Source organism: Thalassophryne amazonica, chromosome 19 (genome assembly GCF_902500255.1).
Source record: "Thalassophryne amazonica chromosome 19, fThaAma1.1, whole genome shotgun sequence".
Taxonomy (NCBI): Eukaryota; Metazoa; Chordata; class Actinopteri; order Batrachoidiformes; family Batrachoididae; genus Thalassophryne; species Thalassophryne amazonica.
Genome location: NC_047121.1, coordinates 46,936,369 through 47,051,679, shown reverse-complemented (window position 1 = coordinate 47,051,679; position 115,311 = coordinate 46,936,369). Strand labels below are relative to the sequence as shown.

Below are 115,311 nucleotides of genomic sequence, written 5' to 3'. Positions count from 1 at the left end.
CTTGGTGTTGTGTGTGTGTGTGTGTGTGTGTGTGTGTGTGTGTGTGTGTGTGTGTGTGTGTGTGTGTGTGTGTGTGTGTGTGTGTGTGTGTGTGTGTGTGTGTGTGTGTGTGTGTGTGTGTGAGAGAGAGAGAGAGAGCAGGCTAGATGAAGGTCTTCAACAGTCTTATTTCCAAATCCCTTTGATATTGTTGGTCCAAGAAGAAATGATTTCCCTCTGCTTTCTTTCTCCATTTTGTCCATGCTGAGGTCTGTACGTCACTGCCTGACCATCGTATTGAGGCCTTCTAGTCATTCTTCTTTTTATTATGATGATGATGTAAAATACCTTGTGTTTAATATATTTGATTTTATTTATTTTGCAACTTTTAAAAATGTTACGCACACCATAGGAATCAGCGCGGCAGTTTCAGGCTATAAATAAACTGCAGTACTCAGCAAGTGCTCTTCTTCAGTCTTTTAAAAATCCTGTATAGTAATGATAAAAGTAAAATACCTGTGCCGTTTCCTCATAGTGTTAAGATATTTATTGTACATTTTAAGTTTTATTTTTCAATAGGGCTGCCACAAACCACTATTTTGATAGTCGACTAGTCAACGATTATTTTTGCGATTAGTCGACTAGTCGGATCATATGTAATTTCCTAAATTTAAGGCCTGTAGCATTTTCCGAGAAACGTCAGGGGATGAAAACATGAACATGTCCAAATCAGTGACTGTTTCTTAAACTTCATTTACATCAATCATTCAGAAATACAAACAGTGTGGTACTTTATAGTAAATCTGTGTCAGGTAGGCAGTTCTCAAAAAACTAAATGTCCATGTTGGAAGGAGACAAGTGTGGGAAGCCATCAAGACGCAACTCTGGAAGAACTTTTGGCTTCTGTGAGTGGAGAAACTGGGAATAGTGCAACATTTTTATTTTCATCTTCATTTTACATATAGTTCCAACTTTTTCTGATTTGTGGTTGTTTCTGTTGCATTTCTGAAATTACAGAACTGCTATAAAGAAAAGTGTGAACATTTTATTGTGTTTTAAAACTTTGTGGAGCAAATGCAAACACCAAACTCTTATAAAGAAAGAAAAAATACACAGACATGTGCAGGAAAACTTTGATATAAACTGAACAGAACAATGCAGGCTGATTCGACTCCCCATATTTTTTGTATCAATAAATCAGAATAAAATAAGAGGTAACTCACTTTGAAATGAATAAAACATATAGCTGCAGTTTATAATAACTTTGAAAAATAACAAAAATCAGCAGCTTGTATTTTTATTCTGACTCCAGTTCATTTTAGTGTGATGAAGTCATTTTTAAGTCATTTTTTTTCTCCTCATCAGTCACATTTTGTGCTTGAACACTACATTAAGCTCAGGATTGAACAAATAAATACCTTTGGAAGATAATAGCTATTAAAGTTCAGAGTTCTCACCTGCTTTTTGTGATCTGTGCCTCTGAACATCACTGAACAGCTTCTCCACATCAGGGTTTTATTTTTAACTCATGTATGCGTAATTTTTGCTCAGTTCATTTATATATTCTCATTTTTTTTCAGGATTTTTAAGGATATTTAACTCTTTATTTCACCTCATGCTCTCATAAATTCAGTATACAACACGCACATGGTGTGAACAGGATGGTGCCATCAGAACGCACGAGTAGAGAAAGTGCAGAGAGAAGTAAAGGCAGCTCCACGGTTTGGTTTTGTTTTGTTTTTTGTTTTTTTTAAATATGTTTACTCGGGTTAAAATCCTCTCTCTGCTCTGCACTCGCTATCTCACGTGCACTGGTTCTCAGCAGAATGTAACGTCTCGTGCCTCCGGAATCTCCCTTCCCCACTCCCTTCCTCCCTCACAGTAGCAGTATCCACTGGATCCACTGGACAGTAGCCTGTCCAGTGGATTTTTATTTTTATTTTATTTTATTTTTAGCACTGTTGTTGTGCGTTACCTGTGCTGCTCCACAGCCTGTCCAGTGGATTTTTATTTTGTTTTAGCACTGTTGTTGTGCGTTACCTGTGCTGCTCCACAGCCTGTCTAGTGGATTTCTATTTTGTTTTAGCACTGTTGTCGTGCGTTACCTGTGCTGCTCCACAGCCTGTCTAGTGGATTTTTATTTTGTTTTAGCACTGTTGTCGTGCGTTGCCTGTGCTGCTCCACAGCCTGTCCAGTGGATTTTTATTTTTATTTTATTTTTTTTTTAGCACTGTTGTTGTGCGTTACCTGTGCTGCTCCACAGCCTGTCCAGTGGATTTTTATTTTTATTTTATTTTATTTTTTTAGCACTGTTGTTGTGCGTTACCTGTGCTGCTCCACAGCCTGTCTAGTGGATTTTTATTTTATTTTAGCACTGTTGTCGTGCGTTACCTGTGCTGCTCCACAGCCTGTCCAGTGGATTTTTATTTTTATTTTATTTTATTTTTTTAGCACTGTTGTTGTGCGTTACCTGTGCTGCTCCACAGCCTGTCTAGTGGATTTTTATTTTATTTTAGCACTGTTGTCGTGCGTTACCTGTGCTGCTCCACAGCCTGTCTAGTGGATTTTTATTTTGTTTTAGCACTGTTGTCGTGCGTTGCCTGTGCTGCTCCACAGCCTGTCCAGTGGATTTTTATTTTTATTTTATTTTATTTTTTAGCACTGTTGTTGTGCGTTACCTGTGCTGCTCCACAGCCTGTCTAGTGGATTTTTATTTTATTTTAGCACTGTTGTCGTGCGTTACCTGTGCTGCTCCACAGCCTGTCTAGTGTCGGATTCCCTGTTTGGGAATCCGCTAGCTTAGCGTAGCTACTAGCTCTTAGCCGTTTTAGCATGGCGGCTTCTCCTGTCTCTCCCGTACTTTTCTGCTCTGGGTGTGAAATGTTTAGTTATTCCTCGGCCTCTTTTAGCAGTAACGGTACATGTAATAAGTGCAGCTTATTCGTAGCTTTGGAGGCCAGGCTGGGCGAATTGGAGGCTCGGCTCCGCACCGTGGAAAATTCTACAGCTAGCCAGGCCCCTGTAGTCGGTGCGGACCAAGGTAGCTTAGCCGCCGTTAGTTCCCCCCTGGCAGACCCCGTGCAGTCGGGAAGGCAGGCTGACTGGGTGACTGTGAGGAGGAAGCGTAGCCCTAAACAGAAGCCCCGTGTACACCGTCAACCCGTTCACATCTCTAACCGTTTTTCCCCACTCGACGATACACTCGCCGAGGATCAAACTCTGGTTATTGGCGACTCTGTTTTGAGAAATGTGAAGTTAGCGACACCAGCAACCATTGTCAATTGTCTTCCGGGGGCCAGAGCAGGCGACATCGAAGGACATTTGAAATTGCTGGCTAAGGCTAAGCGTAAATTTGGTAAGATTGTAATTCACGTCGGCAGTAATGACACTCGGTTACGCCAATCGGAGGTCACTAAAATTAACATTGAATCGGTGTGTAACTTTGCAAAAACAATGTCGGACTCTGTTGTTTTCTCTGGGCCCCTCCCCAATCAGACCGGGAGTGACATGTTTAGCCGCATGTTCTCCTTGAATTGCTGGCTGTCTGAGTGGTGTCCAAAAATGAGGTGGGCTTCATTGATAATTGGCAAAGCTTCTGGGGAAAACCTGGTCTTGTTAGGAGAGACGGCATCCATCCCACTTTAGAGGGAGCAGCTCTCATTTCTAGAAATCTGGCCAATTTTTTGGGATCCTCCAAACTGTGACTGTCTAGCGTTGGGACCAGGAGGCAGAGCTGTGGTCTTATACACCTCTCTGCAGCTTCTCTCCCCCTGCCATCCCCCTATTACCCCATCCCCGTAGAGACGGTGCCTGCTCCCAGACCACCAATAACTAGCAAAAATCTATTTAAGCATAAAAATTCAAAAAGAAAAAATAATATAGCACCTTCAATTGCACCACAGACTAAAACAGTTAAATGTGGTCTATTAAACATTAGGTCTCTTTCTTCTAAGTCCCTGTTGGTAAATGATATAATAATTGATCAACGTATTGATTTATTCTGCCTAACAGAAACTTGGTTACAGCAGGATGAATATGTTAGTTTAAATGAGTCAACACCCCCGAGTCACACTAACTGTCAGAATGCTCGTAGCACGGGCCGGGGCGGAGGATTAGCAGCAATCTTCCATTCCAGCTTATTAATTAATCAAAACCTAGACAGAGCTTTAATTCATTTGAAAGCTTGTCTCTTAGTCTTGTCCATCCAAATTGGAAGTCCCAAAAACCAGTTTTATTTGTTATTATCTATCGTCCACCTGGTCGTTACTGTGAGTTTCTCTGTGAATTTTCAGACCTTTTGTCTGACTTAGTGCTTAGCTCAGATAAGATAATTATAGTGGGCGATTTTAACATCCACACAGATGCTGAGAATGACAGCCTCAACACTGCATTTAATCTATTATTAGACTCTATCGGCTTTGCTCAAAAAGTAAATGAGTCCACCCACCACTTTAATCATATTTTAGATCTTGTTCTGACTTATGGTATGGAAATAGAAGACTTAACAGTATTCCCTGAAAACTCCCTTTTGTCTGATCATTTTTTAATAACATTTACCCTGATGGACTACCCTGCAGTGGGGAATAAGTTTCATTACACTAGAAGTCTTTCAGAAAGCGCTGTAACTAGGTTTAAGGATATGATTCCTTCTTTATGTTCTCTAATGTCATATACCAACACATAGCAGAGTAGCTACCTAAACTCTGTAAGGGAGTTAGAGTATCTTGTCAATAGTTTTACATCCTCATTGAAGACAACTTTGGATGCTGTAGCTCCTCTGAAAAAGAGAGCTTTAAATCAGAAGTGTCTGACTCCGTGGTATAACTCACAAACTCGTAGCTTAAAGCAGATAACCCGTAAGTTGGAGAGGAAATGGCGTCTCACTAATTTAGAAGATCTTCACTTAGCCTGGAAAAAGAGTTTGTTGCTCTATAAGAAAGCCCTTCGTGAAGCTAGGACATCTTTCTACTCATCACTAATTGAAGAAAATAAGAACAACCCCAGGTTTCTTTTCAGCACTGTAGCCAGGCTGACAAAGAGTCAGAGCTCTATTGAGCTGAGTATTCCATTAACTTTAACTAGTAATGACTTCATGACTTTCTTTGCTAACAAAATTTTGACTATTAGAGAAAAATTACTCATAACCATCCCAAAGATGTATCGTTATCTTTGGCTGCTTTCAGTGATGCCGGTATTTGGTTAGACTCTTTCTCTCCGATTGTTCTGTCTGAGTTATTTTCATTAGTTACTTCATCCAAACCATCAACATGCTTATTAGACCCCATTCCTGCCAGGCTGCTCAAGGAAGTCCTACCATTATTTAATGCTTCAATCTTAAATATGATCAGTCTATCTTTGTTAGTTGGTTATGTACCACAGGCCTTTAAGGTGGCAGTAATTAAACCATTACTTAAAAAGCCATCACTTGACCCAGCTATCTTAGCTAATTATAGGCCAATCTCCAACCTTCCTTTTCTCTCAAAGATTCTTGAGAGGGTAGTTGTAAAACAGCTAACTGATCACCTGCAGAGGAATGGTCTATTTGAAGAGTTTCAGTCAGGTTTTAGAATTCATCATAGTACAGAAACAGCATTAGTGAAGGTTACAAATGATCTTCTTATGGCTTCGGACAGTGGACTTATCTCTGTGCTTGTTCTGTTGGACCTCAGTGCTGCTTTTGATACTGTTGACCATAAAATTTTATTACAGAGATTAGAGCATGTCATAGGTATTAAAGGCATTGCGCTGCGGTGGTTTGAATCATATTTGTCTAATAGATTACAGTTTGTTCATGTAAATGGGGAATCTTCTTCACAGACTAAAGTTAATTATGGAGTTCCACAAGGTTCTGTGCTAGGACCAATTTTATTCACTTTATACATGCTTCCCTTGGGCAGTATTATTAGACGGTATTGCTTAAATTTTCATTGTTACGCAGATGATACCCAGCTTTATCTATCCATGAAGCCAGAGGATACGCACCAATTAGCTAAACTGCAGGATTGTCTTACAGACATAAAGACATGGATGACCTCTAATTTCCTGCTTTTAAACTCAGATAAAACTGAAGTTATTGTACTTGGCCCCACAAATCTTAGAAGCATGGTGTCTAACCAGATCGTTACTCTGGATGGCATTTCCCTGATCTCTAGTAATACTGTGAGAAATCTTGGAGTTGTTTTTGATCAGGATATGTCATTCAAAGCGCATATTAAACAAATATGTAGGACTGCCTTTTTGCATTTACGCAATATCTCTAAAATCAGAAAGGTCTTGTCTCAGAGTGATGCTGAAAAACTAATTCATGCATTTGTTTCCTCTAGGCTGGACTATTGTAATTCATTATTATCAGGTTGTCCTAAAAGTTCCCTAAAAAGCCTTCAGTTGGTTCAGAATGCTGCAGCTAGAGTACTGACGGGGACTAGCAGGAGAGAGCATATCTCACCCGTGTTGGCCTCCCTTCATTGGCTTCCTGTTAATGCTAGAATAGAATTTAAAATTCTTCTTCTTACTTATAAGGTTTTGAATAATCAGGTCCCATCTTATCTTAGGGACCTCGTAGTACCATATTACCCCATTAGAGCGCTTCGCTCTCAGACTGCAGGCTTACTTGTAGTTCCTAGGTTTGTAAGAGTAGAATGGGAGGCAGAGCCTTCAGCTTTCAGGCTCCTCTCCTGTGGAACCAGCTCCCAATTCAGATCAGGGAGACAGATACCCTCTCTACTTTTAAGATTAGGCTTAAAACTTTCCTTTTCGCTAAGGCTTATAGTTAGGGCTGGATCGGGTGACCCTGGACCATCCCTTGGTTATGTTGCTTTAGACGTAGACTGTGTTTCATAATTATTGTATGGCCTTGCCTTGCAATGTGGAGCGCCTTGGGGCAACTGTTTGTTGTGATTTGGCGCTATACAAGAAAAAAGTTGATTGATTGATAGCAGCCAGTTGACTCCACACATGCACGGACACACACACACACACACACCGACAGCTCCTTCGGTAAACTGCGCATTTTAGACGGCTTTGAACAAGTCGGCCACTGTTTTAATCGGGCGTCTTATCCAAATTTGAACGTCCAAATGACGGCAGGACGGCTCGCTGCCTAACACTATGAATTGAGAGAAAAACAGATGTAAAATAAAGGACTTGTCGACTACTAAATTAGTTGTTGACGGTTTCAATAGTCAACGTAGTCGTGACTAGTCGACCAGTTGTGGCAGCCCTATTTTTCAGTTTGTTTCATGTTCTGTATTGTATTGACTTAGAATAATTAATGTCATGGTTCCACACACCCAATACAGTAGGTGGTGATATGCACCTCTAAAGCTGGTTTGCCATCTGCTAAAAAACACAAAGATGAGAATTTTTTATTTATATATTATTCATTAGTTTCTTTTCAAACCGAGACTGATGATCTGACCAAGGCTTTAAGGCGAGCACTTTTGAAGCAGTGATTCATGATAGATTTAGTTATTCATGTGTGTTGAAAATGACCATCTTTTAGAAGTCGCTAGCATCACATAGCGTGATGATAACAGCTAACATTAGCATGACAGAATGGCTCCTTTGTGAGCATTTTATTACAAGTATCTGTAATAAAAAATATTGTGTGGTTAATTGGCCCAGTAGATCATACAAGAGACATTTACAGCAGTTTTCAGTCAAATGAAGTAGTGGCTTACACACAGAAAACTGCTACACCTAGAGTGCCGCCTTCGCTATGAACACACAGACAGACAGAGCCTTGAATTCAACAAACAGCTGTGGGACACTTTCTGTAGGTTAAACATGTTCAATGTATTACTTTCTATTTTAGCTGCTCTTCAGAGGCGCATTGAACATTTGGTGGAGATTTACAATGACCTTAATTTGGCTTTGGATGGGAAACCTTAGTGGTTTTAGAACCTTAATGTTTCCAAACTGCAGTGTACTTTGAAAATGAAAATGATCCATATGTGTATACACTATAATCTGCATTATAATCTACGGATGGGAATTAATAATTCTGATTCTGATTATTGGTCCAGTTCTTTAGTGATTGTTTTATTGATTCCTGATCAATTTAGACCTGGACATCAAGACACATGGGGTTTAACACCAAACTGTCAGAAATACATGACAGCACTGAAAAGAGGAATTGATGATGTCTGAGACATACAGCTCCAATGGAATTAAAAATTTGGAACAGATTTTCGATGCAAACTGGTTAATTCCCATCCCTACATGCAGTATTCTGAATGGGTCATATACACTCAACAAAAATATAAACGCAACACTTTTGGTTTGCTCCATTTTGTATGAGATGAACTCAAAGATCTAAAACTTTTTCCACATACACAATATCACCATTTCCCTCAAATACTGTTCACAAACCAGTCTAAATCTGTGATAGTGAGCACTTCTCCTTTGCTGAGATAATCCATCCCACCTCACAGGTGTGCCATATCAAGATGCTGATTAGACACCATGATTAGTGCACAGGTGTGCCTTAGACTGTCCACAATAAAAGGCCACTCTGAAAGGTGCAGTTTTGTTTTATTGGGGGGATACCAGTCAGTATCTGGTGTGACCATCATTTGCCTCATGCAGTGCAACACATCTCCTTCGCATAGAGTTGATCAGGTTGTCAATTGTGGCCTGTGGAATGTTGGTCCACTCCTCTTCAATGGCTGTGCGAAGTTGCTGGATATTGGCAGGAACTGGTACACGCTGTCGTATACGCCGGTCCAGAACATCCCCAACCGTGCTCAATGGGTGACATGTCCGGTGAATATGCCGGCCATGCAAGAACTGGGACATTTTCAGCTTCCAAGAATTGTGTACAGATCCTTGCAACATGGGGCCGTGCATTATCCTGCTGCAACATGAGGTGATGTTCTTGGATGTATGGCACAACAATGGGCCTCAGGATCTCGTCACAGTATCGCTGTGCATTCAAAATGCCATCAATAAAATGCACCTGTGTTCTTCGTCCATAACAGACGCCTGCCCATACCATAACCCCACCGCCACCATGGGCCACTCGATCCACAACATTGACATCAGAAAACCGCTCACCCACACGACGCCACACACGCTGTCTGCCACCTGCCCTGAACAGTGTGAACCGCGATTCATCCGTGAAGAGAACACCTCTCCAACGTGCCATATGCCAGCGAACGTGAGCATTTGCCCACTCAAGTCGGTTACGACGACGAACTGGAGTCAGGTCGAGACCCCGATGAGGACGACGAGCATGCAGATGAGCTTCCCTGAGACGGTTTCTGACAGTTTGTGCAGAAATTCTTTGGTTATGCAAACCGATTGTTTCAGCAGCTGTCTGAGTGGCTGGTCTCAGACGATCTTGGAGGTGAACATGCTGGATGTGGAGGTCCTGGGCTGGTGTGGTTACACGTGGTCTGCGGTTGTGAGGCTGGTTGGATGTACTGCCAAATTCTCTGAAACACCTTTGGAGACGTCTTATGGTAGAGAAATGAACATTCAATACACGAGCAACAGCTCTGGTTGACATTCCTACTGTCAGCATGCCAATTGCACGCTCCCTCAAATCTTGCGACATCTGTGGCATTGTGTTGTGATAAAACTACACCTTTCAGAGTGGCCTTTTATTGTGGGCAGTCTAAGGCACACCTGTGCACTAATCATGGTGTCTAATCAGCATCTTGATATGGCACACCTGTGAGGTGGGATGGATTATCTCAGCAAAGGAGAAGTGCTCACTATCACAGATTTAGACTGGTTTGTGAACAATGTTTGAGGGAAATGGTGATATTGTGTATGTGGAAAAAAGTTTTAGATCTTTGAGTTCATCTCATATAAAATGGGAGCAAAACCAAAAGTGTTGCATTTATATTTTTGTTGAGTGTAGTTTTTCCAACAACATCTTTATATAAGATGTCTAAAAACATCAAAAACAACAAAAAAACATAAATGTATGGATCCCTTATTTTAAAAATTCAGCTCACAAAAAGAGTTGTGTTGTTGCTTTAAAAAAAAAAAAAAGGTTGCTTCCTGCCTCACCCAGTCAGTCATGTCTAACATGAAGCCTCAACATATTTATCGTTAGGCTGTGGGTCCTGTGACAGACCCACCGCTGGTGATGGGAGGCTGCCATGATGTGATTGATGTCCGTAATGCTTGAGCATGCTGTTGAGCAATTAATCAAAGTTCTAACCTTTACCCCTAAATCAAACTACGCTCTAATTCAAAACACCATGTTGCAGAAGTCGGGGGGGGGGGGGGGGGGGGGGGGGGTCCCTCAGATTTATCATGAATATGTACAGGTTTTCATGAGAAATGGAGCAGGTGATTTCAACCTGGAAACATGTGATCCATAGTCTCTTTTCACTAAATGACATTACAGAATCGCTGAATCAAATATGGAGGATGAACCCATGTAGTTACTTGATTTAGGTACAATAACATCAGTCCTGCCACTCTAATTAATACAACGCTTTTTGCAAGTTAAAACAGTAAAACATAAAATGTAATAAATAAGACCTATCCACAATCTTATTCTTTTGGTCATTACCCATTTGCCTGGTAAATTGAGAGTCTTGCCTTGTGGCTCAGCTCCTTCTTCACTTTTCAGCCTGTTTCAGTTTTCAGAAATTATGTTTTTCCCATTCTGTTACTGATATCCTCATTTCTGGGTCTACTTTGCTTACTCTTCCCTCTTAAAGGTCTTTGTTCACCACCACACGGATTTTCTGTCCTCACTTTACCAGTGAGCCTTATGGAGCAATGAAGCTTATTTAAAGCCAGCTTTTCTCTGGTAGTCTATACTCTTGTTGCCACTCAACACTGTCAGTGCCCTGCTTCATGGAACAATGGCAGTCAGAGTTCAAGAAACTAAATAAAATGCAGTGTATGTCCAGGTTCCAGGATATATAAGGTGCCAGAGCAACACAGGTTTTTTTTTTTTAAGTGTTTAAAGCTACAGTGTGTAGAATTTAGGAGTATTTATTAGCATAAATGTGATATAGCATTCCTTACCATTTGTTTATTAGTGTACCTGCTTCAACAAATGTATTTTCAGAAGTTTAGAATGAGTCTTTCATATCTATGTGGGAGTGATCCCCTTATGGAGGCCACCATGTTGATACAATAGTCCAAAAGAAACATACTCTGCGTTTAGCATTTTGGAGTATAGACATAAGACTGAAGGAATCTGTGGTTGCCCCCCTGTACGCCATCTGCTGGTTAACAAGTTTGAAACCCTGTTTTTTGTGAAATATAGGATCATACATATTGTTTATCATGAGGAGCCAAAGAAGCAAAAACATGAAGGGAATGCAGTCTGCGACCTCACCACTCGATGACACTAAAACATACACACTGTAGCTTTAATGTCCAGAATTATTTCACAAGAGTTGGTTATGTTTAAAACTAAACTTTAGAGTCAAAGTCACCCATCATCATCTGTGGATGTTGGCTGTAAATTGTCATTGTCTTGAACTCATGACAGATGATCAGCACAAACTTTAGCAGCACCTTCAACGGTGCTCATGCAAATTGTATTGAAGAGTATTGTAAATATGGTCTGATTGTGATTTATCGTCACGGTTTTTCATGGTATGAATTCCTGCTCCATGAAACGGCACCATTAGTTGATATGTTGCTCTGAAATAATAGTCACTAATGACCCAGGCAACGTAACATTCAGTCTGAAAATGAATCTAACCATTGCACAATAGGAATGTGCTGAAAAAGTGGTTGCTATAGTATCTTAAAAGCGTATCTGGGCTTATCAAAACTGTCCAGGTCCATCTGGCATAGAGACCAGACAAAAACATAAACTTAGAAACATTTTTAGATACAATTTGGTCCTGGCCCCCAAAACTCAGACAGTGTACTTGTTAGGAATGGGTTACCACAGAGTCATAGTCTGTAGGAGAGTCTTTTCGTGGATTGTGTGAGACTAGGAGAGAGTAAAGCCTCGGTCCCACCGAATAATGAAGGCTGAAGAAGGAGCCACGCATGGGTGTGGGGTGATTATTAAGAATGACCCATGTTTTCATCTTAACATGTATCCACTATGAAGGTGCCACTATGTGCCTCTCTGTACCCGCATGTGCCGCGTAGCAGCCTCTAGTGAGCCACGACCGACCTGTCATTACAGCCTCGAATGGCTCGCATCAGCCACACTAAGCCACGTAGTGCCATGATAGCGCCATGATAACGCCATGTTGGTGCACGTTTAGGCATGAGTTTGGTCCAAACCTCCAGCCCTCCCACACCTGGTCCCTTCAAAGTGTGGGTTTTCAATTCACAGATTCACAGCAGCATTTAAAGATGTCCCCCTTTTTTTTTTTTTTTAACACAGTCCAAAAATAGACACTCCATCACAGTTCAGTTGTGCGCTGTGCGCCAGGCTACAGTCCACCTGTAATGCACCAGACCAGCTAGACCCGAACCACGGGTTCCTGGAGAGCCGCCTCTGTGCTCCTCGCTGTCTCCGCGGCTCTCTGGCTTTTTTTTTTTTTTTTTGCGGCTTTAAACACACAAAACTTTGTTTGTCCGTTTATTTCTGCAAAATCGCTCTTTTGCGCGCGCTGCTGTTGTCCTTTCATGGACAGCCGTCTCTCTGCTCTTTCTGGCTTCCGTTCCATCCGTGGCTTGCTGGCTTTATTTTTTCCCTGGCTTTAAGCACAATCATTTTTACAACGTGATTCCACTTTGTGTTCGTCTGTTTATTTCTGCAAAAGTGCTCTTTTGCGCGCGGTGCCATTCTGCATATAGAATGAGGTGGCTGTTTTATTATATACACCTGTGGATCATTTTCAATATATATATTTCTTTATTTCTTCCGCAGCTTACAAGTCACCATGATACAACTTTTAACTTTGTGTTGTGTCTTCAAAATCGCTCTTTGCGCGTTCTCCACCTATGTTGCTGCACAGCTCCTGCTCTTAGTTGCTCCACTGGAGTTAGTATCTTCCATGGCTTTAAACACACATCCACTTTCACGCAGTCACCCAAATTTTAACTTTGTGTTCGTCCAATATTGACTGAAATATCGCTGGTGTTCTGCCTAAATGCTCGTTTGAAGTGTGATGAGGAGTCACTACTGCCTCAGTGTGCACACACAGCAGAGCTCATGTGATACATTAATTCCAGAAGTGATTACAGGTATTTTCGGCATCCAAGGTTTGACAGAAAATGATTAATCCGCTACAAAATAATTATTTTATATAGAGTCCAGCGCACAGAGCAGGTGGAATTGTGTGTGCAAGAGGAGGAGCCGCTCCAAAAATAGCCTCTCGGGTCCTGCGAAGGTGCCAGGCGCACGGATAATGGACTTTTTGCAGACTCGTAAGCACCACGCAAATGCCTCTAAGCCGTCGCAGTAACTCGAACACAAACTGCGCCACGCTGTTGTTGCTAAATTTTGAACATCTTGAAATTAGCGCCATGCTCAGAGAGGAGCCTCGTTAACTGAAGATAATGCCTCTAAGAGCCACTCTGAGCCACTATAATGCCACGATAGCTCACGAAACAAAAAAAAAAACAGGGTGCGTGGCTCCTTCTTCACTCAGTGGGACCGAGGCTTAAGGAGCTCACACTACCCTGGTTCGTCCGTCATTAGGAATGCGCTTGCATAAAAGGGGTCAGTTTCCTTGTTTCACAGTTACCCCCCTCCATGTTTTCCATAAACATCAAACAAAGCACAGAACAGAGGAATAAAACTGTTTAATTTGAGCCTAGTTCGGTATCCCTCAGCAACCACCTCCTACTCCACTTCCTTCCCTCCTTTCTTTACCCATTCTTTCAGACCTGTTCTTAACCAAACGGCTGCACACATTTTGCTTTCATGGTGCAATCTTAAAGTCGAATCCTGTAATCATATTGGCAAACTCAAATGAGTATGTATGGGGACAGCTTCTCTCACGAGCATTCAGCTGTTGTCACAGGAATGGAGATGTTTGAGGTACATGAGCACTTATTTAAAAGGAGTTGGTCAATTTCCACATGCTGTCTCCCTTGTGGAACAACTGTTTTTCCCGATTCTCGTCCCTTCTCCCTTTCCCTGCATTGCCTTGTATTTCCTTGCCCCCACCACCACCACTCCCCACTTCCATCTCTCTGTCCGTTCTTCTCATTCGCTCCTGTCTTGTCCTCTATGTAGCTAATGAGGCCTCAGCGCTGCAATATGTGAATCAGGTATGTTGATTGGTTTGGCACAGGCTGGGCCTTGCCACAGTCACTTTGCATGCACCACCACCTCTTAAAAGCACGCATGCATTGGGCCACACCGGTGTGCATGTCTAAGGGATGAAGGGAGGGAGGTAGTGGGCTGGCAAAGCCATAAAGGGAGAACAAGAGGAGTGGTAAACAGCCTGGCAAGACAGGAGTGCCTGGGCCTACACAGCGCCATTATTAACCAGGAAGATGATATGAAGTTGTTGAACTTTGAACAGGGAAAACTGTTTGACATGTGGCAAGAAAATAAGAAAATAGCTATTAAAATCACTTTGTAGGTGCCAGAAATATTTGCCATAGCCTGTTATAAATCCTTAAAATTATATGTTCAGTTCAAATGAATAAACACTGAGCTTGATGGCTGTTGGGGCAGTCAAACCATCAGATAAATCTTTCCAGTGTTGGTGTATCAAATAATAATTTTCTTACCCCGCTCAAACAAAACTGTTCTTTTTTGGGGGAAGTGGGTGGTAATATGGGCAGCACAGTGGCTTAGTGGTTAGCACTGTTGCCTCACAGCAAGAAGGTTGTGGGATCGCTTCCCGCCTTGTCCTTTCTGTGTGGAATTTGTATGTTCTTCCTGTGTTTGTGTGGGTTTCCTTCGGATGCTCCGGCTTCCTCCCACATCCAAAAGACACGCAGGTTAGGTGAATTGGAAACTTTAAATTGCCCACAGGTGTGTGCGCGGGTGTGAATGTGTTTGTCTGTCTACATGTGGTCCTGTCCAGGGTGGATCCCACCTCATGCCCTGTGACTTCTGGGATAGGCTCCAGCCATCCGTGACCCTTAACTTGAGTAAGCAAGTATAAAACTGGATGGTAATGGTAATGTGAATTACTTTGTCCATCCTTCTGTCTCATTTATACACAACACCAAAACCAGTTGGTGGTTTTTATTAAACGTCACTCTATGTATAAATGAAAAATAATTGTGGTCTGGCATCTTTTTTTTTTTTTTTTTTTTTTTTTTTTTTTTTTAGTTAGTATCTCAAGTATTTGTTAGATGTATGAATAAATGAGGGCTCTTCAATCTAGATGTTGACCAGTTTGTTAATTCAGATATTTCATCACAATATATTTACTAGCACTGATAGTAATATATGGGCATGTATTTATAACAGGTTACCAAGTTATAACATAAGGGTCAAATTTTGAAATTGATTAAATTATGAAATAGTGCTAGCTGCAAAGATTCATTGTATATTTCATTAAATTGAAACAAAAAAATAAATGTAAGGTACTCATTTTTCATGTCATATATACCAAATGCATCGGTGTCTTTCAAAAATCACTTTGCAATGAGGGGACATGAAATGTCATCCCAAGCTCACTGCCTGAAACACAATGGTGGCTTGGGAAAGGTACCTGATGATGTAGCTTGCATTCAGTAATTCATATCATATGGTCTGTTCATTCATAAATTTTCCAGGCAGGGCTTGATATAAGAAGGTCATGATATAAGAAGTCCTTCGGAACACCAAAGTGGTGGTTCGATAGAAAATGGGACTAAAAATGCACAATAGTTGTTCTGCAAGTGAGGTTATTATTTTTCCATCAAATAAATAACAAGAAAGTAAATATAAATACACTTTGTGAATGTAAATTTCTCATCACGTTTTATTCTCACATGAATCCAAATTAAGCACCTATGATGTAATTGGAAACACAAAGCTTACATTGTGAGCATTGAAATTTGCTTTTGAAAAAGGCAATCGCAAGAAGGTATGTGGCAAACAGGTTTGCGTGCAGATTGTAGTTACATCTAGTATCTAATAATTCATGACATTCGGTGGAATCTTGGGCTTTTCAATATATCTTAACATTGTCTTAAAAAGTTGCTGTTTTTATGTCACAAAAATGTGCCAAAAAAATGTTGGGAACATAACCATTTTTTTTTCCTGTAAAAAAAAAAAAAAAAAAAAAGGAACTTAAATTTTCCCTTTCAATGCCCTTGGCATGTAATATGATGTCTGTTTTACATGCAAGACACGAAAACTTTAGTAAATACAGCTCTGTTTCGGTGAAAAAAATTGTGCTGGAAACTTGGCGACCATCCATTTTACTGCTGTGTTCTGATCATATGGAAACACCACATGAAAATTCAGTAAGGTATATCTTATATATTATATACCAATTCTAAGGTGGAACTATGCCAGTATACAGAGGTATATCTAAATATCTAAAAAGGAAAAGTAAAATAGGAGAGTAGAAAAGAGTAGAGTAGAGCCACTTAGGTGCCTGGTCTTGAGATTCAGGGATGGTAGGTTAAAAGGCTTTTTTATGCCATGGGAACTCTCCCTACCCACCCAAGCAGCTCAAGAAAAAGGTATATATAATATAATAAATAATAAGACATAAGAAGGATAAGACATCACAGGAGAAGATTTTAGTGTGTAGACTAGTGGTAAAATCAAATATAGTTAGTAGGCTAAGCTATAGAAGCAGAAGCTATGAGTGTATGAGTGTACTGGTATCTATCTAAAGTAACTCTGTTAGCATACTATAGGAAAATAAAAATTATAATCATTATGCTATCAAATGGAAACTTAAGAACTTAGGTACTATATGTTGATGTCTTTACAGGAACACAAACTGATGAATCATTAAAAATCTACACCATGTAAAACAGAATTGTAAATGGCAAAAATAAGCTAGTTATAGTAGAAGAGCTAAATTAGCCGTGAATAAGTCAACCGTACCCAGCAAGCTAACACGATAAACAAAAACGGTAATTAGTGTATAAAGTATAAACCTACTATAACGCTATTAACAAATACATATAAAATAAATGTGGGCAAAAGTATGAATTAATGTATGACTACTATGTGAAATTGCTGACAGATGTTTACTGTCAGATCTTTTTAATCTGCAGATGTGCATTATTTAATTTTTAAATGTGCTTTTTTTTTTACTTTTTATCAGTTGTATATTCTCTGAGAACTGGAGTTATTGAAATGCCAGTGTTTTTTATTGACTTTACGTATTTGCTGTATTGAGGGCAGTGGTGGTGACCAAGTGGTTAGTGCTGTTGGTTTCAGTACGGAAGGTTCCCGGTTCAAACCCTGCTACATTTCTCCATGTAATGTGGAGTTGCGTCAGGAAGAGCATCTGGTATAAAACTTGTACCAATTCAACATGCAGATCCACTTTATTTACTGTATTGGAAAAGTATGTCAGGCAGATCTGTTTGGAACATGGCACTGCAAAGTCCTCGCTACATGAAGAAAATGGAGGAAAAAGTTATCTAAAAGTCACTCTGAGGCTGTCTGTGCAAAGCAAGTCGTGTCCCCCCACTCCCCTATTTTCTTTTAAATTAATCACGACATAAAAATAAAACTTAATTTAGGGGTGTTTTATTATTAGTATTTTCCAATAAAATAATGATTTCCACATTGTCTTTCAAAGTCTATTGTGCTGGCATATGTTTGTGGGGGGAAAATTACTTTGGCCTCCGAACACCAAACAAGTCAATGAGACATTTATGTACCCTAGCTATGCTGAAAGTAAACCACAGTAACATGTGTTATCTTGTTGTGTACTGTGAGCCCACATACTTCATATAGATGGCAAGATTGAATTCATTTATTGCACTGTTTGATCTCTTTGCAGCGCTAAAGTTTAATATAAAAACCCTCATGAAACGGTGCAGTAGCCTTTAAATGTAGCAGTTGTCTTCTTAAGGAAGGCAAGCTTTGAACGTGTAGTGCAGAAAGGAGGAGGTCTGGAGCAGTAGCTAGTTGTTCGTGGGTCGATAAGTGATGATTTGTGCAGATGTCATGTTCTGCCTTGAAGTCGCTTTTTCCCCCCTGTTCCTCACTGTCATTGGGGGAAGGTGAGCTATAGGATTTAGGAGGAGGAAAACCCACTACCTGAATCATATACAAGACTAAATCATTGGCTGTTGGATTTATGGAGACCATGCTGACATCTAGACTGTGGTGTGCTAATAATCTGAGTTTTTGTCATGAAGAACCCTGCTGGGCCTACAGCTGGAGGAGGTTTGTATTGTAATGAACACATTAATTTTGCTTTATCAACTGTGGAGGTAGAGACAACCTTCCTTTGGCATTACTGCACCTTATTTGCAGGAATTATGAGTTTATTTTAGTATCTAAACATTTGTTGGATTAATTTTGTTTTATTGCCACTGTTGTCCCCAGTGAGTGGTGCAGTGACCAGTCTGTATTGTGGTGGTTTCTACGGAGACAGCTTTGTATGTGTGCAGATGTGGGGGGTGCATGTGAAGGAGACAGTGTTATTGAGATATGCTGCTGTCAGCAGAAGGAATCAATATTGTGTTGTTAGGTTCAGCAGCAGTTAGTCTGTGCACGCATGTCTCTGTGCAGGTTGAGGCATGTTGAAACCCCCATCCACACACAAGACGTGCCACCCCCACCTTTTTCAACAGACAGGCAAGGTATTTTTGAATGCGACACTTTCATGTGCAAAAACAGTGGGTGAGCATTCCTGTGGAATAGCAGGCAAACATTTTGTTTGCTCAATTTTGCCACTAATTTTTCCAGTAATCAACCAAGGGATTTTTGTGTGTCTTGCATATGCAGTATGTTTGTTTTTGTTGTTGTTGTTGTTGTGTACTGCATGCATTAGTATTTGGTTCAAGTACTTTATGGGAACAAAGCATGTAGACAGTTGCAATGCTTTGCCGCCACCAACTAAAATTTTTCCCCTTTGGTTGACGTTAGAGGTCTGGCACATTTGTTAGCAGAAGGTGAAGCGGAAAATTGCATTGTCAATATCTTGTGTAGGTCCTGACATGATGCATTTTAGGCAGTGACCTATGATTTGACCTTGGCATGACCTGTGTTGTTTGAAGTCTGTATACTGAGTTTTTCCACAAAGTTTCATTGCAGTTGCAATTTGTGTTTTGAAGGTATTGCCACTCCGAAGACCTCTGATTAGATAGTGGGGCAGCATAGCAAAACATTTGTGCATTCTGTGATAAAGACATCAAATTTGACACACACATTCTTAATTAACTATTTATTTTCAGATATGGAGCCATCCTGGAGCTGACCTCTGATGAGCTGGAATAGTTTTGACTGTTGAATGCTTGGTGTCCAAAGTAAAGGTCAAACAAGGTCAACGTCCATTGGATTCTATGACATATGTTACCCCATAACCTGATAACTAAGCATGACAGATGGTGAAAACTATTCCATTTATTAATCCTTTTATTTCAACCAATAATTTGCATCACTTTTTACCAAAATGGAAGAAAAGTTAACTTTTGACCTCTGTACAAACTGAAACTGGCCTTTGTCATCATTTTTGCTGTTTTTACCCCATAACTCCAGAACATTCAGTCATAGATAGTCTAAACTATATCTTTTTGGAATTGTTATGATCAGACAAATAATGTGGTATAGTTTTCAACATGATTGGAGCGTTTTTAAATTTTTGACCGCTGTGTAATTCTTTATTGACCCCTGTAGCTCATTAGAGGTCAGCTCCAGGATGACTCCATATCTGAAAATAAACATTAGTTAATTTAGAATATGTGTGCCAAATTCTATGCTTTTATCACAAGGTGCACAATTATTATGGAAATTTTAGCTAAGCTGCACCACTAAGACATCTGTTCTTGACATAACCTGTGTTGCAAGAGGACAATCCATCAAGTTTGATTGAAATTGCTCTGCATTTTGAAGATAACACCACAGACAGGCATGGCCATTATAATACCGCTTTTGTAGTGAGGCTAGCTAGGTGAAATCCTAGAAACGTGGTTGGTTTGCGTGTATCCAATAATGTGCAATGAGCTAATCTCCTGTTCTCAAATTCCTCACTAACTGATCTACCTTTTGAGAATGCACATGCCAGAAATATTTACATGACTAAGAGCTGTTCCCTTTTTTCCTCCTACAGATGAGAAATATGTCTGCTAAACACCACTCTGAGGGACCCACATCTTCCTGAAGCGGTAGAAGAAAAAAAAACACAAAGGACCATAGAAGGAAAGGCATATCACCCTGCTTTAAAACATCTTTGGACTTACCATTACCACACAAATGTGGACCTCCCAAAACTGTGTCATCAAATAACCCAAGCAAGAAAAAAAAAACTACGAATATAAGACATTGAACTTCGCCGCAATGTCTGACCATAAAGACATGACACATCGCCACCTGCGGCACAAATTACAGAGTCTCGGCCGAAGACTAGATGAACTGGAAGAAGCTACCAGTAAGCTGCAGAAATCTGAGGATGAGCTGCTTGACCTTCAGGTCAGTCCTGATATAATTTTATGTATCTGTATCACTATGTTGGTGCATTTCATAAATTTGTGAGAAAAGTGAGGTGCAGTAGCACTTCAGTAGATGAGTAGATTAATTAATCATCTACCACAATATTTTTACAGGACAAGATCATCCAGGCAGAAGGCAGCAACTCTTCTCTACTTGGAGATGTAGAAACCTTGAGGAAACGTCTCCTGAAGATACAGGGTAAGGATGAGGAGGTACGCAAAGCTGAGGACCTCTGTCGCACAGTAAGAGAGAAACTAGAAGAGGAGGAAAACCTTACAAAGGAGCTGAAGGCTGAGACTGAACGTCTTCAACGGAGGATGGCAGAACTGGAAAAACTGGAAGAAGCTTTTGGGAAAAGTAAGTCTGATTGTAGTCAACTTTGCCTCAGCCTCAATGAGGAGAAGAACTTGACAAAGAAGCTTTCATCGGAATTGGAGGCTCTTAAAGCCCGTTTGAAGGACATTGAAGGATCTGAGACAAAGCTTGAAAGAGCAGAGCAGGCATTGGCTGTGGAACTGGAGAAACTCAAAGGATTCACACAGACGTTTGTGAGTGAGCGTAAGAGGCTTTTGGAGAAGCAGAGAGAAGATGAGAAGATCATTCTAAACCTGAGAGAAAAACTGGAACACCAGAAGAATCGTCTCGACATGTCTGCAGATCCTGGTTGTGCAGATTTAATGAGGTCCCGGATTGAAGGTGAACTGTCATGCACTGGGCTTTTCACAAGCAAAGTGACTGGACGCAAGAAGAGCCTTGAGTACTTGAAGTTGACTGATGGTGACATTAGTCTCATAAACAAATCTGAAAATAAGAAAAACAGTAGCTTGGGAAGTCCACAGGAAGAGGACAACAAAGTAAAGGAGTTGACCCAGGAGATAGAGGGATTGAAGAACCGCCTTAAACAGCTAGAGATTGTAGAGGAAGACCTAAAGATCTCGGAGTCCAAAAATGGTGAACTTAATGAGAAGTTTCAGATGGAAAGGAATCGCACTCGACAACTGAGTGAGCAAGTAGAACAGCTCAGGACACAGCTAGGTGGAAAAGGTGGAATTAGTGGCCATGGTACTGGTAACATAGATAAACATGGCAATGGAAACACGGACATTTGCCTCAACAGCCCTGCTAAGGTCATAGAGAATGGCAAAGCTGAGAATGAGGAGATTATTGTGAAAGGTTTCAGACAAGAGAAACCTAAATATAGGAGTCCAGCAACAGTTTCAGAACCAAGCTCCCCTAAACACAGGAACAGGGAGCGTTCTCCTCAGCACAAAAGGGAAACCAAGCTGAAGAGTAAAGAGCTAAGCCACTCAGAAGAAAGTTCTCCTAAGCCTGTTAGGAGAACCCTCAGTCCTGCTCAGAAGAGCAGAAGGACTCCCAAAACCACAACTTCTACAGTTTCATTTGATAATGGATTTAGAGACACAGGAAGAGGAACAGAAGAAAAGATAAAAGGGGCAGCTTATAGTTCTGTAAATGCATCCTCTGCTGATCTCAAAAAAGTCTCTGTTCTTAGTCGCTACCCTCCAGCAGCTAATGACCAGAAGCCACTGAGGACAACTCATAAACAGAGTGATGGTGAGATTAAAAAGAGCAGAACAGAAAAGTTTTCAAAAATGTATGTAGGTAGTGATAGTGAATCAAACAACTCTGATGTAGTGCCTGAAAGCTCCAGTAATGTCTATGGTATTACTGCACTTGACAAAGACACACCATCTGCCTCAGATCAGGAATCACTGGACCAGGTTCAGGATTCAAGACCTGTTCCCTTAATTCTCCCATCTAATCTATCCAAGGCTAATGGGTCATACACTGCCCACAAATCCCACATCACTCCACTGCTGCAAAATAATCAAGGGTCAGAGGGTCATTCCTCTGCCTCAGAAACAGAATCTACTGGTCCAAAGCCCTCTGAATCAGAGCCTGTAACTGAGGTGATAACTACAACTGCAAGCAGTCGGTCTGTAAACTCCAGGTATCCCAGATACTCCCATTTTCATGACTCAAATTCAGAGGGTTCTTCCTCCAGGAGCTCATTTGATGGGGAGCTCCACAACAGAACATCATCTGATGGCAGCCACCAGGAACCCACACATACACTATCAGGGATTGAAATCCATCGAGTGTGCAGTCCACGGGAGGCGTTGAGGTCAAAAGCCGTCATCAAACCTGCAATTGTTGAGATTGATAGGAAAGAAATGATGATTTCTGAACCCTTGTCTGCCAATGGCAAACCCAAAATTTCCACCAAACCTATTGTGACTTCCACTAGTAAAATGACCAGTAGTATAACCATCTATCCCAATGACCCAAGCTCTTCCAGGACCAGCAGCCGCAGTAGCAGCATTTCAAGTGAACCGATGCCCATCAAAGAACGCCACACCTCCACCAGTAATATCCTTATTGGTAAGTTATTTATCATTTAAGAAATTTACTCCTCGGTGTCACCCCAACCAACAGGTTCAGTCTCACAGAATTTAATATACCCAAAATCTTCAGGCATTTAGGGCTCTGTCATTTCTCAAAACTCAGTGGGATTCATATCATTGGACATCCGATAGGCATATGCATCATGATACCGTTACATTTATGTGCTTAATACTGCTTATATAAATTTTCTTTCATTTCATTCATAAATTAGTGTATGATGGTAGTGTGTAATCCAGCTTTGATTGCTTTAGGTATACTGCTTAATGCATGTTAGTTTTGTTTTTTGTTTTTTGCACATTTTCACCTTTTCTTTGCCTTTACTCTATCCCAAATTGACATCACAACCTACATGCTTGTTCAATAACTGATCCAAAGACCACTCATAATTTTCATACTTATTGCATCCCTAACTCACCAGATTTGATTTTAAAACTAGAACCCCAAACAGACCATTTATGTCCTTGCATTGGACACTGCTTCAAAAAAAAAGTAATAATAATAATTATTATTATTATTATTATTTTGCTTCACACCTCACTTTAGTTATACAGAAAGTTAAATAAAGTAAACATTTTATGGGGGACGTAAAGGTCTAGTGGTTAAGTGGTGGACTTGAAACCAAAGGATCCTCGGTTCAAACCCCAGCCAGAGCAAAAAATCACTAAGGGTCTTTGGGCAAGGTCCTTAATCCCCCATTTGCTTCTGGTGTGCAGTTGAGCACCTTGTATGGCAGCACCCTGACATCGGTATGTAAATGAGTGAATGAGAGTGCTTCTGATTCAGATGGAAAGAGCTATATAAATGCAGTCCAATTACCATATGGCTCATCAATTCCACTTTGTGTCGAGTTGTAGTAAAACTAAAGGTGCCCTGACACTTGCACAACTTTGATGCATGCACGTCATCATGACAATCCCAGCCGCTGTGTTCCCAGCTGGACGCCACCAGCCGGCAACCGGTGCTTTGTTTCACCAGCTGCCACTCGCTCTGGATGCTGTGTATATAAAATAATTATTTCATAGCGGATTAATCATTTTCTCTGCAAGTTGGCTGCTGAAAATGGCTCTAATCGCTTCCTGAATCACAGAGGACTGCTCCAGCAGCAGCCATTCGCGCATGTGCACTGAATGAGCTGGAGAAAGCATTTGGAGCTGTCTAAAAAGGTAATTATTTGTCATGTTTATGTTGTCATGGCTTGGTAAAACAGTTGCATGTTCCTTCCTTCTTGTGGGCAGCTGTAAAAGTATGTTTATGATACGTACAACATCTTGTTATAATCCTTCAGATAAGTTGCGCTCTGATGCGGTGCACTGATGCAACAACTCGCTCTGTTCACTTCTTTACTCCACTTGATGAGCTGCACGTAGCGTTGGCAAACAGATCGTGCCACGTTGCACGACATTTATGCATGAAAGATTTTTTTTGAACATTTCAACATTTCACGTTCAGTCTACACCAGTTAAAGACTAGTTTCCTCTCCTGCACGACACAGGTCGTGCAAGTGCGTGCATCAAAGTCGTGCAAGTGTCAGCGCATCTTAAGGCACCGAGTACTATTGACTAAACATTTTAGTTGTTGAAAATAAATATTAATAGTATGAGTATATGCAAAAAATTCTTCGTAAGTGTTCCTAAGGTTGTGTGCGTTTTTTTTTTTTGTTTTTTTTTAATGGGGGGGGGGGTTCATCCTCTTCCTCTATGGCTGTATCCATGGCCTGCACAGTCTGAGCAGGAAGAATGGAGAACTTTTGTGTTTATGTGGAAAGTGCTACTTGATTGACAGGTAAGAAGGTTCCTTCTGTGCTTTTATTTCATGCTATCCTCAGTAAGAGACTTAATGCGGATTTATAGGGAAAAACCAAAATAGCCCCACCACCCACCCCCTTTACTCACCACAGTTGTGCTGCTGTTCTGTTTTCATCTACTGTTTGGTCTATGCCAGCGGTTTCACTGAGGAACTCATCCCATCTGCTCAAAGGGATGTTAATCAGTGAAATCACCTGCTGGAGTCAGTGGCTGCAAAGAAAACCTGCACCCTCTTGGCTCTTTCTGGAATACTTTGGATACCACTGCTCTATGCGAACACACCCAGATGAGATTAAATATGTTTAACTCACTGCGGGTGTGCTGTTCTTGTTTGTTGCACCGCTAGTTGCACTATGAGACACAGTGATGTGACACAAACTGTTTTTTCAGCATGAAGTACTCAGAGCTGCTCAAAGCAGCAGCCTAACAGCTTTCCACATCCAGCGTTGACATATTGAAAGTTTGGAGACGGAATTACTGGTACCAAACGTCTTAGACCAGTGCTTCCATAATACTGCGACCTGGTATAGACCATTATCAGGGATTTATCAAAAGAAATGCTTTAGCACATTTGGTCAGAGTGTGACGATTGAAATACCACCTTCAATGCTACTGTTTACTTTTTTGTTTTTTAAAATACGTAAACGGTGACTTCTTCCTTGAAGGGTTATGGTGTACTAACAGTTGAATTTGTCTCAACTGTGGCAGGCCCCACCAGTGAGCACCATGGCAGCATCGCTGTCCCATATGAAATCTCCATCCCCAAGAGTGATATCACTTTACGGCCATGCCAGGACTACGACTATGGAGTAGACAACCATGATGATCCCCCACATATGTCTGCTTTCCATGTCAGTTCCAGACTGGAGACCTCTGCCAATCAGCTTCGTTACCGTTCCAACAACTTTAGTGTTCAATCTTCGGATATCACTTTCGCAGACTTGAATGATGTAGAATCAGGCTTTGAAAGCAGTGGCACTAGCACTACCACAGTTGCCAGCTGGCAAAGGCGGAACTCTCAAGAAAACAGTTTACCAGAGACGAAAAATGTAACTGTAAGAAGCACTTTGAGGAACCGGGGCAATGCGTCAGTGGAGGACACAAGCCGAGGAAGAGGGGGTCCAAGAAGGATGACTGATGGTGCATCGGAAGATGAGGCAGAGGCCTTGACCACGTGGAAGGCCTACCGGGCAACCACCGTCCTTGACACAGAAGATGATTTCAGCAGTGGAGGTGGTGGAAATTTTGCGGCACAGAAGGGAACCAAGTCTTCCCCTGCAGAGGTAAGAGACCAACTAAAGACATGACAATATGGGACAGTGCTTTCAATGAAAATTTGATTATTGACTCACATCTGTTGCTTGTTACATGACTAATCCTATGTGAAAGGAAGAATGAAGGTGGAAAACTGAGTAATGTCGCACTTTCAAATTGTTTTGTATTCTAGGTGTACATGCGTAGGATCAACAACAACGTGGTTAGTAGCAATAGAGAGGTTGAGGAACTAGGTTTACGTCGAGGCAAGCAGTCTCCAACCATGGAAGCAGGAGCCCTGGGAAGGTCTATACCTCATGCACCTGTTGTGTCTCAGTCCTGGGGCCGACCACACACACATCTATCACTGGTAAGGACGAACTGTTTCAGGATTTGATATCTTCGACATAAATTTTAAGACTTTTATATGAAATTATGACGCAAATCATTGAAATGGGAATAGCAATATTTTTAGCATTTGGCTGTCAATATGCTAGATGTGCATATATATATATATATATATATATATATATATATATATATATATGCACACACACACACACACACACACTAAAAGCATCGCGAGACACAAACAGGGGAAATTGCATTTTGTTTGTTTTTTTATCTTCTTTCAGTGGCCTTTGCTGTGTAAGACAGGTCTGTTTATTGCAAATAGTTTGGTAAGAGAAGCTACATTATGTCAAATGTTTGTCATACTACTATAGACTTGATATTGGCCCTGGATTTTATGTATGTTTTATATGGTTGTATGTTATATCATATCTTGGTCTTGAGTGCCAAAATGGGTTATAAAGTACAATATGCAATTACTGTTCCTTCCTTTACACAGTAGTATTGATTCTACAGACTGTATTAGGGGAACTATGACCATTATCTTTGCACACCCCCACCCCCCAAGGACTAAACCAAACCAAGTTTTTTAGGTTCCTTAGATGACCCCAAAACACAATCAGGATGTGCCCAAAAATAAAAACTGGCCTCAAGCCATTTATCCAAGATGGCTGCCAAAATAGTTTGTTTGTTTTTTCCCCCTCACTAAAACACCAATGATTTCTGTCATTATTAAGTCTATTGTTTGTTCCTACTATGTATTTTAATGATAAGGGTCTAATCTTAAACCCATGAATAAATTTAGTTTAGGCACAAATGAGTTTGCTGTGACCTGCAATGGTCTTCCCATTGAATCTCTGCAATATTTAAGTTGTTTATATGTTGTTTGAAAGTGTTTTAGTGAAAAACAGCATTTTGAGGCCAGTTTTTATTTTTGGGAACATCCTGATTGTGATTGTGTCTACCAAAATGTTTGTCCTCCTTTGAGCTTTTATGTTTGAATGTTTTAATGACTTCACATTTAAAAAAGCAAAACTGAAAAAATAAAAGAAAAAAATCTGCCATTTTTATATAAAAATTTCTGAAAATGATGCCCTATAAACTCACAGTGAAAGTTAAGCTCAGTAGTATTTCCATAATAAAAAATATAAAAGCTAAACCAATACTGTGCAAAGGTGTGGAAACGTTTAAATATAACACAGCTAAATCATCACTTTCATAGACAGTTTTCTCGAGACAATTCAGGGGATGGATACATGAACATTTTTGCAACTGAATAGGTCTTGGACTTCGTCAATCTTTAAGAAATACAAAACGTATGGTGCTGTGTGGTTAATCTGTCTGGAGGAGATATTTCTCAAAAAAATGAATGAATGTGCAAGAAGGATATCCTAGCTGGCACAAACTAAATGTTTGAAGACAGATGTACAGATGTACCTTGCATTATCACTTCCATTCTGCAAAACATTTGGCCACAGACAGCCAAAGGAGTACAACTGCACCGCTTGGCTCTTGGCATGTCCACTTTGCATGAGAACTTCTTTTTTTCCCCTGACATCAGGCTCTGCGACTTCAAGCTTAGCAAAGCAGTTCTGTAGGCCACACTCCTGCTGCCCAAGTAAGCACAAAGAAAAAAGGGTGGGACAAGAAAGCGGGAGGATGGAAATGAAAAAGACCTCAACAGGGGAAAAGAAGGTTAAGAAAACCTCAAGGAGAAGAAAATAGCTTTCAGACGGTATCGTGCCACCACATTACAGTCAGTGCTTCTGCCCGGTTGTGTTGCTATTTAATACAAACTTTTATGTAGATCACTGTTCAAACACTTCTTATTTGTTTGTATTTAATCTTCACATATATGCTTTTTTGTTTGCAAGTACATCCACAGCTGAGTGTGTGTTTATATGCATTTTCATTTTGAACTTTATTTTTCACATATTGTACAGTAAACTGTATGAAACTATATGGAGTCATGTTAAAAACATGCTAACTTTATTGGTTCTGTCCATCCAGTTGGTTGCAGGTAATTTACAGCCAGTACCACCATAATTTTTGAGTGAAGGCACGGTGTAACCCGGACAGATTAGCAGTCTATTACAGGCCTAACACATAGACAAACATTAACCCCATCATCAGTTTAGTCACCAGTTTTCATGATCTACATGGCAATCCTGCTTCCACCACAGAAATTTGCAGGCCATTTTCATAGATCCAACACTTTTGCACGTCTATTGCAGGGATCACATCTGAAAGGTGATTATTTTTTTTTTCCAGGGGTGACATAAGTCCCAGCTAGGTATTTCTGAGTGGCCCAGAAATATTGTCTTGGCGTATGACGTCTAGCGAATTTTCGAGTCCGCAAGGAATGTCCAGGATACAAAATCACACATACACAGAGTGAGTGGATAATTGGTGGGGGGTGTTTAGCCTCAAAATTCCAAAGGCCACTAAATACATGTACATATATACCTTGATGTGTGATCATTGGGATGTGAAACTAAAAAAAAAAAAGGCAACAGAAAAATGAGGTGAAAATAATCAAAAACATTAACTTGTGTTGGTGTATGATAGCTATGAAATGGCAAACAAACTAGGTTCCGTGGTTGCAGTATGATGTCCTTGTTAGTTGACAAGCTGGTACTAGGGCCCACTAGGTAGGACCGCTATACTTTCTGCTATAAATAAACTGGAAGGGACCAAATTGACACACACCACAAGTGTCTCCTGACTCATTAGTTATCTTTGGTCTTGTTTGTAGTTTATTTTCTCACTTAACCACACTGTACTTTTGAAGCGAATAATCCCACAACTATTTCACATGATATGATTCAAGGATTTATTATTTTCACACTTGTTATTATAGGCTCAAGAAGATGCAGTAAACCACTGTCATTTCATAAATACTCCACCCATGTCTAGAGTAGTTGTTGGAAGTTGTGCAGTGAGGGTTTTTTAATATTGAAGAGCTTCCCTTGGTGGTAGCAGCGACAGACTTTTATAGACATTATTGATGGGTTCCAGTGTTTTTAATCAGCACTGACCCGGTGAGTTGCCCTTTCTGTCCTTTTTTTCTCCTTTATGAGAATTTCCACAACCCATTTTTTGAACCCTTGTTCTTACATCATGAAGGAATTGTTCTTCTTGGTTGCTTGGCAGTTAAGAGCAAGACTTACTAAAGTACTTAAATCATAATTAAACTTTGAAGCATATCCTTGGAGCACAGCAAATTATTATAACAGCCAGTCACCAAGAGTTTTGGACAGATGCAGAACAAATGTGGTTTGGACTGGGGGTCAACCCATATGGCTTTTTCAGGGCCATTACCGATACTGATGTAGAATCGTAGAAGACTAATAACCAATATTTATCTGCAGTAAAATAAAGTGTCACAAACATGTCAAAATGGAGAACAAAATGTTCTTGAAATACCTTACAGCATATGTTTAATTCACACAACCATTCAGCATAACCTTCACACAAGAAGTGCTGGGAGCTATAAGTAACATTAATATGAAGTTGAAGAAACAAATAAATAAATTCAGCTGACAGAGCTCCAGTCTGCACACTGCCACCTTCTTCTTTGTCAGTCTGTAGTACAGTAGCCTCCAGTGTTGATAAGCTGAAAATGTGACATCTATCAAATCAAGTAGAGCTTTGGGCGACACCTTGCTTCAAACCAGAGAGCAGTGATTCATATTTTTAAAGGATGGTCTGGATAATGGGTCATTTTCACCATATGAGGGGCCCTTCTCAGACATCAGTGGCCTTAAGAAAAACGGAATAAAGTCAAATAAAGAATTCAAGATTTGTAATGGGGTTTTTTGTTTTTGTTTTGTTTTTTTGTCTGTTGTAAAAGCCACAAGATGAGCCAATTTAAGTTAAAGGTGATGCAAATTTCATAATTTGTTATATTTATATTCATGCATAGATCAGAAATGTTCAAAATGTTAAACACATTAGTATTGGATGGGCACAGTATTTGCTTCTCTCTACTAACCCTGCTTTAATTTCGTGAGCAGAGAGCTGCCGTCAGCCAGATTTTTTTTCTATCGCCTGAGTGTAAATGTGAAGTTTCTTTTTTCATCAAACATTTTTGAGTTACATTTCCTCATTTGTGTTGGATGAAGTTTCAAGCTTGGTAAGTGGGGGATTTTTAATGTACTTTCAAGGTCAAGCTCTCACACCAGACTGCCCTCAATGTTTTGTCAGTTTTACATTTCTTTGGTTATGTGCAAGCGTTGGCATCTCATAAAACATCACTGTACAGATTTAGAACCATCGTAGGCAGTGTCGCCATTCCCTGAGCATCGCATCTGTGAAATCTTAAATCAGTTCACATAAAATGTCAGTTTTTGTCATTTGCCTCATGTTGGATCCACCCACTGCCAGTGGCTATAAACTCACACGTGCACAGATCACAGGGACAGCGGGTTGAAAATGTGGATCGGTACACTTTTAGGGTTAAGATTTTGAAAGAAAAAGGCTACAGTGACGGCAGCTGTATCAACGCCAATGTAGTGCATTTGATCAAATGAAATTGTTATTGGCAAATCGGCATTAAAAAATTACCAATCTGATAACCATAAAAGTTTAATATCGGTGCTGACAATTGGCTGATCCCTCATTTGGACAGCAGCAGGTCAGGATAGAAATTAGTCTTTAAATATATTACGTAACATTGATAGAAGAGAATTATAAGCTTCTCAATGAAGCCACGTTTTCATGTAATTCAACTCATCATTACTAAATCCCAGCAACTTAAACGTCAGTATTTATCCTACTATATCTCACTCACGGCATGTCGTGATTCAGCATCACAAAATATACATTAATCTATTGGTTCGTGATATTGTCATGAAAAGTGCCAAATTTTTGTAACGGGAGCACAAGTATTCTAATATGTGCACGAAATTAAAAGTGATGCGGGAGGGTCTGGGGGGGTTAGGGTTAGGGGAATGGGTAGGGTTAGGTTGTGGTTATGGTTAGGGGAGGGTTAGTAGTAGTAAGATTTTAAAAAATAAATAAATAAACCATCGCGAAACTTTTTCTCATTTCGTCACGGGGGCACGAAAAAAAACTTGAGAGACTGGGTTGTATTTAGCTGTTAATTTGCAACTAACCAGGAATGTATTTGGGTTGCAAGTCATTCATCTGTATTGAAATCTTTTCATAAATCCTCTTTCAACAGAAACATTGTTTTGTATTTACTACAAGGCAAGTGCTTGGAAAGATTCTCAGAATATTGTCTGAGACTTCATGCGAAAAGCTTCTAAATGATGCAGACTGAGATCAAACTATGATCATTAGCGGTTATGGAGATGTTTCCAGTTTCTTTAAATATCCTGGATCAAGCAAGCAGCATTGGTTTGCTGTCACACAACATTTCTAAATCTACTCCGACATGTGGCCGAGTTTGGCTTCCTTGACAGCCCCTAAAATTGTGTAGAGCTCCTGAAAATTTTGAACAAGCGTACAACTGATAGGATCCCTGCCTTTATAAATAAAAGCCACGTGAACAAACGGTCCCCTCATTGATCAGGAGGGCTCAGTTTGTGTTACATTACAGCTGCATCTTTAAGGGGTCCGCTAAGAGAGACGCTGATGTGAGTGCTCTCACGAACCTTGACTGGTTTAGTGTTGAGTTTTTTTAACATGACATTGCACTACAGTCTGATGAAAACTCAAGTACTTCTCTCAACAATTCTTTGTTCTGCGCATCAACCTGCTGATCATGATACTGTGTCTTTTTATAGCAAAACAAACTAGACCAAATGTGAATTTGGCACATTGGTTTGCTTGCATTCTCACCATAATTGAGTTGAATTGTACAGTATTCCACTTGGAGCTGGACCAAATCCCTCTTTTTCACGGTCCCATTATTTAGGCTGTACCAGAATTCAAATGCATGTTCAGACGTACCCAAATGAACTGAACCACGTCTGAACCTATGGCCCATTTAATTTTGGGGATGACTGTCCTATTCATCTATCAAAGATGGAATTGTTTTGCCTTAGCCTTTTTTTGAAACAAGACTTCTATTTATTCTTTACAGTTGCTTCTTGTGTACTTTGACCAAACTCTCTAAATTAGGAATAATTGTTATGATGAATGATTCTGCTATAAATAGGGCTTTCATATGACTGCTGAAATGGGGGTTTCTTGCAGTTTTGGCAGTAACTCCACAACTCCTGAGTACAGGATTGGATTGTAGCACATCCTTACTAATGTAGAAAAACCACAGCTTAAACATGAATGAGCGGCGAACTTATGTTTGGCTGAAGACACCGGGGCTGATATGGCTGATGAGCGAAATACCCAAACATCCTTTGAGTCAAAAACCAATGGAAGTAAAGCGTGGGACCCAAAAAAGCTCTGTGGAATAATAGTCTGTGCAGCAAACAAATCTTTTAACAGTGTGATGGTTTCACTCACAGGTTATAATTTTGGATAACACCACATATCAGTACAAGGGACCTGAGAACATACAGAAATAAAGGAAGGCTTTTTATTAATCACAAGCTGTTACTAGCAAGAGATCTGAACAAACCAAACACAAGTTGTTCAACACACTGCACCTTTTGTGAAAGTTTTCATCTGGTGTGTTCATGAAGAGGTGACTTAAGCATTTTGGTTGGCAAGGCGGCACCATTCCTTAAGACTGGGCACGGGATCTTGCGTAGACGGATTTAAAACAGGGATATAATTTGTTCTGCAGAAGCTCTGACACACTGCTTATGTTAATAAATCTTCTAGATGTCACTATGTATTAGAAAGCAGAACATTCTCACAGCTGCTTTGACATGTTTGGGTTGAACTTGAATTCTTGGGTACTGTGATAGAAATTCCTCTGTAACCTGGAGCTGGATGTGTGTTAAAGCTTCATGTTCGAATTTTGCTAGAGTTATATGAAGGCTTTTTGATATCTGAATGTAAAGCCAAAACATGCCATTATCTTAGAGTATCCTGTCCATTTGACACAAGAATTAATAGGACGCACTGGAAGTATCTGTTACATGACAACAGTGCGAAATCTCCCGGTCTTCCAGACTTACCATAGAAGGAGAATGTGCCACTCTGCCACTTCCTCCCCTGATGCCTGGAGCAGGAAGTGACCACACTGAGCATGCCTTTTTGGCAGGCTTAGCTGATGACTGATTTCCTGTCTGTTACCCTTGGAAACCAAGGAAGAAAGTCCAGCAGGGCTCTATTAAAGCCAATTAGCAAGAATGCATTCTAAAACTACCATCAGAAGCCAACTCCAACCCACCAGTTGTCACTAATTATGGTGCCTTTTTTTTTTCTTTTTTTTAAAGATGAAATTACAGGCACGCAGTGCTTTTCCTGTGTGTTTAGGAACTGCATCGTCATCTAACTCTCGCTTTCTTCGAGTAGAGTTACTGAGGTTATGAGAAGGGACGTGCCGTGGAAGCCACCACAGAATAGTAACTTGGGGTTTGTTTTCTAGTCAGTCCACCAAATTATAAATCTCTCAGTTTGGGGTATGTTTGGGGGTTTTGGTTTGGAAATTTCCCATTGGCAGACTTCCACATGACAGATTTTTCAGGTCACACACCAGTTAACATAAACAACATGTATTTAATGCCCACATAAAACCACAGTCCAAACAAGGTCCCAAACCACCCAAATAAATACACAACTACAGAGTATGGCATTAATTGTTTTTGTTTGTGATGAAGAACTGCAAACATCTTTACTTAATAAGAACATACTGGACCCTCCAGTGTGGGATATAAACCCTTGTTGCTCAAATAGGTGAATGCTAAATCAACCTTTCTGAACAGGAACAGTGTGGTTCATGCAACAAGTCCCCTGGTTATATTTGGTGTATTTTCGTACCACCCTCATATTATTTATTTATTTATTTATTGGCCTTTCAAATGTTTTACTTTGGTCCAAGATGTGTGAAAGCTTTCTCAGACCTCGGTGTGGAGAAAACCAGCAATGTTTGGTCCAGCCGAAGGAGGTACTCTTGATTTTGATCTAACTGAGCCATGGTTTGGTTTGTCAAGAAGAGTGAACAATGATTTTGTTGGACGATTCTGACTTTTGGACCAATTATAGGATGATGGATGCTCCAGCAAAGTCATTTATCTTATTGGGTATCTCTTAAAAATGGAATTTCTGTTCTTTTGTGGACTATGTGCACTCTTAAAGTCTGCTTTCTGCTGACAGCAACACATTTTCCATACAATAAGGTTATTCAGTTGTCAGAGTGGAACAAGCCTTGCATATTGCATGTGAAGTTGTTGCTGCTGGGGATAATACCGTAATAGTATAATTATAAGAGTTATGAAATTAGCCAAACTTAATCTTCATCAATGTTTGCCACCTGGTGTATTACATTGTTTTTAGTTTTAAAACATTTTCCTCCTCAGTGCTCAAAATGTGTGAGTGCAGCAACACAGTAAATGTAAAATTGTTCCTTGATGAAAATTAATGAAAGTTACTAAATAGATTTTGGCTGATACTTAACTATTCCACAAAGCCTTTTACAAGAACTTTGTTTATTATTCTTTTAGGATGCTGATGGTGCGGAGCAGATTCCCAACCTGAGTCACAGCCCGGTCTCCTGGAGACGGCAGCTGCCCAGCAGTGATGCACCTCACATGGGTACTTCTTATGACCGGGCATCCAAAACACCAGGAAGCTCTTCCAGAGGGGAGATGTGGTCCAGCCGACGTCAGGGACCAGGGGCCAAGGCGGAAGGGAGGAGTGGTGCTGGAAGCAGACCATGGAGCCACCGGCAATCTGAACATCATTAACTGGGTCTACGCAGGACTTCTGCAGCATAGAAGACAGGTGGGATAGATTCTTTTCTCTAAAGACCTTTTAAGAGGTCATGACTGAAACTTGTTAATTAAAGGGAAATTATGTTGAATACCTCTGTTGGGAATCTTAAAGGGTTTCTATATCACATTTGAGGTATTGTGCAGCTCTAGCACTTCTGGAAAGCCCAGTGCAGGACATACTCTAGTATGTCTATCATGGTGACAGCATCTGTATGGTTTAGTGGGAGTGACCACCAATGGGGAAACTTCAGGTTCAATTACCCTAACAGCATGCACTTGCGTTGACTCACCAACAAGCAATGCAAATTCCAGAGAGTTAAAATTTTCTGGAATTATGAGATTTACAAGTTTGGAAGGTATTGCTGTTTATAGCTGGCATAGTAACATTAACATGGCATGTTTGACTATCTGTGGACCACATAAGAAACATTAATTGCAGTTGACAGTCACAAACCAGGAATGGCGCCACCCACAGTTGACACTAAAGTTAAACCATTAATGATGCTCAGGTTTAGCATCACAGTTTGTGGTTGGATTAACCATTATCAATCAATCAATCAATTTTTTTATATAGCGCCAAATCACAACAAACAGTTGCCCCAAGGCGCTTTATATTGTAAGGCAAGGCCATACAATAATTATGTAAAACCCCAACGGTCAAAACGACCCCCTGTGAGCAAGCACTTGGCTACAGTGGGAAGGAAAAACTCCCTTTTAACAGGAAGAAACCTCCATCAGAACCAGGCTCAGGGAGGGGCAGTCTTCTGCTGGGACTGGTTGGGGCTGAGGGAGAGAACCAGGAAAAAGACATGCTGTGGAGGGGAGCAGAGATCAATCACTAATGATTAAATGCAGAGTGGTGCATACAGAGCAAAAAGAGAAAGAAACAGTGCATCATGGGAACCCCCCAGCAGTCTACGTCTATAGCAGCATAACTAAGGGATGGTTCAGGGTCACCTGATCCAGCCCTAACTATAAGCTTTAGCAAAAAGGAAAGTTTTAAGCCTAATCTTAAAAGTAGAGAGGGTGTCTGTCTCCCTGATCTGAATTGGGAGCTGGTTCCACAGGAGAGGAGCCTGAAAGCTGAAGGCTCTGCCTCCCATTCTACTCTTACAAACCCTAGGAACTACAAGTAAGCCTGCAGTCTGAGAGCGAAGCGCTCTATTGGGGTGATATGGTACTACGAGGTCCCTAAGATAAGATGGGACCTGATTATTCAAAACCTTATAAGTAAGAAGAAGAATTTTAAATTCTATTCTAGAATTAACAGGAAGCCAATGAAGAGAGGCCAATATGGGTGAGATATGCTCTCTCCTTCTAGTCCCCGTCAGTACTCTAGCTGCAGCATTTTGAATTAACTGAAGGCTTTTTAGGGAACTTTTAGGACAACCTGATAATAATGAATTACAATAGTCCAGCCTAGAGGAAATAAATGCATGAATTAGTTTTTCAGCATCACTCTGAGACAAGACCTTTCTGATTTTAGAGATATTGCGTAAATGCAAAAAAGCAGTCCTACATATTTGTTTAATATGCGCTTTGAATGACATATCCTGATCAAAAATGACTCCAAGATTTCTCACAGTATTACTAGAGGTCAGGGTAATGCCATCCAGAGTAAGGATCTGGTTAGACACCATGTTTCTAAGATTTGTGGGGCCAAGTACAATAACTTCAGTTTTATCTGAGTTTAAAAGCAGGAAATTAGAGGTCATCCATGTCTTTATGTCTGTAAGACAATCCTGCAGTTTAGCTAATTGGTGTGTGTCCTCTGGCTTCATGGATAGATAAAGCTGGGTATCATCTGCGTAACAATGAAAATTTAAGCAATACCGTCTAATAATACTGCCTAAGGGAAGCAAGTATAAAGTGAATAAAATTGGTCCTAGCACAGAACCTTGTGGAACTCCATAATTAACTTTAGTCTGTGAAGAAGATTCCCCATTTACGTGAACAAATTGTAATCTATTAGACAAATATGATTCAAACCACCGCAGCGCAGTGCCTTTAATACCTATGGCATGCTCTAATCTCTGTAATAAAATTTTATGGTCAACAGTATCAAAAGCAGCACTGAGGTCTAACAGAACAAGCACAGAGATGAGTCCACTGTCCGAGGCCATAAGAAGATCATTTGTAACCTTCACTAATGCTGTTTCTGTACTATGATGAATTCTAAAACCTGACTGAAACTCTTCAAATAGACCATTCCTCTGCAGATGATCAGTTAGCTGTTTTACAACTACCCTTTCAAGAATTTTTGAGAGAAAAGGAAGGTTGGAGATTGGCCTATAATTAGCTAAGATAGCTGGGTCAAGTGATGGCTTTTTAAGTAATGGTTTAATTACTGCCACCTTAAAAGCCTGTGGTACATAGCCAACTAACAAAGATAGATTGATCATATTTAAGATCGAAGCATTAAATAATGGTAGGGCTTCCTTGAGCAGCCTGGTAGGAATGGGGTCTAATAAACATGTTGATGGTTGGATGAAGTAACTAATGAAAATAACTCAGACAGAACAATCGGAGAGAAAGAGTCTAACCAAATACCGGCATCACTGAAAGCAGCCAAAGATAACGATACGTCTTTGGGATGGTTATGAGTAATTTTTTCTCTAATAGTTAAAATTTTGTTAGCAAAGAAAGTCATGAAGTCATTACTAGTTAAAGTTAATGGAATACTCAGCTCAATAGAGCTCTGACTCTTTGTCAGCCTGGCTACAGTGCTGAAAAGAAACCTGGGGTTGTTCTTATTTTCTTCAATTAGTGATGAGTAGAAAGATGTCCTAGCTTTACGGAGGGCTTTTTTATAGAGCAACAGACTCTTTTTCCAGGCTAAGTGAAGATCTTCTAAATTAGTGAGACGCCATTTCCTCTCCAACTTACGGGTTATCTGCTTTAAGCTACGAGTTTGTGAGTTATACCACGGAGTCAGGCACTTCTGATTTAAAGCTCTCTTTTTTAGAGGAGCTACAGCATCCAAAGTCCTCTTCAATGAGGATGTAAAACTATTGACGAGATACTCTATCTCACTTACAGAGTTTAGGTAGCTACTCTGCACTGTGTTGGTATATGGCATTAGAGAACATAAAGAAGGAATCATATCCTTAAACCTAGTTACAGCGCTTTCTGAAAGACTTCTAGTGTAATGAAACTTATTCCCCACTGCTGGGTAGTCCATCAGAGTAAATGTAAATGTTATTAAGAAATGATCAGACAGAAGGGAGTTTTCAGGGAATACTGTTAAGTCTTCTATTTCCATACCATAAGTCAGAACAAGATCTAAGATATGATTAAAGTGGTGGGTGGACTCATTTACTTTTTGAGCAAAGCCAATAGAGTCTAATAATAGATTAAATGCAGTGTTGAGGCTGTCATTCTCAGCATCTGTGTGGATGTTAAAATCGCCCACTATAATTATCTTATCTGAGCTAAGCACTAAGTCAGACAAAAGGTCTGAAAATTCACAGAGAAACTCACAGTAATGACCAGGTGGACGATAGATAATAACAAATAAAACTGGTTTTTGGGACTTCCAATTTGGATGGACAAGACTAAGAGTCAAGCTTTCAAATGAATTAAAGCTCTGTCTGGGTTTTTGATTAATTAATAAGCTGGAATGGAAGATTGCTGCTAATCCTCCGCCCCGGCCCATGCTACGAGCATTCTGACAGTTAGTGTGACTCGGGGGTGTTGACTCATTTAAACTAACATATTCATCCTGCTGTAACCAGGTTTCTGTAAGGCAGAATAAATCAATATGTTGATCAATTATTATATCATTTACCAACAGGGACTTAGAAGAGAGAGACCTAATGTTTAATAGACCACATTTAACTGTTTTAGTCTGTGGTGCAGTTGAAGGTGCTATATTATTTTTTCTTTTTGAATTTTTATGCTTAAATAGATTTTTGCTGGTTATTGGTAGTCTGGGAGCAGGCACCGTCTCTACGGGGATGGGGTAATGAGGGGATGGCAGGGGGAGAGAAGCTGCAGAGAGGTGTGTAAGACTACAACTCTGCTTCCTGGTCCCAACCCTGGATAGTCACGGTTTGGAGGATTTAAGAAAATTGGCCAGATTTCTAGAAATGAGAGCTGCTCCATCCAAAGTGGGATGGATGCCGTCTCTCCTAACAAGACCAGGTTTTCCCCAGAAGCTTTGCCAATTATCTATGAAGCCCACCTCATTTTTTGGACACCACTCAGACAGCCAGCAATTCAAGGAGAACATGCGGCTAAACATGTCACTCCCGGTATGATTGGGGAGGGGCCCAGAGAAAACTACAGAGTCCGACATTGTTTTTGCAAAGTTACACACCGATTTAATGTTAATTTTAGTGACCTCCGATTGGCGTAACCGGGTGTCATTACTGCCGACGTGAATTACAATCTTACCAAATTTACGCTTAGCCTTAGCCAGCAGTTTCAAATTTCCTTCAATGTCGGCTGCTCTGGCCCCCGGAAGACAATTGACTATGGTTGCTGGTGTCGCTAACTTCACATTTCGCAAAACAGAGTCACCAATAACCAGAGTTTGATCCTCGGCGGGTGTGTCGTCGAGTGGGGAAAAACGGTTAGAGATGTGAACGGGTTGGCGGTGTACACGGGGCTTCTGTTTAGGGCTACGCTTCCTCCTCACAGTCACCCAGTCAGCCTGCTTTCCCGGCTGCTCGGGATCTGCCAGGGGGTAACTAACGGCGACTAAGCTACCTTGGTCCGCACCGACTACAGGGGCCTGGCTAGCTGTAGAATTTTCCACGATGCGGAGCCGAGTTATGTTGACAGTTGGCGTCAACGTGGCCTGTCAAAAGTCAGATGCACCCTATCGTACAGTGGCACACTCCAAAATGGGAAATCCATGAGTTTTTGGACAACATGTCTGTGGTGCTGCTAAACCTGAATTTATAACACATACAAGTGTTTCTGAAAGGAACGCCGTTAAAACGTCAGCAGGACCGGTGAGGAGCTGTGCAGAAATTCTTCCATGTCACATCTGAGAAGTATGTTAAGTAAGACTTTTTCCTTTCCTTCTTTTAACAGCACTCCATTATTCTCTCCGCATCCCAGGGTGGGTGTCCCATCAACCGGTGTCTACAGCTCTTACCACCCGTCCTCAACTTGCAACATCTGCAGCTTTTTATTACAGCCGAAGAAAAGAAAAGCTGCAGCCTTATGGAACAACAAACCACAGACTTGGCACCCTGACCCCAAGTGCACACTGACACGTGAACGGGCCTTCTATAGGGAATGCCATCTGTCACAGAAGATTCATAAATAGAACAACGGAGAATAGTCCCTGTAAAGTATTCTTTTGGTTGCCTCCCCCGCCCATGTATCCTCTTCTGCTTCTCGTGTTGGATGTATTATAGTGTAATCCTGAAACTTGACAAGGGAGAGGCCAGCATGTCAGGGACAACTGGAGGATTTTCCTGCGTGCAAAGGAGCGTTAGAAGAAGGACTCAAGCCTTTCTCAGAGGACCTTTGGACCTCAGTGGACCTGCATATGTCAGTTTGAGAATTTCAGTCATTTTTGAAACAACAAACCCAGATTTCAGTCAGCAGCTGCTGCACAAAGTGCATCTTCAGCCCTCATTTTCATGCTGAATTTTGGGGAAAAAACCTTGAAGAATCTCTATCTTAAATGTGACCAAAAACAGGAAGCGAATTACCCACATTACTGACTCATATCATTATGTCGTTTGTCTTGCTAAACTTTTGTTTTTGTTTTTTGCCATAATGCCGGGCTTTTTCTATCCCCCACCCCACCCCCCCAAGAGTTCCTCACATGTATCCAAACCAGATAAATGTACGCACAAAGTGTCCATATCCTGGAATCTTGCATTGGAACTGGCAACATTATTGCATGTTTGTAGCTCAGTTTAATACAATACAGCAACCTGATTAACATCACCTCTGTCCGAATGTGTTTCACTCTCACTTATCTACATCCACAATCTGTAAAGACCCACCATCCAGTTGTAGGTAACACCACACTGAATGTGTTCCTCTTCTTGGTGCGATAATCTAATCAAGCTTTTGTTTGTGTTTTTTTGTTTTGTTTTGTTTTTTTGCAGATTGGCTGAGAAGCTTTTCAATATTCTAGCTGACACTTTGACTCAGACTGGACTTAATTTTGGGGTCTTGGGACCATTTGCACATTACAATTGAAGAGCATATGGAGGATTGTTGCTCAGCATGCATGCTTTTTGGGGGGTGGGGGGGTGTATGCTCATGTCATCACTGTTGAGACGGGTTGGACCTCTTTGACAATTTCTCCCAGTTTCCCCACTTGTGTTGATTGTAACAAATAGGAATTCGCTTCCTGTTCTACATCTTTTTCCTTCTTGAACAACTCGAGTTTGTATGCAATGAAATGCAACACACATTTATTAGAAAGCCAGAATGTTTGCTGTTTGTAACCTCAAACTGTGCTACATTTCCCTCGGTGCAGCGCGTTCTCATTAATGCATTTTCCATGAGCTGTATCACCATGTTTCTCTTTTAAAGTAGACATTGGACCTCAAACTACCAGCAAACGGACATATTTTGAGTGCTACTGCAAAAACAGTCAGTTGTAGGAAGACAAAGTGGAGTTGGTCATCGGTATTTTATGCCTCATCATGAGGAACTGGCAGTCCAGCATGTATGAGCGGGTTCGCCGTGCGAATCATCCCAGCTTCGCCTCGTTTCTTATTTTCTAGAGAGGTGTATTTTTGTCTGTCACTTGCAGAGGCTGTAAAACACATTTAATCATTGTTCAGTATCAAGTAACATGAAGAAAATCTGGCCATCTGTAAAGTTGTTCATGCAAACTTCGCTGCAGTGCTACATGCAATATAACCTTTGGAAGGGGGAGGGGGGGACTGCTGTTGCTTTTTGGAATGTAGCTGTGATTGGCTAATTGCTTAACAGTGTACTGCACCATTCCAGAATGACTGCATTTGCAATATAACGCAACAGTAACTGTGACACATGGGATCTACTGAAGAACCCGACTCGGTCTGGTTCCTCTGCCGTCATGGATTTATGTTACTGTTCGCCGTTTTAATCTGACATGTCCTCTGTTCTTCCAGATGTCATCTAGTTGTAATAATGATATTTGTCCAGGTTTTTTTCTTTTTTAATCGTGAAGGTGACTCGTGTCTGTCACAGTCCTTTATCACCTCACTGTTTGTGTGCACAGGAGGTAATTAGCTGTTACTAAACTGTCCTCCTATGCAAAGTCTATAACAATCATCATCAAGCTGTACATACTGTAAATAACTGACGATGGATAGAGTCATTATAATCCCTCCAGCTGTAAATGAGTACCAGCCTTGGCTGGGGAAGTAACCTGTGATGGACTGGTGTCCCACCCAGGGGGTGTCATAGACTCTCATCCGCCTCATGCTACAGTATCTGGTGATTAGCGACAGTCTAATGGTCTTTAGGACTTACTTCTTCAGTCCTGATGACTTTGACATTGCTTTAACGCCTTACCTCCGTGCAGCGTGCTCATTGGTGCCTTGGGATAAGAGTGGCAGAACCCACCACTAAATTAAACCTCACTGTATTCTCCCACTTGCTATGCACATAAATGTTGTTCTGTAATCAGTTTTTTTCTAACTCAGCTTCAAAACATTCTTTTAAATGCCATAAGGTGGTACCACCCCAACCTTTCTCCTTTGGAAAATGTCAGCTTTGCCACGTGGCATCTTTAAGATCACGGCTAGCTTTTTTGCATATTGCGCGATCAGAGCAAACGTCTTACTCTGTGCTCTCGGTGAACATGCCAGCACTTGAAGTTCTTCTCTGTGGTTGTTTATGCTACCACTCAACGCCGTCTCTTCCCCAATCTCTAATCTTCTCAACCCATTCCAACTTTCCTTTTAGTCTCTCAGAAAAGCCACATGTCCTTCCCTCCCCTTCTCTACATCATCTTGGATTTTCAATTCTATAAAAGAATTCCTCTGTTCTCTGCAGTGGTGGCTGTTTGAGAGAGTTGTATCGTGGAAGGCCAGAAGCCTGTCAGGAGATGGTTACGAGCGGCATGATGGGTAGCTGAAAGGTCAGGTCAGTGGCACATTTAATCTTGACTCTGGGCTTCTAAAAACGGGAGCAGGAGATGTACATCTTGGCATTGGTGTCCACTTTAGGGATAGATGAAGTGGGAAGCATCAATTCTTCTGTTCAGTATGCTCATGTGGCAGCAAATTCATGTGGTGGTCCATGAGCATAGTGTTCAGATGTTACTGAGGTTTGCACATCTATGGAACATTTCAGCCTGGTGATGCAAGTTCTAACAACTCGTGCACTCTGAGCCCATCAACTGCACTGAATAAACAACCAGCTGTGTCAGCTTGCCTTCTTTATTCCGTTCCCACGATGTATCCTGCTACCTAGAGCTTCCCCAACCGTCTACCTTGCCCCACAAATCTTTCAGTGGGGTCCCAGGAAGAGCCCAGCTGTCAGAAACCTAAGCTTTTATGACTCGCTGGAGGGGTTCCCCTCCTGGAGAGAGGCTTTAAAGGAAAGGTCAGAGTTGAATCTCCACCCTTTTCTTCCTTACAAGGCCCCAAAATACACGATCCCCACTGCAAACCACCTTCGCCTCCATTCTGTGGGTTTCTGCCGATCTGGACTCTGTGTGACAGGAGGGGAACCCACACCTGAACTTGGATGAGATCATCACCGGCTTCTACATGTGCTTCAAGCTGCACATCATCACCCAGCTTCCATTGGTGCGCGCCTGTGTAGTGTTGATGGACAGACCGCCTGGTCATCTGGAACTCAGGCGAAGACTTTACAGGTTTTCAAGTCTTCTCCAGCTTCTGCTGTTCTACAAGGAAACAGCTGGATGCCGTTTCCAAATAGTTGGTGCTGCTGAAGCTGATTACTCAGGATGTCCGTTAAGGAGTTAAGCGAAATCCCTAAATGTTGTGGTGGCATTGTTTTAAAGTCTTTTTTCCCCCTTCCTTTTTATAAAGTTGATTAGAATATACTTGAAGAGGGAGAAATGGCGTTGGCAAGACAGATCCTGTCTGTCGCCAGGCGGTCAGGGTCGTGGTGTCAGCAGGCGGCGCAGGGTGTAATCTGCACTTAACCAGCACTTCACTTTAAGATCCTTCAGTTCCTTTGTTTCTTCTTTTGTGTCCCAGACTTGTATGAAAAAGTCTATACACCTTTGGGCTTTAAATATATATATATATATATATATATTATATATATATATATATATATATATATATAAAATCAGGCTGTTTAAAAAAAAAATAGTAATCTCAAGTAAAAACAAATCTGTGCTACTTGATCTAAATGAAATAAACATCAAAATAAGAAATTTCTTATGTAGGTACAACCTTTAACATACCAATTTTTTTTTTTTTACCAGAGCCACTTGTAAGTCATTTACAAATTTATATTGTGGATGTAGAAAATGTTTATTACAAATCGGTCAATAAAAACGGTATAGTACTGTCTAGAGCTGTAAATGCCACACAGAGGGCACACAAACTCAGTGGGTGTATCTGAGTGGAAGCAGTCCACTTTTGCTAATAGCTTAGGCGTGATCTCAGTGGGCTGCCTCAAAAATGGAGTGACTGTGAAGGAAGCCATCAAGGCACCTGTGACAACTGTGAAGGAATATTTGGTGGCTGTAACTGTAGAGATTGCACACCTGTAGCTTTTGTGTGTCACTTCATCACTCACAACTCAACTAGCTTTGAATGGAAACTTAAAAAAAAAAAAAAAAATCAGACATGTAAATTTGAGCCTAGATTTCATTTTTCTTTTCAGAATGTCCTCTGTGCCACTTAAAGTGAAACAACACAGGAAAGATGTTCTGCACATAGTCTCTACAATCACACTGAAGCTTCCGTCAGTGTCGACATGGGTGTCTTGGTGGCTTCCCTCATTACTTCATACACACACACTCAGTTCTTGAGGGCAGCCTGCTCTAGACAGTACCATATTGCTTCTGTTTCTTAATCAGTGATTTAAATGAACTTCAGATACTTTGTGTTTTAAATGTAATATAAAATCCCAAAGGTGTGCAGTCTTTCTGGCACTACTGTACTCTCAAAGTTGCTGCTTGTTCTGTGTACTATAATTACAAATTATTTTGTTTTGTTTTTTGGTCACCAGCCAGATTAGAACAACAGTTTGAAAATCATCTCCACCTGAAAGAAAGTTTGCGTATTAAAGCGTTGAATGGATGTTGTGAACGTGCGTATATATATATTTTTTTTAGCGGTATGGGCACTCTGTTATGCCTTTTGTCTCTCAGCCTTCTAACATTGTGCCAAAATCATTCCACAGTATTTCTAGTTTACAGAGACTGACCATGTTTCTCCAGCTGGATACTCATTAAGATGCTTATTACTGAAATAAAGGGGGAAATACACAATAAGAGTCTCTCTCTCATGTATATTTTTGTTTTTGTTAAAAAGAAATTTTATTTTGGAAGGTATACAGTAGATTTTATTTAAAGAAAATATAATTTTGTAAAGTGGGCCTTATTGTGACAGTATATTAAGGTTTTGTCCTTTTTGTTTTCTTTATTTTTTCAATATAATGTATTGCTTCATTGTTGTTGCACTCCTGGTGAGTACTTCCTTACTGAATTTTGTGTTTTGTTCTATTAATACAAGACATTTCTCACAGCCTGGAGACATGACTACACGCGTCTCACCCAGAACGTTTAGCGAAGAGCAGCCAGGTTCATGTTGTACGCGGTTGAAGAATGCATGCTAAGTGCGTTTTATCCAGTGGTGGGCACAGCTATCCTAAATGTTAGCTTTTATCATGCTAAATCGATAAAGCGCTAAAACATTTAACTGAGGCAGGCACCAACTTAAAAGTTAACTACAATAACCATACATTGATAAATTACTAAAGCAGCTGCTAAAGCTTAACTTTGATAAATGTAAACTAATAAACCGCTAAAATATTTAGCTTATGCTACCAATAACTGCTAACTTTGTGTGAATTTAGCTTTGGTTTGGTTTTTTTTGTTGTTGTTTTTGTTTGTTTGTTTGTTTTTTTGGCTCTAAACCCGGAAAAATAGATCTAAAGACCTGAAATTTTAATATGTTGTAGCATAAACATCAAGGTTCCCAAAAGGTTATCGCCAAAAGCATGTATCCATGATAGCCTTCCCAAACGCATTTAGCGTAAATGAACACATGAAATTAAAGTTTCCAATTAACATACTTTATTCACAAAGCATAAAATACTAAACAAAGAATTGTCTTGACCTCGTCCACCAGCTGATGATGCCTTTTGTCTTTATGCAATGTCAGTTTCATGTATTGGGTGAGTGTATAAGCGCAAACAGAAACAAATGTTATGATGTTGGAGTTTACAAATGTTTTTTTTACCGCTACTTTTTATTTTTAAAAAATGTTACCAAATTTGGTAGATGCTCATTTATCCACTAAAGTTACTCAGTCGAAATGCTAATCCGCCATTGAAAAATTTAGCATTGCTAATTAGCTGTTTAGGTGAACTGTGTCCACTACTGGTTTTATCACAGAGGAGCAGGACCATTCCTGTCATTTGCCATGTCATGTGTGCTTGCCGCACAGGCCGACATGCCAAATTAGGAGTGTGCTAGTCCTCAACTGGATACGCATGCACAAATAATCTAATAATAAATCATCTTTCAAGCACTGGCATAGTAATTTCAGGCCTGTAGACAATCCCAGGGTTGAAAGTGATTGTCGTTTTTGTGCAGAAAATAACGGAGGTATTGAACACAAATATGTTTGAACTGAAGTTGGGCCTAAAGGGTTTTATGATTCATGTGCTGATGCGACTGTTCTGAGCTTTTGTGTAGTAGGTGGACTGCGTAGGGAAGCTTTTTTGTTCAGTTTTTTTTTTTTACGTGCATGTTTTAATCATACTGTGGCTGGCGCACTCTGCATGTAGGTCTCCTGAAGCTGCCAAATGTACAGCAGACAAAATGTATTCCAATAAAAATAAAAGCCAAGTTGTTTGTAACATATGTCCGTGTTGTAACGTCCGCCTCTTTCATGCCTTTCACTTGGTGAGCTCAGCAAGTTTAGATTTCATGGCGGTACACCCTGTGCTTATTTGTGAACTCGATCCAGTCCTCAGGTTGTACAGAGAACGGCTGACTGCACATAAACCAGGCTGCTCAGGTACGACGGGGCAAAAACTCAAGCTGTTGTTGGAATGCAAAGTCAGCACACAACTTTTTAAATGGCTGCACATCGCTTTGTGAAAAGGCAGCAGAACTGTAGCTCTTAAAATAATCACTTCACACAATCTACTGTTCCTTTCTCTTAATGGACATAACCAACTATTTATTTTAAAAGCCTTCCGACTTGCCAACATGCATAATTTCCATGTTGCATTTAGGTACATGTACCTTTGTTGGAACCTGTGTTACACCCTGATTCCAGCACTTGAGAATCAGAGTGGAGGAATTCTTATACAGATCAAGACTGGTTTAAACGTTCAATGGCTTTGTGGATTCAGTCAGAGGTTTGTGTGAAAGTGTTGAACGTATAGAGACATACATGTCTCTGGGTCCTTGGGTCTTGGATACAGAGAGACGCTTGGCAAGAGCTTATTGAGTCAAGGTGACTGGACAGAGGTGTATGGCAATGCTGCTGTCTTTGGAAGAAAAATGTCATTTCCAACATACTGTATCCCTGTGACATTATTGCAATAACTTGTCACCACAAGTACACAGGACATAGTAAATATGATCCATCTGTTGCTTAATGTACTTGTAACCTTGAGTCCAGACTTTGTGTATGCAGTATAACGGAAAATTACTCTAAGTCCCAGGGCAGTCCTGGGTGTAGTTTATTTTCAATAGGTGTCTTAATTGTAGCTACTCTGACTGGAGTGTTAAATTGCCAAGTTCAAAATAACAAATGTGACGACTGTGCTGATGTTCCAGATGCATCACATTTATCACAGATGTCAAATTTATTTGAAAATTAATGCTGGAATTCAGATTATTAAAAAAAAAAAAAAAAAAATCTTGGTACGCCTGAGGTTTGGCACTGTCTGACCCAAATTAGTGGTGTGAAGTTGGCTGAAGTGATGCCAGGTGCAAATGAGGCTCAAGTCCTCAACTGCCTGTCTACCTTCTTATTGGACTTTATTCTTCCGGATGATGTCCCAATTGTGTATAACAGAATGTGAGTCTGTACTTGTGTACATTCCACTGCACAGCTGCTGCAGATGTTCTCAGACATGCTGCTGTGGACTTTCATACTTGTCTAAGGACTTTCTGCCTCAGTTTATCTTTTGAATCACAAGAATCAGTTGATGCGGGGATGGAGGTGAATATGAAAAATAACCTCAGCTATCTTCGCTTACCAATGCTGAGCCTACAAGTCCACAATCCTGGCTCACATTACAGCTGACACATCGAACATCACCCCCTGGTGGTGGGGGTGATAACTGCAGCTCAAGGATGAGGAAAACAAGGCCTGTGACGTGCACTCAAAGCAGCCACAGCACTTTGCACCTACATATACAAACTCTTAAAACATTACTACAGCAAACGCGTACACATTCACTTAAAAAAAAAACACATTCAAGATATATTTTGTCTTTTAATAATAAAACAATTGACAAAAAAAAGTGACATGACAAAATGAACTACCATGGCAACAAAAGCATTCAGAATTCAACTTTTTATACAAATACGAACTATTGCCACTACACTTTGCAATTTGCACCACAATAATAACAAGGAGGTGTTGACCTACAGGATAGTATTGAAGCCGGTGGATAAAAGTCTCAAGACTCCGACAGTTTCTCTGTGTGCGGTTGCCCCAGCGCCGTGCGTGATATGGATCTACATTGTGTATCTGTAGAATTTTCCAGTCGTTCTTTAATGTTCATTCGGGGGCACATAAATATCCGGTGGGTTGTGTAAACACTCCACGTGGTACCAAACACACTGGATCACTGCAAGTATCAAAGTAACGCCAACATTTCTGCTTGAAGGCCTGAAAACCATTTATGAAGCCAAATGATTACATTAGTAAATAAGTTAGTGATTCCTTTTTTTTTTCCTGCAGAGCTCAGCCTGTGTAGAAGGCAGAGATTTTTTTTTTTTTTTTTTTTGGTGTACGGTATCATCTCCCGTTTTACTGGAACAGCGTACTTGTGAGTAAACAGAAGTAAACAGCTCTCCCACTGACTGAATCCTACTCCCACGTTCAGCTGGAAAAATCAGACTGCAGCGTCTCAGCTCCAGTAAAGGCGAAGTCCTTCTGTGTTCCACACCCAAATGTGGGCAGTGTGTGGGGTAAACATTCGGGTTTTCCTCAAACGGGCTGAGGTGTCTTTTTTCTTGTTGTTTTTTTTCAGACACTGGGAGTGGGCTGGGCCTGTGGAGGGTTGCTGGCGGCTGTGGGTGTGGCCTGTCGGGGGAGTGTGTACATGGCACCCAGGAACTGATCTGCGATGCGTCCCGCCTCGCGGAGCCCGCTGAGCAGGGCACCGTGAACGGTAGCGGGGTAATTCCTGATGGTATGCTCTCCAGAGAAGAACAGACGAGGGACAGGCTGAGGAAAAAAGACACCAGCGTTAAATCAAAAAACAAAAACTGTTGTCCTAAGGCTGCTTCATGTGTATACATGCGTACCTGTGAGGCTCCCGGTATGGCGGGGCCGGGCGTGATGGGTTGTGCCATGAGGTCATAGTCGTTACCTGAAGAACCAGCAGCAACGTACGAATAGGAGCCCCGTGCCCACGGATCGGCACGCCACCGAGTTACCACTGTTTCCTTTGGCTGCCATGAGAACAGACGATACGTTTAGGAGTTAGATGGACCAATGTGTTTAACATGTGAAAACAACAGTGCAGCAGAGAACATTTGCAGAGGAATTGTTCAAATCTGGTTACAAGCACCAAAATTTGACTGTACCTTTTGGTATATTTTAGACAAATAATGTTAGCCAATACAATTCTCAATCGGGGGTCAATGAAGAATTGCACAGGGGTCAAAATTCTAAAATATTCCATTCATATTGAAAGCTATACCACATTATGTGCCTGATCATAACCATTCCAAAACGCTATAGTTTGGACTGACTGAATTTTATGGGGTAAAAACAGCAAGAATGGTGAGAAAGGTCAGTTTCAGTTTGTACAGGGGTCAAAAGTTAAAGTTGCTCCAATTATTGTAAAACATTATGTAGATCATTGGTTGAGTTAATTGGGTTTTTAAAAGGAATAGTTTGCACCATGTGTTATGCTTAGTTGTCATGTTACGGGGTAACATATGTCACATGTCGTAGAATCCAATGGACGTCGACATTGTTTGACCTTTACCATACAGACCAAGCATTCAACAGTCAAAACTATTCAATTTGTTAATCCTATCAACACAACCAATAATTTGCACTTTTTACCAAAATTGAAGCAACTTTAACTTTTGACCCATATACAAACTGAAATTGACCTTTGTCACCATTCTTGTTGTTTATACCCCATAACTCAATAATATTCAGTCACAGATAGTCCAAACTACACCCTGTTGGAATCTCCATGATCAGACAAATAATGTGGTATAGTTTTTAACATGAGTGGAGCATTTTTATATTCTGACCCCTGTATAATTCTTCAATTGACCCCTACCTGGCTGCCTAATGAAAATTTAGGTGGCTAATGTGCTTTTACAAAAGAGTAATGTCTAAGGTGTATGTGTGCCAATTTTGGTGTTTGTTTCCAGAATTGAACAATTGTTACAGTTATCTGCTCCACTGTAAGTGTTGTGCAAAACTGAGCTGCCTACCGGTTCACATTGGGGACAAAAGTAAAGAAATTTATTTATTATTTTGAAGTCTGGGCTGCCCTGGAACAGACTTAAAGTATTGGTACAGGCCTACACAGGATGTTCTTTGGCACTGTGACATGTTTGCGTGGAAGATGAAGTGGAGATGAAGACAAAAAAAAAAAAAAAAAACACACGCAGACATGTCACAGATGAACCTGCGGCACGGCGCTGCTTCCAAATATTCCTTTGAGAATGGCGAGGCATCGCCCCACGATAACGTCATCACTGATGTTCTCCATGATGCCAGCCGCCTCGCCAGCCATCAGCGCGAGCAGGATTGGTGCTGACAAAGGAAATGAGATTTTCTGAATTAGAGAAACTCTAAATGTGTACAAAGTAAATTAACATGACACTTGGGGGCAACCAAAATAGACTGCTTGTTACCTTTGTAGAGGTTCCAGAAAAGGAAGAGTTCACCGCGACTTGCTGTGGTGGAGCCGACATGACCAAAGAGGTTGACGCTGGGATCCCAGAACACACGGTCAAAACAACACCACCTATAGGCCGGGAGGAACACACACACCAGAAATGATTTCCACTGAAAACTACAGCAAACAGTGGGTGGATGTCAGAGCGCCCTCTGCTGGTGGCATTGCTGTAGAGCAGGTCAGATTGCATAATAATGCAGTACTCTGCAGAATGAGGACATGCACTATACTGCAGCAACACAGAACAGGAGCTGGTGTGACCAGAGTGATGCGGGGGGGTGTGGGGGGGGGGTTACTATTTCCACCAACAGCATTAGACTGCCCCGGACAAAGACATGCAGAACGGCAGACTCATTTTCAGCCACTCTGATGTATCAGAGAAAGTTAAGACAGTTACAAATACAGGAAGATTTTTTTTTTTTTAATAGGTATACAGTATTGTCTCACGTTTTACTGGAACAGCGTATGCGTGAGTATCCCCAGAAGTAAACAGCTCTCCCACTGACTGAATCCCACTCCCACGTTCCAGCTGGAAAATCAGACTGCAGCGTCTCAGCTCCAGTAAAGGCAAAGTCCTTCCATGTTCCACACACAAATGTGGACAGTATGGGGGTAAACTTGTGCCATGTCTCACTGCAGATCTCTAATAATTCTCCATGTTCAAGGATAAGTAATCTGTAGTCATAGAACATGCACAATAAAGTCTGCACAGTTTGTACTGCGTGAGCTCTATACTGACAGAAGGTCAGGATTCCAGCAGAAGGACACTGCAGCAGAAACGGCAGCCTTCCTCCCAGAGGAATCCTCACCTCAGTGCTGCTGGAAAAAACGGCACAGTTGAAAGCGTCATTTTAACTCTAATTTGTCCGTGATGACTGCAGCACTGCACATAAAGCAGCTGTGCATATCTGCACGATTTAAATCTACACGTACCAGAAAAATACTGTATAGGGGTGGGTGATAGGGTTTTTTTTTTTTTTTTTTTTTTACAGGGACAGCATTAAATCATGTTATTGCTGGTTTTGCACAATATGAGACCCTTTAAACAACTATCTTATTTGAGCAAGACTTTAACCTGGACTTTCAGATCTGCTCTTTCAAAGTTAAAATATGGATGAAAAAGCTCATGAATCAAAGATTTTTTTTGTTTGTTTTTACATTTAATAAATCTGTGGCTGAGTTTAATTAACACCTGTGAAGGTATACATAATCCTGCAGCACAGAGGTCCAGTGGTTCATCCAGCAGAATTGAAGTTTAACCATTTCCAGGATTAATTTACATCCTCATAATAAAAAAAAATAAATAAATCAAAAATCTGAAAATTACTCTATAGTCAGATGCAGCCATACGAAAAGTACTGAACAGATATTTGACTTGTGGAGCTCAACAGAATTGAGAGGGTGGGGAGCACAGGCCTAGCGCTACAGGTGATCAGTGCTATACTACGAGGTCTGTCCATAAAGTATAGGTCCTTTTTATTTTTTTCAAAAACTATATGGATTTCATGCATATGTTTTTACGTCAGACATGCTTGAACCCTCGTGCGCATGCGTGAGTTTTTCCACGCCTGTCGGTGACGTCATTCGCCTGTGAGCACTCCTTGTGGGAGGAGTCGTCCAGCCCCTCGTCGGAATTCCTTTGTCTGAGAAGTTGCTGAGAGACTGGCGCTTTGTTTGATCAAAATTTTTTCTAAACCTGTGAGACACATCGAAGTGGACACGGTTTGAAAAATTAAGCTGGTTTTCGGTAAAATTTTAACAGCTGATAGAGATTTTGAGGTGATACTGTCGCTTTAAGGACTTCCCACGGTGCGAGACGTCGCGCAGCGCTCTCAGGTGCCGTCGTCAGCCTGTTTCAAGCTGAAAACCTCCACATTTCAGGCTCTATTGATCCAGGACGTTGTGAGAGAACAGAAGTTTCAGAAGAAGTCGGTTTCAGCATTTTATCCGGATATTCCACTGTTAAAGGAGATTTTTTTAATGAAAGACGTGCGGACGGGTCCGCGCGTCAGGACACAGCCGGCGCGGTGCGGCGGCACAGGAAAAACACCTCCGTGTTGTTAACCATTTGTAAAATCCAGGCGGCTTTTGATGGCTTTCAGTGGAGTGAGTATATGAGAAATTGTTGGACATGTTCCAACTTGTCCTTAAGGCTTCCAACAGAGGTGTTTTCCTGTGGCGGAGCGTCGCGGCGGCTGCGAGCCGACGCTGCAATCCGCCCGTACGTCTTTCATTAAAAAAATCTCCTTTAACAGTGGAATATCCGGATAAAATGCTGAAACCGACTTCTTCTGAAACTTCTCTGTTCTCTCACGACGTCCTGGATCAATAGAGCCTGAAATGTGGAGGTTTTCAGCTTGAAACAGGCTGACGACGGCGCCTGAGAGCGTTGCGCGACGTCTCGCACCGTGGGAAGTCCTTAAAGCGACAGTATCACCTCAAAATCTTCATCAGCTGTTAAAATTTTTACCGAAAACCAGCTTAATTTTTCGAACCATGTCCACTTCGATGTGTCTCACAGGTTTAGAAAAAATTTTGATCAAACAAAGCGCCAGTCTCTCAGCAACTTCTCAGACAAAGGAATTCCGACGAGGGGCTGGACGACTCCTCCCACAAGGAGTGCTCACAGGCGGATGACGTCACAACTCACGCATGCGCAGGAGGGTTCAAGCATGTCTGACGTAAAAACATATGAATGAAATCCATATAGTTTTTGAAAAAAATAAAAAGGACCTATACTTTATGGACAGCCCTCGTAAATTGATTATTTCCAAATTAGTGGGTATTTCCTGTGATTCTGGCATGATTTTTGAACCAAGACCGTTCAAAATTAGGTCTGATCCCAGTGTTCTGCTTTGCAACTCCCATCAGCAAAAAAAAAAAAAAATCACCTGTTTAAATCGTGAAACGACAGCTGCAGCAGCTGCTAAAGCATATTGAGCTTATTATGACCTTGTTGAGGTTGCCGAAGCCCATCCTCTGGATGGCGGCCTCTTCCACTCGGGCAGAGGAGGAACAAACTGCACGGCAGGAGGCTGCTTCAAAACTCCCAGAGGTAGAGTGCACAGTACAGCATCACACTTGTATATGAAGGTCTGCGTCGTGGAGCGAGTGTTGACTGCGATCACCTCGCAGCCTGAACAATGAAAACAGTTAGCAGGTTCATACAAGAAAATTAATTGTGGATCTACTGGCTGAACATGGTCCTGTGTGCTGACCTGATGCCGTGTAGCGGACCTGTCTCACCGCTGTGTTTAGTTTGATGTCCAAACCTTCAGCCAGAGCCACCGGCACGCACGAGTAACCGTTCCTTACGGTCAGGTGGCTGCCGGTGAACTCAAAGTCATCGTCCTAAAACACAATTGTAGCGGTACAGTTCACTTCCAAACACTGCAAAAAGTCAGATTACAGCGTAACAAAGAAACGGTGCAGACCTGATCCCAGTGCTTAAGAGAGAGGGTGGAGAGAGGTGTTGCGTTGGCAAATTCCAAGTTGGCAAAGTGCCAGTCCAGGATCTGTCGGTCCCGCGATGACAGGTAAACATCGCTGTGGGAATAAGATGGACACATCGTGGTTTGTGTTAACAGCTGTTCAGCCATCGGGACAGATTTGTAAACACATGTTAAAAACAAAAAAATCCTAAACTCTCAATGTGGTGTTCATATAATCTGACAGGACACTTAACAGGCAACCAAAAACAATAAGCAAGCTGCTGCAGGATGTTTAAACAGACTGACATGACACAGGAAGCAACCGTTTACTCGTAAGTCCTATCAGCCAAAATTTCTTCATCTTAACCAGCCAGATATTTAGTCTGGTTAGCGTTGGATTTAAACCAGTTTAGTGTTACATCATTTAGTTTCTGATGACCCCAGCAACACTGGGTTACGGCTCCAAACATTCCCATCAACATACTCATAAACAGCAATGGCCTTGCTAGCCACCAGACCCAGGCTTTAGAAATCAAACAACTGAGCTTATTTCAAGGTACACATGTTGAGACAGAGAATGAAGAAGCGTCTGTTTTGGTTGCTCAGGGTCACAACAGCAAATCCTGTAGAGATCTGCAGTGAGACGTGGCACAAGTTTTTCTTTTTACACCAGCTACTCTTCCTGACAACTCCAGTTCGACTTGGTGAAGCACACACAGCTCCTGGTCTTCCTAAAGCAATGTGATTAAACAATGAAGAAAAAAAAAAAAAAAAAATGCAGTATTTATGGAAAAACTACAGTCAGCACAGGGTCTGTGCATGCACAAGCAGGTACATTTTTGCTTCAAGATCCTTATCGTGCAAGTTAAGAGTGAGTCACCTGAAGCAAGCAGACCCTCTGGCTTCCCTAAGTGCTATTTGCTTACACAATGACTGCTGGTGGTTCTGCTCACTGTGGTCTGTACAACGTGAAGTAAATGAGCCAAAAAAAAAAAAAAAAAAATTCGGTGATACAGACTTTATTTTTTTAAAAAGGTAAAAATCTACCCATTTCCCCCCCACACTTAAAAAAAAAAAAAAAAAAAAAAAAAAAGGACGCATCCTTCTTTTAATGCCTGTAGCATGTTAAAGACCTGATCTGTCCAGAGATGGTCAATCAGATTCAGGTCTGAGTTGTCCTGAAGCCACTCCTTTGATATCTTTGCTGTGTGCTTAGGGTCATTGTCCTGCTGAACGATGAACCGTCACCCCAGCCCGAGGTCAAGAGCGCTCTGGAGCAGGTTTTCATCTAGGATGTCTCTGTACATTGCTGCATTCATCTTTCCCTCAATCCTGACTAGTCTCCCAGTTCCTGCTGCTGAAAAACATTCCCACAGCATGATACTGCCACCACCATGCTTCACTGTAGGGATGGTGCCTGGTTTCCTCCAAACATGATGCCTGGCATTCACACCAATAAGTTCAATCTTTGTCTCATCAGACCAGTGAATTTTGCTTTTCATGGTCTGAGAGTCCTTCAAGTGCCTTTTGGCAAACTCTAGGTGGGCTGCCACGTGCCTTTTACTAAGGAGTGGCTTCTGTCTGGCCACTCTACCATACAGGCCTGATTGGTGGATTGCTGCAGCAATGGTTGTTCTTCTGGAAGGTTCTGCTCTCTCCACACAGGAATGCTGGAGCTCTGACAGAGGACCACTGGGTTCTTGGTCACCTCCCTGACTAAGCCCCTTCTCCCACGATCGCTCAGGTTAGACAAGTAGGAAGAGTCCTGGTGGATCTGTACTTGTTCCATTTACGGATGACAGAGACCACTGTGCTCACTGGGACCTTCAAAGCAGAAATGTTTCTGTACCCTTCCCCAGATTTGCGCCTCAAGACAATCCCATTTCTGAGGTCTACAGACAATTCCTTTGACTTCATGCTTGGTTTGTGCTCTGACATGCACTGTCAACTGTGAGACCTTTTAAGGTAGACAGGTGTGTGTCTTTATAAATCATGTCCAGTCAACTGAATTTACCCCAGTGTACTTCAATTAAGCTGTAGAAACATCTCAAGAATGATGAGTGGAAACAGGATGCACCTGATCTCAGTTTTGAGCTTCATGGCAAAGGCTGTAAATACTTACCGCATTTACTCTACTAAATGCCCCGAGGGCCTGCAATTTTCAAAAGGGGGAGCGTTAATTGACAATTGTTTGCATGCACGTGCTTACATGCATGCTGTACACAGTATGGCCTTAGTACGTACGGACATGCGTACTACATGCAAGAGGAGCAGCGCAGACTCGAAACAGATGCTTTTCTGGAGGCAGTAACTGCTACATAACTGCATAAAATGGCTTAGTGTAAACATTGCTACTCAGCAGTATTCAAGCTAAAAGTTGTGAAAGAAGCAGAAGAGAAGGGGAAGCCATGCTGCTCAGATTTTCCTCAACAGGAACGCGGTCCGGAGTGGTGTAGGAACAAGGATAAGCTTGCAACCCTGACCAAAACAGCTGCCGAGTAGGTGATGGAAAGTGCATTATGAGGACACTGAAAAGGAGCCGGAGTCAGCTGGAGTCTGAAGAGTGGTCCACAGTGATGGGTTCCAGTGTTTTTAATCAGCACTGACCCGGTGAGTTGCCCTTCTGTCCTTTTTTTCTCCTTTATGAGAATTTCCACAACCCATTTTTTGAACCCTTGTTCTTACATCATGAAGGAATTGTTCTTCTTGGTTGCTTGGCAGTTAAGAGCAAGACTTACTAAAGTACTTAAATCATAATTAAACTTTGAAGCATATCCTTGGAGCACAGCAAATTATTATAACAGCCAGTCACCAAGAGTTTTGGACAGATGCAGAACAAATGTGGTTTGGACTGGGGGACAACCCATATGGCTTTTTCAGGGCCATTACCGATACTGATGTAGAATCGTAGAGACTAATAACCAATTTTATCTGCAGTAAAATAAAGTGTCACAAACATGTCAAAATGGAGAACAAAATGTTCTTGAAATACCTTACAGCATATGTTTAATTCACACAACCATTCAGCATAACCTTCACACAAGAAGTGCTGGGAGCTATAAGTAACATTAATATGAAGTTGAAGAAACAAATAAATAAATTCAGCTGACAGAGCTCCAGTCTGCACACTGCCACCTTCTTCTTTGTCAGTCTGTAGTACAGTAGCCTCCAGTGTTGATAAGCTGAAAATGTGACATCTATCAAATCAAGTAGAGCTTTGGGCGACACCTTGCTTCAAACCAGAGAGCAGTGATTCATATTTTTAAAGGATGGTCTGGATAATGGGTCATTTTCACCATATGAGGGGCCCTTCTCAGACATCAGTGGCCTTAAGAAAAACGGAATAAAGTCAAATAAAGAATTCAAGATTTGTAATGGGGTTTTTTGTTTTTGTTTTGTTTTTTTGTCTGTTGTAAAAGCCACAAGATGAGCCAATTTAAGTTAAAGGTGATGCAAATTTCATAATTTGTTATATTTATATTCATGCATAGATCAGAAATGTTCAAAATGTTAAACACATTAGTATTGGATGGGCACAGTATTGCTTCTCTCTACTAACCCTGCTTTAATTTCGTGAGCAGAGAGCTGCCGTCAGCCAGATTTTTTTTCTATCGCCTGAGTGTAAATGTGAAGTTTCTTTTTTCATCAAACATTTTTGAGTTACATTTTCCTCATTTTGTGTTGGATGAAGTTTCAAGCTTGGTAAGTGGGGGATTTTTAATGTACTTCAAGGTCAAGCTCTACACCAGACTGCCCTCAATGTTTTGTCAGTTTTACATTTCTTTGGTTATGTGCAAGCGTGGCATCTCATAAACATCACTGTACAGATTTAGAACCATCGTAGGCAGTGTCGCCATTCCCTGAGCATCGCATCTGTGAAATCTTAAATCAGTTCACATAAAATGTCAGTTTTTGTCATTTGCCTCATGTTGGATCCCCCACTGCCAGTGGCTATAAACTCACACGTGCACAGATCACAGGGACAGCGGGTTGAAAAATGTGGATCGTACACTTTTAGGGTTAAGATTTTGAAAAGAAAAAGGCTACAGTGACGGCAGCTGTATCAACGCCAATGTAGTGCATTGATCAATGAATTGTTATTGGCAAATCGGCATTAAAAAATTACCAATCTGATAACCATAAAAGTTTAATATCGGTGCTGGACAATTGGCTGATCCCTCATTTGGACAGCAGCAGGTCAGGATTAGAAATTAGTCTTTAAATATATTACGTAACATTGATAGAAGAGAATTATAAGCTTCTCAATGAAGCCACGTTTTCATGTATTCAACTCATCATACTAAATCCCAGCAACTTAAACGTCAGTATTTACTCCTACTATATCTCACTCACGGCATGTCGTGATTCAGCATCACAAAATATACATTAATCTATTGGTTAGTGATATTGTCATGAAAAGTGCCAAATTTTTGTAACGGGAGCACAAGTATTCTAATATGTGCACGAATTAAAAGTGATGCGGGAGGTCTGGGGGGGTTAGGGTTAGGGGAATGGGTAGGGTTAGGTTGTGGTTATGGTTTAGGGGAGGGTTAGTAGTAGTAAGATTTTTAAAAATAATAAATAAACCATCGCGAAACTTTTTCTCATTTCGTCACGGGGGCACGAAAAAAAACTTGAGAGACTGGGTTGTATTTAGCTGTTAATTTGCAACTAACCAGAATGTATTTGGGTTGCAAGTCATTCATCTGTATTGAAATCTTTTCATAAATCCTCTTTCAACAGAAACATTGTTTTGTATTTACTACAAGGCAAGTGCTTGGAAAGATTCTCAGAATATTGTCTGAGACTTCATGCGAAAAGCTTCTAAATGATGCAGACTGAGATCAAACTATGATCATTAGCGGTTATGGAGATGTTTCCAGTTTCTTTAAATATCCTGGATCAAGCAAGCAGCATTGGTTTGCTGTCACACAACATTTTCTAAATCTACTCCGACATGTGCCGAGTTTGGCTTCCTTGACAGCCCCTAAAATTGTGTAGAGCTCCTGAAAATTTTGAACAAGCGTACAACTGATAGGATCCCTGCCTTTATAAATAAAAGCCACGTGAACAAACGGTCCCCTCATTGATCAGGAGGGCTCAGTTTGTGTTACATTACAGCTGCATCTTTAAGGGGTCCGCTAAGAGAGACGCTGATGTGAGTGCTCTCACGAACCTTGACTGGTTTAGTGTTGAGTTTTTTTACATGACATTGCACTACAGTCTGATGAAAACTCAAGTACTTCTCTCAACAATTCTTTGTTCTGCGCATCAACCTGCTGATCATGATACTGTGTCTTTTTATAGCAAAACAAACTAGACCAAATGTGAATTTGGCACATTGGTTTGCTTGCATTCTCACCATAATTGAGTTGAATTGTACAGTATTCCACTTGGAGCTGGACCAAATCCCTCTTTTTCACGGTCCCATTATTTAGGCTGTACCAGAATTCAAATGCATGTTCAGACGTACCAAATGAACTGAACCACGTCTGAACCTATGGCCCATTTAATTTTGGGGATGACTGTCCTATTCATCTATCAAAGATGGAATTGTTTTGCCTTAGCCTTTTTTTTGAAACAAGACTTCTATTTATTCTTTACAGTTGCTTCTTGTGTACTTGACCAAACTCTCTAAATTAGGAATAATTGTTATGATGAATGATTCTGCTATAAATAGGGCTTTCATATGACTGCTGAAATGGGGGTTTCTTGCAGTTTTGGCAGTAACTCCACAACTCCTGAGTACAGGATTGGATTGTAGCACATCCTTACTAATGTAGAAAAACCACAGCTTAAACATGAATGAGCGGCGAACTTATGTTTGGCTGAAGACACGGGGCTGATATGGCTGATGAGCGAAATACCCAAACATCCTTTGAGTCAAAAACCCCATGGAAGTAAAGCGTGGGACCCAAAAAAGCTCTGTGGAATAATAGTCTGTGCAGCAAACAAATCTTTTAACAGTGTGATGGTTTCACTCACAGGTTATAATTTGGATAACACACATATCAGTACAAGGGACCTGAGAACATACAGAAATAAAGGAAGGCTTTTTATTAATCACAAGCTGTTACTAGCAAGAGATCTGAACAAACCAAACACAAGTTGTTCAACACACTGCACCTTTGTGAAAGTTTTCATCTGGTGTGTTCATGAAGAGGTGACTTAAGCATTTTGGTTGGCAAGGCGGCACCATTCCTTAAGACTGGGCACGGGATCTTGCGTAGACGGATTTAAAACAGGGATATAATTTGTTCTGCAGAAGCTCTGACACACTGCTTATGTTAATAAATCTTCTAGATGTCACTATGTATTAGAAAGCAGAACATTCTCACAGCTGCTTTGACATGTTTGGGTTGAACTTGAATTCTTGGGTACTGTGATAGAAATTCCTCTGTAACCTGGAGCTGGATGTGTGTTAAAGCTTCATGTTCGAATTTTGCTAGAGTTATATGAAGGCTTTTTGATATCTGAATGTAAAGCCAAAACATGCCATTATCTTAGAGTATCCTGTCCATTTGACACAAGAATTAATAGGACGCACTGGAAGTATCTGTTACATGACAACAGTGCGAAATCTCCCGGTCTTCCAGACTTACCATAGAAGGAGAATGTGCCACTCTGCCACTTCCTCCCCTGATGCCTGGAGCAGGAAGTGACCACACTGAGCATGCCTTTTTGGCAGGCTTAGCTGATGACTGATTTCCTGTCTGTTACCCTTGGAAACCAAGGAAGAAAGTCCAGCAGGGCTCTATTAAAGCCAATTAGCAAGAATGCATTCTAAAACTACCATCAGAAGCCAACTCCAACCCACCAGTTGTCACTAATTATGGTGCCTTTTTTTTTCTTTTTTTTAAAGATGAAATTACAGGCACGCAGTGCTTTTCCTGTGTGTTTAGGAACTGCATCGTCATCTAACTCTCGCTTTCTTCGAGTAGAGTTACTGAGGTTATGAGAAGGGACGTGCCCGTGGAAGCCACCACAGAATAGTAACTTGGGGTTTGTTTTCTAGTCAGTCCACCAAATTATAAATCTCTCAGTTTGGGGTATGTTTGGGGGTTTTGGTTTGGAAATTTCCCATTGGCAGACTTCCACATGACAGATTTTTCAGGTCACACACCAGTTAACATAAACAACATGTATTTAATGCCCACATAAAACCACAGTCCAAACAAGGTCCCAAACCACCAAATAAATACACAACTACAGAGTATGGCATTAATTGTTTTGTTTGTGATGAAGAACTGCAAACATCTTTACTTAATAAGAACATACTGGACCCTCCAGTGTGGGATATAAACCCTTGTTGCTCAAATAGGTGAATGCTAAATCAACCTTTCTGAACAGGAACAGTGTGGTTCATGCAACAAGTCCCCTGGTTATATTTGGTGTATTTTCGTACCACCCCTCATATTATTTATTTATTTATTTATTGGCCTTTCAACTGTTTACTTTGGTCCAAGATGTGTGAAAGCTTTCTCAGACCTCGGTGTGGAGAAAACCAGCAATGTTTGGTCCAGCCGAAGGAGGTACTCTTGATTTTGATCTAACTGAGCCATGGTTTGGTTTGTCAAGAAGAGTGAACAATGATTTTGTTGGACGATTCTGACTTTTGGACCAATTATAGGATGATGGATGCTCCAGCAAAGTCATTTATCTTATTGGGTATCTCTTAAAAATGGAATTTCTGTTCTTTTGTGGACTATGTGCACTCTTAAAGTCTGCTTTCTGCTGACAGCAACACATTTTCCATACAATAAGGTTATTCAGTTGTCAGAGTGGAACAAGCCTTGCATATTGCATGTGAAGTTGTTGCTGCTGGGGATAATACCGTAATAGTATAATTATAAGAGTTATGAAATTAGCCAAACTTAATCTTCATCAATGTTTGCCACCTGGTGTATTACATTGTTTTTAGTTTTAAAACATTTTCCTCCTCAGTGCTCAAAAATGTGTGAGTGCAGCAACACAGTAAATGTAAAATTGTTCCTTGATGAAAAATTAATGAAAAGTTACTAAATAGATTTTTGGCTGATACTTAACTATTCCACAAAGCCTTTTACAAGAACTTTGTTTATTATTCTTTTAGGATGCTGATGGTGCGGAGCAGATTCCCAACCTGAGTCACAGCCCGGTCTCCTGGAGACGGCAGCTGCCCAGCAGTGATGCACCTCACATGGGTACTTCTTATGACCGGGCATCCAAAACACCAGGAAGCTCTTCCAGAGGGGAGATGTGGTCCAGCCGACGTCAGGGACCAGGGGCCAAGGCGGAAGGGAGGAGTGGTGCTGGAAGCAGACCATGGAGCCACCGGCAATCTGAACATCATTAACTGGGTCTACGCAGGACTTCTGCAGCATAGAAGACAGGTGGGATAGATTCTTTTCTCTAAAGACCTTTTAAGAGGTCATGACTGAAACTTGTTAATTAAAGGGAAATTATGTTGAATACCTCTGTTGGGAATCTTAAAGGGTTTCTATATCACATTTGAGGTATTGTGCAGCTCTAGCACTTCTGGAAAGCCCAGTGCAGGACATACTCTAGTATGTCTATCATGGTGACAGCATCTGTATGGTTTAGTGGGAGTGACCACCAATGGGGAAACTTCAGGTTCAATTACCCTAACAGCATGCACTTGCGTTGACTCACCAACAAGCAATGCAAATTCCAGAGAGTTAAAATTTTCTGGAATTATGAGATTTACAAGTTTGGAAGGTATTGCTGTTTATAGCTGGCATAGTAACATTAACATGGCATGTTTGACTATCTGTGGACCACATAAGAAACATTAATTGCAGTGACAGTCACAAACCAGGAATGGCGCCACCCACAGTTGACACTAAAGTTAAACCATTAATGATGCTCAGGTTTAGCATCACAGTTTGTGGTTGGATTAACCATTATCAATCAATCAATCAATTTTTTTATATAGCGCCAAATCACAACAAACAGTTGCCCCAAGGCGCTTTATATTGTAAGGCAAGGCCATACAATAATTATGTAAAACCCCAACGGTCAAAACGACCCCTGTGAGCAAGCACTTGGCTACAGTGGGAAGGAAAAACTCCCTTTTAACAGGAAGAAACCTCCATCAGAACCAGGCTCAGGGAGGGGCAGTCTTCTGCTGGGACTGGTTGGGGCTGAGGGAGAGAACCAGGAAAAAGACATGCTGTGGAGGGGAGCAGAGATCAATCACTAATGATTAAATGCAGAGTGGTGCATACAGAGCAAAAGAGAAAGAAACAGTGCATCATGGGAACCCCCCAGCAGTCTACGTCTATAGCAGCATAACTAAGGGATGGTTCAGGGTCACCTGATCCAGCCCTAACTATAAGCTTTAGCAAAAAGGAAAGTTTTAAGCCTAATCTTAAAAGTAGAGAGGGTGTCTGTCTCCCTGATCTGAATTGGGAGCTGGTTCCACAGGAGAGGAGCCTGAAAGCTGAAGGCTCTGCCTCCCATTCTACTCTTACAAACCCTAGGAACTACAAGTAAGCCTGCAGTCTGAGAGCGAAGCGCTCTATTGGGGTGATATGGTACTACGAGGTCCCTAAGATAAGATGGGACCTGATTATTCAAAACCTTATAAGTAAGAAGAAGAATTTTAAATTCTATTCTAGAATTAACAGGAAGCCAATGAAGAGAGGCCAATATGGGTGAGATATGCTCTCTCCTTCTAGTCCCCGTCAGTACTCTAGCTGCAGCATTTTGAATTAACTGAAGGCTTTTTAGGGAACTTTTAGGACAACCTGATAATAATGAATTACAATAGTCCAGCCTAGAGGAAATAAATGCATGAATTAGTTTTTCAGCATCACTCTGAGACAAGACCTTTCTGATTTTAGAGATATTGCGTAAATGCAAAAAAGCAGTCCTACATATTTGTTTAATATGCGCTTTGAATGACATATCCTGATCAAAATGACTCCAAGATTTCTCACAGTATTACTAGAGGTCAGGGTAATGCCATCCAGAGTAAGGATCTGGTTAGACACCATGTTTCTAAGATTTGTGGGGCCAAGTACAATAACTTCAGTTTTATCTGAGTTTAAAAGCAGGAAATTAGAGGTCATCCATGTCTTTATGTCTGTAAGACAATCCTGCAGTTTAGCTAATTGGTGTGTGTCCTCTGGCTTCATGGATAGATAAAGCTGGGTATCATCTGCGTAACAATGAAAATTTAAGCAATACCGTCTAATAATACTGCCTAAGGGAAGCAAGTATAAAGTGAATAAAATTGGTCCTAGCACAGAACCTTGTGGAACTCCATAATTAACTTTAGTCTGTGAAGAAGATTCCCCATTTACGTGAACAAATTGTAATCTATTAGACAAATATGATTCAAACCACCGCAGCGCAGTGCCTTTAATACCTATGGCATGCTCTAATCTCTGTAATAAAATTTTATGGTCAACAGTATCAAAAGCAGCACTGAGGTCTAACAGAACAAGCACAGAGATGAGTCCACTGTCCGAGGCCATAAGAAGATCATTTGTAACCTTCACTAATGCTGTTTCTGTACTATGATGAATTCTAAAACCTGACTGAAACTCTTCAAATAGACCATTCCTCTGCAGATGATCAGTTAGCTGTTTTACAACTACCCTTTCAAGAATTTTTGAGAGAAAAGGAAGGTTGGAGATTGGCCTATAATTAGCTAAGATAGCTGGGTCAAGTGATGGCTTTTTAAGTAATGGTTTAATTACTGCCACCTTAAAAGCCTGTGGTACATAGCCAACTAACAAAGATAGATTGATCATATTTAAGATCGAAGCATTAAATAATGGTAGGGCTTCCTTGAGCAGCCTGGTAGGAATGGGGTCTAATAAACATGTTGATGGTTTGGATGAAGTAACTAATGAAAATAACTCAGACAGAACAATCGGAGAGAAAGAGTCTAACCAAATACCGGCATCACTGAAAGCAGCCAAAGATAACGATACGTCTTTGGGATGGTTATGAGTAATTTTTTCTCTAATAGTTAAAATTTTGTTAGCAAAGAAAGTCATGAAGTCATTACTAGTTAAAGTTAATGGAATACTCAGCTCAATAGAGCTCTGACTCTTTGTCAGCCTGGCTACAGTGCTGAAAAGAAACCTGGGGTTGTTCTTATTTTCTTCAATTAGTGATGAGTAGAAAGATGTCCTAGCTTTACGGAGGGCTTTTTTATAGAGCAACAGACTCTTTTTCCAGGCTAAGTGAAGATCTTCTAAATTAGTGAGACGCCATTTCCTCTCCAACTTACGGGTTATCTGCTTTAAGCTACGAGTTTGTGAGTTATACCACGGAGTCAGGCACTTCTGATTTAAAGCTCTCTTTTTTAGAGGAGCTACAGCATCCAAAGTCCTCTTCAATGAGGATGTAAAACTATTGACGAGATACTCTATCTCACTTACAGAGTTTAGGTAGCTACTCTGCACTGTGTTGGTATATGGCATTAGAGAACATAAAGAAGGAATCATATCCTTAAACCTAGTTACAGCGCTTTCTGAAAGACTTCTAGTGTAATGAAACTTATTCCCCACTGCTGGGTAGTCCATCAGAGTAAATGTAAATGTTATTAAGAAATGATCAGACAGAAGGGAGTTTTCAGGGAATACTGTTAAGTCTTCTATTTCCATACCATAAGTCAGAACAAGATCTAAGATATGATTAAAGTGGTGGGTGGGACTCATTTACTTTTTGAGCAAAGCCAATAGAGTCTAATAATAGATTAAATGCAGTGTTGAGGCTGTCATTCTCAGCATCTGTGTGGATGTTAAAATCGCCCACTATAATTATCTTATCTGAGCTAAGCACTAAGTCAGACAAAAGGTCTGAAAATTCACAGAGAAACTCACAGTAATGACCAGGTGGACGATAGATAATAACAAATAAAACTGGTTTTTGGGACTTCCAATTTGGATGGACAAGACTAAGAGTCAAGCTTTCAAATGAATTAAAGCTCTGTCTGGGTTTTTGATTAATTAATAAGCTGGAATGGAAGATTGCTGCTAATCCTCCGCCCCGGCCCATGCTACGAGCATTCTGACAGTTAGTGTGACTCGGGGGTGTTGACTCATTTAAACTAACATATTCATCCTGCTGTAACCAGGTTTCTGTAAGGCAGAATAAATCAATATGTTGATCAATTATTATATCATTTACCAACAGGGACTTAGAAGAGAGAGACCTAATGTTTAATAGACCACATTTAACTGTTTTAGTCTGTGGTGCAGTTGAAGGTGCTATATTATTTTTTCTTTTTGAATTTTTATGCTTAAATAGATTTTGCTGGTTATTGGTAGTCTGGGAGCAGGCACCGTCTCTACGGGGATGGGGTAATGAGGGGATGGCAGGGGGAGAGAAGCTGCAGAGAGGTGTGTAAGACTACAACTCTGCTTCCTGGTCCCAACCCTGGATAGTCACGGTTTGGAGGATTTAAGAAAATTGGCCAGATTTCTAGAAATGAGAGCTGCTCCATCCAAAGTGGGATGGATGCCGTCTCTCCTAACAAGACCAGGTTTTCCCCAGAAGCTTTGCCAATTATCTATGAAGCCCACCTCATTTTTTGGACACCACTCAGACAGCCAGCAATTCAAGGAGAACATGCGGCTAAACATGTCACTCCCGGTCTGATTGGGGAGGGGCCCAGAGAAAACTACAGAGTCGACATTGTTTTTGCAAAGTTACACACCGATTTAATGTTAATTTTAGTGACCTCCGATTGGCGTAACCGGGTGTCATTACTGCCGACGTGAATTACAATCTTACCAAATTTACGCTTAGCCTTAGCCAGCAGTTTCAAATTTCCTTCAATGTCGGCTGCTCTGGCCCCCGGAAGACAATTGACTATGGTTGCTGGTGTCGCTAACTTCACATTTCGCAAAACAGAGTCACCAATAACCAGAGTTTGATCCTCGGCGGGTGTGTCGTCGAGTGGGGAAAAACGGTTAGAGATGTGAACGGGTTGGCGGTGTACACGGGGCTTCTGTTTAGGGCTACGCTTCCTCCTCACAGTCACCCAGTCAGCCTGCTTTCCCGGCTGCTCGGGATCTGCCAGGGGGTAACTAACGGCGACTAAGCTACCTTGGTCCGCACCGACTACAGGGGCCTGGCTAGCTGTAGAATTTTCCACGATGCGGAGCCGAGTTATGTTGACAGTTGGCGTCAACGTGGCCTGTCAAAAGTCAGATGCACCCTATCGTACAGTGGCACACTCCAAAATGGGAAATCCATGAGTTTTTGGACAACATGTCTGTGGTGCTGCTAAACCTGAATTTATAACACATACAAGTGTTTCTGAAAGGAACGCCGTTAAAACGTCAGCAGGACCGGTGAGGAGCTGTGCAGAAATTCTTCCATGTCACATCTGAGAAGTATGTTAAGTAAGACTTTTTCCTTTCCTTCTTTTAACAGCACTCCATTATTCTCTCCGCATCCCAGGGTGGGTGTCCCATCAACCGGTGTCTACAGCTCTTACCACCCGTCCTCAACTTGCAACATCTGCAGCTTTTTATTACAGCCGAAGAAAAGAAAAGCTGCAGCCTTATGGAACAACAAACCACAGACTTGGCACCCTGACCCCAAGTGCACACTGACACGTGAACGGGCCTTCTATAGGGAATGCCATCTGTCACAGAAGATTCATAAATAGAACAACGGAGAATAGTCCCTGTAAAGTATTCTTTTGGTTGCCTCCCCCGCCCATGTATCCTCTTCTGCTTCTCGTGTTGGATGTATTATAGTGTAATCCTGAAACTTGACAAGGGAGAGGCCAGCATGTCAGGGACAACTGGAGGATTTTCCTGCGTGCAAAGGAGCGTTAGAAGAAGGACTCAAGCCTTTCTCAGAGGACCTTTGGACCTCAGTGGACCTGCATATGTCAGTTTGAGAATTTCAGTCATTTTTGAAACAACAAACCCAGATTTCAGTCAGCAGCTGCTGCACAAAGTGCATCTTCAGCCCTCATTTTCATGCTGAATTTTGGGGGAAAAAACCTTGAAGAATCTCTATCTTAAATGTGACCAAAAACAGGAAGCGAATTACCCACATTACTGACTCATATCATTATGTCGTTTGTCTTGCTAAACTTTTGTTTTTGTTTTTTGCCATAATGCCGGGCTTTTTCTATCCCCCACCCCACCCCCCCCAAGAGTTCCTCACATGTATCCAAACCAGATAAATGTACGCACAAAGTGTCCATATCCTGGAATCTTGCATTGGAACTGGCAACATTATTGCATGTTTGTAGCTCAGTTTAATACAATACAGCAACCTGATTAACATCACCTCTGTCCGAATGTGTTTCACTCTCACTTATCTACATCCACAATCTGTAAAGACCCACCATCCAGTTGTAGGTAACACCACACTGAATGTGTTCCTCTTCTTGGTGCGATAATCCTAATCAAGCTTTTGTTTGTGTTTTTTTGTTTTGTTTTGTTTTTTTGCAGATGGCTGAGAAGCTTTTCAATATTCTAGCTGACACTTTGACTCAGACTGGACTTAATTTTTGGGGTCTTGGGACCATTTGCACATTACAATGAAGAGCATATGGAGGATTGTTGCTCAGCATGCATGCTTTTTGGGGGGGTGGGGGGGTGTATGCTCATGTCATCACCTGTTGAGACGGGTTGGACCTCTTTGACAATTTCTCCCAGTTTCCCCACTTGTGTGATTGTAACAATAGGAATTCGCTTCCTGTTCTACATCTTTTTCCTTCTGAACAACTCGAGTTTGTATGCAATGAAATGCAACACACATTTATTAGAAAGCCAGAATGTTTGCTGTTTTGTAACCTCCAAACTGTGCTACATTTCCTCGGTGCAGCGCGTTCTCATTAATGCATTTTCCTGAGCTGTATCACCATGTTTTCTCTTTTAAAGTAGCATGGACCTCAAACTACCAGCAAACGGACATATTTGAGTGCTACTGCAAAAACAGTCAGTTGTAGGAAGACAAAGTGGAGTTGGTCATCGGTATTGTATGCCTCATCATGAGGAACTGGCAGTCCAGCATGTATGAGCGGGTTCGCCGTGCGACATCATCCCAGCTTCGCCTCGTTCTTATTTTCTAGAGAGGTGTATTTTTTGTCTGTCACTTGCAGAGGCTGTAAAACACATTTAATCATTGTTCAGTAATCAAGTAACATGAAGAAAATCTGGCCATCTGTAAAGTTGTTCATGCAACCTTCGCTGCAGTGCTACATGCAATATAACCTTTGGAAGGGGAGGGGGGGACTGCTGTTGCTTTTTGGAATGTAGCTGTGATTGGCTAATTGCTAACAGTGGTACTGCACCATTCCAGAATGACTGCATTTTGCAATATAACGCAACAGGTAACTGTGACACATGGGATCTACTGAAGAACCCGACTCGGTCTGGTTCCTCTGCCGTCATGGATTTATGTTACTGTTCGCCGTTTTAATCTGACATGTCCTCTGTTCTTCCAGATGTCATCTAGTTGTAATAATGATATTTGTCCAGGTTTTTTTCTTTTTAATCGTGAAGTGACTCGTGTCTGTCACAGTCCTTTATCACCTCACTGTTTGTTGTGCACAGGAGGTAATTAGCTGTTACTAAACTGTCCTCCTATGCAAAGTCTATAACAATCATCATCAAGCTGTACATACTGTAAATAACTGCCGATGGATAGAGTCATTATAATCCCTCCAGCTGTAAATGAGTACCAGCCTTGGCTGGGGAAGTAACCTGTGATGGACTGGTGTCCCACCCAGGGGGTGTCATAGACTCTCATCCGCCTCATGCTACAGTATCTGGTGATTAGCGACAGTCTAATGGTCTTTAGGACTTACTTCTTCAGTCCTGATGACTTTGACATTGCTTTAAGCCTTACCTCGTGCAGCGTGCTCATTGGTGCCTTGGGATAAGAGTGGCAGAACCCACCACTAATTAAACCTCACTGTATTCTCCCACTTGCTATGCACATAAATGTTGTTCTGTAATCAGTTTTTTTCTAACTCAGCTTCAAACATTCTTTTAAATGCCATAAGGTGGTACCACCCCAACCTTTCTCCTTGGAAAATGTCAGCTTTGCCACGTGGCATCTTTAAGATCACGGCTAGCTTTTTTGCATATGCGCGATCAGAGCAAACGTCTTACTCTGTGCTCTCGGTGAACATGCCAGCACTTGACGTTCTTCTCTGTGGTTGTTTATGCTACCACTCAACGCCGTCTCTTCCCCAATCTCTAATCTCTCAACCCATTCCAACTTTCCTTTTAGTCTCTCAGAAAAGCCACATGTCCTTCCCTCCCTCTCTCACATCATCTTGGATTTTCAATTCTATAAAAGAATTCCTCTGTTCTCTGCAGTGGTGGCTGTTGAGAGAGTTGTATCGTGGAAGGCCAGAAGCCTGTCAGGAGATGGTTACGAGCGGCATGATGGGTAGCTGAAAGGTCAGGTCAGTGGCACATTTAATCTTGACTCTGGGCTTCTAAAAACGGGAGCAGGAGATGTACATCTTGGCATTGGTGTCCACTTTAGGGATAGATGAAGTGGGAAGCATCAATTCTTCTGTTCAGTATGCTCATGTGGCAGCAAATTCATGTGGTGGTCCATGAGCATAGTGTTCAGATGTTACTGAGGTTTGCACATCTATGGAACATTTCAGCCTGGTGATGCAAGTTCTAACAACTCGTGCACTCTGAGCCCATCAACTGCACTGAATAAACAACCAGCTGTGTCAGCTTGCCTTCTTTATTCCGTTCCCACGATGTATCCTGCTACCTAGAGCTTCCCCAACCGTCTACCTTGCCCCACAAAATCTTTCAGTGGGGTCCCAGGAAGAGCCCAGCTGTCAGAAACCTAAGCTTTTATGACTCGCTGGAGGGGTTCCCCTCCTGGAGAGAGGCTTTAAAGGAAAGGTCAGAGTTGAATCTCCACCCTTTTCTTCCTTACAAGGCCCCAAAATACACGATCCCCACTGCAAACCACCTTCGCCTCCATTCTGTGGGTTTCTGCCGATCTGGACTCTGTGTGACAGGAGGGGAACCCACACCTGAACTTGGATGAGATCATCACCGGCTTTCTACATGTGCTTCAAGCTGCACATCATCACCCAGCTTCCATTGGTGCGCGCCTGTGTAGTGTTGATGGACAGACCGCCCTGGTCATCTGGAACTCAGGCGAAGACTTTACAGGTTTTCAAGTCTTCTCCAGCTTCTGCTGTTCTACAAGGAAACAGCTGGATGCCGTTTCCAAATAGTTGGTGCTGCTGAAGCTGATTACTCAGGATGTCCGTTAAGGAGTTAAGCGAAATCCCTAAATGTTGTGGTGGCATTGTTTTAAAGTCTTTTTTCCCCCTTCCTTTTTATAAAGTTGATTAGAATATACTTGAAGATGGGAGAAATGGCGTTGGCAAGACAGATCCTGTCTGTCGCCAGGCGGTCAGGGTCGTGGTGTCAGCAGGCGGCGCAGGGTGTAATCTGCACTTAACCAGCACTTCACTTTAAGATCCTTCAGTTCCTTTGTTTCTTCTTTTGTGTCCCAGACTTGTATGAAAAAGTCTATACACCTTTGGGCTTTAAATATATATATATATATATATATATATATATATATATATATATATATATATATAAAATCAGGCTGTTTAAAAAAAAAATAGTAATCTCAAGTAAAAACAAATCTGTGCTACTTGATCTAAATGAAATAAACATCAAAATAAGAAATTTCTTATGTAGGTACAACCTTTAACATACCAATTTTTTTTTTTTTTACCAGAGCCACTTGTAAGTCATTTACAAATTTATATTGTGGATGTAGAAAATGTTTATTACAAATCGGTCAAATAAAAACGGTATAGTACTGTCTAGAGCTGTAAATGCCACACAGAGGGCACACAAACTCAGTGGGTGTATCTGAGTGGAAGCAGTCCACTTTTGCTAATAGCTTAGGCGTGATCTCAGTGGGCTGCCCTCAAAAATGGAGTGACTGTGAAGGAAGCCATCAAGGCACCTGTGACAACTGTGAAGGAATATTTGGTGGCTGTAACTGTAGAGATTGCACACCTGTAGCTTTTGTGTGTCACTTCATCACTCACAACTCAACTAGCTTTGAATGGAAACTTAAAAAAAAAAAAAAATCAGACATGTAAATTTGAGCCTAGATTTCATTTTTCTTTTCAGAATGTCCTCTGTGCCACTTAAAGTGAAACAACACAGGAAAGATGTTCTGCACATAGTCTCTACAATCACACTGAAGCTTCCGTCAGTGTCGACATGGGTGTCTTGGTGGCTTCCCTCATTACTTCATTACACACACACTCAGTTCTTGAGGGCAGCCTGCTCTAGACAGTACCATATTGCTTCTGTTTCTTAATCAGTGATTTAAATGAACTTCAGATACTTTGTGTTTTAAATGTAATATAAAATCCCAAGGTGTGCAGTCTTTCTGGCACTACTGTACTCTCAAAGTTGCTGCTTGTTCTGTGTACTATAATTACCAATTATTTGTTTTGTTTTTTGGTCACCAGCCAGATTAGAACAACCGTTTGAAAATCATCTCCACCTGAAAGAAAGTTTGCGTATTAAAGCGTTGAATGGATGTTTGTGAACGTGCGTATATATATATTTTTTTTAGCGGTATGGGCACTCTGTTATGCCTTTTGTCTCTCAGCCTTCTACATTGTGCCAAACATCATTCCACAGTATTTCTAGTTTACAGAGACTGACCATGTTTCTCCAGCTGGATACTCATTAAGATGCTTATTACTGAAATAAAGGGGGAAATACACAATAAGAGTCTCTCTCTCATGTATATTTTTGTTTTTGTTAAAAAGAAATTTTATTTTGGAAGGTATACAGTAGATTTTATTTAAAGAAAATATAATTTTGTAAAGTGGGCCTATTGTGACAGTATATTAAGGTTTTGTCCTTTTTGTTTCTTTATTTTTCAATATAATGTATTGCTTCATTGTTGTTGCACTCCTGGTGAGTACTTCCTTACTGAATTTTGTGTTTTGTTCTATTAATACAAGACATTTCTCACAGCCTGGAGACATGACTACACGCGTCTCACCCAGAACGTTTAGCGAAGAGCAGCCAGGTTCATGTTGTACGCGGTTGAAGAATGCATGCTAAGTGCGTTTTATCCAGTGGTGGGCACAGCTATCCTAAATGTTAGCTTTTATCATGCTAAATCGATAAAGCGCTAAAACATTTAACTGAGGCAGGCACCAACTTAAAAGTTACCTACAATAACCATACATTGATAAATTACTAAAGCAGCTGCTAAAGCTTAACTTTGATAAATGTAAACTAATAAACCGCTAAAATATTTAGCTTATGCTACCAATAACTGCTAACTTTGTGTGAATTTAGCTGTGGTTTGGTTTTTTTGTTGTTGTTTTGTTTGTTTTGTTTGTTTTTTTGGCTCTAAAAACCCGGAAAAATAGATCTAAAGACCTGAAATTTTTAATATGTTTGTAGCATAAACATCAAGGTTCCCAAAAGGTTATCGCCAAAAGCATGTATCCATGATAGCCTTCCCAAACGCATTTAGCGTAAATGAACACATGAAATTAAAGTTTCCAATTAACATACTTTATTCACAAAGCATATAAAATACTAAACAAAGAATTGTCTTGACCTCGTCCACAGCTGATGATGCCTTTTGTCTTTATGCAATGTCAGTTTCATGTATTGGGTGAGTGTATAAGCGCAAACAGAAACAATGTTATGATGTTGGAGTTTACAAATGTTTTTTTTACCGTACTTTTTATTTTAAAAATGTTACCAAATTTGGTAGATGCTCATTATCCACTAAAGTTACTCAGTCGAAATGCTAATCCGCCATTGAAAAATTTAGCATTGCTAATTAGCTGTTTAGGTGAACTGTGTCCACTACTGGTTTTATCACAGAGGAGCAGGACCATTCCTGTCATTTGCCATGTCATGTGTGCTTGCCGCACAGGCCGACATGCCAAATTAGGAGTGTGCTAGTCCTCAACTGGATACGCATGCACAAATAATCTAATAATAAATCATCTTTCAAGCACTGGCATAGTAATTTCAGGCCTGTAGACAATCCCAGGGTTGAAAGTGATTGTCGTTTTTGTGCAGAAAATAACGGAGGTATTGAACACAAATATGTTTGAACTGAAGTTGGGCCTAAGGGTTTTATGATTCATGTGCTGATGCGACTGTTCTGAGCTTTGTGTAGTAGGTGGACTGCGTAGGGAAGCTTTTTTGTTCAGTTTTTTTTTTTTACGTGCATGTTTTAATCATACTGGTGCTGGCGCCACTCTGCATGTAGGTCTCCTGAAGCTGCCAAATGTACAGCAGACAAAATGTATTCCAATAAAAATAAAAGCCAAGTTGTTTGTAACATATGTCCGTGTTGTAACGTCCGCCTCTTTCATGCCTTTCACTTGGTGAGCTCAGCAAGTTTAGATTTCATGGCGGTACACCCTGTGCTTATTTGTGAACTCGATCCAGTCCTCAGGTTGTACAGAGAACGGCTGACTGCACATAAACCAGGCTGCTCAGGTACGACGGGGCAAAAACTCAAGCTGTTGTTGGAATGCAAAGTCAGCACACAACTTTTTAAATGGCTGCACATCGCTTTGTGAAAAGGCAGCAGAACTGTAGCTCTTAAAATAATCACTTCACACAATCTACTGTTCCTTTCTCTTAATGGACATAACCAACTATTTATTTTAAAAGCCTTCCGACTTGCCAACATGCATAATTTCCATGTTGCATTTAGGTACATGTACCTTTGTTGGAACCTGTGTTACACCCTGATTCCAGCACTTGAGAATCAGAGTGGAGGAATTCTTATACAGATCAAGACTGGTTTAAACGTTCAATGGCTTTGTGGATTCAGTCAGAGGTTTGTGTGAAAGTGTTGAACGTATAGAGACATACATGTCTCTGGGTCCTTGGGTCTTGGATACAGAGAGACGCTTGGCAAGAGCTTATTGAGTCAAGGTGACTGGACAGAGGTGTATGGCAATGCTGCTGTCTTTGGAAGAAAAATGTCATTTCCAACATACTGTATCCCTGTGACATTATTGCAATAACTTGTCACCACAAGTACACAGGACATAGTAAATATGATCCATCTGTTGCTTAATGTACTTGTAACCTTGAGTCCAGACTTTGTGTATGCAGTATAACGGAAAATTACTCTAAGTCCCAGGGCAGTCCTGGGTGTAGTTTATTTTCAATAGGTGTCTTAATTGTAGCTACTCTGACTGGAGTGTTAAATTGCCAAGTTCAAAAATAACAAATGTGACGACTGTGCTGATGTTCCAGATGCATCACATTTATCACAGATGTCAAATTTATTTGAAAATTAATGCTGAATTCAGATTATTAAAAAAAAAAAAAAAAAATCTTGGTACGCCTGAGGTTTGGCACTGTCTGACCCAAATTAGTGGTGTGAAGTTGGCTGAAGTGATGCCAGGTGCAAATGAGGCTCAAGTCCTCAACTGCCTGTCTACCTTCTTATTGGACTTTATTCTTCCGGATGATGTCCCAATTGTGTATAACAGAATGTGAGTCTGTACTTGTGTACATTCCACTGCACAGCTGCTGCAGATGTGCTCAGACATGCTGCTGTGGACTTTCATACTTGTCTAAGGACTTTCTGCCTCAGTTTATCTTTTGAATCACAAAATCAGTTGATGCGGGATGGAGGTGAATATGAAAAATAACCTCAGCTATCTTCGCTTACCAATGGCTGAGCCTACAAGTCCACAATCCTGGCTCACATTACAGCTGACACATCGAACATCACCCCTGGTGGTGGGGGTGATAACTGCAGCTCAAGGATGAGAAAACAAGGCCTGTGACGTGCACTCAAAGCAGCCACAGCACTTTGCACCTACATATACAAACTCTTAAAACATTACTACAGCAAACGCGTACACATTCACTTAAAAAAAAAAAACACATTCAAGATATATTTTGTCTTTTAATAATAAAACAATTGACAAAAAAAAAGTGACATGACAAAATGAACTACCATGGCAACAAAAGCATTCAGAATTCAACTTTTTATACAAATACGAACTATTGCCACTACACTTTGCAATTTGCACCACAAATAATAACAAGGAGGTGTTGACCTACAGGATAGTATTGAAGCCGGTGGATAAAAGTCTCAAGACTCCGACAGTTTCTCTGTGTGCGGTTGCCCCAGCGCCGTGCGTGATATGGATCTACATTGTGTATCTGTAGAATTTTCCAGTCGTTCTTTAATGTTCATTCGGGGGCACATAAATATCCGGTGGGTTGTGTAAACACTCCACGTGGTACCAAACACACTGGATCACTGCAAGTATCAAAGTAACGCCAACATTTCTGCTTGAAGGCCTGAAAACCATTTATGAAGCCAAATGATTACATTAGTAAATAAGTTAGTGATTCCTTTTTTTTTTCCTGCAGAGCTCAGCCTGTGTAGAAGGCAGAGATTTTTTTTTTTTTTTTTTTGGTGTACGGTATCATCTCCGTTTTACTGGAAACAGCGTACTTGTGAGTAAACAGAAGTAAACAGCTCTCCCACTGACTGAATCCTACTCCCACGTTCAGCTGGAAAAATCAGACTGCAGCGTCTCAGCTCCAGTAAAGGCGAAGTCCTTCTGTGTTCCACACCCAAATGTGGGCAGTGTGTGGGGTAAACATTCGGGTTTTCCTCAAACGGGCTGAGGTGTCTTTTTTCTTGTTGTTTTTTTTTCAGACACTGGGAGTGGGCTGGGCCTGTGGAGGGTTGCTGGCGGCTGTGGGTGTGGCCTGTCGGGGGAGTGTGTACATGGCACCCAGGAACTGATCTGCGATGCGTCCCGCCTCGCGGAGCCCGCTGAGCAGGGCACCGTGAACGGTAGCGGGGTAATTCCTGATGGTATGCTCTCCAGAGAAGAACAGACGAGGGACAGGCTGAGGAAAAAAGACACCAGCATTAAATCAAAAAACAAAAACTGTTGTCCTAAGGCTGCTTCATGTGTATACATGCGTACCTGTGAGGCTCCCGGTATGGCGGGGCCGGGCGTGATGGGTTGTGCCATGAGGTCATAGTCGTTACCTGAAGAACCAGCAGCAACGTACGAATAGGAGCCCCGTGCCCACGGATCGGCACGCCACCGAGTTACCACTGTTTCCTTTGGCTGCCATGAGAACAGACGATACGTTTAGGAGTTAGATGGACCAATGTGTTTAACATGTGAAAACAACAGTGCAGCAGATAACATTTGCAGAGGAATTGTTCAAATCTGGTTACAAGCACCAAAATTTGACTGTACCTTTTGGTATATATTTTAGACAAATAATGTTAGCCAATACAATTTTCAATCGGGGGTCAATGAAGAATTGCACAGGGGTCAAAATTCTAAAATATTCCATTCATATTGAAAGCTATACCACATTATGTGCCTGATCATAACCATTCCAAAACGCTATAGTTTGGACTGACTGAATTTTATGGGGTAAAAACAGCAAGAATGGTGAGAAAGGTCAGTTTCAGTTTGTACAGGGGTCAAAAGTTAAAGTTGCTCCAATTATTGTAAAACATTATGTAGATCATTGGTTGAGTTAATTGGGTTTTTAAAAGGAATAGTTTGCACCATGTGTTATGCTTAGTTGTCATGTTACGGGGTAACATATGTCACATGTCGTAGAATCCAATGGACGTCGACATTGTTTGACCTTTACCATACAGACCAAGCATTCAACAGTCAAAACTAATCAATTTGTTAATCCTATCAACACAACCAATAATTTGCACTTTTTACCAAAATTGAAGCAACTTTAACTTTTGACCCATATACAAACTGAAATTGACCTTTGTCACCATTCTTGTTGTTTATACCCCATAACTCAATAATATTCAGTCACAGATAGTCCAAACTACACCCTGTTGGAATCTCCATGATCAGACAAATAATGTGGTATAGTTTTTAACATGAGTGGAGCATTTTTATATTCTGACCCCTGTATAATTCTTCAATTGACCCCTACCTGGCTGCCTAATGAAAATTTAGGTGGCTAATGTGCTTTTACAAAAGAGTAATGTCTAAGGTGTATGTGTGCCAATTTTGGTGTTTGTTTCCAGAATTGAACAATTGTTACAGTTATCTGCTCCACTGTAAGTGTTGTGCAAAACTGAGCTGCCTACCGGTTCACATTGGGGACAAAAGTAAAGAAATTTATTTATTTATTTTGAAGTCTGGGCTGCCCTGGAACAGACTTAAAGTATTGGTACAGGCCTACACAGGATGTTCTTTGGCACTGTGACATGTTTGCGTGGAAGATGAAGTGGAGATGAAGACAAAAAAAAAAAAAACACGCAGACATGTCACAGATGAACCTGCGGCACGGCGCTGCTTCCAAATATTCCTTTGAGAATGGCGAGGCATCGCCCCACGATAACGTCATCACTGATGTTCTCCATGATGCCAGCCGCCTCGCCAGCCATCAGCGCGAGCAGGATTGGTGCTGACAAAGGAAATGAGATTTTCTGAATTAGAGAAACTCTAAATGTGTACAAAGTAAATTAACATGACACTTGGGGGCAACCAAAATAGACTGCTTGTTACCTTTGTAGAGGTTCCAGAAAAGGAAGAGTTCACCGCGACTTGCTGTGGTGGAGCCGACATGACCAAAGAGGTTGACGCTGGGATCCCAGAACACACGGTCAAAACACAACACCACCTATAGGCCGGGAGGAACACACACACCAGAAATGATTTCCACTGAAAACTACAGCAAACAGTGGGTGGATGTCAGAGCGCCCTCTGCTGGTGGCATTGCTGTAGAGCAGGTCAGATTGCATAATAATGCAGTACTCTGCAGAATGAGGACATGCACTATACTGCAGCAACACAGAACAGGAGCTGGTGTGACCAGAGTGATGCGGGGGGGGTGTGGGGGGGGGGGGGTTACTATTTCCACCAACAGCATTAGACTGCCCCGGACAAAGACATGCAGAACGGCAGACTCATTTTCAGCCACTCTGATGTATCAGAGAAAGTTAAGACAGTTACAAATACAGGAAGATTTTTTTTTTTTTAATAGGTATACAGTATTGTCTCACGTTTTACTGGAACAGCGTATGCGTGAGTATCCCCAGAAGTAAACAGCTCTCCCACTGACTGAATCCCACTCCCACGTTCCAGCTGGAAAATCAGACTGCAGCGTCTCAGCTCCAGTAAAGGCAAAGTCCTTCCATGTTCCACACACAAATGTGGACAGTATGTGGGGTAAACTTGTGCCATGTCTCACTGCAGATCTCTAATAATTCTCCATGTTCAAGGATAAGTAATCTGTAGTCATAGAACATGCACAATAAAGTCTGCACAGTTTGTACTGCGTGAGCTCTATACTGACAGAAGGTCAGGATTCCAGCAGAAGGACACTGCAGCAGAAACGGCAGCCTTCCTCCCAGAGGAATCCTCACCTCAGTGCTGCTGGAAACAAACGGCACAGTTGAAAGCGTCATTTTAACTCTAATTTGTCCGTGATGACTGCAGCACTGCACATAAAGCAGCTGTGCATATCTGCACGATTTAAATCTACACGTACCAGAAAAATACTGTATAGGGGTGGGTGATAGGGTTTTTTTTTTTTTTTTTTTTTTACAGGGACAGCATTAAATCATGTTATTGCTGGTTTTGCACAATATGAGACCCTTTAAACAACTATCTTATTTGAGCAAGACTTTAACCTGGACTTTCAGATCTGCTCTTTCAAAGTTAAAATATGGATGAAAAAGCTCATGAATCAAAGATTTTTTTTGTTTGTTTTTACATTTAATAAATCTGTGGCTGAGTTTAATTAACACCTGTGAAGGTATACATAATCCTGCAGCACAGAGGTCCAGTGGTTCATCCAGCAGAATTGAAGTTTAACCATTTCCAGGATTAATTTACATCCTCATAATAAAAAAATAAATAAATCAAAAATCTGAAAATTACTCTATAGTCAGATGCAGCCATACGAAAAGTACTGAACAGATATTTGACTTGTGGAGCTCAACAGAATTGAGAGGGTGGGGAGCACAGGCCTAGCGCTACAGGTGATCAGTGCTATACTACGAGGTCTGTCCATAAAGTATAGGTCCTTTTTATTTTTTTCAAAAACTATATGGATTTCATGCATATGTTTTTACGTCAGACATGCTTGAACCCTCGTGCGCATGCGTGAGTTTTTCCACGCCTGTCGGTGACGTCATTCGCCTGTGAGCACTCCTTGTGGGAGGAGTCGTCCAGCCCCTCGTCGGAATTCCTTTGTCTGAGAAGTTGCTGAGAGACTGGCGCTTTGTTTGATCAAAATTTTTTCTAAACCTGTGAGACACATCGAAGTGGACACGGTTTGAAAAATTAAGCTGGTTTTCGGTAAAACTTTTAACAGCTGATGAGAGATTTTGAGGTGATACTGTCGCTTTAAGGACTTCCCACGGTGCGAGACGTCGCGCAGCGCTCTCAGGTGCCGTCGTCAGCCTGTTTCAAGCTGAAAACCTCCACATTTCAGGCTCTATTGATCCAGGATGTTGTGAGAGAACAGAGAAGTTTCAGAAGAAGTCGGTTTCAGCATTTTATCCGGATATTCCACTGTTAAAGGAGATTTTTTTAATGAAAGACGTGCGGACGGGTCCGCGCGTCAGGACACAGCCGGCGCGGTGCGGCGGCACAGGAAAAACACCTCCGTGTTGATAACCATTTGTAAAATCCAGGCGGCTTTTGATGGCTTTCAGTGGAGTGAGTATATGAGAAATTGTTGGACATGTTCCAACTTGTCCTTAAGGCTTCCAACAGAGGTGTTTTTCCTGTGGCAGAGCGTCGCGGCGGCTGCGAGGCGACGCTGCAATCCGCCCGCACGTCTTTCATTAAAAAAATCTCCTTTAACAGTGGAATATCCGGATAAAATGCTGAAACCGACTTCTTCTGAAACTTCTCTGTTCTCTCACGACGTCCTGGATCAATAGAGCCTGAAATGTGGAGGTTTTCAGCTTGAAACAGGCTGACGACGGCGCCTGAGAGCGTTGCGCGACGTCTCGCACCGTGGGAAGTCCTTAAAGCGACAGTATCACCTCAAAATCTCTCATCAGCTGTTAAAATTTTTACCGAAAACCAGCTTAATTTTTCGAACCATGTCCACTTCGATGTGTCTCACAGGTTTAGAAAAAATTTTGATCAAACAAAGCGCCAGTCTCTCAGCAACTTCTCAGACAAAGGAATTCCGACGAGGGGCTGGACGACTCCTCCCACAAGGAGTGCTCACAGGCGGATGACGTCACAACTCACGCATGCGCAGGAGGGTTCAAGCATGTCTGACGTAAAAACATATGAATGAAATCCATATAGTTTTTGAAAAAAATAAAAAGGACCTATACTTTATGGACAGCCCTCGTAAATTGATTATTTCCAAATTAGTGGGTATTTCCTGTGATTCTGGCATGATTTTTGAACCAAGACCGTTCAAAATTAGGTCTGATCCCAGTGTTCTGCTTTGCAACTCCCATCAGCAAAAAAAAAAAAAATCACCTGTTTAAATCGTGAAACGACAGCTGCAGCAGCTGCTAAAGCATATTGAGCTTATTATGACCTTGTTGAGGTTGCCGAAGCCCATCCTCTGGATGGCGGCCATCTTCCACTCGGGCAGAGGAGGAACAAACTGCACGGCAGGAGGCTGCTGCTTCAAAACTCCCAGAGGTAGAGTGCACAGTACAGCATCACACTTGTATATGAAGGTCTGCGTCGTGGAGCGAGTGTTGACTGCGATCACCTCGCAGCCTGAACAATGAAAACAGTTAGCAGGTTCATACAAGAAAATTAATTGTGGATCTACTGGCTGAACATGGTCCTGTGTGCTGACCTGATGCCGTGTAGCGGACCTGTCTCACCGCTGTGTTTAGTTTGATGTCCAAACCTTCAGCCAGAGCCACCGGCACGCACGAGTAACCGTTCCTTACGGTCAGGTGGCTGCCGGTGAACTCAAAGTCATCGTCCTAAAACACAATTGTAGCGGTACAGTTCACTTCCAAACACTGCAAAAAGTCAGATTACAGCGTAACAAAGAAACGGTGCAGACCTGATCCCAGTGCTTAAGAGAGAGGGTGGAGAGAGGTGTTGCGTTGGCAAATTCCAAGTTGGCAAAGTGCCAGTCCAGGATCTGTCGGTCCCGCGATGACAGGTAAACATCGCTGTGGGAATAAGATGGACACATCGTGGTTTGTGTTAACAGCTGTTCAGCCATCGGGACAGATTTGTAATACACATGTTAAAAACAAAAAAATCCTAAACTCTCAATGTGGTGTTCATATAATCTGACAGGACACTTAACAGGCAACCAAAAACAATAAGCAAGCTGCTGCAGGATGTTTAAACAGACTGACATGACACAGGAAGCAACCGTTTACTCGTAAGTCCTATCAGCCAAAATTTCTTCATCTTAACCAGCCAGACATATTTAGTCTGGTTAGCGTTGGATTTAAACCAGTTTAGTGTTACATCATTTAGTTTCTGATGACCCCAGCAACACTGGGTTACGGCTCCAAACATTCCCATCAACATACTCATAAACAGCAATGGCCTTGCTAGCCACCAGACCCAGGCTTTAGAAATCAAACAACTGAGCTTATTTCAAGGTACACATGTTGAGACAGAGAATGAAGAAGCGTCTGTTTTGGTTGCTCAGGGTCACAACAGCAAATCCTGTAGAGATCTGCAGTGAGACGTGGCACAAGTTTTTCTTTTTACACCAGCTACTCTTCCTGACAACTCCAGTTCGACTTGGTGAAGCACACACAGCTCCTGGTCTTCCTAAAGCAATGTGATTAAACAATGAAGAAAAAAAAAAAAAAAAAAATGCAGTATTTATGGAAAAACTACAGTCAGCACAGGGTCTGTGCATGCACAAGCAGGTACATTTTTGCTTCAAGATCCTTATCGTGCAAGTTAAGAGTGAGTCACCTGAAGCAAGCAGACCCTCTGGCTCTCCCTAAGTGCTATTTGCTTACACAATGACTGCTGGTGGTTCTGCTCACTGTGGTCTGTACAACGTGAAGTAAATGAGCCAAAAAAAAAAAAAAAAAAAATTCGGTGATACAGACTTTATTTTTTTAAAAAGGTAAAAATCTACCCATTTCCCCCCCACACTTAAAAAAAAAAAAAAAAAAAAAAAAAAAAAAAAGGACGCATCCTTCTTTTAATGCCTGTAGCATGTTAAAGACCTGATCTGTCCAGAGATGGTCAATCAGATTCAGGTCTGAGTTGTCCTGAAGCCACTCCTTTGATATCTTTGCTGTGTGCTTAGGGTCATTGTCCTGCTGAACGATGAACCGTCACCCCAGCCCGAGGTCAAGAGCGCTCTGGAGCAGGTTTTCATCTAGGATGTCTCTGTACATTGCTGCATTCATCTTTCCCTCAATCCTGACTAGTCTCCCAGTTCCTGCTGCTGAAAAACATTCCCACAGCATGATACTGCCACCACCATGCTTCACTGTAGGGATGGTGCCTGGTTTCCTCCAAACATGATGCCTGGCATTCACACCAATAAGTTCAATCTTTGTCTCATCAGACCAGTGAATTTTGCTTTTCATGGTCTGAGAGTCCTTCAAGTGCCTTTTGGCAAACTCTAGGTGGGCTGCCATGTGCCTTTTACTAAGGAGTGGCTTCTGTCTGGCCACTCTACCATACAGGCCTGATTGGTGGATTGCTGCAGCAATGGTTGTTCTTCTGGAAGGTTCTGCTCTCTCCACACAGGAATGCTGGAGCTCTGACAGAGTGACCACTGGGTTCTTGGTCACCTCCCTGACTAAGCCCCTTCTCCCACGATCGCTCAGGTTAGACAAGTAGGAAGAGTCCTGGTGGATCTGTACTTGTTCCATTTACGGATGACAGAGACCACTGTGCTCACTGGGACCTTCAAAGCAGCAGAAATGTTTCTGTACCCTTCCCCAGATTTGCGCCTCAAGACAATCCCATTTCTGAGGTCTACAGACAATTCCTTTGACTTCATGCTTGGTTTGTGCTCTGACATGCACTGTCAACTGTGAGACCTTTTAAGGTAGACAGGTGTGTGTCTTTATAAATCATGTCCAGTCAACTGAATTTACCCCAGTGTACTTCAATTAAGCTGTAGAAACATCTCAAGAATGATGAGTGGAAACAGGATGCACCTGATCTCAGTTTTGAGCTTCATGGCAAAGGCTGTAAATACTTACCGCATTTACTCTACTAAATGCCCCGAGGGCCTGCAATTTTCAAAAAGGGGGAGCGTTAATTGACAATTGTTTGCATGCACGTGCTTACATGCATGCTGTACACAGTATGGCCTTGTAGTACGTACGGACATGCGTACTACATGCAAGAGGAGCAGCGCAGACTCGAAACAGATGCTTTTCTGGAGGCAGTAACTGCTACATAACTGCATAAAATGGCTTAGTGTAAACATTGCTACTCAGCAGTATTCAAGCTAAAAGTTGTGAAAGAAGCAGAAGAGAAGGGGAAGCACCATGCTGCTCAGATTTTCCTAGTCAACAGGAACGCGGTCCGGGAGTGGTGTAGGAACAAGGATAAGCTTGCAACCCTGACCAAAACAGCTGCCGAGTAGGTGATGGAAAGTGCATTATGAGGACACTGAAAAGGAGCCGGAGTCAGCTGGAGTCTGAAATACGAGGTACTGCAGCTGCATACGCAATGTGCAAACCAGAATGTCAGAGCCTCAAATGGCTGGTATTTGTTTGTGGAACATTATCAAGCCAATGAGCCACACATTGCTCCCAAAAGAACAGACGGATAACAAGGTGGACAAATTTCTGAAGTATGTCTTGAGAATGCGCAACATATGCAAATATGATTGGGAATATGGACAAAACACCAGTTTGGGTCAACTGCCAAGGAAGAGTACCCCTCCACAAGCTGGAGAACGTGAAATAACCGTATCATCAACGGGGCATGAAAAAAAAGGATCACAGTCACATTAGCTGCCTACGGAGACGGTACCAAATTGCCACCCTTGGTACTGTTAAAAAAAACATTATTTATTTATTTATTTATTTATATATATATATATATATATACACTCAACAAAAATATAAACGCAACACTTTTGGTTTTGCTCCCATTTTGTATGAGATGAACTCAAAGATCTAAAACTTTTTCCACATACACAATATCACCATTTCTCTCAAATATTGTTCACAAACCAGTCTAAATCTGTGATAGTGAGCATGTCTCCTTTGCTGAAATAATCCATCCCACCTCACAGGTGTGCCATACCAAGATGCTGATTAGACACCATGATTAGTGCACAGGTGTGCCTTAGACTGCCCACAATAAAAGGCCACTCTGAAAGGTGCAGTTTTATCACACAGCACAATGCCACAGATGTCGCAAGATTTGAGGGAGCGTGCAATTGGCATGCTGACAGCAGGAATGTCAACCAGAGCTGTTGCTCGTGTATTGAATGTTCATGTCTCTATCATACGCCGTCTCCAAAGGCGTTTCAGAGAATTTGGCAGTACATCCAACCAGCCTCACAACCACAGACCACGTGTAACCACACCAGCCCAGGACCTCCACATCCAGCATGTTCACCTCCAAGATCGTCTGAGACCAGCCACTCGGACAGCTGCTGAAATCGGTTTGCATAACCACAGAATTTCTGCACAAACTGTCAGAAACCGTCTCAGGGAAGCTCATCTGCATGCTCGTCATCCTCATCGGGGTCTCGACCTGACTCCAGTTTGTTGTCGTAACCGACTTGAGTGGGCAAATGCTCACATTCGCTAGCGTTTGGCACGTTGGAGAGGTGTTCTCTTCACGGATGATGCGAAGGAGATGTGTTGCACTGCATGAGGCAAATGGTGGTCACACCAGATACTGACTGGTATCCCCCCCCCCCCCCCAATAAAACAAAACTGCACCTTTCAGAGTGGCCTTTTATTGTGGGCAGTCTAAGGCACACCTGTGAGGTGGGATGGATTATCTCAGCAAAGGAGAAGTGCTCACTATCACAGATTTCGACTGGTTTGTGAACAATATTTGAGAGAAATGGTGATATTGTGTATGTGGAAAAAGTTTTAGATCTTTGAGTTCATCTCATACAAAATGGGAGCAAAACCAAAAGTGTTGCGTTTATATTTTTGTTGAGTATATATATATGTGTGTGTGTGTGTGTGTAAAAATCACCCAAAAAAAAAAAAAACCTTTTACTTTCATTATGGGATATTGTGTGTAGCATTTTGAGGAAAAAAATTAATTTCATGCATTTTAGAATAAGGCTGTAACATAAAAAATGTGGAAAAAGTGAAGTGCCATGACTACTTTCCAGATGCACTGTCTCTTCTTGGTTTGGTGGTGATGTGGTTTTTTTGGCAGGGTATGTAGTACCAGTACAAGAGATGTTGCTAAAAACGTACCTGGGTGGATTGGCTTCCAGCTCCTGAAGCTTCTCCTCAAGCTTCACCTGCATCTCCACTAACTCATCGTACTCCTGCACATGAACAAACCACAGATTAAGCCATGAAGTCAACTTCGTAATTTTTTTTAATTTATTGCTGGTTTCAAAGATAAGTTGGGAAGTGACACCAATTTTTGTAATTTTACCTCTGTACACCACCACAAGGAATTCTAAACAAAATCAAGATGTGGTTGTAGTGTCAACTTTTAACTTTAATTTAAGGAATTTTGCAAAAATATAACATTAACCTTTAATAATAAGGAAGCAGTATCTATAATTGTTACTGATAGTTTCTCAATTTTGGAGGCCATAAGTAAGTGGACAAACTAAACATAACTATTATTGTTAATACAACTCATCACTTTTCCAGCCAAAAACTGAGTGACCATGCAAGATTTAGACAAGTGAGGGAAACCACCAGAGAATGCATGACAACTCTGATGGCATTATAGGCTTCTGTGGGTGTGACTGGAAAGACTTCATCATGCAAATATTTTTCCCCTGCATCGCCAAGTAGATAGCTTCATGGTACAGTGCCACAGAGTAGCGCCCCCCCCCCCAAATCCAACCAGCTCTAATCTAGGCTGGAGTCTCCCATGTGCCTTCTGGCAAACTGTAGCTGAAGAAATTATTCTTAGACAAATTAGTCACCCGAAACCTTTGACAATTAATTATATCAATCTATGAATTCTTCTGAGATCTTTGCTGCTGCTTATCGAGGCTTCTGATGTACGTAAATTTTTGACCACTGAAGATCTGAGTCAATAATAACTGAAATAAACTTATCTTCATATATGCATATTTATTACCAATAATGCTTTTAAAATAACCACAAGAAAACGGTCTTGAAGTCGGAATTTCAAAAGGTCATTCACCTCACTGAGATGAAAACCAGCATATAAGTGCAAATCTTTTTGTGTACAAAGCACACACCCATAGGGTCTCAGGTCACCTACAATGAAGCAACCTTGTGAAAAAGGGCTGACTAGACCTGTTCTTCAGTTGACCACAATAAAAACCAACACTGACAGCAGCCTGGGAGCATGCTGATACCACCTACCTCGTCAGACTCCAGGAGACACTGAGTCAATTCAACAGAGCTTAAAGTCTTAATGAAGCCCCCGGGCTCCTCAAACAACCCAAAAAAAAAGACTAAAAACGGTACCACTGCTGGAACATATCTCACTAAAATGACCCCAACTGAATGACCCTCTGCTGACCTGGAAACCTTGGATATTAGTGCACACCTTGTACACACACACACACACACATGCGCGTGACACGTTTTGTCTTGCAGGAAAAGCGTGCACATCTACAGACGTAAAGACAGTCAGATGGTGATTCAAGGTCTTGAAGTGGTTTGTCAGACCGCGGATGTGTAACAGACAAATACAGTTCAGACACCAGCTGTGTTTAAACCAACTAAAGGGGGACAACTAAAATATACACGTACTAGTAGTGGTGGTGATTTATCCGCAGCAAAAATAAAACGGTGGCACACACTCTAATAATACATCCTACCAACACGTTAAACCATTTAAGCACAGCCTGTCTGGTTTACTTAGAAAGCATGCCATTAAAACAGTGTGAAGAACCCACCCCAACCTTTTAGTCTGAAATATTCCTTTTACAAGCCATCACAGCTTCAGTGTTATAATGCCGTCATAAGGATTTAATCTTCAGTAAAGACGTGTGTCTTCTTCCGCCTCGTAAATTTTAGTGGCAGGTCTTCTGAAGTAGTTCAAAAATGTAGCACGGTCTAAAGCCTGCAACACCTCAAACATATTTGTGAAGGCAATTTAATTTAATTGCTTTTAATTGCAGTATTTATCTACTGCAATATGAGTTCTACCTGGGCCAGAAGATCAAAGTATCACATCTGGAATCTGTTCAGGCAAACAAACTGTGCTGCTCTACTGTCTGGTGTTTGGTGCGTGCAGAAACCTCAAGCAGAGGGAAGAATTAAGTCCAGATTTCCACTCTATTGCATTTAGATTTTGATGACCCCCCACAAACACCACAATCTTACACCCCCAAGACTTCTAAAATGGACTTTAAGCTCACTTTGCATAGAGCGGTGAGGTCGCGGTGTTTGCTCTTCACCAGGAATTCGGCTGTGATATCTCTGGGTGGCTTCACTTCACTGGCCTCCTTATACTGCTGATGAAGTTCCTTAACCCGTTCCTTGGTGTTCACCATCTAACAACAAAAACAGACCAGATTACAGCGGGGAAACAGAAGTCATGAGCTGACAAACAAGGAGAGAGAGAGAGAGAAAAAAAAATCTTTCATGAACATAATGTTGACAATGCGATCAATAAATAAAAAAAAGTTAAACATATTCAATTTGAAGTTGACTAGTTTGACTGACCTAATTTAAATTGTTTCACTTGTACCTTCTATTTTGGCCACAGATTGTTTTACAAGAGAAAACAGGGACTTGGTATACTGAAGAGCAAATTTCCAGAGCAAAGAACGATGGCTAACAATGACATAATATTCCTGTTGTACTTTGTTGTTTAAACGTTTCCAACGTTTCCATTTACGGCTACTTCATGGCAAAAAGGTTGTGAATGCATATAAAGACATGATGAAAACAAAAACTAATAAATGGCAGGTCATAAAAATAAGAAAATTCAAGATTCTCCAGAGCCACATGTGATTAAAAGTCTAAAACATTTTGTGGTGGTAGCTTAGTAAAAGCACTGTTCAAATTTCAAGGGGAGTAACACTAAAATAATAAAGAAACTTTGGACAAATGACAAACGTTGAGAATTGGTCCACTGAAGGAAGCAGACAATGAACCTGATTGCCACCATCCGGGGTTTCCCCAATGAGACATATAATGTGTTACTGTAAAACAGATGAAAAATACATCCTTGTTTATCCCCAACTTTAAAAGAGGGTCAGAGCATCACTGACTGGCCTTGGGCCACACTTCAACCCCACACACAGGATAAAGCTGTAGAGAAGGTGCAATACCTACCTTGTTGAGAAGATCCCTGAGATCTTCTTGAGTCTTCACAATCTTCTTCCAGTGTTCTATCTGCTCATCTTTTACGTGCTTCTCCTGTAGTCTACAAGTACAGACAAGGTTAGAATCCATGCTTTTACAGGGTTAGTGTGTGTGTGTGTAGTGGAAGCATTTCTTGTAGAATACATCTTCTCTCTATGAATTCCTGCAGTGTACAGCATACTTACTGAATGACCACCTCCAAGGCCTGTCCCAGAGAAACAGGTTTGCTGTTGAGGAAGTTGAAGTCCAGCTGGTGGCTCAGGTAGGAGGTGGCCTCCAGCAGTCTGTTAAACTCCTGCTCAACCATCTCATCTTTTTCTTTTGGCACCTGAACATTGGCACAATCCCACAAAAAGGAAAATGGGCCAGCAGTCAGGGTAAAGACAGGAGTCATTACTGTGAAGTCTATGAAAAAAAACTTGCAAAGTTATGCCAACCTCAAATATAGCTGCACATTTGATTTGCAGACATGGGGTCAAATACTTTGCATTGTATTTAAATACAAATACTTTAGATTTTCAAATTCCAAATACAAATACTTTGTACTTTTCAAATACAAATACTTTATATTTTGAGTATTTCAAATACTTTCTATGAACAATAAACAACAAATCAACACAAAAACTGATAAACCGGTCACAATTGTGAAAATAGCATAACCAAATACTATTGATAAGTAAAGGATTGAATATTTTATCACAAATTCACTATTATAATATCACAGGCAATAATCAAACTATCACAATCTATATTCAACACGGTGTCACAGAGATTCCCAAGTTTGAAAAGTATTTGAAAAAGTATTTAGAAATACTTGGGATCAGCGATGTATTTGAAATACAAATACTTTGAATTCAAAATCAGAAAATACAAATACTCCGAAAAATCTATTTAAGTATTTTCAAATACAAATACTTTTGTATTTGGCCCCATGTCTGTTGATTTGTCATTATAACAGGTAACTGGGCAAACTAAATATGAGGACTATTGCAGGTAGTAGGAGGCGCGATTGAGAAGTTTTGAGTCTGCCCCAGAAAAAAAATATGGAATGGATCTCCATCTGTTGCATTCTGAGAAACCAACATTTCTCAACATTACATTAGTAAGTCAAAACTTCATCTTGAAAAATGGTGGTTTCTCAGAATGCAAAAATGGAGAATCACACCCTATGTTTTCTGGGTTAAGCTCAAAACCTCTCAACTGCCATATACAGTTTTCTTCAGGAAAGTCCGGGTATGGATACATGAACTTTTCCAAGTAACTGATTATGTCCCAGACTTCATTTCTATCAAATACAATCAGTATGGTGCCATCTGGTAACTACGTCAAGTAGGCAGTTCTCAAAAACTTGAGTGAAGCCACCAAGGCCCACATAATAGGCTTCTGTGACTTATTCTTATTTTGTCCAATTACCTGTAGGCTCTGAAAATGGTAGGACTATGTATGCGCATGGCTGTACGGTTAATGTCACTTTTCGTTATCGAAAGGTGAAAGTCAACACTACAAGCATATATTGTTTCATTTCATCTCCACTGTGGTGGTATATAGAGGCAAAATTAGGATATATTCTGGAGTATAAATCATGTTTTTTTGTTTGTTTGTTTGTTTGTTTTATAGTTTGGGATATCCTGTGATTTATTCATCTGAGCCATTTGTATTGCAAAAATCAAGTGTTCATTATCCATAATAGTAACTATTATTATAATAACTACTTAGGGATTTCCCAGGAATCAAATAATAAAAGAATAAATTACAATAATAAAACTTACCACACAACAATGCCCAAAAATCCCAAATCATAAAGTTGATAGTAGAGAAAAAAGGTGCAACTTTTATCATTGTACTGCATTACAGTGCAGCACTTTTAAAAAACTACCTTTTCAATGATTCAGACAGTTAAACCATAATAGTGCAACTTGAACTGTAGGAACTTCATCCAAAAGTTTATAATGGTAGATACATGGCCAAAATCAACACCAATAACTTTTTTTAATCCATGGAACTGTCTGACAAAATTTTAAGGGGCTTTTAAAGGGTGTGGGTATTAGAGACCAAAATGTAAGAACATAAGAAAATCAGCTTCTGGTCAGTATCCCTGGTGTATCATTATGGATCTTTGATTCCCCAACAAAAGAATGAAATATTCTAAGTTGAAGCCAAGCACCACCATAAAAACCAGACATAATTTGGGTGTGAAGCTGTGAAGTTAAAATAGTGATTTCAAGCGCCATCTGGTGGCAGTGCCTTGATAAAGCTTAGAATATGTTTTCTTTTGTGTTTTGGCAATTCCTAGCTGCTCAGGGTCAGCACAACAGAATGAGGACAGATCTTCATTAGGATTTGGCACACGTTTTACACCAGATGCCCTTCCTGAGGCAACACCAGGTCTACACAGAGAAACCCACATGGCCCCTGGTCTTTTTAAGTGGTCTCTCAGCCAAGTACAATTCAGGACCTTCTCTACTTTGCTTCTGAGATCTGACAAGATTAGTTGTAGACAAGGCCTAATACCTGTGTAAGCCTAGACCATTTTTATCTTTCTGTAAAAATTCCACCCTGTACTTAGTGTATCATGAAATCAAAGAAGTGTAACAAAGTGAGCACAGATATTAGAAGGCAAGAAGCAGATTTCCTACTCTAATACTAACTCCCTTTCAGAGCCCCTCAAATTTACCCCCAAGGGTTCCATAAATATAACTGCTGTCCATTTTGTCCCCTATCTACCATCATAAAAATTTTGGGTGGTATCCTAAAGGGTCATGCATCACACACTGTCAGATCATTAGGATGCTGCTGACTCAGAAAGCAAATAAAATCTATCACTTACAATTTCTAAGACTTGGTAACAAAGTTTACAGAACCGCCTTACATTTTAGAGAGCAGTCAACATTTTGCTACTGTGTGGATCTTCTCTTTAATACAAACAAACAGTTTCTTTACATGTTGCTATACTCTATAACAAGCTGTCTTTTCTCTTACAAAGATGACACATGGACATGAAGAAGCATTAAATAAATGGACATGAATGCTGTTTTTAAAAAAAATGATGATTCAAAATCAGATGAAGAATGTATTATTATGTAAATTAAAAAAAATACATACACTTGTGCACCGTTCACCCTTTAGCAGTTCACCAAAAGATGGAACATGGAAGGCATTGATAAGACAAGAGGGGAGGAAAGAGAGAAAGAACACGTTAAGTAAACAACTTTAACCTCAAACAGGTTTGTACAAAAGTAAAACATGTATATTTAATTTGCCTTTTCCTGCAGAGGAGGAAAACCAGTTCCATATGCATATGGTGACTCAAGAGCCCTGCTGGCTCATTTTTACTTCAGTGCAAGTTTCCCAAACTTGAAACTAAATATTCAGCTGCTGCTGTTTGACAGACGGGCCAAAAATGAGAGTATAAACACTTGAGTTCCAATCTAATAGTATTACACAGAGGAACTGGAGCTGTTGTTGATGACACACAAGGATAAACAGTGAAACTAATTCACCATTTATTGTGCAATTGTGGCTTATGAAAAGCCAAAGCCCAGTCTGAGGCCAATGACAGTTTTGGAGAACATCATACCAAAACACAGCACACTTCTATTCCAAGGGAGAACTCTTATGGATAAATAAACATAACCTAAAGTCCTGTGTTTTTTTTAAAGTTATTCAGATATGTACTGCAACTTCAAATACTCTGCCTTGATGGGTAAAATGACAAAAAGGACACAATCCAATGCAGAACCAAGAATCAGTTTGACTGGTGCAAAAAATGTTGGAGTAAACCACAAGCTTCTGCTGTGATTGTCCTCATGACATCTGATCAACCATTAAACATTAATCTGATTTCAGTGTTTTCAAAATAACAGCACTGAGGATCTTGGGAGATAACAGCAAATTATTGTCCAGTTTGCTGACACATATCTAGTAATACTCACAGCCTGTCCATTGGCTTCGTACAATGGACACTTCTGTTTGATCTTGGCCAGCTCCATGTTAACCTGCTTACTGATGACTGCCATAGGATTTCCTCCTGAACAAGCACACAAATATCTGACAATGACGTGGCATTTAAAAAGGACAACACGCCCCCTGCAGGTGGCTCTAAACAGCTGTGGAATCTATATGGAGAAAGACCAAGTGTACATATGGCTTGCAAAGAATAAACAAACTCATTCACATGCAATTTTATGTAGAAGCTATAATAAATAAACGTGTGTTATTCTTTGGGATCCAACTTCATATCCCTGGCCCTAAAAAAAACAAGTGACTGAACACAGGTTTTGTAGGATTCATAGCACATTGCAGTCACTTTCAGATTTTTCACAACACAAGATGAAATGTTTTAAAACTCTTACCTAACCCTGTCACAACCATGGCGCCAAGATCAGCTACATAGTTTCCCTTCCTAAATGTAGCCACTCTGCCGCCAACACGATCCTATATAGATAAGCATTAAGACAGCGTTAACAATTTGAAAAATTATTTTAGAGTAGCAACAGCTTTTGTTTTCAAGCTCAAGAAAGCACAGTAAGCTCATCCTCTTAAAAAATGCAACAGAACCTTTAGTAATAGCAATAATTTTAAATGCTACAGGCTTCAAAGTAATTAAAAATGGCAGTACAGTGTTTGCAGCAATAAAATGCATTAACTAAGTCAACAGCTGCCTCCCCTAGCGTACAATGTCATTAAATCAGTCTGCACAACAATGCCAATTGAGAGAACTGTAAGAAAACAAAATATAAATGGCTCAGGAAACATCAATGTCATATTATGTATTATTCTAAAACCTAAACATCCACATGCCACATATTAATGCCATGTATTGGTAGCCTGTGCACCGACCAAGCAGGATATTGTCATCAGTCCTGCATTTCTGTCAGTGAACAAGATACCTAAAAATGCTGGATGGATTTTCACCAAACTTGGTGGGAATATTACTTGGACAGATATCTTGAGATGTTTAACATTTGGAGAGGCTCAGACAAAGGTCAAGGTCAAAGAAATACACACATGATGCAAAAAACATTTTCTGCTGTATCCCCGCTACCACTATGGCTACAGAGATGATTTAAAGTTTATATTGATCAGCAACATATTTGTGATTGATTGGTATAAGTGGAGTCACAAGGAAGTCACAAGGAAGTCATGTTTGTTTAGAGCCCACAGGGTTAACATCAGCCCTCTGATGCCTTTCATGTAAAAACTGTTTGGAAAAGCATGACGCCATTTGCATAGGTAAAGAAGGTCAAATGTAACCTTTCAGAAACGGTTTGTGTGACCTACCCTGGCCTCCAAGACAGTGACATCCATGCCAAAGCTCTGCAGCTGCCTAGCTGCAGCTAGGCCGGACACACCTCCACCAATGACTATAACCTTTCCTGTCTTTTTATCTGTTGAGAGAAAGCAGGCAGCAGAGGATGCAGGCATCATTACCATCCTGGTCAACAAAACTAGCACCTCAAATTTTTAAAAAACACTTCCACAATATGTTCATAAACAAATACAAATGAACCAACTTTGTTTAAATTGAATTTCAACGTAAGCATTCGTGAACTCTAATGCTGCATTTGATCTACCTTGAAAGTTGGAATTTAACTGCAATTTACTTCTTTTTTTTTTTTAAACAACAGAAGGGAGCTGCTTCTGGGTTTCTTTTATTGCTTTTCTATGAACAAAGAACTCAACAGACATGTAAACAGTTCAGTTAACTGAAGAAACAGAAGTCGGTGATGTTGTTGAAAGGTTTATCAATTAAAGAATAATAAAGTTGATTGTTTTGGCAGCAATATGCTGGATAATGCATGGTATAACATTAAAGAACCAACATACATTCCTGAAATAATCTTTAAAAGGACTAATTGAAAACTCTAATTAACCAACACCTTTAGGGGAATGATGCAAAAATGTGGAATTTGGGTTGAAAAACCTTTCAGGAGTTACTGAATCAGAAATCTGACTTCTGGAAGTGATTTCCTTGATTTTTCTGATCTGGAGACCCATCGAATGCAGAAATAATCCATAATCTCCAGTGCTTAGTGATTCCCCACATTAACACTGGACAGGTCGCCGGTCTATCACAGGGCCCACATATAGCCAAACACATTCACACTGTCACTCACACCTACAATCAAATTGAAGTCCCCCAATTCACCTAACCTGCATGTCTTTGCTAGTGGGAAGAAGCACCCAGAAAGCACCCACGCAAAGTCCACACAGAAAGGAATAGGAATAGGAAGCAAACCCAGGACCTTCTCACTGTTGCCTGTGAGGCAACAGTGCTAAGCACAAAGCCACCATGTTACCCTAAAGCTGTATTATGAATTTGGCTAATGGCTTGTTTGAATTCACCACAAGCAATGAATGAAAATAACTCACTGGGTAAAGGCTTGAGTCTCTTGTAAATGCCAAAATTAATAAGGCCATGTCGCTCTAAGTAGCTGTGTATTCTGTGGACCAGAACTGCATCACCTACAAAAAAGATAAATAAATAATAATAATTATTATTATTCAATTTATAAGATTGCAATATTACTACAACAACAACAGTAAAAATCTTTCAGACTCACTGTTGTATGGAGCTTCAAGCTGCTGAGCCGTGGCTTCAAATGTCAGCTGGATCTTGGGGTTGTCCAACCAAAGTTGGAGCTGCATGAGGTTGATATAACGTAACACACATACATACAGTATGTCATTGACAAATATTACAAAGTCTTTAGTATTTAAAAAAATATTAACATATTTTGTGTACATACTGTACGGTTGCGGATGTACAGGAAGACCTTCTGAGTCTGCTGGGGACCACTGATAATGTCAGGAAAGCAGGCAGCTTCTTGTGATGTCATGCGATCATGAGGGAGACGGCTTTGAAAAGCAGCTCCTTCCACACCTGAAGATAATCATATTTTTCCCCCTACTGTATTTGTAATCACTTTAAGACCACACACTGAAAATGTGAATAAAGCATAAGCCCATTATAAAGATTACATCAAATCATCATACAGTGCATCTGGAAGGTAATCACAGCTCTTTAGTTTTTCCACATTTTATGTTACAGCCTTATTTTAAAATGGATAAAATTCACTTTCTTCCTCAAAATTCTACACACAATACCCCATAATAACAATGTGGAAAAAGATTTTGAGATTTTAGCAAATGAATTAAAAAAAACTAAGAAGTCGCACGTACATAAGTATTCACAGCCTTTGTCATGAAGCTCAAAATTGAACTCAGGTACATCCTGTTTCCACTGATCAACCTTGAGATGTTTCTACAGCTTAACCAAACCAAGCATGAATTCAAAGGAATTGTCTGTAGACCCCTGAGACATGAATGTATCGAGGGATAAATCTAGGAAAGTGTACAGAAACATTTCTGCTGCTTTGAAGGTCCCAATGAGCACAGTGGCCTCCATCATCCATAAATGGAAGAAGTTCAGATCCACCAGGACTCTTCCTTGAGCTGGCGGCCCATCTAAAGTGAGCGACTGGGAGAGAAGGGCCTTTCATGTTGTCATTACGGACTGTTGTGTGTAGAATTTTGAGGGGGAAAATTAATTTACTCCATTTTTGAATAAGGCTGTAACATAAAATGTGGAAAACGTGAGGTGCTGTAAATACTTTCCAGATGCACTGTAAGATGAACACTCACTTATCAGAAGACAAACATTTGCATAAGAAAACAAAATATTAAGACTTCTGAAACAATATTTAACAATGTGCTTGAAGTTCAGGCACATTTATAATGCATTCTGTTTCATTGCTGATCAAATTATATCCTTGTGTGTACTTCTTAACCTGCTTCGATACAGAACATCAGGAATGATATTCACCTGATGGTTCCTCGGGTTCGCTGTCATTCTCCTCTTCTACCGGTGGAGCAGGAGGAGGGATGACCTGCTTCCTCTCTTTTTCTGCCTTGGCATTTCTCTCCTCCTCAGAGTAATATTCGTCCTCAGACAGATTGGCGAGACTCTCGTCCATCTCACGGTACTCCACCTGCAACATGAGGCACAATAAAAGCACCATTAAAACCAGTATATCTTAGTTGTACAGGTTTATTGCACATGACTAATCATAGTCTATAAGAAAATACTTATTTTGCACAAGGAGACACACAGACTTGGAAAAACTGACAAAGATCAATGTAGAAGACTAAACTTAATGTACATGCATTAGCCTAATAATAGAGTTAATTCATTATCATAAATCTTCTATTTTGGCAACATCCTTCTATTACTAAGTGTGGGGCTACCATAAATCTAAGATGCTTACTTTTGCTCGCTTGCGTCGACTTGTCCTGCGAACTTCCGCTGAGTCTTGATCTACCCCTCCAGGGCCTAAATGATGGGGGAGAGGGGCTCCTCCAGGTTCCCCACTCGGGGATGACCTCTCCTTTTTCTTTACATCCATAACACCTAGCGTTGAAACTGAGGGTCCAGTCTGGGAATCAGAGACTGGGGCCCTCTCACCTCCTACCACTGCTATAGAAGACGAAGTGGAAGAGGAGGAAGAGCCAGCATCTGACTTCTTACTAGATAGCATCATAGAGGATGTAGGAGTCCTCTCCTGGATAAAGGAGGAAGTAGATTAAATCCATCAAACAGTCAAAGGCAAATCTTTTCTGAGTGTAATGGTAAATGGTGACTGTTGAAAGTAGAATTAATAACTGATGATAAAAGGTAATAATGTGATCCTAAAAGAAACAATGAGAATGATGGAGTGTGGGTTTGCAGCTGTAGCTGACAAAAGTGAAAAGCGGTACCTGTTTTCATGCTCTTTACAAATGTCTTTTTTTTGTTGTTTGTTTGTTTACATTTTCTGAGAAATAAATTATTTTAAAAATCTAAACATGTTTTTTTTTTAAAAAGACTTCCCATTCAGCAGCAGGATGGACAGGCAAACAGACGCTAAGCCTCAGATCTCACAATATGGAAAGCATGCGCATTTCCTTTGTCACATTTCCTGTCTGATTAAGGCAAGAGTATCGTCCCACAACGTTCAAACACCAAGAGGCTGAATCGATCAACCCCCGTTCAAATAAGGTTAGAACATAAATTTATTGCCTTATGGCTGTTTGGTTTCATATGGAATGAAAATTTAACTCTTTGCCCATAGCTAACAAATCTGTAGTTATATCAAATATCAAACTGCCAGAAAATGTCCTTTCTTGACATTTACAAGAGAGGCGAAAGAACAGTGGTAGGAACGAGGACATAACTTGCATGGAAGAAAACCTGTGCAAAGGATGTTAGCATCTGTTATAAACTAAGTCACTGTACAACTCTGTATGTTATTCAGTTTACATACAAAACAAACCAGTATTAAGATTCTTCTCCAATATTCAAAAGGTACCAAAGGTCAAGAGTGACAAGCTGAAATTCAAACAATAACCCACTCAAACTGTTTCCAATCGAGGTTTCAATAGCCTACATTACACCCTATGTAGGGGCTTCATTTCTGTACTTTCTAAATCAACCAGTCTGCCCCTCCCAACAGTTGTACAGAAAAGGAGTCTCAAAAAAGCCATTTCTTCAGAACATGTTGTGACCTGCAAATGTGGCAGAAACACTCTCACAAACTCACAATCACTGAAGCTCCCCGGGGGTTGGTAAAAAAAAAATTGTGATTAGGGTTTGAACAAGGTGTGGCGTTAAGCTGGTGTTCCCAGGGATGAGCCAACAAGATACAAAACATCACCTCAGGATCAGGATGCATGTAGTACATCTGATGCATGTGTGCTGTTGTCCAGATAACATGCAACATCGGGAAACACACACACACAAAAAAAAAAAAAAACAACAAAAGGAGGGGAACAACAACAACAAAAAGTGTGTCTGAGCTGGAAAAGGATTTTCCAACCTAAAAGAACTTCATAATGAAGTACTCACTGGACAAAATCTCTTTCAAGGTGAGCTTTGCTGATGCAACACAGTAACTCCGGGGTTTTGAACATACCCAAAACTCCCCAACAGATCCGATCACCCTGATATCAGGTCAGGGAGATCTGCATTCTCCTGACACAACCAATATTCTCCCAACACATCCAAGCACACACAAAACAGTACAGTACCAACCACGTTTCCTAAATCAACCTAACTTCTTTTCGGATCATCCGGTTTAAGGCTGCCTTTACTGGTCAAAAATAAACAAACAAATGTTCAGAGGAAATTAATTAATTTGACTCGAGTGTTTCGTAACAGCCAACACACATCCATTTCATACAGCCAACATCCAGGCTTAGCATCCGTCTGCCACAGAGGCAGCCACAGACTAAAAACAATACTGAACCCATTTATGGCCATTTGGCACACTGCTCTTGTGATTGTGAATAATCTTTACACAACAGGTTCGGGAAGATACATTAACAAAGAATTAGTCATATAACATGAAGTAATATAAAGTCATGTTTGTTGTGCATGAATGTTATGATTTTATGAAATGAAGGCTCCATGGTACAGTAACCTTGTCTTGTTTTACCCATTTCTCCGTGCACCTGGTTATATCCATTCAAACGCTAAGAAATGAAGACAGAATCAGAAATACAGTTATAAGTAAGACCAACTGAGCAAAAGTTTGGCCTTTCAGATTATTTCTATTAAGATGAACTACTTACAAGTACTGAATGAATTATACAAGCTCAGATGTTTCAGCAGTGTTGAGCATAAAACTGTCCAATTATCTCAGCACTTTTTTTTTCTTAGATTTTGTTGTGAAACAGATTGAATGATGAGATTTAAAAAAGAATTGTCAGGTATGCATATATGTTTGGGCAGTGACATTGTTTGTAATTTTGCCTATGTAGACACATCTTGCATAGACTTACAGCTTTAATTCAAGAGGTTAAACAAAACTATCACATTAGCCATGCAGGAATTACATCCATTTTTATATACAGTCCCTCACTTTCAGAGGTGCAAAAGCAATTTTAATCCAATTACATTTTTTCCACAAATCTGATTGGTTAATCATGTGAGATTTCAGACCACAGAATATTGTGTGGACGGTGGCAAAATATTTGAATGTTTCACATTTGATGCATTACTCTGCACCCTGACTGCGTGCGCTGCTATGCAGATGTCATTAATGGCACTGCCAGCTGAGAGCAAGAGAAAGTGGCGTAGCAACGACAATGCCGGAAAAGAATAATGTAACTTACCATATGAAAGTAATAATGTGGATTCTGCAGACAGAATTTCCAGTTTGGCATTAAGACACTGTTGCTATGGTAAACTTTGAAAAGCTGACCACACCCTTTGTCTGTGTAACAGTTTAGTTAAAGTATATTATTATGTGGATTAAGATGTGGCCTTCCGTGGTGGACAAGGATCCATGCAACTGTTGTAATTGGATTAGAATGGGAATAACCCCTTGTGTCTGATGATTGGCGGACGTTAATGCTGGATTACGGTCGCAAATAACCATTTTACCGCTGACACGTTAGCGGAGCCAGTAAAACTCAATAATGTTCTATTTAATCTCTAATCTTTTCAATTGCATGTGGTCTAACAGATCATACATGTCAATGATTTAATTACTAGATCAAACCCAAGGATCACAACATCTACAACATGTCCAAGTAGGCCGACATCTCGCCTGGAATGCTTCGTTTGTTCCTAAACGGTTCCGGTGTGTACCACGCCAAATCCAGTATGGCGCTATCCGTAAAACAGTTTATAGCAAATACATGTAAAAATGTGTAGCCTCATGATCATGTTACCTATATCAACCAAAGACAGACACACTACGTACCAATGATCACTATACGAATACAGCTATATACAGATAGCCACCGCCGATTGCCATAAATGAAGTTCAAGACATATTCAGTGACTTGGAAATGTTCATGTCTTCTTGTCCTTAGTCGTATAAATAAAACTGTCTGTAAAAATGGTGATTTGAGTTTGGAATTATCTTTGTATTTAGTGTGTCCAATTACGAGATCTGAAAATGTAACGATGATGTATAAAATGGCAGCAACTGCAACAATATAGATTACAATAGATTGAAGGATCATGTCGGACTGTCGGGGTCAGTTCTTCTGTGGTTTTTCTCATATCTGTCCGGGCGTAGCTTTAGCGTTTTTGCTAACCAGATAAGGTCAGAGTCTGCGGACCTGTTATGCGGAGTCCCTCAGGGTTCTGTATTGGGCCCCATTTTGTTTTTATTGTACTTGATCCCTTTAGGTAGGATCATTCAAGATTTACTGATGTCTCTTACCAGTTATTTGCGGATGACATCCAGCTTTACTGCTCCTTTAAGCCATCTGAGATTAAGAGGCTTGATTCCCTCCTCCATTGTTTGGCGGAAATAAAACAATGGCTAATGAATAACTTTCTTCAGCTCAACGCAGACAAAACAGAGACATTGGTTACTGCCCCTGATGCCCATATTCCAGGTATTCAGCGGTACTTGGGAGACCTGGGCCAGTCTGCTAAATCATGTCTTCGAAACTTGGGTGTCATCTTTGACAAAGACATGTCTTTGGTACAGCACTGTAAACAGCTGACGAGGAATTGCTTCTTTCAATTAAGAAACATCTCTAAGCTCGGGAAAATGGTGTCTCGAAATGATTTAGAGCTTATTATTCATGCTTTTGTGTCAACACGTTTAGACTACTGTAACAGTTTGTTTTCATGTCTAAACAAGAAGGAGTTGCATCGACTGCAGTTAGTACAGAACTCTGCAGCGAGAATTCTGACACAAGCTAACAGGAGGACTCATATTTCCCCAATTTTAAAGGAACTTCATTGGCTGCCAGTGTCCTTCAGGATCAATTTTAAAATTTTGGTTTTAACTTTTAGAGCTCTACATGGCCAGGCGCCTCCCTATATCTGTGACCTCATCCAGCCTTATGCCCCTGCCAGGGCGTTGAGGTCTGTAGACCAAAATTTGTTGATGGTTCCTCGCACCCGCGATCCTTCCAGGCTGTTGCTCCCAGGCTTTGGAATGGTCTCCCGCTCTCTCTGCGCTCACTGGACTCTGTCGTCACTTTTAAAAGCCAACTTAAGACCTTCTTTTTTACACAAGCTTTTGCTTAGCTTTTGGGCTGCTTTGCTATCCTATGTTATGTTTTTAAATGTCTCGGCCATTGTCTGATGTATTGTGTGGTGTACTGTGCTTTTATGTTGTGAAGCACCTTGTGGCTCTTGTCTGTGAAAGGTGCTATATAAATAAAATTTACTTACTTACAATAATAGTTCCTGTGACATTTTAGTTAAACCCGCTTGAATTAAAACTCTAATCTACACTACCTGACCTGCAGCAGTGCACAGAGGAAAAAATACAAAATAATGTCGCTGTCCAAATACATCGTATGTATATCTGTATTCTAGAAAACGTTAAGATGCCTATTATACACCAAATTCTTTTACATATCAGCATGGAAGCCGGTAATCACATATCGTTTATTGGATTTCCATCCTGACACAATGAAACAAGACTAGCTAACCGCTTAACTGTAAAGCTAGCAGCAAAAATGGCATGGCCAGCAACGCTATCTTGAAATAGATAATTTACTCGAACACTAGCGAACTGCACAAATGTATTAAATTCAAAACATGATCATATCACTTCTACACAAATTGTACTTACAGAATACATTTTGATCACTTGTACTTTAACCTCCCTTCAGATTGCTACGCTAACTAGCTAGCTAATGGTGCTAACAATGAGACCCCCAGCTAGCAAGCAGGCAGGTGCGATACCGTTTAAAAAATAAACCCGCCGACTTCGCTTATCTGCACTTAATGGGTACCAGCGAAACTTTAAGCACATATTTATTCTTCTCTTAACTGTGCTTTAATGATTTACAGGTATTTTAAAGTATAATAAATCTTACTATTACCTCTCAATCCTGCAAAGATATCAACACAAAAGAGGCAGAACAGTAGCAAGCATACACTCAGTGAACTCTTTCGGGATTGGTTAAACGCAAACCCACCCGATATCACTCCGTGACACAATTGGTCCTTTTTAATTAAAAAAAACAACAAAACTGCTGAATTGAATTTTACACGTCACTGTCGTGTATTTTTGTTCATATATTTGCGATCAAATGTAAAAAAAAAAAAAAAATTAGCTGGTTAGGCGTTACATGATACGTTTCCAGATCGGCTGGAAAATGACTTCTTCATGCTTCTTCAGCACCCCTGTGTCGCCCACTGCTGGTGAAAAATGGAAAAACACCCGATCCCACATCCACGTGACAGCCCAGAAGCCAGGGTGACGTCACTTCTGGACTCAGACGCGCAGGTAAAGGTGAGCTGCTTTTCCGCTGCTGCTTTCTTCTCCGCAAGTTGCACAACGTTGCCGACGTTTTGTTGAATTTGTTTTTCCATTTCTTGACGACTATGTGAGTATCAAGCTAATTACACAAGCGTTTTCAGGTTTTTAATTTACATTTTACTGCACGCAAATTCTGTGAGGTTAACTTTTGTTCTCGACTCTACTGGTTGTTCCGGTTGTGTATCGGCAGCTATTATCTTTGAGCTAATTGGTAGCTGTTTGTGTACAGCCAGGTATATAAATAAAAAAAAAAATTAGCAGATAAATCAAAGATAAGGAAGTCATATGACCATTTCCACGTCACTGAGTATGTCTTTGAGTTAATTTAGATAAAATACAAACAGGGTGGAACTGTATGATAAATCTGTTTTGCAGTTCCATAGACTTTATGGGCAGATCTCAAAGACTGAGTCACTGTGCACATAGGAGACAAGTGAGGGAAGCCACCAAAACAGCCATGACACGTCTGAAGGAGTTACAGGAGGAGGTGATGGTCTAGTGCTTAAGGTGGTGGGCTTGAGACCAGAAGATCCTCGGTTCAAATCGCCGCCTGACTGGAAAATCACTAAGGGCCCTTGGGCAAGGTCTTTAATTCCCTATTGCTCCTGGTGTGTATCGCCTTGTATGGCAGGGTGAATGTGAGGCATTAGTGTGTAAAACGCTTTGAGCGTCTGATGCAGATGGAATAGCGCTATATAAATACAGTCCATTTGTATGGACTGCAAACACAGCCATAGTGTTTAGAGAAATTCTCCCTGCAACATATAGAAAATACAACGCAATGCTAAAATATCTTCACTCATATGAGCATAAAAATAGCAAACATAATGTGACCTTTTGACGTCTTAAAATCGGTAAAGGTTCGCCATCTTTCAGCTTGTCCAAGGTCTTTGTCCCTGTGAACTTGAAGACCCTGATAGTAATAGGAACGGACTACCATTTTCATAATTTAGGTCTGTTGTTATTAAAAAAAATATATAAGATCTGGTGAACAGTACCTGTCTGGAGTGTGTCCAGCAGGGAAGGAGGAGTAACAGGAATACAGAGGCCGGGAATGAGAATCAGAGGAACAGCAGTAGCCAGTAAACCAGTATTTAACAATATGTCTTGTATTTATATTGTGTGTTTGTATTGATATTTGCAAACTGTTTCTTTTTTTCACTTTTGACACTGTGTGCTTCTTACCCTGTGTGCTGCTATACAATGCTGCTGGAACCTCAATTTCCCTGAGGTAGTCTTCCCAAGGGAACAATAAAGTTCTATCTAATCTCTAATCTAATTTGAAATTCTTTCCACTCTTGTTATATAATTTCTTTCAAATTGATATATAGTATCTTCCACACCAATTAAAGGTCAGCTGATTAATAACTTGTGTAACAGAAATTGGAAAATGGTGAAGGACGAGAAGACAGAAAACCGGCCTGATAACACCGCCTTCACCCAGCAACGGCTTCCAGCCTGGCAGCCCATTCTGTCTGCTGGCATTGTCATCCCAGGGTTTATCGTCATTGGCCTGGCATTCATTGGCATTGGTGTTGCACTATTTGTGACCTCACAGGGCATCCAAGTATTTGAGGTATGATATAAAACACATGGGACACTCTTGCATTGTGCTGGGCACTAGAGATGAGTTTCTGTGTTTCTGCATGCAACTCCCAAACTCTGCCCCTTTTTTTTTTTAAGTCAGGTACTGTTAGATTCCTTGGATTATGCAGCGTTTAATGTACTCTATAAGATCAATTTCCACTCTGCCAGATTTTCAGCCATATTAGATTTTTTTTGTTTTTGTTTTTGAGAATTCTAATTTTTTTTTTTTTTTTTTTTTTGTCTAATCTTCACAAAAATTGGTAAAGTTGATATTCATAGACACTTCTACTTCTTTCTCTCTCAGATGGACTACACTGGAGTCGAGAGCAACTCAACGTGCCACGATTGCATTAAAACGACTCAACCATGTGAATGCACTCTGGAATTTCCCATCGAAAAACTGCTTGAGGTTATAATTGAGCTTTACTTACATGGGTGATTCTTAGACTACGGGCACTTTTATGTCCCTTGATCATATTTTATGAAAAAAAGAAAAGGGAAATTTCACACTTTTACAGTTATCTTTACAATGAAAGTGTTTTAAGAAAATTGTCCTAGTAGTCTATGATGACTTTTTCACCTTTTTTCAGCATCATTATATGCAAATATTGCCGTTTTGCGCTTGTCCCACACCCAGACTTATGATCTTCAATGATAAAAATGAATAGCAAACAAATGTTTTTTCTAATGTTTTAAAATATCTCTGAATAAAATATCAGTAAAATAATCAAAACATAAGTGGGGTATTCAATGTCATACAACTGTTGTGATTTTTTTAAACGAAATGTAGTTGTCCCACACTATTGCCGTAATTTCCACCACAACAATAATGTCCCTTTAAAAAGTTTGTATGAAAGATTGTTTGGGTAGTTTCTATGGAGATAAACAGTAACATCAGAGCACATGTATATAGCACCAAATCACAACAAACAGTTGCCCCAAGGCACTTTAGGCAAGGCAATGGTGTGGTGGAAATTACATTTACAAGGCCAATAGTGCCCGTAGTTAAAGAATCACCCACATGCAATATTTTAACATATCAACTTGGGGGTTATTTGAGTTTGACCTATGTTTATGTAATTCTATTATACTTCACAGGGCCCTGTGTTCTTTTATTATGGCTTATCGAACTACTTCCAGAACCAAAGGCAGTATTATGCATCTAGGGATGATGCTCAGCTGTCTGGAGACCTGAAAAACTTTAAGGTGTATTTAACAACCAAGAAAATAGTTGTTGTTTTTTTTTTATGTCTGAAACGACAACTAAATCTGTCTGATTCTTTGTAACAATGTATTTTACCTTAAACTGCATCACTGTACCACACAGTACATAGGTTTTCCAAATATCTGTGTGGTACAGAAGCGACGATTGAGGTCATGGACTGTAAATAATTGTTTTTCCCTCTATCATGAAGGATCCTTATGAAGAATGTAAACCCTATCAATATGATGGCAACAACAAACCAATTGTGCCATGTGGAGCGGTAGCAAACAGCATGTTCAATGGTATGTGCACGCATTTAAAATGATCCTTTAGGTGTGTTTATTGTGAATTCTAACTGCTGTGCATGTCTGTTTATTGATTTTCTTTTCAAGATACATTCGAGCTGTATCAGCGTGTCAATGGTCTAGAGAAGTTGGTGCCTCTTGATGGAAAAGGGATTGCTTGGTGGACAGACTACAATATCAAATACAGAAACCCCTCTGTCATACCTCTGAAGAATGCCTTTAATGGTAGTAAAGCCACAGAACAGTTCAGTTTGCTGTATCTTGCTATCTGCTCTGCTGTTTAATTTGCTTTAGGTATTATGTTTAAAGAATGTTTTCCAAAATCATTTCTTGGGCATTATGTTTTAATATGTGGCAAAGCAATTGTAATGTATAGATGACAGCTATGGAGTAGTTTACTGACCCTTTGTTACAAGGGCAAATACTGTAGTTGCAGTTAGATCCATTAAATAGAAAATAGTCTGTGCCTCAGTGTAATAATAAATAATAGTGACTTTATAGCAACATCTTTCGATATGTTCACAGTACCTCACAGTGCAGAAGCATTCAAAACTGTAAAACCAAAAACATATAAATAGAAGAATAATGTCATAACACAGAAAAAGTCAGTTGAACGGTATAGGAGAATTCAGAGAGGTAGTCTGTATGATCTCATTCATTTATTTATTCATTTATTTTGCTAAACTGCGGATTCAAGTTGAGGGATTTTGCAGTATAAATGTTTGGTGGGAGAGAGCTCCACCATGTTGATTTCTGGGTACAGACGGTTCTGCAGACTAGTAAGGAAGATGGCAAGAACCTCTATGTCAAATGAAATATAGATAATATATTTAGACATAATTGCATAATGAACTGTTTTACAAAGTGTTACTGCAGTTGCATTGTGTGGACGCATTTCAAATTTGCTGTGGTTGTCATTTTTGCATGCATCACAAGCAATGCCTCACTGATTCTATGAGGAGTCTCTGCTCTGCATGATAGTCCACTAGGATGCATCCATCCACCATCTTACTCAACCTAAATTGTTTCCTGAGCTCATCCTGGCAGTACCATTGAGGCATGTTACTACATTTAGGAGTACGTATGGAATTTCATTAAAATTGTTACTTACAGGTACTGTGAAACCCATATTTTGGCCTGTGCCAGCCTATGAGTTGGACCCTTCAGATCCTACGAACAACGGTTTCAAAAATCAGGATTTCCTGGTGTGGATGAGAAGAGCAGCCTTGCCTGACTTCAGAAAGCTCTATCGACGGATCACAGAAGGTGATTATGCAAAGGGCCTGCCAGCAGGAAACTACTCCCTCAAAATTAAGTACAGTATCCTTTATATACATGAGTTTGAGTGATGAGTTAAAGATGGCACATGAAATATGGCAATATTTTTTGTCTTATGTTTTCTATCATGCTCATTAGTATTTTAAAGTTCTTATCTGAGTGCATGACTTAAAAAGAAGGTTCAGTGAATCCTGGAAATCAAATCATTAAAATTCAAAGCAGGTATTTAATAATTTAAAGTCAGTTTTTAATAATGTATGCATATTTTTTATTTACTGCATGTCTGTTTTGCTCATAGGAAAAATGCATTATCCTCCACTAATAATTATTATGCAACTAAAGTCTGATTTTACATTTGACAAGGATACTTCAAATAGTGCTCAGCTTCACCCTGAAAGAAAAGTATTTGGAGACTTAAGATGTCCTGCTGTAGAGGGTTAGCAAAGCTTGAACACTGGTGGACTGAGTGCTTTGAGGTTCAGGGACGCTGTGCTGGAAAATTATGCAACAGTCTTTCTCCTGTGACTTTTTCGAGTGAGGCTGAGAACGTTTTGTCAGTATGCTCATCTACACAAGTATGTGAAAGGATTTTCAAAGCTCCTTGGTCATGCTTTGTCAAGTTACAACAGCATGTACTGAACTGGTTTTACTGGCTGGGTGTGGCTGTGTTGTGCTCCGGCAGATTGAACACAATGACAGGACTTCCTCGATGCAAGGCAAATGTCATGAAATAAGGAAATTAGATAATCAAATACAGTTGTATGGAAAAGTTTGGGCACCGCTGATAATTTTCATGATTTTCCTTTATTTTTCCTCCATTGGTTGTTTGGATCAGAAATTTCAGTTAAATATATCATATAGCAGATGAACACTGATATTTGAGAAGTGAAATGAAGTTTATAGTATTTACAGAAAGTGTGTAATAATTATTTAAACAAAATTGGACAGGTGCATAAATTTGGGCACCCTTGTCATTTTATTGATTTGAATACATTTAGCACTAATTATTGGAACACAAAAATTGGTTTGGTAAGCTCATTGACCCTTGACCTCCTTACACAGGTGAATCCAATCATGAGAAAGGGTATTTAAGGTGGCCATTTGCAAATGTTTCCCCTCTTTACATCTCTTCTAATGAGTGGCAACATGGGAGCCTCTAAACAACTCTCAAATGACCTGAAAACAAAGATTGTTCAACATCATGGTTTAGGGGAAGGATACAAAAAGCTATCTCAGACATTTCAGATGTCAGTTTCCACTGTGAGGAACATAGTGAGGAAATGGAAGACTGAAGGCACAGTACTAGTTAAGGCCCGAAGTGGCAGGTCAAGAAAAATCTCAGATAAGATGAAGCGAAGGATGGTGAAAACAGTCATAGTCAACCTACAGACCTGCTCCAAAGACCTACAATATGATCTTGCTGCAGATAGTGTCTCTGTGCATCGTTCAACTACACAGCGCACTTTGCACAAAGAGATGCTGTATGATGCTGTAATCCAGAGGAAGCCTTTTCTGCGTACGCGCCACAAACCAAGTCTCTTGAGGTATGCTAAAGCACATTTGGACAAGCCAGCTTCATTTTGGAATAAGGTGCTGTGGACTGATGAAACTAAAATTGAGTTATTTGGACATAAGGTGGGGTATGCATGGCTGAAAAAGAACCCAGCATTCCAAGAAAAACACTTGCTACCTACAGTAAAATTTGGAGGTCGTTCCATCATGCTTTGGGGCTGTGTGGCCAGTGCAGGTACTGGGAATTTGTTAAAGTTGAGGGTCACATGGATTCCAGTCAATATCAGCAGATTCTTGAGAACAATGTTCATGAATCAGTGACAAAGTTGAAGTTGCACCGGGGCTGGATCTTTCAACAAGACAATAACCCTAAACACTGCTCAAAATCAGAGGAACAAGTACAATGTTCTGGAATGGCCATCTCAGTCCCCAGACCTAAATACGAGGGCTGTCAATAAAGTTACGGTCCTTTTTATTTTTTTCAAAAACTATATGGATTTCATTCATATGTTTTTACATCAGACATGCTTGAACCCTCGTGCGCGTGCGTGAGTTTTTCCACGCCTGTCGGTGACGTCATTCGCCTGTGAGCACTCCTTGTGGGAGGAGTCGTCCAGCCCCTCGTCGGAATTCCTTTGTCTGAGAAGTTGCTGAGAGACTGGCGCGTTGTTTGATCAAAATTTTTTCTAAACCTGTGAGACACATCGAAGTGGACACGGTTCGAAAAATTAAGCTGGTTTTCAGTGAAAATTTTAACGGCTGATGAGAGATTTGAGGTGATTCTGTCGCTTTAAGGACTTTTCACGGTGCGAGACGTCGCGCTGCGCTCTCAGGCGGCGTCGTCAGCCTGTTCAAGCTGAAAACATCCACATTTCAGGCTCTATTGATCCAGGACGTCGTGAGAGAACAGAGAAGTTTCAGAAGAAGTCGGTTTCAGCATTTTATCCGGATATTCCACTGTTAAAGGAGATTTTTTTAATGAAAGACGTGCGGACGGGTCCGCGCGTCGGGACGCAGCCGCCGCGACGCTCCGCCACAGGAAAAACACCTCTGTTGAAAGCCTTAAGGACAAGTTGGAACATGTTCTGCCTGTTAAACAATTTCTCATATACTCACTCCACTGAAAGCCATCAAAAGCCGCCTGGATTTTACAAATGGTTATCAACACAGAGGTGTTTTTCCTGTGCCGCCGCACCGCGTCGGCTGCGTCCCGACGCGCGGACCCGTCCGCACGTCTTTCATTAAAAAAATCTCCTTTAACAGTGGAATATCCGGATAAAATGCTGAAACCGACTTCTTCTGAAACTTCTCTGTTCTCTCACGACGTCCTGGATCAATAGAGCCTGAAATGTGGAGGTTTTCAGCTTGAACAGGCTGATGACGCCGCCTGAGAGCGCTGCACGACGTCTCACACCGTGAAAAGTCCTTAAAGCGACAGAATCACCTCAAAATCTCTCATCAGCTGTTAAAAGTTTCACTGAAAACCAGCTTAATTTTTCGAACCGTGTCCACTTCGATGTGTCTCACAGGTTTAGAAAAAATTCTGATCAAACAACGCGCCAGTCTCTCAGCAACTTCTCAGACAAAGGAATTCCGACGAGGGGCTGGACGACTCCTCCCACAAGGAGTGCTCACAGGCGAATGACGTCACCGACAGGCGTGGAAAAACTCACGCATGCGCACGAGGGTTCAAGCATGTCTGACGTAAAAACATATGAATGAAATCCATATAGTTTTTGAAAAAAATAAAAAGGACCGTAACTTTATTGACAGCCCTCGTATTATTGAAAATGTGTGGTGTGATTTTAAGTGAGTTGTCCATGCTCTGAAACCAACAAGCCTGAGTAAACTGGAGATGTTGTGTAAAGAATGGTCCAAAATACCTTCAGCCAGAATCCAGACCCTCATTGGAAGCTATAGGAAGAGTTTAGGGGCTGTTATTTCTGTAAAAGGAGGATCTAATAAATATTGATGTATTTTTTTCTGTTGGGGTGGCCAAATTTATGCACCTGCCTAATTTTGTTTAAAGAATTATTGCACACTTTCTGTAAATCCTAGAAACTTCACTTTTGCACGTCTTTTATTTAACAGAGGGACTTTGCGGGGGATTCTTGCAAATAATTTTTATTTATTTATTTATTTATTTGAGCAAGTTAAAAACATTTATCTATTGCGCACATTCATCTTTTAGAGTCCGTACATTACTCAAAGGGAGTAGGATGAAGTAAAACTTATATTTTCTACCCCCTTTCACATGTATTATTTTCGGCGGTGCAGACAAGAATAAATAAAGTTTTGAGATCATACATACCTATATAAACACACACCTTGCATTATACATATCAACATATGTTTACATAAATACATTACTTCTATACACGAATACCCTTGCATACACCAATACACACACTAGATTCAATGAAATTTGATAATATAACAATTTTAACCCACATACATGCACCCAGGCCCATGCATGCATGCACATTTCCCTGTATTCGATTAGACTTGATGATATAATTTTTTTTTATCCACATACATGCATAAATTAGCTTCACATAGGCATCTTCTAGCTGTCACAGCACTTACAGGTAACTCCAGACTGTCTTTGATCATCCTGGAGCTGATCAATGGGTGAGCCTTTGCCATTCTGGTTATTCTTCTATCCATTTTGATGGTTGTTTTCCGTTTTCTTCCACACATCTCTGGGTTTTTTGTCCATTTTAAAGCATTGGAGATCATTGTAGATGAGCAGCCTATAATTTTTTGCACCTGCGTATAATTTTCCCCCTCTCCAGTCAACTTTTTAATCAAACTACGCTGTTCTGAACAATGTCTTGAATGTCCCATTTTCCTCAGGCTTTCAAAGCGAAAAGCATGTTCAACAGGTGCTGGCTTCATCCTTAAATAGAGGACACCTGATTCACACCTGTTTGTTCCACAAAATTGACGAAATCACTGACTGAATGCCACACTACTATTATTGTGAACACCCCCTTTTCTACTATTTTTTTTACTAATAGCCCAATTTCATAGCCTTAAGAGTGTGCATATCATGAATGCTTGGTCTTGTTGGATTTGTGAGAATCTACTGAATCTACTGGTACCTTGTTTCCCATGTAACAATAAGAAATATACTCAAAACCTGGATTAATCTTTTTAGCCACACAGCACTACTCTTATTCTGAACACTACTGTATTTAACTGAAATTGCTGATCCAAACAACCGATTTATAAAGGAAAATCATGGAAATCATCAGGGGTGCCCAAACCTTTACATACAACTGTATTTTAACACAAGATTGAATGTGTGTAGATATGAATTAGGGACACCTTTTTATTTTACTTGATATAATTTTGTATATAGAAAATGTCTGAAAATATTGGCATGAGTATATTTCAAGTTTTGCTTTGCATTAGTGTTTTTATATTATTATTATTTTTGGGTGATTATCCTTAACACCATTGTTCTTCAGGATATCCGGTCCTGAGCTTTAATGGGAGAAAGAAGGTGGTCTTCAGCAATGTATCCTGGATGGGGGGGAAGAATGATTTTCTTGGGATTGCCTATTTAGTGATTGGTTCTTTGTGTATTGTCATGTCCATCGTCATGCTAATCATTTATGCAAAATACAAGTTCCCACTTGAGGAATGAATGTCTTGAGTTTGACCAGTTTGACTGAGAGCCATTTTTGTACCCAACACATCCACACACAGCATGATTTTTGCTTGGTAGCAAACACAGGATAGAGTTTGCATGATATTTTGTGCATGACATGTCCTACAATTCAGAAGAAGCCTTTTCATCAAGTAGTTAAGGGGCACTAAAGACTGGGTGCTGCACTGCATTTTCACCAATACATGCAAACTACTTTTGTAGTGGAATGCACAAAACACTGCAAAGTCAGGTATTGTAAATAACTCCCCAAGTGCTTCATTGAGATACTCCTTCCCAGAAGTGTCGTTGCTTGCAAGTCAATGGTGAAATCATAAAAAAAAAAAAAAAAATTCATTTTACAGGGGTATGTATTTTATTAATAATGTTTATAAGTATTCCTCTGTGATTTCTCGGGGATGAAGAGTGACAGCTGAGTGGTACATGTCATTTAAATGTTGATCAGAGGTTGACCAAAGGAGAAATGCAACTTTTATGCACATTTTGTAATGAAATATCTTCATGCCTCCAGTAGGTAAATGTTGGTAATATTTTATAAGACTGTTGCAGTGTTTTTTTTTGTTTTTTTTTCCTCCCTCAGGTTTAACTTTATGATACTATTTAAAGTTACATTTAATGTATGTTTCTGTGTGCAGAGTTAAAGTTTTAATGCTGTTTTTTAAAAACAAACAAAAAAGCCTTTATTATTTTAGTAGCTCAGGGTTCTGTTCCAGCCAACACAGCTCATGGTTGTTCTAAATATACCTGTTTTATTGTGACTGTTCTTTGATATTCAGATTTTACTTGGCTATTTATTTAATAAAACACAAAAATCATTTTGTTTCTTGTGTTGTGTTGATCATTGTTAATTCTAAAGAATCTGTGTTTATCTGGACCCCCAATGATACATTGACATAAGTTGATTCAGCAGTTTTTGATTCATGTACGAGTAAGTTAAACCGGTCTCATTCCTGCATGGTAGCTTTTTCTGGTTATGGGCATGGTTCAGTTTCACTAAAATAAGAGTATGATAATAACCTCAGTGTAGCAGCTATAGCCAGGTAGGCCGCAATTATGGTTTACAGGGGGATCAATTTTTTTTTTTTTTTTTTTTTTTTAAAGATGTAGTGTGTTTGTCTAAAGCCTAGGTTGTTGGGATAAAAATGGGAAACAAGCCAATTTCATTTTGTGCAGGGGTAAAACACTAAATTTAGTCCAATTTAAGTAAAAAAAAAAATCAGCTCGGGACGGGTGTGGGAGCATGTGCTGAGGCCATATGTTGCATCCACCATGCAAGGCAAGTTACAAGAATGTCATGT

General features: G+C 40.6%; 4 protein-coding genes and 1 long non-coding RNA gene across 10 annotated transcripts in view; 3 read left to right on the top strand and 2 right to left on the bottom strand.

The window, feature by feature from the left end:
• The window catches only part of luzp1 (leucine zipper protein 1), a 136,738-nt gene extending 96,034 nt beyond the window's left edge, over positions 1-40,704 (top strand). For both annotated transcript variants that reach the window (XM_034159735.1, XM_034159734.1), the window contains exons 2-7: positions 20,064-20,422; positions 20,557-22,846; positions 25,384-25,958; positions 26,123-26,299; positions 34,818-35,097; positions 40,128-40,704. In XM_034159735.1, coding sequence (XP_034015626.1) covers positions 20,291-20,422; positions 20,557-22,846; positions 25,384-25,958; positions 26,123-26,299; positions 34,818-35,060 — 3,417 coding nt within the window. In that variant the 5' untranslated portion in view covers positions 20,064-20,290 and the 3' untranslated portion in view covers positions 35,061-35,097; positions 40,128-40,704. The remainder of the gene's footprint in view (positions 1-20,063; positions 20,423-20,556; positions 22,847-25,383; positions 25,959-26,122; positions 26,300-34,817; positions 35,098-40,127) is intronic.
• An 8,162-nt stretch (positions 40,705-48,866) lies between these two features.
• Positions 48,867-54,937, bottom strand: LOC117501166 (lysine-specific histone demethylase 1A-like). Its single transcript, XM_034160009.1, is given in 8 exon segments — positions 48,867-49,621; positions 49,702-49,848; positions 51,051-51,178; positions 51,280-51,386; positions 54,268-54,316; positions 54,319-54,459; positions 54,542-54,674; positions 54,758-54,937. Coding segments are annotated over 8 exon segments (1,071 nt in total). The 5' UTR covers positions 54,923-54,937; the 3' UTR covers positions 48,867-49,420.
• A 22,484-nt stretch (positions 54,938-77,421) lies between these two features.
• On the bottom strand, positions 77,422-104,073 carry kdm1a (lysine (K)-specific demethylase 1a). 4 transcript variants are annotated; one of them, XM_034160006.1, is made up of 22 exons: positions 104,015-104,073; positions 100,648-100,684; positions 98,443-98,736; positions 98,001-98,169; positions 96,925-97,058; positions 96,739-96,817; positions 96,548-96,640; positions 95,456-95,562; positions 94,528-94,609; positions 94,108-94,202; positions 93,278-93,295; positions 90,361-90,503; positions 90,146-90,236; positions 89,224-89,358; positions 87,119-87,192; positions 82,786-82,897; positions 82,570-82,702; positions 82,300-82,487; positions 79,293-79,407; positions 79,064-79,191; positions 77,718-77,864; positions 77,437-77,637 (listed from the first exon to the last, which is right to left on the bottom strand). In XM_034160006.1, the coding sequence occupies exons 2-22, from the start codon at positions 100,675-100,677 to the stop codon at positions 77,437-77,439; spliced, it is 2,568 nt and encodes an 855-aa protein (XP_034015897.1). In that variant the 5' UTR covers positions 100,678-100,684; positions 104,015-104,073. The 4 variants fall into 4 exon arrangements, with proteins under 4 accessions (XP_034015895.1, XP_034015897.1, XP_034015899.1 ...); XM_034160004.1 differs by lacking the exon at positions 104,015-104,073 and having other exon boundaries at positions 77,422-77,637; positions 100,633-100,684; XM_034160008.1 differs by lacking the exon at positions 100,648-100,684 and having other exon boundaries at positions 104,015-104,041.
• LOC117501167 lies at positions 79,461-88,230 on the top strand. The gene is made up of 3 exons (XR_004557951.1): positions 79,461-79,471; positions 81,276-81,278; positions 88,099-88,230. It is a non-coding gene; the product is annotated as an uncharacterized LOC117501167 (long non-coding RNA).
• Positions 104,074-104,321: 248 nt separating the features above from the next.
• Positions 104,322-114,827, top strand: tmem30b (transmembrane protein 30B). Of its 2 annotated transcripts, none has more exons than XM_034159733.1 (8): positions 104,322-104,427; positions 105,835-106,030; positions 106,346-106,450; positions 107,140-107,247; positions 107,457-107,547; positions 107,638-107,775; positions 108,664-108,870; positions 113,814-114,827. In XM_034159733.1, exons 2-8 carry the CDS (start codon positions 105,845-105,847, stop codon positions 113,990-113,992), a joined length of 1,014 nt encoding a protein of 337 aa, XP_034015624.1. In that variant the 5' UTR covers positions 104,322-104,427; positions 105,835-105,844; the 3' UTR covers positions 113,993-114,827. The 2 variants fall into 2 exon arrangements, with proteins under 2 accessions (XP_034015624.1, XP_034015623.1); XM_034159732.1 differs by having other exon boundaries at positions 104,389-104,521.
• The last annotated feature ends 484 nt before the right edge of the window (positions 114,828-115,311 follow it).

What these genes read in the sequence shown, in the direction of transcription:
- kdm1a (XM_034160004.1), bottom strand. Translation starts at nt 100,677, where the DNA reads ATGGATATAACCAGGTGCACGGAGAAATGGGTAAAACAAGACAAG. An exon ending in TTTCTGGAACCTCTACAAAG is followed by an intron (nt 79,192 to 79,292) that starts GTAACAAGCAGT and finishes TTCCTTTGTCAG; the next exon opens with CACCAATCCTGCTCGCGCTG. An exon ending in CCATACCGGGAGCCTCACAG is followed by an intron (nt 77,638 to 77,717) that starts GTACGCATGTAT and finishes TTTTTTCCTCAG; the next exon opens with CCTGTCCCTCGTCTGTTCTT.
- tmem30b (XM_034159733.1), top strand. Translation starts at nt 105,845, where the DNA reads ATGGTGAAGGACGAGAAGACAGAAAACCGGCCTGATAACACCGCCTTC. An exon ending in CCATCGAAAAACTGCTTGAG is followed by an intron (nt 106,451 to 107,139) that starts GTTATAATTGAG and finishes TATACTTCACAG; the next exon opens with GGCCCTGTGTTCTTTTATTA. An exon ending in AGCAAACAGCATGTTCAATG is followed by an intron (nt 107,548 to 107,637) that starts GTATGTGCACGC and finishes TTTCTTTTCAAG; the next exon opens with ATACATTCGAGCTGTATCAG.